Source organism: Eschscholzia californica, unplaced genomic scaffold, assembly GCF_041429995.1.
Source record: "Eschscholzia californica isolate CP2 unplaced genomic scaffold, dmEscCali1.0.p SCAF_1, whole genome shotgun sequence".
In the NCBI taxonomy this organism is placed as follows: Eukaryota; Viridiplantae; Streptophyta; class Magnoliopsida; order Ranunculales; family Papaveraceae; genus Eschscholzia; species Eschscholzia californica.
Window position 1 is genome coordinate 40,766,866 of NW_028238198.1, and position 120,181 is coordinate 40,887,046.

At 36.8% G+C, this 120,181-nt stretch overlaps 10 protein-coding genes and 2 pseudogenes across 32 annotated transcripts; 6 read left to right on the forward strand and 6 right to left on the reverse strand.

The window, feature by feature from the left end:
* The first annotated feature begins 11,076 nt into the window (after nt 1-11,076).
* Nucleotides 11,077-29,539, forward strand: LOC147566838 (Tetratricopeptide repeat (TPR)-like superfamily protein). Of its 2 annotated transcripts, none has more exons than XM_086653410.1 (29): nt 11,077-11,231; nt 11,338-11,548; nt 11,660-11,754; nt 12,035-12,134; nt 12,431-12,532; nt 12,786-12,948; nt 13,575-13,695; nt 13,823-13,885; nt 14,015-14,095; nt 14,205-14,299; nt 14,389-14,539; nt 15,345-15,431; nt 16,495-16,614; nt 16,692-16,823; nt 16,914-17,011; nt 17,113-17,236; nt 17,359-17,466; nt 18,428-18,566; nt 19,745-19,855; nt 19,935-20,001; nt 20,123-20,198; nt 22,506-22,688; nt 22,839-22,949; nt 25,831-25,995; nt 26,091-26,249; nt 27,406-27,639; nt 27,947-28,111; nt 28,487-28,593; nt 28,685-29,539. In XM_086653410.1, exons 2-29 carry the CDS (start codon nt 11,383-11,385, stop codon nt 29,232-29,234), a joined length of 3,873 nt encoding a protein of 1,290 aa, XP_086509536.1. In that variant the 5' UTR covers nt 11,077-11,231; nt 11,338-11,382; the 3' UTR covers nt 29,235-29,539. The 2 variants fall into 2 exon arrangements, 1 of the variants encoding a protein (XP_086509536.1); XR_015230577.1 differs by having other exon boundaries at nt 11,104-11,231; nt 27,947-28,208; nt 28,252-28,593.
* A 2,756-nt stretch (nt 29,540-32,295) lies between these two features.
* Nucleotides 32,296-37,973, reverse strand: LOC147566839 (PKS-NRPS hybrid synthetase cheA-like). 2 transcript variants are annotated; one of them, XM_086653411.1, is made up of 6 exons: nt 37,585-37,973; nt 37,056-37,171; nt 36,600-36,710; nt 35,049-36,508; nt 34,696-34,958; nt 32,296-33,063 (listed from the first exon to the last, which is right to left on the reverse strand). In XM_086653411.1, the coding sequence occupies exons 2-5, from the start codon at nt 37,164-37,166 to the stop codon at nt 34,700-34,702; spliced, it is 1,941 nt and encodes a 646-aa protein (XP_086509537.1). In that variant the 5' UTR covers nt 37,167-37,171; nt 37,585-37,973; the 3' UTR covers nt 32,296-33,063; nt 34,696-34,699. The 2 variants fall into 2 exon arrangements, with proteins under 2 accessions (XP_086509537.1, XP_086509538.1); XM_086653412.1 differs by having other exon boundaries at nt 37,323-37,725.
* A 2,185-nt stretch (nt 37,974-40,158) lies between these two features.
* LOC147566840 (PKS-NRPS hybrid synthetase cheA-like) lies at nt 40,159-47,131 on the reverse strand. 14 transcript variants are annotated; one of them, XM_086653386.1, is made up of 8 exons: nt 46,785-47,116; nt 46,548-46,671; nt 45,294-45,414; nt 43,938-44,092; nt 43,582-43,686; nt 42,042-43,501; nt 41,679-41,948; nt 40,159-40,402 (listed from the first exon to the last, which is right to left on the reverse strand). In XM_086653386.1, the coding sequence occupies exons 4-7, from the start codon at nt 44,052-44,054 to the stop codon at nt 41,690-41,692; spliced, it is 1,941 nt and encodes a 646-aa protein (XP_086509512.1). In that variant the 5' UTR covers nt 44,055-44,092; nt 45,294-45,414; nt 46,548-46,671; nt 46,785-47,116; the 3' UTR covers nt 40,159-40,402; nt 41,679-41,689. The 14 variants fall into 14 exon arrangements, with proteins under 14 accessions (XP_086509512.1, XP_086509515.1, XP_086509516.1 ...); XM_086653389.1 differs by having other exon boundaries at nt 43,938-44,141; nt 46,785-46,978; XM_086653390.1 differs by having other exon boundaries at nt 43,938-44,169; nt 46,785-46,952.
* A 4,440-nt stretch (nt 47,132-51,571) lies between these two features.
* On the reverse strand, nt 51,572-58,755 carry LOC147566841 (Aldolase superfamily protein). 6 transcript variants are annotated; one of them, XM_086653401.1, is made up of 9 exons: nt 58,251-58,755; nt 57,705-57,900; nt 55,490-55,676; nt 54,002-54,181; nt 53,652-53,732; nt 53,412-53,575; nt 52,662-52,798; nt 52,202-52,317; nt 51,572-52,013 (listed from the first exon to the last, which is right to left on the reverse strand). In XM_086653401.1, the coding sequence occupies exons 2-9, from the start codon at nt 57,869-57,871 to the stop codon at nt 51,765-51,767; spliced, it is 1,281 nt and encodes a 426-aa protein (XP_086509527.1). In that variant the 5' UTR covers nt 57,872-57,900; nt 58,251-58,755; the 3' UTR covers nt 51,572-51,764. The 6 variants fall into 6 exon arrangements, with proteins under 6 accessions (XP_086509527.1, XP_086509529.1, XP_086509531.1 ...); XM_086653403.1 differs by having other exon boundaries at nt 57,705-57,881; nt 58,251-58,709; XM_086653405.1 differs by having other exon boundaries at nt 57,705-57,931; nt 58,251-58,709.
* A 7,370-nt stretch (nt 58,756-66,125) lies between these two features.
* On the forward strand, nt 66,126-67,484 carry LOC147566842 (uncharacterized). The gene is made up of 2 exons (XM_086655815.1): nt 66,126-66,137; nt 66,252-67,484. Exons 1-2 carry the CDS (start codon nt 66,126-66,128, stop codon nt 67,311-67,313), a joined length of 1,074 nt encoding a protein of 357 aa, XP_086511941.1. The 3' UTR covers nt 67,314-67,484.
* Nucleotides 67,485-71,707: 4,223 nt separating this feature from the next.
* LOC147566843 (uncharacterized) lies at nt 71,708-73,370 on the reverse strand. The gene is made up of 2 exons (XM_086655824.1): nt 72,902-73,370; nt 71,708-72,783 (listed from the first exon to the last, which is right to left on the reverse strand). Exons 1-2 carry the CDS (start codon nt 73,368-73,370, stop codon nt 71,708-71,710), a joined length of 1,545 nt encoding a protein of 514 aa, XP_086511950.1.
* Nucleotides 73,371-79,202: 5,832 nt separating this feature from the next.
* LOC147566844 (digalactosyldiacylglycerol synthase 2, chloroplastic-like) lies at nt 79,203-82,614 on the reverse strand. Its single transcript, XM_086653413.1, has 5 exons — nt 82,158-82,614; nt 81,074-81,450; nt 80,576-80,842; nt 80,057-80,406; nt 79,203-79,911 (listed from the first exon to the last, which is right to left on the reverse strand). Exons 2-5 carry the CDS (start codon nt 81,353-81,355, stop codon nt 79,377-79,379), a joined length of 1,434 nt encoding a protein of 477 aa, XP_086509539.1. The 5' UTR covers nt 81,356-81,450; nt 82,158-82,614; the 3' UTR covers nt 79,203-79,376.
* A 1,769-nt stretch (nt 82,615-84,383) lies between these two features.
* On the forward strand, nt 84,384-88,379 carry LOC147566845 (Putative methyltransferase family protein). 2 transcript variants are annotated; one of them, XM_086653414.1, is made up of 9 exons: nt 84,384-84,502; nt 84,581-84,648; nt 85,012-85,131; nt 85,664-85,737; nt 85,828-85,885; nt 85,960-86,061; nt 86,161-86,269; nt 87,897-87,972; nt 88,052-88,379. In XM_086653414.1, exons 1-9 carry the CDS (start codon nt 84,411-84,413, stop codon nt 88,136-88,138), a joined length of 786 nt encoding a protein of 261 aa, XP_086509540.1. In that variant the 5' UTR covers nt 84,384-84,410; the 3' UTR covers nt 88,139-88,379. The 2 variants fall into 2 exon arrangements, with proteins under 2 accessions (XP_086509540.1, XP_086509541.1); XM_086653415.1 differs by having other exon boundaries at nt 87,897-88,379.
* Nucleotides 88,380-94,411: 6,032 nt separating this feature from the next.
* LOC147566846 (uncharacterized) lies at nt 94,412-94,844 on the reverse strand. Its single transcript, XM_086655834.1, has 2 exons — nt 94,794-94,844; nt 94,412-94,702 (listed from the first exon to the last, which is right to left on the reverse strand). Exons 1-2 carry the CDS (start codon nt 94,842-94,844, stop codon nt 94,412-94,414), a joined length of 342 nt encoding a protein of 113 aa, XP_086511960.1.
* Nucleotides 94,845-97,622: 2,778 nt separating this feature from the next.
* Nucleotides 97,623-114,317, forward strand: LOC147566847 (CDPK-related kinase 1-like; annotated as a pseudogene).
* On the forward strand, nt 106,632-108,815 carry LOC147566848 (uncharacterized; annotated as a pseudogene). Its single transcript, XR_015230291.1, has 4 exons — nt 106,632-108,241; nt 108,323-108,439; nt 108,548-108,604; nt 108,691-108,815. The product of XR_015230291.1 is annotated as an uncharacterized LOC147566848 (transcript).
* Nucleotides 114,318-116,358: 2,041 nt separating the features above from the next.
* LOC147566849 (uncharacterized) lies at nt 116,359-119,780 on the forward strand. The gene is made up of 6 exons (XM_086668684.1): nt 116,359-116,831; nt 117,429-117,521; nt 117,653-117,886; nt 118,314-118,416; nt 118,653-118,882; nt 119,342-119,780. The coding sequence occupies exons 1-6, from the start codon at nt 116,503-116,505 to the stop codon at nt 119,553-119,555; spliced, it is 1,203 nt and encodes a 400-aa protein (XP_086524810.1). The 5' UTR covers nt 116,359-116,502; the 3' UTR covers nt 119,556-119,780.
* The last annotated feature ends 401 nt before the right edge of the window (nt 119,781-120,181 follow it).

Here is a 120,181-nt window from a genome sequence, read left to right on the forward strand (position 1 = left end):
GCTTTTCCCTCGAACTAGTTGAATTGATTGAAGAAGACCAAGAGCTTCAAGTGTAGCTCCTCTACTTGGGACACGAGCAATCAATTTGATCTCCCACCTTGTTGTATAGCTAGCACACCAATGGTGGTTGGATAATAAGAAGACCTTCTTCTTGACTAGATTGATAGTAATGGGAATTAGCTCACTTTCTCCTCTCTACTTGATGTGGTAGAGTAAGAAAGCTTAGAGAGAAATTCCACACCTTATTCTCTGCCCTAAGAGTGTTTATATAGAACCCTAATAAGAATCCACCTCCTTTTAGGTTTCCTAAAACACCCTTTAGAATAAGATTTAGGGAAATAGTCGAAAATAGCAACTATTGGTATTTTCTCAATTCCCTAAGGAGGAGGTGCCCAAACACCACGAAAATTGGCAGATATAATGTTTATTATATCAGCAACTAACCCTCCAAAATTCAGCCCAATCCGAGTCCTAGAAGTACCCGAATCGGTCTAGGCCCAAAAACCCTGTTTTTGGCCTTTTTGTACTATCTTTGCCTAATTCCTTTTTAGGCCTATGAGATATGTTTATGGTACACTCCCATGATTATATCTCACTCCCACTAGTCATATCCTAGATCAATTTGTCACTCTTATGTGTAACCCGTTGTAGGATCCGATCGAAGTTAGCCGCGAATTACTTCGTAATTCGACGATCGTAGTTGGTCTCTAGCTACAACTCTACGATCCCTAAATCAATCGGACTTGATGATCTTCCACATCAATTATCCTATCCGACAAATTGTTCGCATTGTCACCTTGGTCGAAGGACATCTCCTTCAACAGTATCAGACTCCCACTTGGACTAAATGGATTTTGGAGGATAGAGTTTGATTCGTGTTCTTCATCTTAATCCTTTTGGACACTCCAAATATGGATAGGTTAGAAGTACGTTTGAAGATCAATCTCTGTTTTTTACTCAAGGCTTTCTTTCTTGTCAGTTTGATTCATGTTTTGGTTATAGTGGACTTGTTGTCCTCATCCCTTTCGATTGGGATGAACCTATCTTATAGGTTTTTGACCAAGTTTAGAATCTTTTGGTATAGTTTGTTAAACTTAGCACTTATTAACATCTCAATTTAGAAATAAAATTCTTTATTGATTCTCCATAATACTTAGTACAGAGATGATGTTAAAAAACTAGAAAAACGATTAATCTAGAATAGTGCCTAAAGTAGACTTCGATCCCTTTCAGCATCCTTAGCAGTCGAGGCTTCTGCTCCCTCTTGGATCTTGTCTTCCTTAGCCAAATACTCAGTTCCCAGCTGCGCCTGTACATTCACAATGAAAGGGCAATTTTAGGTATTACATACTATAATTTGGGAATTTAACAGTATTTGATAAGTTAACTGTTTATACCTGAATTGGAAGCTACTGTTCCATTCTTTTTGTCCTCCAAGAACTTAGGGCAGTTTCTTTTCCAGTGGCCTATGCTACTGCAGTAGAAACATCTTGACGTAGATTGAATACCTTTGTTTTGAGGTTTAGCAATACGTTTGCCTTTTCCTTTTAACGCGGGTTTCTTCTTCTGCCTCTTGTTCTCTTGAGCCACAAGAATCTTATTCTTTGGCTCCAAGTCCATTGTTAGTCGTTCTGCTGCCTGAAGCATTGCATCAAGTTCCTCTAAAGGCTTGTTCCATCCATTCATCGCATATTCCATCTTAAATAGATTGAACCCTTCATGAAGTGAATAGAGGATCATGTCATTAGCCGCCGATTGGCTAACAGGAGAACCCAGCTCTTCTAGTTTAGCAAAGAGTTCTATCATTTGCCGAACATGAGGACCTACTGGTTTTCCTTTCTCGAGGCGCAGACGCAATAATTTACTGGTTGCATCAAACCTCTCCACTCTCGCTTTGCTTCGGATTGAATCCTCAGTTTTCGGAGTGATGGAGGGGACTTCCATGTTCAGAGGTTTCTCGTTAAGAGTAGCCTCCATGGCTGATAACAACCGAGAAGTCATTGATTCTGGTTCTGCCCTCTTTTGATCATCCTCTTGATGCTCTGTTTCTTTAGCAGTCAGAAAATCCAATTTTGAAAATGGATAGTCTGAGACATTTAACTTGTTTTTAAACTCTCCATCCAATATTTGAAGTATCTCCCGATTCCTTCCTTCATGGATGTTTTCGTTTAACACCTTCCTTAGGTACGTTCCAAGGTCGAACATGTTTCCTTGTGTCATCTTTAAAACTACATAAAGTAATGGCAAAGTTTTAAAACTCGTTATCGTTTTTGAAAAACATTAGTTTTCCCACATTATTCAATAAAATTGTCCCCGATTGAATAAGTGATTCCAAGACCCCAGTTCTTCGAAGTAAAGCGGACGAAGGCCCTACCCTTTGACTCCGTCGTTCCGGGTGAGTGAACTACTTCACTGATCATACCTTATGACTCTTGGTTGATAGATTTCATTAATGAATGACTAATCTATCCTTTTGCCTCGAGTATCCAAGACTCTCTTGCTGATCTCGTTGAGTAGAACCATTTAGACGTGTAGGCCTCTTCTATAGGCCTACCCGCATTGTCCCAAGGTAGAGGAGGTACTCTGCGAAGGCCGACTCACCTTCCTCGAACAAGGGCGCAACGAGTGTCTTAATCTGGATAGGCGATTACTCAAGATTACTTTTGGGGACTTTTACGCTAGTCTGGCGTTTGTTATAGTGAACTATTTAGCCTAACTAACATCCACGACATAAAGCGTAAATAAGTAAGTAAATGCGCGCGAGAAAGTAAATCAAACAGACATGGATCCTAGTATGGCCCCTAACCTAGAAGATCTAATCTCCCTTGGTTTTCTTCTTGTTTCTCCTTTTGGTTCGTCTTGGATCGCCATCTTTGAACCTCCATTGATTTCTCCCACTCGCCTTTGGATTTCATCCTCGAGTTTCTTCAATGGACTCATAGACCCTAAACTCTAATTACAAGACTCTAACGATTCGCAGATCGTATAAACTTGAAATTAAAATTAATTACAAAGCATGCACCCATCCGTGCTTAAAACAAGAATAAGGAAATAAATCTATGGCCATACTAGTTTCCCGCATTCACATCACATGCAATCATATAATATATCAGGCTAAGAATTATATATGCATGATTATCTTGGGAGATACTTTTGTTGACATCACATGTCACATTGCGGACCTTAAGTCTAAATTCGAAGAATTCAACTAATGGTGCTTTCCGGTTTTATGTTTTATGATTAAAATCATCTTTTAGAAAAACTCCGTTTTGGGCTCGAGAAAGCCCGGGTCAATTTCGGAAAAAATATTGGTTCGATTCTTAATGATTTCATAAATCAATTTAAAGAGAAATCCGTTTTGGGCTCTTGGATGGCCCGGATTGATTTTGGAATTATTTGGTTGGAATCGGAAAAAATTTTTGGCAAAAAATCCCACTCGAATGATTGTCCCTTTTCGTGGTCCGAAAAGCCTCGAAAAAGCCAGGGACAAGTCCTAGACAAGTCCCGGCCCAAGTCCTAGAAGTACCCGAACCGGTCTAGGCCCAAAAATCCTGTTTTTGGCATTTTTGTACTATCTTTGCCTAATTCCTTTTTAGGCCTATGAGATATGTTTATGGGACACTCCCATGATTATATCTCACTCCCACTAGTCATATCCTAGATCAATTTGTCACTCTTATGTGTAACCCGTTGTAGGATCCGATCGAAGTTAGCCGCGAATTAATTCGTAATTCGACGATCGTAGTTGGTCTCTAGCTACAACTCTACGATCCCTAAATCAATCGGACTTGATGATCTTCCACATCAATTATCCTATCCGACAAATTGTTCGCATTGTCACCTTGGTCGAAGGACATCTCCTTCAACTCCTTCAATCTTGTGGTCTAGCTTTAAATAATTATTTTGTTTGCCAAGTATGTAAGTGAGACAACCCACACACCATAGTAATTGCTTTAGGTGTTTGACTATTTGAGATAGTTTGTTAAACATGATACTTTAAAATATCATTTTGCCGTAATGCATAGTAAAGGTTGGTTGTAATTTTTTGGTTACCATGAAACCCTTAACATATTAGTGTTGGTGCATTTTATTTGTTCGTAAGAACTATTTGGTTTTGGAATCCAAGTGGTTACCCACTTGAAGAGGTATTTTATGAGCCTTAGAGAAAGGTGATTTTAGTCATGTTATTCTTTGCGTTAGGTGAAAGTGTACTCGAGCCATTTACGAGACAGTGAAATATAATTTTTTGGTACACGAGGTACATCTCATGTGTGAGTTATATTTGCTCAATTTAGAGAGATAAAAGTATTTTATTTCATGTTATGAGTACATCATTTTGTTATCTATGAACATGTGAAACCTTCTAATTAAGATTTAGAAGATGATATGCATTTGAGAAATTCATGGTTACGGAATACCGGACATTATTTTGTAGCATAAGATGTTTAACAAGTGGTTACTAATGCTCGTCAAACTACAATTCATTTTCGTGGAAGAAATGAATGGTAACTTCTAACTTTGAGTCTTTGACATGATGAAAAATTTAATGGTGATCTTAGAATTAAAACTCTAAGAAATGAATAATCATATTCTTGAGTGAAGAATATAATGAATGGAAATTGTATCGAGTAAGAGTACAATTATAGTTTCTTTGGACTATTTATTTTTAAGTGACATGATAATTTTTGGTTCAAAAGAATATCCCATTGTATTAAGAGTATACAATTACACAAGTTGGTGGATTCATTTTGGGGTCCATACATAAATCCTCATGTTGTGAGATGTTGTTGTCTTGAACATCTAAGAAACAAGTGGTGATTTAATTTCACTAAAATTGACTTGTTTAATTTCTCTAGTCATGTGCACTAGAAAGAAGCTCAATGGTGAGTTATGTTGGGTAAGCTACATGAGACAAATTGTAGACGGTTGAGAAACTATTACTCATAAAATGTTTTGGCCAAAACTGGTGCCGTCAATTGTTGTTCATGTAAAGATATGGTTGATTGTATTAAGTCAATTTTGTATCTAGAGAAATATTTTATAATGTTGTTGTCATCTATACAAATATTCTCTAATGTTTTCAGAGTTATCTAGAGAACTTATCTCTAAAGAAAAAGAAATGGGCTAAGGTCTGTGAATGAAGGTTGATCGCCTTTAATGGGAACCCAACTTATGTCTTGAAATAGATAGACAAAGTTCAACGGGTGCTAACAAGTTAAAGCTTTCGCGATTATGGAATACTAGCGTTTTATATTCTCCCATTTCTAAGCTAGTATTGGTATTCCTGCAAAACAAAGGATGAATGAAAATTCTTAATAAGTCCTAACTTTTAAGTGGTGTCTCGCAGAAACACCTCAAGTGGACTTACCTATGTGAGTGTGGAAATCAGGCCATTTCCTAAGAAAATAAGACCGTTTTCTGAAGAAGACTCATGAAAGGGATATTGCACATGGCCATTAACGTGCGGAGTATGAACACTCTGTCCTCCGAAACGAGTATGTGCGATGACTCCGATTTTATCATTTAAGAATTCTTGGTTCAAGATACGTTCACCATAGCATTCTGATAAAGCTTTAAGTTGTTTGTACTAAGTGAAGGTTCAAATCCATAAGATACTATCATTTATGTACAAGTTTTTACAATAGTGCCAAAATTGTCTTTTGTTCCAAAGTTGTTTTATTTTTTGTTTCTTTGATGTCTTGATTTCGATACTCTGTTTCATATTTATTTCAAATTTTGAAAATAGTGGGGGAATGCTGGAGATTTTCAATATTTAAATGTTGGGAGCCACCAACAGTAGCGACGGATGGGTATATACCCACTTAGATGGATGCAAACTACATCAAATTGATACATCCCATGTGAATGGATGTATATCCATTAGTTGGTGTCTCTTGATGTCATATAACTTAGTGTCTCACCATTCAACAAAAGACATCAATAGACCAACGAATTTTCTCTCTCTCTCTTGCTTTCATTTTCTAGTATAAATAAACAGTGAAGGTTCTTGGAATTTCAATCAAGTGATTTTGTGAATTTGGAGTAGATTTCTTTGGCATTATCATTTATTAATACAGAGTGTTCTTGGTCTTGGTCAAAGCGTACATACTGTGAACCAAACAGTTGTTGAAGGGCTCCATCGTATCTTGAAGGCATAATTCTCGACCTGTTGTATACTCATGGTTTCATACCAGAAGAGGGCGAATTACTGTCTAAAAGAATCGATTTATCAAGCTTTGAAGTCTAGTGATCAACATTATTTTATTCATCGATTTTCTTCGACCTTCCATTTCAATTAAACGATAATTTTTCCAACACCTAGAGAGTGGAGATGAGATGAGTTTGTGCCCACGTGGGTAGGAGAGGATGGAGGGAGAAAGATGCAAGTTTTCAATATAAGGGGCCCACTTAAAGATGAAAAGATAAACTAGTCCAATATTTACCTTAACTTTAAAGGGGTGGCCCATTGTTTATTTCCATGATAAGGTACAGGGCCTTTATTTGAAATTGCATTAACATCTCTGTAGGCGCCTCTTCCAAATGTGGACCCAAAATTTGGTGGCCCAAAGCGAGGGTTTGCTCGCTTTGGGCCAGGTCGGGCCTGTCTGCAAGGTGTGTATAAGGTGCCTGGAATGCTATGCGAGGTGTTTGCAAGACTCTGCAAGGCTATGCAAGGTGTTTACAAAAACCTGCTAAGCTCTAGCAAAGCTTTGGATATTTATGTCAGGATTGATAAAAATATGTAACTTTAGAATTTATTTAAAATAATAATTAAATGAATAAAAATTACATTTTAAGAATTCGACATTTATATTGTAAATGTTGTTGACGTTCATTATGTATATTCGGGGACGGAGGGCGGAGCCTCCGTTTTTTTTGAAGAAATTTAAAATAATTCACAGAAAAAAGTATGTAACTTTAGACGACATTGCAAGTACTATGCAAGCTATAACAAAGTTTTGGAAATTTTTCTCAGGATTGATCAAAATCATTTGAAATAACCATGAATTCCATTCACATCATTTTCGTATTCTTTTACAGGGTTCGGGGTCGGAGGCCCCATTTTTTTTGAAGAAATTTATATGTATTGTAATTGTTGTTGACCTTTTATTTACGGAGGTTCGAGGGTGGCTGTGAAGAAATTTTCAAAGCAATTCATATAATAATATGTAACTTTAGAATCTATTCAAAAAATTAATCAAATGAATACAAATGTAATCTTAAGAATTCGACATTTATATTTTAAATATTGTTGACGTTCTTTTACGGAGGTTCGGGGGCGGAGCCCCCGTTTTTTTAAGAAATTTTCAAAACAATTCTTACTTTTTTAAGAAATTTTCAAAACAATTCCTATAAAAAAATATGTAACTTTAGAAGTCAGTACTTTGTAAGGTGTTTGCAAGGCACTACAATCACTTTGCAAGGCTCTGCAATCACTTTGCAAGGAGTTTGCAATCTATTCAAAACATGTAAAAACAATATGAAAATAAGAATACACAAACATTGTTCAAAATGTAGTTATCATATCCAACCAATCAACAAAATATTAACAAAAGTATTCATTTATTCATCAAAATATTCATATCCAAGAGACAAATTCAAATTTTTTCTCCTTTTTTGACCAACAGTAATTCTCATCAGAAATTATATTAACAACTAACTTTCCTTTAAGTTTTGTCATCTCAGATGGGTTGATCTGCATTCCTTAAATATCACCACCCTTTGTAATATTTGAAATAAACTGGCACACTTATGAAGCACAATTGACTCTGTAAAGAAAAGACAAGTCATTTAGTTGATAAATAACCAAAAGCATTACTTGCTATAATAAAAAAAAATGATGATTTTATACTTACGAAGTTTCTAATTGTTGTGGACAGTTTACCTGCATTCTCGTTATTTGTGAAGGAAGTTTTGGCCGCGAATTGTTGCTATTATGAGCATAAATAAGACATGCATCTACAACTTCTCTGTAATATAAAACAAACAAGTACTTAGTTTGCATGAAGTTTTCAAAGCTCAACAAACACTCTACAAGGTTCTGCATGGTTTTCGCAAGATAATGAGTGTACAACCTGTTTAAAACTTATTGTAATGACAAACATGAAAAACAAAAAGAAGACAAACACCAAGGGTTGAAATTTACCACTCTCTTTACATACGTGAAGAATTTGTCGATCTTTCTCTTAAGCTTTCATTGTACGACATCATGGAGTTCGAGTGATGCCATTTCCAAGGATCCATTGTCAATACCAAAAGCGACCAATGATAACCACTGAGTTCATTCTTTTACTTCAGATGATTGATTGAGAATATTAACATTTTAGAGGAATCATCGAAGTTTGATAATTTTGATTGAAGTCTTTCGATTCTCTTGGGAAACTATTGAAAAAGATTAAAAAAAACATGTAAGTATTCTGTCATTATTTTTCAACTCTATGAAATCAATTTAAAAACATTTTAAAATTGAGTTGTTTCTAGTGAAAGTTGTTTGCCGCTTAGACGCAAAGGCTCTGCAAAGACTTTGGAAGACTCTGCAAGTACTTTGCAAGGCTCTGCAAGCACTTTGCAAGTTAATACATACATAACTTTTTATCATACATAAGGAAAAATATCGAACCCTTCAATTCCGATATGTAGTTGCATAATCCATTTAAGCTTGACCGAATTGATAATTTTCTTTCTACCATCGCTTTAACATATATATTTGATCCCTTTCGTTTTCTGTTTGTTTCTGCTTTACCCTTATTGTCAATCAAAAGAATTTTATGGTTAGTCAAGAGATTATAAACCTTACAAAGATATTATAAAATTGTCTAATTATATAACATAAATTAAACTTAACAAGGTGTTTACAAGTCAGTGCAAGGTGTCCGCAAGGCTTTGCAGGGCAGTGCAAGGTGTGTCTGCAAGGCTTTTGCAAGGCAGTGCATGGTGTCTGCAAGGCTTTGCAAGCTCATTGAAGCATTTCGTCGAGCAGATCTTGTACATCATTTAAACGACCTAATTTCACTAAAACCTACACAAAAGCCTTGTAAGATACCTTTAGGTGTTTAATACAAAACCTAATAGCATCATAAAATAGACTTATAGACCTAAATATTTCAAAAATTCTTTTTGCAAATCCATCAGCAACATCAACAACAACAACAACAACTCAAATAACTTCACCAAAAGCATCATTTCTTCAGAAAAACTGTAATCATGCGTGGTTACCCGTTTCCAAATTAACAAAAACAACTCAAATAACTTAATTTCAAACACATTTAAACCCTACAATCAATAAAATAAAAATAGAACAACAACAAAACAAAACCTTAGATTTCCAAAATTAGGAATAAATTACAGTCAAATACTGTTGAGATTGAAGAAGTGTACCTTGTAATTAGATTGAAGAAGTTGTGGTAAACCCTAAAGAGAGAGAGAGACTGTAAACATCCGTGGGTTTAGACTGAATCGGCGTGAGTTTAGAGAGAGAGACTGTAATCGTATGTGGATTTAGAGAGAGAGAGAGAGAAATTATAATTTCTTAGACTAGGGTTAGGTTGGTCTTTTCACTTAAACAAAAAATTACATAATTGCCACCAAGGAGGTGAAGCCTAAAAAAGTTTGATGAATCTTTTTTAACCAAAGTCATAATTTTTTGGGGAGTTTTGACCAAATTTCCCGTGATATTTGGCATTTGATACATCATAGATGTGATGAGCTCGATAACCACCAAAGATTCCACCTTCTCTGGGATTCAAACCTGGGACCTCCAAGACTTTCTGGAGTTTAAGCCAACACCTTGGAACCACTTGGGCTACCAACTGTTGTTTAAGCATTATATACTTAACAAAAATTTAAAATGATGGAAGTTAAAATTCAGAGGCAGAACTAGAATTTTATGTTAGAGTTATCTTAAAGTCTCTATAAAGTAAAAAAATCTACTTATAATGTCGATAAACTTCTAAGATATAGTGCATGAAAATCTCTTAAGTTAATATGACATCCTCTCATGTTATGATGCTCGCTTTTATATTAACACTTAAACTAAATAATAGATGGGTTGTCGTTTGCTAAGATTTACAAGTTAATTAATAGAATGTTAGATAATTTTCAACAAAAAAAAAAGAATGTTAGATAATTAGTTGCTTACATATTCATCACTTTTCTATTGACGTTAAGACAACGACACAAAAAAAATCCTAAAATATCACTCACACACGCACGCACGCACGCACGCACGCGTTATATTGGAGGAATTTTTTTAAGAAAAGACTATAAACTTAAATGAGTAATTAAATTAGAAACACAAATTTTATAAAGACTTAACATTTAAAGTTACTGGATGGAGTACCCTCTCTTTTTCTCACTTGTTATTTGATGAGCAGTCACCAATAAACCCTTCTTTTTAGTGACTGTTCATCAGTTTGGCGTCTCAAGTTAACGAAGAGTTGGTCTAATTCTTCGACCACATCAAACTGGGGTGGTGTGCCAATAAAAGTAATAAAAGTTTGTTGTCTCCCTAACATTTTTCTCTTCATGTTAAAGGCACCCCCTTTCGGCTATTTGCGCCCAACTGGAGTCATTTGTCTAGTGATTTTCATTTGACATGCACATTCTATATATAGTACCCTCTGATTGTACAATCTGAGAGAGTAAGCATACTCTCGGATTGTCCAGTACCAAAAGTCTCAAAGTGTATGGTGTGAGGGTATGCTTACACTCTCGAACTTGACAATCTGAGACTATACATGCTTACGCTCTTAGGTCAATTCAAGTCCATAACTACTTATAAATCATTCGAAATCAGCCAAAGCTGATGGTAGATATTTTGAAAGTTTAATGACTTCGAAAACCTTTGAAAGATAAAATATTAAAATTTAGAATAGATCTTTAATATGACATTGAGATCTTTTGAAGTCTTTCTTCAAAGAACCAACTACACTTGATACCCCTAAAATAACACATAACAATCCAAAGTGCTTTGGCGAAAATTTGTGAAAAAAGATCAAAGCAAATATGGAGAAAGGGGGAGGCGGGGCGCCTTTGGAGGCACCCCTCCATATTTGGTGGGCCCAAAGCGGTTTGATCAGGGGCAGGCCCTTGTCATCATACTCCGTTTTCGGCCCGCGATCGGTCCAGCTTAGGACGAAGAAGAAAAAGGAAAACGATACTTTGGGCTGGCTGGAAGAAGACCATCAGAAAGGAATTAGATTTTGAGGAGTTCATCGATCTTTTAGATACAGGTACGAATCTGCTGTTTTCTCTCATTACTAAATCCTACTAGATAGATCTCTTTTACCTTGATCTTTATTTACCCTAATTTCTTCCATTTCAATTTATTAAACCAAGGGAAAAAAAGGGGTTTATTTTGATTTGCCACCATTGAAGAACAAAATGACGATGGATCCATCAAGTTCATATCTTGGTAAATTGTTATTAGAAGAGATAACACCTGTTGTTATGGTTCTTAGAACTCCACTTGTAGAAGAATCTTGTTTAAAGAATGACCTTAACTTGATCCAAATGCTCAATCCTTTCTGCTCATTCAATAACTTTGATGGTCAGTTCCCAATCTCTATCTCTAATTTCCCCTCATCCCCTTTTGTTCTTGTGTTTTTTTTTTCTTACTAGGGTTTGTTAGTGAAATTGAGATTGTTCTTGTTTGTTTCAGTACCTGTACGCACTGTGAGTGATCAACCTTATAGGTTGCACAAGTTTAAACTTCGATTACATTATGCTTCTGATATTCGGCAGCCGAATAAGGAGGTAAGTTTGATCTTCTGTCAATTCCCTGTTTCGTAACTTAGACTGGTAAACAATTTTAAGGGACGAAATTTAAAGGAACAGTTCTATTTGAGTATGAAATGATGGGTTCTTAAGCATTTGACTTTTGAAGTTTTAATTGAAATTCAAACTTAGGGTAGTTCTTAGTAGATTGTACTATAACATTCTACTCCCACGGTTTACTTTAATCGATCAAGTTTGTACTTTGGCGTCTTTGTCTATTAACATGAAACCTGCAAATGTTATTTTTTTTTCTTATCAGGCTACAAACGAGCATCTAAAAAAGGTAGTTACTCATGCAAGTGAGAAAGATCCTACCGATCTATCATCAGATCAACCTCAACTTGGGAACGTACTTACCGGTCAGTTTTATTTCTTGTTTATTCCAGAATGTATGGATTCATAGAATCATATATTGCTCAATCATATCTATTGATTTGTTTTAAACTTTGAACTTGCTTTTAACTAGTGAAACTGATGGGCAGAACAGTTCCTCCCCCAAACTCATTTGTCGTTCATTCTTGAACATATAGTGGTCAAACCTAGGATCTAGGGGCGAGGACTTCTTATATTTCGTCATACTTTCATGTTTCATAATCCTATGAACTTTACTATGCTATAATATTTGGAATTGACCATCAGTTATTCTCTTGTGCAGATACTAAACCTGAATCTTTGGCCTGGTTTCAAGTCTTCAACAAGGAGCTTATACGTGCCTCAGCTTTTTCTGAACATGAGGCTTTTGACCATCCTGTGGCATGTAAGCTTTGATATTTCATGTGCAATTTGTTTTCTTAGATTTTTGTTCCTATCCTTTTTCATAATGCACTTACAATTTCATTAATATTAGATTTTGTTGATACCGAATGGAATAAAATTTTGATAGTGGTATTAGCAATTTTGCGAGTATTAGTGTCTATAGTATTATTATTGTTATATTTCGTTTCGTGATTGATCATTGATGAATAACTGTCAACCTGCTCATAGGTCTTTGTTTCCAATTTGTATTGTAGGTCTTCTGGTTGTTTCTTCAAAAGATGAACGCCCTACCAACAAGTTTGTTGATCTATTCAACACAAACCAGTTGCCCTCTCTCCTGAACGATGGTGCAATGGACCCAAAGATCCTAAAGCATTATTTGTTGGTTCATGATAATCAAGATGGCCCCTTAGAGAAGTATTTCCAAAACATCTCTCTTCGCTATATTAGTTTTATAAGAATAAGATCTGGTGCTGTTGGGTTGTGAACTTTATTCCCCATTCTTATCTTCAGTGATACACTCTACTTTTTGAAGTTACTTTAGTTAAGGGACTATTGTTTGATTGGTCAATAATCTGATACCCATCCTCGTTGAATTAGGGGGTGTCTCCTCGGATTTTTTACAGTGCCATTTTGCCTTTTTCTATTTTGTTCATTCTACATTTTGCTGTTGATTATGAACTTCCATTGGCCACTGATCAATAATTTGATAGCCGTCCTCGTTGAGTTAGGGGGTGTCTCCTTGGACTCTTTACAGTCTCATCTCGCCATTTTACTACTTTATTAATTTGTTTATTCTACCCTGACTTGTTATTTGTTTAAATTTGTTTGTTTGGTTTTCTTATTTGTATTTGAAGGCACTTCGATCTAAAATTGACTGAAATCTCATACTGTAGTAGTGTTAAGAGTCGTAAGACTAAAATAACCTTAATGACTTTATAATATATAGCCAGGTAAATAACCAAAGTGAACAAATATTTACATGGATTAGTGCTGCTGGAGATTTTTTTGATATACTTGTAATTTCCCAAATTTCTTGGCAGTGCACTGAATGTTATAGCAGAAATGAAGAGTACGTTTGGAGCTAACGATTGTGGCTTGTTGTGCATTAACTCCTCTGAAGAAGGGATGACTGACCAATCGGCCAGCCAATGGGATCCTTATGTAAGTTGACCTTCAAAGCCTAGTTGGAGCATTGGACTTTCTATCAGCTTCTATTTTTCTCTCATACTACATGGATATCAGGTACTATGTCATCATATTTTAATTTATGTTCTGTTATGCATGGCAGAAAACTGATACTTCACTTGATCAACGTCTTGGTCGTTTCCTCAACAGCGATGATGTTAACGAGGTAATTTTTCTAATGCTCACATGGACTAAAAAAACTACTGGGTACTTCTGATTCCAAAAGTTTACAATGGCTATTTTAATATCTGGGAATTTCTGACCGAAATATTAGTTGTTCGAAACTCGACATTAGATGAAGGACCTCATGCAAGATCTGTCTTCCAAACATATCATTCCTTTTATGGAGCAAAAAATACGTTCACTCAATCAACAGGTACTAATTCTCAGTGATGTTTGGTTCCGATACTGGTTTTCTTGCACTCTTTAATGGTGCATTTCTATTTATTTATTCTACTCATTTTCCTTATCTGATCATGTGTTAGGTTTCTGCAACACGAAAGGGCTTCAGAAATCAAATAAAAAACCTGTGGTGGAGAAAAGGCAAGGAAGATACAACAGATGCTCTCGATGGATCTATGTAAACTTCTTTTATTTTCATGCATATCAGTTTTTATTTTTTGTTGTTTGTGAAGCCTGATATATATTTTAATAATAATATTATTGAAGGTACACCTTTAACTCCATTGAATCTCAAATAAGAGTTTTGGGCGACTATGCATTCATGTTGCGAGATTATGAACTGGCCTTGTCAAATTATCGCTTGCTTTCAACAGACTACAAACTTGACAAAGCATGGAAGCGCTATGCAGGTGTACAGGTAGCTGAAAGTATCTAAATGTATTAATTCCTGATTACTGTGTTTAGCTGTTTAGACTTCAAACTATTGTACTAGTTTCTGAATTTGCACTTGAATATGTTATCTGATTTTTAAGATTTTGTGGAATGTGATCCTTGGAGTATAATGAATAGGAAGGAACAATATTTTATGTTTTTAGGATTAATATGATTCTTTTTTATCATATTGTATGGCAGTAGGATACTATATATATCATGTATCTGATACCGATGTCGATGTATATTAGTATATTACAATTTACAACATATTATAAGAATTGAGTTTGGAAAAAACTTCGTTAGAGAGGAAGTTTTCTTGCACTGGATATCTGAAGATATCTAAATCATAGATGACAGGAAACCTAGGGTTTACCTACTTGAATTATATTTTGGTTTATTATCTTGATTATAAACCTTTATAAAATCCATGGGAGTTCTTGCAATGACCATCCCATTACCAATACCAAGAAATCACCGAAGTCTTTTGTACACTACAGAAATTTGGTGTGATTATATATAACTGGTATAGTTTTAGCTCCGTTACGTTCACTAAGCATCATCCATTCATGTTAATCTGCTTTATTTCTAGGTTTGTTTTGTGTCGTCTGACCACCAATGTTCTGTTTCCCGAGTCCTATGCATTTTCTAAGCGTCAATGTCATTTCCGTCATATTTGTATCTGTTTGTCTTTCTGGTGTCAAAGAGTTCATACTTCATATTTCCTTATATTACAGCTTTTCCCAGATAATTGCTTAATTCATCTATTATTGTCTTATTGGCACGCGTAGGAAATGGCAGCACTTACATACTTTATGTTGGATCAATCAAGAAAAGATGCTGAATATTGCATGGATACTGCCTTCAGTACTTACTTGGTACATCTACTTCACAATATGTTTATTAAGTTATTTATTAACTTTGTGGGAAGCTATAATTAATTAAAGTACTTATCGGTTCTATTGACGGCAAGTGGCAAACTTTGTTAATTAGGAGTACTATTATTGGTAAAATATGGACTAGGCACAGTATTATAGGGGAATAACAAGTTAGGGTTGAAATTTTGGACAGGGGCTGCAGTTGGTCCCTGGAAAAACCTTACTGAGAGTCAAGCCTCCCCCAAATACCCCAACTGACTGGTCTTGCAGTACTTAGTCGAGTGGGCTGCACACTGCATCTAGAACAAAATATAAGACAAAGCAAGTCTGGCATGAGATCCTTAAATATGTTTCGTAGTTTAGTAGTTTACTATTGTTTCTGGTTGTTTGATGCCGTAGTGTTCATGGAATTCACATGTGAGGTGAGATTTCTAGCCAATGAAATCTATAGGTCTGTTGTACGACTAGCTTAGTCGTAAAAAAACATATCATGTTCGTGCTGTACCTTCAGGTTATTGATGGAATTATATTTTATTGTGAATTACCATTCAGTTTCACCTTTTCTATAATCTGTAGTACTTTCTGGACATTATTTTCATACTTCAACCTCAACATTCCATAAACTAAAAAAGAATCTTGGTTTTACTTTTTATATTGTATTTTGTTAATTTATTTTTCCCTAGAACTTCAGAATGGTATTATAATCCCCTGTTTCTTCAATGATTTATAATATGCAATCATGTGTATTGGCGATCTTTGGCTGTGCACTAAGGCATTCTTTCCTCTTATTTTTGAGTTTTTTACTTGATGAAACTGGAGAGTGGAGACAAGTCATGTGAGAAGATTTATAACCTTTGTCACAGTTAAGATCAGTGAGTTTTTCTTTCAATAGTTCAATTGTCAAGCATCAACTCCCTTGTTAATATAAGGGTTAACATTCTCTATAGGGAGGGTTGGTTGGAGTTTACTTGGCTAGCATGCTGATGATTTCATTTGACTTGAGAAGTAATAAATTTATTTGGCTTGGGTACTGAGGTCAGTGTGATAATGTGGATTTGTTCAGAAACTTGGGCCGTCTGGTCAACGAAATGCTACTAGGTGCGGCCTTTGGTGGACAGAAATGTTGAAGTCCAGGGATATGCATAAAGAGGCTGCAGGTGTTTACTTTCGTATTTCTACGGAGGTAGTTTCTAATGCACAAAAGAAACAGGATAAGCATGACATACCTTACTCTGTCCTCACTAATATTCTTCTTCTCAGGAACCTTCTTTACATGCAGCTGTAATGCTCGAGCAGGCATCCTACTGCTACTTGTTTTCCAATCCCCCCATGTTGCGAAAATATGGATTTCATCTGGTTCTTGCGGGTAATCGTTACCAGATATCTGATCAGGTAAAAAGTTACTGATTACATAATTCACCTTTGGAATATGTACTAATCAAAGTTCATTCATTTCCTTAAAATTGGTTTTTCTCCATACAGCGGAAGCATGCGATAAGGACTTACCTAGGTGCTCTTAATGTTTATAAAGGGAGCACATGGAACTACATTAATGATCATGTTCATTTCCACATTGGAAAGTGAGTTACTGGATCTGGAAGGCTGTCTTAAATCTGAATGATTAACAAATAATACGTTAAACTCTGTAGCTTCTCTATTTTTATCCTCCTATTTGATGCAGGTGGTATGCTTTTTTTGAGCTATTTGACGTGGCAATCAAACATATGTTAGAAGTCCTGGCATGTAGTCATCAGTCTATCATGACACAGGAGTTGTTCCTGAGAGAATTTCTTCAAGTTGTTCAGGTGAACATTAGTTCTGCTTTCAACCTATTCTTCAATTAAATAGGTCAGACAGGATAAGAAGAGTTCCATTAAACCATTCTTCACAATATTAACTATACTGCACGGTTGTATGCCATATTCAGAAAATGGGGAAGACATTTGAGGTATTCAGACTTCAGTTACCTGTTATCAATGTGGCCTCACCGAAGGTTATTTTTGAAGATCAACGAACCTATGGGTCTCCTACTGCTGTAAGTTGACATGTGCTTCTTGTTGACGGAACAGAATTCCTATTTTCTTGTAAATCTGTTAGACTTCTATGCATTGGCTTGATCAGTTATCCCGGTGACCTGATTTTTCTAATTTGTTCGGAATAAGTGGTAGTTTTATTTAGCAATGTATCTATTTCATCATGTGTCTTTCACATAAAAGTAAGATGTTGATCATCAAATGAGGTAAACTCACGACAATATGCCGTGCCATATGGTGGTGTTTCATTTATTATTTTCAATGCGTTAGCATGATTTCTTCTTCATTCTCTCTTCCAACAGCATGTTTCTTATATTCGGTACCTGGAAATTGGTATATATCTTACTTCACTACTTCTAGAACTTACATTTTTGTTCGTTTTGATTTCTAAACTGTCTTCGGAGAAGTTATGGTTGATGCGTACACGTCTACATTTGCACAACTGCTAATCTGCTCATATACACGAGTTTAGACATTGCATTACTTCCACGATCAGTAAGAGGATATTTACGTAGTGATTTTACATGACATCTTATGGAACCTGACATTATTGCACGTTGTACATACGAATTTGGTTTAAATGAACTAGTACTCTCTACTAGGTAAACATGGTTGGGGATTGTTGCATTTCTTTTGACCCTTGTAACATGTATACTCCGTTCTAATATTTTTGTTGCCATGTCAGAGACTTGTACGAAACTCAAATAATCTTATAACACACTTCAATCACTTCTTGGCCTGGGTACAACGTGAGGTTTTATATTTATTGTATATACTAGCACAGACTCGTGTTAGGACTACAAAATACCAATCTGGGTTAACGTCCTTTGACTTGTAATGTAATAACGGTTGAATAGAAATGAAGGACTTAATAACTAAGAATATATATATATATATATATATATTCGATTAATTTTATAGCTTTTGCCTTCGATTAATTTTTACTCTCCTACTGCAATCCAGCTAAATGTTAAAGAAAGTTTGTGGCGGTTGTTGGAGGAGGATATGGTTCCTTCACTGCCTACCATGCGGATAAATTGGCTTGATACGCAATCCAAGAACTTGAAGAAATATAAGGATTCTAATGTTTGTGTAGCTGGAGGTATGGATACAGCAAAAAAAAATTCTAATCTGTCGGTTTCTCATTTGTAGAAACTCTTCTGAGGTTTATGCATATTAAGTCATATGCTCGCAAAGTAACCAATTGTGGAACTTATCTTTTCCTTTTACTTGAGTGCAATCTAACAGCCAAATTATGATAGTCATTTATAATGAAGAAATGAATAAGATTCGTGTTTGCTGTGATTGCTCTGTTACTGTTATTTTGGTTATTTATTGAAGAATTCAATATGAATGCTTTCGAAACTTTCTTTGTAAACAATATCTCCATTGTTTCTTGCAATTCTCCATCCACGTGGATTTTGCAAACCATTGTCATAAAAGCCATGTCTACATAACAGTACATAAGGGAATGCTTTTAGAGCCCATCATATACTGATTTTACTGTATCACGGCCTCATGGGCATCATTATTAGAAAATTAGAAACGTTGGAGCTTTCTGTGATTTTCTGGAGTACGCTTATGCTGCTAATACTTCCATTTTTGTATGAAGTATAAGCTTCTCTATACAGCTCAAACTTATTTTGATTCATTCAACTTCAAAAATTAGCAGTATAAATGGGAATTGATAATTGTTTTCCATATGGAAATCATTGTTTTGTGCGTAATTTGAGAAAGGCAATGACCCCCGTATGGTTCTTTGGAGGAAATTTCAGTGGTTGTCTTGTTAGACATTTGAAAACACGGATACTCCTTTATATTTTTCGTCGTGTCCTGGGTACTTTGTTAAGTTGTCAGATACTCTATATATATGACGTCTGCCACATCCCCATCTTTTCTTCACTCTGTATCTGCTTGTACTGGGCGGTTACATGGATACCCGTATCCTGTCCATGTTATGAAGTTCTTTTTATGACGAATTGGATGTAATGTTGCATCTGTAAAAGCCCGATACCTGTATAATTGGATTCTTAGATTAATTTAGCTCTCTTTTTCATTGAGCACTCTGAGATATCATATTTTGCGTTCTAGTGTTAGTACAGTTTTAAGCTTTTGCTTGCAACTCACCCAAGATATTTTTAAGATCTAGTGTAGTTTTAACTGACGAGACATCTGCTAATCGACTTAAACTAAATCATGCATCATGAGTCCTTTTCTTTTGAAGATATAAGATGTAAATTCTCATGTTGGTAATACATGTCTTCTTCTGTTTACCTGCAGAACCAATAAAAGTGGAAATTGAATTTAGAAACCCTCTTCAGATTCCAATTACAATTTCTGGTGTTTCTCTCATATGTCAGCTTGCCTCAGAAAATGAAGAAGCAGAATCTGGTATTGCGAGTTGATTTCTCTGCATGTTTGCTTCTTATGTTTCCCTTATTTTTGCCCTCATGATACACTACTTTTGCAGACAGGGGAGATCCTATAGCATCTGAAAGTGAGAAGGATTCAGAATTGCAAACATTGAAAAGCAATTGGTACGTATTCCCCTTCTTTAAAATGTTCGCTTTTTGCTAAAACAATATTTTATTGTATCCTTTTGGGAACCTTTGTTCCATGCTAAGGTTGTTGAATTGCGTGGATGTTTGATTATTGCAGGGAGATTAATGCTGGGAGCTCTTCATTAATATTATCGGAGGTTGACTTTTCTCTTGGAGGGCGCGAGACAACTGCGGTAAGTTTCAGATGGCCCCAATCTTTTCACTGAACTGTTTTTTGTTGGCATTTACCTATAATCAGTGTTTTAAGAATTGGTCGAGGCATACACACCTCAAGGCGCCTCCTGCCTTGAGGTATACACATTTTTCCAGCTCAACAAGGCATTAGAGGCATGCCCTTGATCACGGACTATGTTTTGTATGGCAAAACAAAAGACAAGAATGATTTTTTCTTTCTTTTCCCTTCTTTTCCACTTCTTCGTGGGATTAAATGGAGGTTCTCTTCAACGAGCAAACCCAGGGCTTTTTTCAGCAGATGGGGTTTCTTTTCAATTTTTGTTTGCCTGATTCTTCTTCTTCGTCAATACTTCCACAAAATCTACTTTTTTTCTTTCGTTTTTCTGGGTTCTTTTCTCGAACTCTCTGCTCCACTCTGCGCGGTTTTGGGTTGGATGATTTTAAACACAACTTTTCTGTCGTTTATACCTATAGTGAGAAAGATAAAGAACTGTGTTGAAGTTTGTAATGAAAAAACTAAAGAAAGATCTTTCTATCACACTCCCTATTTTCACATGTAATGTTTATTATTTTCAATATCTTGTGCATTTATTAATGAAAAACCAGGGAAAGATAATTGATACACTTGGAAGTGGTTCCCTTTTAATTATAGGAAAACAGAGAAACATAATGAATTGTTACACTTGTCTCTCATCATGAACGTTGATATTTTTGTCTGTCTAACACTTAAACTTTAGATTATTATGACAAAGTAAAAAAGAAGTATGACATCAGTGTCGTTCTATTTAAATTTGGAGAATTTTCCTGTTAAAAATAATGTACGCCTTTTACACATCGAGTCATGAGCCTCAATTCACCGCTTCACATCTTAAGAACCCACCGCCTTAAGGATAAGAAAACGTTTTTTTTTTCAAACATTGCCTATAATCTAGGTAGTGGACCATATACTTGTCTCAAATTAGGGCAACTTCGTTATTATTGTTTTTGTTTACCCTCTTTACTATCTGGACGATATGGAAGATTTTATAATTTCTTATATTTATGGGATAGAATCACGTAACGTATCCATTATTTAAGTCCTTGCCTTATCCAGATTTGGTTTAAAGCTTATCATATTACTTCATTGCTAGAGTTCCTATATCCATTCTGTTTGTTCAACTGCTCTGAACATGAAGGGATGCATTTCATTCTCTATAGTCTATAATCCAGAATCTGGAACGAAATTTCAGATTTGGTAGAAATTGATTGACATGGAAATAGAAATATTTCGGTCATTTCGACCGAAATATTTCGAAATTTATTTCCTGGACACGGCATTGTTAAGAGAAACTTGGTTAAATTTCTTTCTCGATGGAAATTTCGGTTGGCATGGAAATGGAAATATATCGGTCATTTCGACCGAAAGATTTCGAAATTTAATTCCTTGAGTCTTTGTACAATTTACTTTTGATACACAAGTCTCAGGGTTTCAGATTTTGATCGACTCTTATAGCTTAGACTTGATGAATCTGGACTAGAGAACCTTACCTCGAAGTTGGTTCATCCTATATATAATCAATAAGCGAGGTGGTCCAATAGTTTATATACATAACCTGAAGCAACTTTTATGTTACATGAATCATAAAGTTTGTGAATTGGAGAATTAAGAGCAGCTATTGTTAAAGCGTTTCAAATGTTCAATGGAATATCCTGGGTATTGCTGTTTCCTTCTCAAGAGTTGGGACACCAACAATTAAGTGAACCTTGTAGTTGCAAACGAAGGGAAACAACACGAGTTTGAATTTGACCAAACGTCTCAAGATGGCTGTTTGGTGAGATGACATTGGGGTCTTGGTATACTCATGCTCAAGTTACAAATACGAGTTTTTTTTAGTCGTTTCTTCTGCTGAACTTCATCGGTTTTCAGTAAAACCTGATGGTCCTGGTCCCTACTTCTGCTGCATCAGTTTCTTCTGCCTGAGAAGCCCTCTGACGAGTTGAGTGGGAGTCCAAAATCTAGCTCCTTAACAATTTTCAGTATATTCGTAAGGATATTTTTCGCTTGGTATGCCAAATTTGGAATTGACAACTGCCACTGATTCGGGGTGGTTCTAATTTCTTCATTCCCAACATGTTCTTTCCGGTGCTGTTGGAAAATACACCTGTTAAAACAACCTTCTACCTTTTCCTTAATTACTTGCTGATTACTAGGACTTGCAATGTAATATGATCAGTGTTCACACACATGCAAGAGCCACATTTTGTCATACTGGTGATGATTAATCCACGTATCTTTTAATCTGGATGGAGAAATTTTCAATTTTCAGGTCCAATTAAGTGTCACACCCAGAGTAGAAGGTACTCTAAAAGTCGTCGGCGTCAGGTGGAAGTTTTCAGATTCTGTAGTTGGTTATCATAAATTTGATTCTGGTCAAGTGAAGACGAAACGCATCAAGGGAAGAAAAGCCAGGGATCCTTCGAGCAGTAATCTGAAGTTTACAGTGGTCAAGGTGCATAATCTTTGTTAACGTTTCTCTTTCCTGTCGTAGGTACTAGGTCATTGAAAGTTCTATTTCTTCTCCATGTAAAATGGAAGTTTTCTATATCATATTATGTTTTTCTCCTTCATCGAATTCTACTTTTATGTTTTCAATATACAGGATGTACCCAAACTGGAGGGTTGCATCAACCACCTATCTAGAAAAGTATATGCTGGCGAGTTGCAACGGCTTGTTCTGAATTTGAGAAACAATTCAGAGTTTCCCGTGAAGGTAGGTAACATTCAATTGTATTTCACATTTTGATGCAGTATTTGGTGGTTGAAGTCAAACCTTTATTCTTCGAATAAAGCGGTGCACCGTAACCAATAACTAAAAGTATATTACTGTAGCACACAGAAGACTTGGATTAAACAGGTTTCAATCATTTAAATAAGCGGTAAAGAAAGCAATGAACTATAAATAATAAACAGAAACAGCAACTGGATTTCTTACATTGGTCATAATAACCGAGCAGACCTCAAATGCTTGGCTAGGGTTAGGTCCAGCCGGCCCAGACAAGACAAAGAAAATCCTTATTAGATTTGATGTCATGAACTCAATCCTGTATTGTCTTAGTTTCTCTTGAACTTGCATAGCAGGTTACTGCACCAGGATAATAAATTATAAAGATACTAAGGTAAATATCCTAAATAGTCAATTCATCTACTAAAGACCTAAACTACCCGAAATACCCTATCAATCAAGGAGCAGGGCAAGCAAAGAGGCATCTGGCTACTTGATTGCACTTTAGGGCCCAAAGAGAATCCTGCATAATATTCCCCTTCTTTGAAGAAACTAGTGCCTAGTCTTGCTTGCCAGTTGCTGCTCATGATTCCAGTTGCATCCAAGAAGGCTGCCCTTGAGTTATGCGAAATAAATCCTAAAAGCATAATTCAAGTGAAGGTTTTAGTACAGATCCTAAATACTCCTTGAAACTTGAATCGTTATGCATGCATTCCTTTAGCTCTTTTAAGTAATGTGAAAAAGCTGCCATCCCAGCTAAAGAAGGGGTTTTTCACATATGGTGTCTGTTCACCATCTTCCTTGGCTCCTCTGCCTTTAGGCTTAAACTAATAAGCGATAATTAGTGTAGCAACTGTGCCTTCTGTTTCCTTCCTTTTCTTCTTCACTTGGCTGGGATGACAAATTATCTCTTGTGGCTCTGTGACATTGAGTGGTTGCTGAAGTCCTAGTATTTCATTCAGCTGTTGTTCTCGCTTCTGCCTTCCCTTTTATTCTAGTAACAAGACTTCTAGCTCCTGCCCTCCACCTAATTAGAGAGGATTTTCTCGTTGTAGGACCTATTGGTTGTCACCCACTTGACGAAGACTCTCTTGCATGCCTTTACTCCCCTCTATTTAACTCGGGACTAGTCACACCTTTCTAGCGCACTAGGAATTCCTCCTCTGAAGTTGGTCAGTATCCCAGGTTGGTGTGTTTTTGTTCCGGCATCTTTTGGGGGTCGAAACCAACTCCAGATGATGGAGAATGCTGCTGCTTATGGTGTTTCTGTTTGCTGCTTTCTAGAGTGCTTCCTAGGCTATAGTTTGCTTCATGATCTCCTCCCAATTGTCAATTTAAACTGAGAGTCCGGACGGACCTTTAGAAGCTGCCAGTGTAAAAAAGGTGGAAAACCCCTGCATATTCTGTATATTCCTACTCGAATAGTTTTGACTCTCAACTCTGAAGTATAACTCATCAATAATCATCAAACAGTAAAAGCCTAGGATGGATATCTGGTGCCCTGCTGCTGCAGTAGTCCGAGTTTTGGAGCATAACATTACTCGAACTGGCTATGTTTGGAGGTAGTCCAAACATCATTGAAGTTTGAACTTGACATCGATCACATCACCATAAGGTAGATGCCAACGGACCGACAACCGATGTAGCACAATGGAAATCCTGAGTTACGTAATAGCATTTGCTAGAAATCATGCAAATAAGCTACACAAAAAGCAGTGAAAGATTGAAAGCGAACATGGTTAGCAACTGATTTCCATTAGTAGGAAGATGAATAAAAGTAAAACAAAGACTAAATAATGCTCTGAACAAAACTTGAGTAGGGCTAGGGCCAGCCAACCAAATAATGCACATATAATTCCTTTTTGGACTTGAACATTGTCCTAACTATCTCGAATCATCTCTTACTTGCCCTTGAAGTTTATTGGAAACTCTTCTATTTAACGACTCAATACCTCATCCTACATAATTTGGATAAACTAAGGCTAACGATTTTGGCATGCCAAATTTAGAGGACAAGGTCGCTGACCCAAAAATGGAACGAACATCCAGATTGGGGTACGCAAACGGGAATAGAGTCTGCCCTAGCGTTGGTATAAGTAGGATAACAACGCATAAGTTGTTGCTGATCTAGTATAGAACTGAACTACCAAAAATATCGACATTCACCTCCCGTATTAGACTCTATCTCTACCCCCATTTGTCTCATTTATTTTCTTCTACACTATCTCTTATGCCCCTCTTTGTTTTAGTAGTTTGGGTACATATTGGTTTTAGATTGCTATCATATACTACTTTTTTGTTTAAAAAGGTGCACTAGATGTGCATCAATGCATACGTCTCGTGGCAAAATATAGGCGTATCGCGTCAGAAACAGTGCCTCAGTCTTCTAGTAACTTTCTTCGTTTTTCTTTGACTTCTAGAGGTAGACAAAAGGGTAGAAGTGACCAAAAGCATTCATATCCTTTTGACTTTACTATTAGAAATCTAATTTTCTTTAGTATTACAAACAAATTCAATAAAATATACTATTCATAAAATAAAAATAATATTGCTATATTAAAGTATATGAAATGGAAGCTAAGCGTCTTTACTGCGCAAGGCACCGCCACGCTTGTTAAGGAAAACCGCATCGAGGCGTAAAAACACTTTTTTTAAGCATTGCTCTCTGTGACTTAAAATCTGGTAAAAACAGTGATGCAGTTAAAATTTTTCACTTTCCTGCATAATTTTTCTGCTCTCCATTGAAGACGGAAACGATGGATAAGATATCTAGAAGTCTATTTAATATTACATGCGATGTATGTGGACCAACATAATTTATATAAAGCCAGAACTCAATATTGATTTTCTCTATGTGATCTTTTGTCAGAATATGAAGATGAAGATCAATCAACCAAGATATTTAATCCCAGGCAAACCTGAGAAATTAGGCATCGAAGCTCCTGCGTGTCTAGAAAAAGAGGAAGGCGTTTCACACATTAATTTGCTGGGTAACTCTAATGGGCCTAATGGCTTTTTGTTTACATTCCCAGAGGTCAGTTTTTCACAAGGTTTCGTACTTGCACTGTTTACCAGGCATGAAACTACTTCTCATTTTCTTGTTCTATTTCATGCCTTTCGGTTGTGCAGAATGTGACAGTTGAAGGGGAAACAACCTTTGAATGGCCTTTGTGGTTGCGAGTAGGAATTCCTGGAAGCATCTCCTTGTGTATATCAATATATTATGAAATGGATAATTTGTCAAGTGGCATGAGATATCGTACTCTTAGGATGCATTACGATTTGGAGGTACCACAATTATCTTAGAACGCTTGTTGTGGATATAAATGTTTGTTTGACAGGTCTCTAGAAACTAGAAACTTCAGAGTTCAAGCATTAATCTCGATACTTCGGTACACCAGACTTGTTAATAAAAACATGACTTTATCGTGATTGCCTTTTCTGGCATCTAACGTAATGTTACCTTTAAAATTCATATATATGTTATGTCAAAATGTGTTCAAGTAAATACGGGTTTGTCTATTTTAATACTTTGCAACCCATGCACGATTTTTTTGGCTGCAATTTGAAGATTTTGGGTAATAATAGGCACATATCGGAGTATTTTGAACCCCCTTTAATCTTTACAAATTAAATGGACCAAATATGACTTGGACATAAGTTTGTAGTACATCATAGGAAAAATAATTTTTGGATATTTTATCAAGATTTGTCTTGATAATTCTAGTTATTGAAGCTCCCAACTACCATAAGATTTGTTACCCTTGTATATAACCGTTCATTAAACCCCTCCAAAACAATTTATAGGTAACTTTTCTTATTGGAGCAACCGATTTGAATTAAACTTCTGAGGTTTTCAACAAAGATTTTGCTTTAGCCATTAGCTGTGAGTGCCAAGTCAGAAAGTTCTCGAGGCATCACAATGGAAGACAGACTTATTCTGTTAGAGAACAGGCGACCTAGCTACAAGTACTACAGTTGCCTAAAGTTTTTGTAGAATTCAAATTGTGTTGGCTTGTGTACTTGGTGATATATTATTGAATATCCTAAATTCGTTCACATGAAGAAAAGAAATCATATTTCTTTGTAATCTTAAATTGATTTTGTTAAACTGATTCGTTTACGAGTTCTCTGTTAAACTTGTTATACATCACATCAGTCAAGTATGATTTGGGACTCACACTTGATTCTCGTTGATATGGCATTAAACTGATTCGTTTACGAGTTCTCTATTAAACTTGTTATACATCACATCAGTCAAGTATGATTTGGGACTCACACTTTTCTCGTTGATATGGCATTGGTAATGCACTTACCTATCAATTTGGACTTCGAATCATAATCTTTTTTTTTGTCAAATCCCATTCTTGCCAATAGTCTCACGCAACTGGCTATCTCATCTTCATCACTACTTACCATTTGCTCTTTATGTTTTATTTAACAGGTTCTGCCATCATTGGATGTGTCGTTCCAGATCAGTCATTGTCCTTCGAGGTTGCAAGAGTTTATGGTGCGAATGGATATTATGAACAGGACAAGTTCAGAAACTTATCAGCTTCAACAGCTTTCATCCATTGGAAAGCAGTGGAAAATCGTGTCTTTGCCATCTGATGGCACAATTTGTTCCTCACAGTCATTAGTTGCTGGCCAAGCACTGTCTTGCTTCTTTAAACTCAAGGTTTGTTGTAGATGATGGTTCACCAATAATTACCATTGCTTACAATTAAACAATTTCAGAAAGAATTTGGTTTAATACAACGAAGCAAAAGGTTAACTGAACATTCGACACTATCTAGTAGTGGAAATATGCCATCTAGCCACAATTGAAAATAATTGTTTAAAAACAGCTATTGGTCATTTTTTGTTCATAATAAACATCATTTTGGTGGGTGGGGATAATTGATTTTCTGTCTCGTCATGAAATTACCATGATGATAAACAATGATATTTTCTTTGTGGTTGTACTAATTTATTTTGTCATTCAGAACTGCAGTAAGTCAACGGGTGAGGACACAGTTCATCACTCCATTTTAGGAAGTGATGTGCGTTTAGGTCTTCCGGGAAGCAACGACACAAATTTCGATATCTCTGGTACACCTATAGCAGAATTTCACCATTATGAAAGATTGCACCAACTGAACTCAAAGCAGGTTTGGTGGTTTTACCTCTGCTTAATTCAGAATGTACCCATATGTCCATATAAGTACCACATCTTTTATATGACCACGACGAGGGTTGCTTTTGCATGTTGAGCATTTATTTATACTTCTGCAAACAAGTAGTGAATAAGGTTGAACATTTTTACCCACTGAGAACAATTCCAAAATTGTTCCCTATTAATATAATATGTTTATCGGATTGGGATAATGATATAGGTATAGTTATATTCGATCTGATAGTTTACCGTTTACACCCTTAAAATCATTTATCGTTCAGTTGGGGTTTTTGTTACATCTTCAAGGAACAAAGAACAATGTCATTTCTATCTAATTTAACTCATTTACTTCTCTCCATGTTTGCGTCAGGGACAACCAAGTATTGCTGACTTCATCCTGATTTCTCAGCTGCAAGAAACAAAAACAGAACCACCGAATCCCCCTCGCTTGTTTTCTCACCATTCATGCCACTCCAGGTAAGTTTCCACTCTCCAGAATACACTTTCGAACCAAAAGCTTTTTTGGATCTCGCACATCATACCTAAATCTCTTATATTTAATTTTCAGTATAGCAAGCTCAAACCCTGTATGGTGGTTAATGGATGGACCTCGATCTCTGAATCATGATTTTTCTGATTCTTTCTGCGAAATCAAACTTCATTTGAAAATCCACAACTCATCAACCGTTGTTGCTTCTGTTCGGATTAATACGCTCGACCCACATCCTAACTCTAGTAGCCCATTAAGCGATGCTGTTGTTGGACCTCAATCTCTTACTTCTAATGGAAACCAAACAGGATGGCACAATATATCTTTAACACAAGATACCAAAGATTCTTCATCTGATGCTACAGAACCCGAACTTGTGAAATCCTCATCTGATTTCAGCGCTCCATTTATTTGGTCTGGATCTAGTTCAACAAGTGTCAAACTTGAACCCTTAACAACTGCCGAAATTTCTCTTCAGATTTGTTTGTTTACTCCTGGTACGTACGATCTTTCAAATTATACTGTAAACTGGGAACTTCAATCTTCTGATGGTAAAGAATTTGTTGGAGAGAAGACAGGGACAAGTCTAGGGCACCCATATTATCTTACTGTACTACAATCCTCATAGAGATTTATTTATGTCTTGGTTTTGACTCCCTTCCATGGATTAAAAGCGTTGCAGTCGGCAGATTAACCAGTTTATGTAAGATGTCGTTTGTTATTCTTTGTGTATTCTTTTGATAATAAGTATCGGGTGTAAATTTATTTCCTTCATGGAGTTACTAGTTTGCAGTATCTGAACTAAAAACTAGAGAAGTCTTAAATATGTATGAACTGTTGAGAAACAAATGATCAGAAAGGAACATAAAAAATTCAGTCTCTGATCTCAGTTAATTTATAATGCTCAATATGATTGTTATTCTTAACAAGAAAGGTGGGTTTCAGATATTGAGCCTGATCTGGTGTATCATGGGGGATTTTCCTTTTCTATTGATTCGTACGGATTGGATAAAAGAAAAAATTATTGAATGAGGTATTCAACCCCAGGGATAAATAGAAAAAAAAATTTTTATGGGTTCTACCTCCTAATTTTATGAATAGATCAATTCAGAAGGAAGATATTTGGAGTGTGATTGATTAGGTAATTACAAATATAACCTATTATTATTTTCTATGACATTGAAGTTGCAAACATTCTACATTCCCCCACCCCCCCCCCCCCCCCCCCCCCCCCCCACCCCACTCCATATACAACGAAAGGATACGAATCCGCCATAGTCAATAAGAAGGTAGAACTCCTATGCAACAACTGATGAAGTTGTTAGTGCAACACAATTATGTTTATTGGCATTCAATGAAGAATGAAACAGGGGAGATTACTAACTTATTTTGGCCACACTCGGAATCTATCCAATTGCTGGAGTGCTTCCACACGGTGTTAATGCGTGATTGTACATACAAAACAAACCGATACGGGAAACCTTGCCCCCCCCCCCCCCCCCCTTTACATAGCTGATTTGGGTTCGGTTAGAATCATCAAACTCAGACACAGACTATGTCATTGTGTTCGTCTCGCCGAATTTTAGAGTTTAGAGCCAAAAAGCACCCTAATCGATCCCGAATGAAGAGACATTTAAGTTTGAAGTTAGGATAAGAACTGTTAAATCAATTGGGGTCTGTTAAGATGGTGACCAATTTGTGAAGCATGAGAGTTAATTCAGGGTGAGTTTGGCAAAGAGGTTAAGATGGTGACCAGTTTGTAAAGCACGAGAGTTAGTTCAGGGTGAGGTTGGCAAAGAAGAAAACGATTAGATCGTTCGCGCAAGAACATCGAACGACTCACGTTCATTTGTTTGGTGTTTTGCGAAACCTTCAAGAAGGTCGAAGCGTCTAGATCAATTGTTGCTTTCTCATCTCTTCGGGACAGCTTCGGTATGTATGTTAGATCAAACGGATGGCGTTCGCTCGGCGCTTTTTCTTTAGATCTAACGGCCTAAGTCGCCTGTTCCAATACACCAAAGAAACTTACAAACACAACCAAGATGAATTCCAATTCATTCCGGTGCTTGCTTTTAGTACTAAGAGCACTAAATTCTTGTAAGTCAAGATTATCAACTCGAAGGGAAAATTCAGGAGCATCCTAGTGTATTTAGAATAGCACCTTAGTGGAATATTAGAAGGATTTCATTTCATTTCTCTTTCTCTTCTAAATTCATTAAGCATCCAAGTGTATCTGTAATATTAGTCTTTATTAAGAAGATAAAAATCAAAAGCATGAAATCGAGAACATTCTAGTATGTCTAAAATATGAAACTGATAACATTTCAATATACCCAGAAGCTATAATCAAGAGCATTCTAGTGTATCTAGCTTCTAAAATCAAGAGTTATGGATCGAATCTAGAACTAGGAGTCTGAAGCATTCGAGTTTGTCTAGAAGACAAAACCGAAGTTCGGAATTATCTCAAAACCAAGTCATGAGTTATCTAAAAACCAAGTCAAAAGTCTGGAGTTATCAAAGAAATCTAGTCAGGAGTCTTAGAAGGTGAAGTCAAAGTGTTCGTATTGCTCAAGAAGGTCCGCCCGCTTTCAGTACCGTGAAGTACCATCACAACCTGAAAAAAAGTCGTTGAATCCTAAGAGACATAAACCCAACTATTGCTACTGTTACGGTGGTGTAAAATGTCTTAAAGAAACATAATTTCATTATCTCGACGTAAGTCACTTTAGGTCTATCTGGGCTATGTCTGAATGAATTAACTGTTGGGGAGTAACGTAGTCGGTGACTCTAAAAGAAATGAAATAGACATCATGAACACCTACACGGTACGGTCTCCAACAATCCTCGGCATTTCCATTTGGTGGAGTCTGAACGGTAAGATGTAAAGGATGTCGGTATTAATCGAAAGACAGTTACATGACCTACCATTTTTTCATGAAAAACTATATGTAACTCACTCGGAACATGATACAGTGGGTTAGAAAAAGTTCATATACCTCTTTTGAGAACCCATTATGCCCAAAATTTAGTCCTGAAGTGCCACTGTACCTCCCAACTTTTTTTTTTTGATGAAATAAACTTAAATTAAAGCAACAAAGCCTTACACGGTCTCTAGAGTAAACCGGAAATAAAAGAAGGTACAGAATTCCAAATATTCCTATGTCCATTTCTACGACCCCATTTCCCGAGTGCATCCGCTTGAGCATTGCCATTTCTGGGAACAAAGGTGAAGATTATACTAGTGAATTTGTCTTTGAGGTCCTTCACTTGTTGCATGATTCTTTTAGATTGCCAATGAAGCCCAACACTTTGTCCGTTGATGAACATAATTAATGTTTGATTGTCACTTTCTACATGCGCGTGGGTAATGTTCAGTTGAATAGCCCATAAAATACTGTACCTCCCAACTTGTTTTTATCTCTCTTCATCCACAGTATTTTACTCTTTAAAGATGAAATAAAACCAACACAATGGAGAATATAACACTCGATAGGACCACTTAGTGTAGTTGAGTGGTCGACGATGTCGGTGAATGTCGCAGGTGAACTACTAAAAGATTCTGAATGGTCATTTTTAGATCTATCGATTTTTGATAAAATAAAATAAAAGAGAAGATGATGGGTAACAAAACTCACCGAAGGGAAGGACAGCGAAAGCATCAAGAAAACATTACCATTGCACTTGAATCATTTTCAGAACAAAATATGATTATAATATCATGCAAGTCATTGCCGATAAGTTTCAGGAAAATTTTCGGATAATCATAGACAGAAACTTAACTAGAGTTCTGTAATTAACGAACAGTAAAATCTTCCATGCAGTTCTAATAAGAGTATAAATAACCAAGAGAATACAAACTCCTAAATCTTAGAAGGGTACATGATAATCAAGAAGAAAACACAAATAAAACATGTTACGGTCTGCTGAGACTTGTAGGCCGAGTGGGTTAGGGCACTTCCATGGCAACTGTCTCCTATTCACATCGGAATCACATGAATCAACCCTAAACCTTGTCTAGTAAATGACTGGAATAAAAAAGATAAATACCTAATCAGGGAAGTGATTCAAATATTAGGCATGGATATTGACCTATACTTTTCACTTTTGGTACATCATATGGTTCATGAAATTCACTAACTGCACCGACACTGCTGCTGAAGTTTCTGATGGTGAAGGAATGATGTTGAGTTGATATTTACAAAAGATCATAGTATATCACATAATCCTGTATAGGAAAAGGTCGGTGGCTGTCGAGTTTGATGATCAATACCTCTCTGCGAGATGAAGAAGAGCAATTTTGTGTAGGTCGATAGGGTGTTCTTGATCTAGCCATCAACTATTCCAACTCCATGATCAATTTTGTAGTAACTTCACTCTCTTGGAAGAAAAAGAAGTTGTTGCCGAATGATACCGCCACCACATCAACTTTACTTCTCCTCGTCAAACATCAATGAAATCTGCATGTAATGAAGCATATGTCAGCAGATTTTTAATTTGTTCATGCAAGAATGAAACTAATAAATGCAGTATATTTCGTCTAGGTTTTGAACAAGGTTGAGACAATTAAACAAATGGAGCAGTTCACAATGAAGTGAAGTAGGTAGGTTTACACAGTTAAAAACTTATGTACTGTTTCACCATCAATATGAGACCCAAATAACAAACAACCAATATTCAAAAAATAAATAAATAAGTCATATATCATATATAAACTGAAATTTGGTTTAAAGAGAATGAAAACAAACATGGGATAGTAGGAATAATAATTGAAACATCTAATTCACTCAGATGGCAAATTGCACACAAGCTTGAGCAAACCCCTACTCTGGGGTTTACCACAACATCGACCTAAGTTGTTATACATAATCGTAGTAAAACGTTCTTGGCTGCTACTTGTCATAAATAGTAGTTTTTATGAACTATCCCTAGTAATTTCTATCATTTAAGTACTTTTACAAACCTTATAAAAGGTTTAATCCAACAAAATTTATAAGTATTTAATATTAGAAAATTAGCTGCTGGTCATGTACTTCCACAGTTCCACTCAAGTACCAAGAGTGTTATTTCAGTACAAACTACCCAGAACCACAGTCAAGGTAAAGAAACAATAAGAACAGATCAAAGAAAGTCCCTCTTAAAAGTCATATTTCAACTCGCTATTCTTACTTGAATTATCAGAATTCAACCTTAGGAATTATGTATAGGTCAGACTACGCAATTTTACTACTAAAAAAGAAAAAGGGATTTATTACTTTAGGAGTTAGACAAACTGGTAATTATCAAGCCTAACGGACTCTTCATTCATGCACAACGAAAAAATGAATTTATACTCCCAACCTCCACCTATACAACATTAACATGTGATGTAACAGGTAATCCTCAATTTTAATGAAACTAGGCCTAGGGCATTACAAATCATAATCGTGAACCCATATTCCCAAGAAATAAACCAATTTGACAATCTCGTATATATCATGTTAAAAAAAACATATAGGAACAAAGGGGAAAAAAATAGTCTTAGAATTTAACCCAAAATTGATGTAAACTAAACAAAACATTAGAAATATTAAATTGGGCTTAGAAGTTCATTATATTGATTTAGACGATAGTCAAGGCATAGACAGTCCTAAAGTTGAACCGATAACTCAGGTTATTAACACCTACAGTGAAAAGAATAATTTAGCGTAAGAGTTTACCGGACAAGAGCTAAGAGTAACTACAAAAGTTAGATCTTCATGAACCAATTTATAACCTATGATAACTTAGCACAAATGCCAAACCTTCTCAAATACTCCTGCTTGTAGCTTTTGATTAAGACCAACTAATTATAGAATATCCTAGATTAATGAGTTTGTAATGCAAGTAGCTTTCTAGTAAAGTAGGCTACTTGAATTGATCAACCTTAGACCCAGGTACAATTGGTTTGACAAATCCAAGGCAAATGTATCCCTGACTGTCAACTGCTCACGAGTTTTGTTTAACACAACTTTATATCTTTGAACCGAAACAGAGAAAAATAACGATAAGAAATACTAAGTACTAATATAGCAATAACAAAGTTCAAGGTATTAAACTTCAACCATGAATACCTCTTCAACAAATAGGAGTTCCAAGCTCCTTCATCTCCTCAACAAGTGACCTCCGTTCTTCTTCTGAACCTTCTATCCATCTTTGTCTCATTAACTGCAACTCGGGAAGAAAATCAAAACCAACACGGTCTTCCATAGTCGGTATAGAACATAACTGCTTCCACTGTGGGTCAATGGCAGAGAGAGGAATAGGCCTACTCTCCTGAGTATATTGAACTAACTCGTGGGCACATGGTAGACCATGTGTTGCGCGAAGTACACATCTGCATTGATACAATATCAAGTTTTACACGTCACGTCAGTGAAAATGCTACACTAATAAAGATGTTACGGACTTAGATTTTATTACACACCTACACGAGGCCGCATCAATTGAGCCCATCTTCTTCATCTCATCCACTATATAGTCCATAGCTCTTTGTGAAACATGGTTTCCTAGATCTTTAAATGGAGATATGTAGTGAGTTTTCCTAACTGAAGTCAAGCTCTTCGTAAAAGAGGCATTGATCTCGATGTGTTCGTCTTCAAACATCTTATGCATCCTTTCATAACAACTTAGAAAGGTGCCATGTGAATTACCTAACCACACCTTCGCTTTAGCAAGCTCGGCCTCAGCTTTTTTTGGCGTGGTGATTCCATAATGTTTTATTTTATTTATCCATGCACGAGCAAATTTCTCTTTCTGAACGAACCATGTTTCGCATATATATGTCACACATGCCCCATGACTACCTACCCACCTCAAGACAAAGTTAGTAAGAGCCTCACTATATTCATTATCTGTGTCTGCATTGCAAACATGTTTCCAATCCGAAAAGAACTTTTCCCATATTTGCTCATTGTCAAATGACTTCCTGCAATTTTCATGTATGGTCATATCTATGTGCGACGTGCACACGATTTTGCTCACTCTTGGAAATACTATCTCAATCGCATTTATGAGTGCAGACTCTCCATTTGTGACGAATACAGAGGGAAGGTTATTGGGCTTATATATGTTCTTCAAGTGGGTCAATGCCCAAGCATAGTGCTCTTCATCGTCCATCTTCAAAAATGCATACGCCACAGTAAAAAAAATGGATGTAGAAGTCATACCAACTACATGAAACAGAGGCATCTTGAACGAATTAGTCTTATTGGTACAATCGATAATTAACACTGACGCAAAACATTGGGCTAGCATAATAGCCTCTGGATGGCTCCAAAATACATCTATCACCTCATCAGTCTCGTAATCCCTTCTATTATACTCAAGATAGTCATACTTCGCCAACAATGTTATCAGCTGTTGCATGCCTGTCCTTCCTTCCATGCTACAAAATCTTACTCTAGCTCTACAATTGTATATGGTTTGCAATGTAGAATGATTGTCCTTGTTAATTTCCTTCAAGGCAGCCAGTATTTGAAGAGGCTGAACACCACCGTAGGTTAACTTCTCTACTAAATCTTCCTCTTCTTTTTTCAACCGAGCCATATATGCATGTCCTGCTAGCGTTTCCGGAAGCGTGTGATTGTGGATCCCACATTTCACAGAAAGAGTCCATTTATTGACTCCTCTACATGTACTTCTCAACTTAAAAGGGCATCCACATTGTTTCCTATCAAGAGATCTTTTCCTTTTAGGATTATAAGCCTGTGAACGCTCGCTCTTTTTCGTGTGCCTATAGTAGGAACCACGTCTGTCACATGATATATCTACTGATGACCCCTTACCTTCTCGTTTATTCCTAGAAGAAGAAATAATAAGTACCATGTTATACTTTTTTCCAACCTCTTGGCACCACTGAATAACTTCTGCTCTCGACTCAAATTCCTACATTAAACATAAAAACAACGGGTTAGAACTTAGACGACATTTGAACAACTACATACTTAAGAAAAGCGAGAGAACCAAAATACCATACCATGTCTGTCTCGAACTCTTTGCTCCAATCTGTTCCATTAACCGCGGACGGACTGGGGTCTCCAGAAACAGTAACATTTCCACCAAGAACTTGGAGTGGCATTTCATCCACCTTTAGCATAGATAAGATGCGCAGCAAGGGATAAAAAACATTAACGATTTATGATAACCCAAAAAGGATCACATTCACTATTAAATTATTGACCACAGGAAGACAAACACCATTAGTAGTTAACTCGTTACGACACAAGTTTAATAAAACCAATAGTGCCATTGTTGCCCTCGATGCATCAAATAGTGAAGACTAGCCTACAACTGATAGCAGTCGTATCCAAATCAGCCGATTTTATCACACTCAAAAACCCTATGCAGTTGTTTAACGGCTCCGTTTTATACAAATTTTTCGGAAATGAAATGCTAAAGAGAATGGAAACACGGAAATGGCAAGCGACGTTACCTCAGTTCTGTTGGATTGTATGTCTGTAACTGGGTCTGAAGCAAATGTTGAAAAAGAATCTTTGGAAGAAATATCCTCCATTGATGGTGTTTCTTCGTCCTCCTCCATCATTCAAGCTTGTTGATCATAGAAAAATCAAGTGTTTAAAACCAAATTCTCAACAAATACTAAAGCAGTTTCATCAATTCCATAAAAGCTGCCATTTTTGAATCAAAACTAACACACAAACAACAAATAGAAAAACAAAATTTGATAAGGTGTGTTTACCTGAACCTAGAATTATAGTTGAACAAGTCTAAAACCTAGATTACTGAAGAAACCTAAAACTCTTATGTATTTAAAAATCCCACATGGGGAATGAAATACTATCAAGAAAAGGTTTCATCTACGAAAGATCATCAGTTTTCATGCATAGATTTTTACTAAATGTCCACTGCTAACATCATCATCAAGATAAGCCATGAAGTTATATGTATCGCAAAATCGGCCATTAACATCATCTGTAAGAGAGAGAGAGAGAGAGACTTACTAGCAGTTTGGCTATGGCTGGTTGGGGGAAGGTGGTGGATCGATGTCGTCAGAACGGGAGAGCAAAGAGGGTAAAGGGCAATATTTTGTGTGGATGAATATGGGGAGAAAATTATGAAGGGGAGAGCAGAGAGGGTAAAGGGTAAAGGTCAATATTTGCGTGGGTTGTTACCTCTCAAGAAGGGTGGGATTTTGGCCCGGTAGCACGGGACCTGCCAACGACCGCTTGCATCCGAGGGGTCCGAGGGGTCCGTGGGCGTCCAGTGACCGAATCGGTCAAACCCCGCCTGCCCAATAGATCCTAAGCTGACGGATGTGGGGATAGGTGCCTATCTGATGTACCACCCAAGCCCTCCCGCTAGTTTAGATTACTTTAAGATCTTTAGGGTTAATGATAGTCGTAAGATTTCGAGAACTGTTATATTAATCCTTGAAATCAGAACGGCTGACTCTTTTCTTGACTCTCTTCCTCTTTTCTTAGCCTCTCTGATTTGATTTGATTTCTGTTCACCAAAATTTTGTTCACCCTTCAGTAGCGGGAAATTTCGGTCAGTCCCCAAATGGAAACGTTCAGAAATATTCCGGCTAGTGTGGAAATTGTACGAATCCTTGAAAACGATATAAGTACGATGCAATTGTATATAACAAGATTATTATTTCATAATGAAGCATAAAAATGATGTATATAACGGATGAGTAAAATATGTTAGTTTGAGGGGGTATTAACCATTACACAATTACGTCTGGAGTAAATTGCATAACTTGTTGAAAATAACAACCAAAAGATAACATTTTTACTGATGATAGTTAATAGTGAACAAACTTTGTTAGTTTAAGAAGGTATCGTCGAATACAATTATATCAGGGGTGTTACTAAGATAAAATCAATTTAGGCAGTTAAGTCCGTGTAAGTTACTCAAATAGATTTAAAAAACGTTAAGAACATAACATAAAAATCAAGAGATATCTATGAGAAACGAAGAAGAAATTGAAGATGAAAAATATGAAGGAATGTATGTCTTTAGTTTTAGTTTCTCCAGATTTTTTGCTAGCTTCCATCATGTCGGTGGAAAGTTCCATCATGCCGGTCGAAAATTCGTTCAAAATTTCCATCATGTCATTGGAAACTATGCAGGAAATAGTTGTAAGTGATTTCGTGCACTTAATCTAAATTTAGGAAACGTTTCGGAAAATTTCATTCATTGGTCTTCACCGGCAACCAACTCTCTTCTCTTTCTTCACTGACATGACACATTACGGTCCCTTACCATTGCCTTGCTTGAAGCCTTCTTCAACCATGGAGGATTCTCTCATTCCATGTTGCGTTTTTTAGGGTCGAGGGCTCGAGGCTTAACTTCATCTCTTGTGTCTTCAAGGCTTCACTATTTTGTTCACTCTTGTTTCAATTCATCTTTAATCGAATACAAAAGTTTTTCGGTTTCAATTCCCTTTGAATGTAAGCAACCATAGCCTAACCCTAAGCCCCGACCGAGTCTCTCACAATACTATATGGTTTCAATTCTTTGACACTTCGTGTTGTCTTACTTCTCTCTTGTTTTGAAATTTTTGGTTTCTCTAGTCAATTGTTTGGTTATTGTTCTTTATTTCTTTTATCTTGTTCTAGTATATCTTTTATTACTTCTCTGATTTCTTAGTTTATCTTGGCCTTCCGCCTTGCCTTGTTGTTTTTTTCTAACTTTTTTGTTCTTCACTTTGCTAGTGAACATTTCTTGTACTTTTGGAATGATTGATGAATCAGCTACATTTCTTGCATCTAAAAATCAGGACCATCTTCTTGCTTTATTCGTTGCGTTGCTCTTTTCGTTGAATGTGCTTACTATTTATATCTTTTTACTGTGCTGGCCTAGCCTTGCTGCCTTTGGCTTGATGGTCAGGCTGTCTTGGTGACTTGATGCCCTGGTGCCCTTGTTGTATTTACTGATTGCCCTTGCACTTGATGTCATGTTGGTTGCTGCAGTGATGCATTGATGCTTCTCCTTGCTGCCTTGCTGGTGCACTACAGACCCTTAGAGATCTTTTGTTGTGTCTTGCTTCTTTGAATCTGCTATTACTACTGGCATCATTATTTTGGACTTGTTACCTAACTTCAAATGATTTTTGAACTACTATGGGAGAAATAGCAGTGCTAGATCTTCGTAATTATTCTTATGGTTAAGATACTTTGAATTACATAAACAAAACGCAAATAACCCTATACCTTTTAGTGTTTAATTTTACGCAACTAAGTTTGTGTTGCGTAAAAAAACAAACTTGCTCTGATATCTATCTAGTATCTACACCTTCACTAAATAATAAACACAGTAGTAACGCATTTGTGTATTTGCACGAGGAAAAATTAGAGATTCAAAAACATAGACTTACTACCCATTTTTTATGAACCATAATTGATCTTATGTGAAGTTTTAGGTGGATTATGGAAATTTCATGATTTCATCAATGAGGACAACCTTCTTTGTATAATTTTGTTTTTTGAAGTTACATTTTTAAGATGGACTACTTGTCGACAGACTTTGTGCACGGGTTTAATGATTTTTGGCCTGCCTGAGTCTAACCATTAGATACAACGTTCTGCATAAAATTAATCAGAAGATGAAGCAATAAACAACAAAATCAACCCAAAATATGTTCTTAGTCGAGAAGCTATACCCAAAGATATTGAAATTTTATAAAAATACACAAGAGTCCCCCTAACTACAGAACCATAGATAAGCTGCTGAAGAACTGCTGCTGAAGATTCAAATATGATCTTGAACACTATTTCACATTCCTTTTCTTTCTCAACATGGAAGAAGCTATATCTGCATGAAACAAATTAAATAAAAAACAGACTTATAATTTGATCGTGTTACATTAGATCCAATAGTAATTCTTCAAGGTATTTTCAATGGGAGATCGTACGGTAACCATTTTACAAGAGGAAGAGAAGTATGTGGGTTTTAATATCTGAGAATGTATGCATCCTGTTTCCTCAATCAAGATATGACCCGAATTATGAATAGTACCAAATACAAATAGAACCAAATATTAGCAAGTCATATTCAGAATGAGATTGGGTTCTTAACTCATTCGGAAAAGAAAAATAGGAAAATTAATAACGTATAACTGATATATTACATTCACTCCTCACAACAAGTACATAGGCTCGAGCCAACTACTACTTAGCGGTACCACAACATCAACATAAATAATTAGAGCAAACGAGAATTAGCCGCTCTTTACCTGCTACTTCTCATGGATAGAAGTTTCGACAAAACCCGTAAAAACTTCTATCATCAAAAACATACTTTCACATGCCTTATCGAATTCATCATGTTAAAGGTTTGATCCAAACACAACCCACATGTTTTTTAGTCAAAATAAAAGTCGTGTCTTTCTATTCAAGCTCCAAAGAGTGTTGTTTCACTATGAACCACCTAAATGACAGAGCCACACAACACCTCTTCTCAGATTATAGTTGCGCTTCTGTCCAATTTCATTGCTTACTGGGCTTGGAGCATGCAGTTGAAGCATACGACTCCATGTAAATGTGCAAGCCTAGCCCACCATAAGCTCAGCAGAAACAATCCAAGCAGAACAAACAGTCATCACTTATTTGTTAATTGTCTTCTTAACTGATTCTTATATTTCAGGCGTGCTTAATAGTTAATTCATAAGTTCTAGAGTTCCCTATGTTGAGTCAGATAGTAACTAAAAGCTCTAAGAAGTAAATGTTTCTCCCGTAAATAGGAATTTCACATTCCGATTAGAGGTAAAGTACTTAATATTCTTTTAAGAGATTTAGAATAGATTGACACATTTTCCATTTGAATATTTATTTGATTCTAGTTGGAACAGCTTATTCGTCTGTTAACTTCTGAAGCCCTAGTAGTGATCGACCACTACATATATTGGGAACAATTGTAGTTCATCGAGATTCAAGTTACAAACCAGAATTGGTTGCTCATGTTCTTTATTTTGTTGCTTTCTGGTTTAATTTTGTAACTAAGTTAAAATTGTTCTAAAGCTTCCATACTACTAGAACAAATAAAAAAAACATCACGAACGGGATAATAGAATACAAAGTATTATACTTACCATAGGTCTCTTCAACGGGTGGGAGTTGCAAGCTCTCTCATCTTGTCGACGAGTGACCTTTTTTCTACTTCTGAAGCTTCTATCCATCTTTGTCGCAATAATTGCAACTCAGGAAGGAAATCAAAATTCACTCGATTTTCTAATATAGGGACAAAAGATAACTGCTTCCAATGCGGGTCGATGCTAGAGATCGGGATAGGCCTACAGTCTTGGGCATATTGAGCTAACTCGTGGGCACATGGTAGACCGTGTGTCGCGCGAAATGCACACCTGCAATGGGACAATACCAAGAATTATTAATAATACTATATTAATACATGTGGTAAGGTTCTTAAGGATTTGATTTTGAATCATATTACATACCTACAAGCCGCTGAATTAGTGCCGACATTCTTCTTCATCTCATCCACTATGATGTCCATTGCTTTCTGTGAGACATGGAGTCTTATATCCTTAAAAGAAGAGACAATGTGAGCTTGCTTAACCTGTGTCAGGCTCTTCTCAAAAGAGGCCTTGATTTTCATATATTCTTCTTCAAACATCTTATGCATTCCCTTAAAACAAGCTAGAAAGGTACCATGTGAAGTATCCAACCACGCTTTCGTATTAGCATGCTCACCCTCTGGTCTTTTCGACGTGGTATTCCCATAGTGCTTTGTTTTATTTGTCCATGCACGTACAAATTTCTCTTTCTGAATGAACCACTTTTCACATGCGTATGTGACGCACATCCCATGACTGCCTACCCACCTCATAACAAAGTTACTAAGAGCCTCACTATAGTCAATTTCTGTCTCTGCGTGGCAAACATGCTTCCAATCAGAAAAGAATCTTTCCCATTCTTCTTCATTGTCAAATGACTTCCTACAGTTGTCATGTATCTGGCTATCTATGTGCGACATGCAGATGATAATACTCACTCCTGGAAATACCACATTGATTCCTTTTATCAATTCAATCTCTCCATGTGTGACGAAGACAGACGGAGGGTCATGGGGCCTATATATTCTCTTCAACTGAGTCAATGCCCAAGCATAGTGCTCTTCTGTTTCCATCTTTAGAAGTGCATATGCCATGGAAAAAGATCTAGCTGTAGAAGTCATACCTATGATGTGAAAGAGAGGCATCTTGAACTGATTAGTCTTACTGATGCAATCAATAATTAACACTGATGGAAAACACTGGGTCAACAGAGTAGCCTCTGGATGGGTCCAAAATATATCTATCATTTCACCAGACTCAGGATCCTTCCTATTATACTTCAGGTAGTGATGCTGTGTCAAGAAGGCCATTAATTGTTCCAAGCATGGCATCCCTTGCATGTCAGACACTTTTAATCTAGCTTTGGTGTTGTATATGGTTCTCATTGTAGAAAAGTTTTCCTTGTTGTTTTCCTTTAAGGCCTCGAGTATTTGTCGTGGAGTAAGACCACCAGTAGCCAAATTCACTACTAAGTCTTCTTCTTCTTTTTTCAAGCGACCATAATACGAATTTCCAGTCAGTGAATCCGGAAGCGTGTGATTGTGGACACCGCATGTTACAGAAACCTTCCATTTATTAGCTACTCTACATGTACCTTTCAATTTAAAACGACATCCACATTGTTTTCTTCCGTTAGCCCTTCTCCTTTTATTAGTATCGGTCACAAACCGCTCGCTCTTTAGCCTGTGGCTATAGTAGGAACCACGTCTTTCGCATGAGATACCAATTGATGACCCCTTACCTATTTGGGTAGTCCTGGAAGATGAAATAACAAGTACCATGTTGTTCTTTCTTCCAACCTCTTGGCACCATTGGAGAACTGCATCTCGTGATTCGAATTCCTATGTTAAGCATAAAACCGATGAGTTAAATGACTTGGTAAAACTACATACTTAACTTAAGCAAGAAGAGAAATTCATACAATGTCCGTCTCGAATTCTTTGCTCCAGTCTATTTCATTAACTACAACTGTGTCCTCTGAACTACATCCACCTACAGCAAGATGCTCGACGTGCATTTCATCCACCTTCAGTGTATAAGGTGAGCACAAACGGAAAATCAGAAAAGAAATAGTAGTCAATTAAGCCTAAGTAAATGTAAAAATGAAAACCGGCCAATAATAGTTCATACTGAATATGTTATAATAGCTACCTCAGTTAGTCGACTATTATCCCCAGATACGACTGAAAGTGGTTGTTTTCGATCTGGGCTTTACAATTTTCCCGAAAATGAAATACTAAAGCCAAGGGCAAAAAGATAAATGGCAAGTTCTTGTACCTCAGATGTGTTTGATTGTATGTCTTTAGCTCGATCAGGATTAACTACTGAAAAAGAATCTTTGGAAGCAATGCCCTCCATTGATGGTGAAGCTTCAACAATGTCTTCGTCCTCCATCTCTGAAAGCGTATTTCATTGACTGTTGGTGACGGAACCTTGTGGAATAAGCGAAGTGCGGGAAACAATTACTTTGGATGGTTGTAGCTGTTCAAAAGTTCGGTTACCTTCTCTACTTCACAATTTAACTACTTATTAGGTCAAAGAAAGGTGATGGTCATCTTCGTTATCGAAAAAAAAACCTTGACTTGGATTTGCAACAAAACGGTTGCAAGAAGGAAAATTCAACTTCCAAATATTGTATCCAGAAGAGATAAATTAATAAGAGAAATATGACAATAACACTACAGGTGACACTTCCGAGCACATAAATCAATGAAGAACTGGAAGGAAGAAATGTATCCGTAAAAGGCTTATCTAGAAGAAATTCCAAATTGCCAAATCTCAACATATGATAAGTTCGTAAACAAAAATGCCATATACCAAATTATAGAAACAAAATTTGGTGATCAAAATAAAACTAATACCAAAACAGATTCAGCCACACAACAATACTAATAGATCTGCGGGGAGAAAATTAAAACCAATCCAGTAAATTGCAACATAAGTGATACGATAACCTAGGTGCTAGATCCAAACATAAACCTAAAAGTCTAAAACTCATAATGTCCAACAACTCCTACCTGGTCAAAGAAACCCTAGTAATTCCAAACCTTATGTTTGTCATACAGTAAGACTTCTTGAGATTTTAACAAACAATTTTGGATCTTAAGATGACGTGACAACATTTAATTCTATGATGTCTCAAGAAGAAACTCAATATTTGAGATTTCTATTGAGGATCTCCAACTACTCAATATTAAATACAAAATTACCCATCTAGGAAATGACACCTAAGTAATTTTGAAGTTTTTAGAGTATTGCATTGGAGATGTCTTTTAAATTGAGGATCTCAATAGTGACATCTAGGATAGAGAATCTCAATTGAGACTTGACACATAGGACAATTTGACTTTTTTGAAGTTTTGCATTGGAGATGATTTAAGATTGAAATTTATTTGTTACTTGTTACAGAGGGAAAGATTGTTTGCAGGAACCCTAGGGAAATTAATTGCTGCGCATTGCTAGAGTTGTAGCGAATAGTATAACGAGGAATTTCACCTAAGAAAGAACAATAACTTTCTCATGTTTGAATTTTACTACATGGCAACCATTAAGATCATCAATAGAACGCATGGAAACAGCATTTATGATAAAATCGAAAATTAGCATCGTCGATAAGAGAAGAGAGGGAGAGACTTGGTCGTTGCCTGATCGATGGACTTGGGAAGAAGAAGAGGGAATAGAAGGCTAGACCTTCTGTTTTGCGAAGGAGCTGTGTCGACTGAACTTTTGGCAACCGTTTCTTCTTGCAGTCAAACTGACATGGGACAATTATAGGTAGGGTACATGAATAAAATCCCCAAGTATTTTTAGAAATCATAGTAAAAACAGTCCAAGAGTCTTCCTCAGATCATAGTAAAACAATTTAAGCATCTTTATATTCATTGTGTAACACAAATATTTAAAAAAGCACATAAAATATGCATTGATGTACATGCCTTGAGGCAAATATAGGTGTACCGCATCATACTTACGCCTCATTTTTGTCGTTTTTCCCTCGCTTCTTATTTAACTTGCAAAGGTGGTGAAAATGGTAGAAGTGATCGAATACATTTATATCTTTTTACCTTACTACTAAAAAATAATTTGCTATACCGACTAAAATCAAGTTCGATAAAATATATCATTAATAAAATCAAATACCATTACTACATGGCTGGGACAAAACTGATGGATTAAATAAAATGACACATTGCTCACAAACTCTTCCAATGGCTGGGACAAAACTTAGCAAACTCTCTCGTCTTTGATCCTTTCCAGTCCCTTGTTACACGGTTGCAACGATTATTTTATTTCTAGTGCTTTTCTGTTTATTGGTTTCTCCTAATTTCAAGTACAACATCTTCGGAACACAAAGGTATGCAGCAGTGTATCTTTCCAGTGTGATGTGTTCTAACGACCATAACTTTCTCATCCGAGATTCAAATAACCGGTATTATACCTTTTCGGAGAGTTGAAATCCTGATCTACAACTTTCTTGCTACTGGAAAGTCTGTCCGGGTACTCTAGAAGTCCCAAAATTACTCGAAAGAATACTGCATTGTGCAGTCCCTTGTTTCAGCTCAATCGAACTGCATTTGCAAATTAAACACTAAAAGCCTCTATACTTAACATAGCATCTCTATCCTTAGCATTTCAACATTCAATTCTAAGTGTTCTACTACCGGCCGCGTTCCCAATTCCAATATATAACCCAAACAATATCAATTTATACCCAAATCATATATATATATATATATATATATATATATATATATATATATATATATATATATATATATTCATCAAAATCAACAATAGGCTACCCACCTATACTCACAGTATCTCGACAAGAGTAACATAACATTCTTACTAATCATAATCCCCAAAAAAATTCATAATTATGAAAACCCTAAAATCCATGATTAAGTAATATCATCATCAAGTTAGAGATTTACCTTAATTTAGATGATTGAGACTAAGATTAGCTTCTCCTTTGATGGCCCCTTTCAATTTCTTCCCCATGCAACAATTTCTACAAAATTCGAAGTCAAAAGGTCCATTAAAACTCAAACCAGGATTTTCTCAAGTTAGTGAGAGAAAGTAAGAATTTCTACCAAAGATTTAAAATAACTTCCTTCAGGATACCTTAAGATTTCTCCAAATCACCCTAACATCCTCTTTTCTCCATTTCTCTTACTTAAAACCCCCAAAATCCCATCCGGAAAGCCCCAGGAGCAGCCATGGAAGATCTTGGGTTTGAGTTTTTATTACCTTGTAAATTACATTTTGATTCCTGCGTTTCTATTGTTTGGTAAAAAGATCCTTAATTTTTTCTGATTGCAGATAACCACCTAAAATATGTGCTATTTGTAGATTTAGTACCTGGTGACTTGAGAGCTTACTTAAGAGCTTACCTCTAGGCCAAGAGTCTGTAGATGATTTAGAACACCTCAAACATTAACAAAAATCGAAAGTCTGGATCTGATATGCTTGTCCGATCCTATAAATTAGATGACCTATATATCGCTAACATATAAAATAGGCTTACCAAAGACTACCAGTCCAATATATTGGAGTGACGTGGGACAACCTCGGTCGACACATTGTGCGTGAGAACTCCATTCAACACGCTTGCGCCACACTTCGTGCCACTTCGAACTTGCGCACGTCGTGTGTCGGGTGTTGCTTCTTCAACTCCCACGACGTGTGCTTCGCCATCCTACTGCGCCAAAAAAGCTTCCGAGGTGCTGCAGTTTCACTTTATTTGGCCCGGTGCCTATAGAGCTTCCCCAGCAACTCGTGCATCTTCGGGGATGCTTCCCCAAGTGTCGAGCATAGGCTGTGAGCTTTTTGATTTTTATGGCCTCAAGTGGCTACCACGTGCCTCTTCGGTTTCCCACGTTGGGGGTGAATTGAGCAACTTTTTGTAGCTTCACATTCACCCTTTGTCGAGCTTTGTCCTTGGGATGCCCTATGTTGCACGCCGAGCTAGATACTAATTCTAATTGTTAATTAATTTGAAGTTGGTTACTCGTAATATAGTCTTATAATTTACCTAAATTCCATTACTGTGAGAGTCTATAGGAGGTGGAGGGGTAATAGCAATCTAATAACCACTGCAAGTGTGGATGTTATTATTCTTCTGAACTTCCAAATCAAGTGAGGAGAGAGAGCACCCAAATGAGAGTGGATACCTTTCTTCACCTAATAGTGGGGGGATTTAGAGGTCCAAGTGTGATTGAGTTAGGGAAGTATCCGTAAGGAATTACTATAAAACTTCGTAATTGATTTATCAAACTAAATTGACTACAGTAATTTTTTTCAACAAAAAAAAAAGGGTCCATGAGTATATAGTCCAAAATAATGTTCAAAAATGGTTTAGGATCCAATCTTCCCAAAAAATGAATTTTTAGTCCTTTTACCATATGGACATAAAAACCCTCACTTTCTAAAACAGAGTCCCGTCAATGTTCCACCTTTATATTTCACGGGTTTTTAATTTGGGGGCAGAAAGAATCTGGAAAGGCAAGATTTGGACGTGATTTGGGGGTTTTAATAGGAAGTAATGGAACAAGGATATTTTACAAAACAGATTTGAAAAACGGATATTTTCCAAAACAGATTTTCTCTCTGATCCTTTCAGATTTGGAAACCAAATCTATATATCACTTTCTCTCACTTAACTTTCAGATTTGGAAAGAGTATATTTTATGAGATCAATTAGCGTGATTTGGGGGTTAATATTCAAAACATATATATCAACTTTCTCTCACTTAACTTTCGTTTTTACTCATACATAAACACACATCGAATACAAATTATGAAACAAGTTCGTAAATTATGTGTTATTTATGACGAGGAAACCATCATTTGTCATGTATACAACGTAATTTATCATATGTATGTGTCATGCCCGTTATGTACCATTGAATACTTAGATTATTTTCTGACATAAATTACTTGTTTTTTATGCGTACATGTCCATTATGTACCATAAATTATGGTAACATGTTAGGAAATGTAAATCTGAAATCATATTTTTTGTTACAAAGTATGTGATTTATCATAAATTATGTATACTGTATAGTAAATACACAACCTTTGTACTACTGAAATGAAATTTTATTGAACAATAATCTGTGTTTTATTGTAAATGAAAAGAACATAGTAGACTAGGTAACTTAAAAACAAACTCTGTAGGAATGTTGCCCGAGCTCTCGATCCTTACTGTCTTTGGTCTTCCAGGTCTACAACGAATCAAAGATGGTAGTGTTTTTTACTCTTCATCAAATGTACGTGGTTCAGCAAAGTTAGGGGCGGAGCTTATATGTTCCTTGTAAGTCTTCACATAAGCAGTGGCGAGGCCAGAACTTTTTTTTGTTGGGGGCACAGTTTAAGGGTAGTTAATACAAAAATCAAACAAATTTCAACATCTTTAAATATATTATATTCTAATCCATTAGCATATTCACTAAACGATGCAGGACTAAACTTTCGTGCTTTTTTCCAACATTTGTCGTAGGATACGTACGATTTCGAATTTGATAAGGCCTTTCAAGTAGATACGCTCTTCAAACTTGATATCTAATATTAGGATAAATATATAGAATTTGAATTCGGCATCCAAAATCTGCGAGAAGGTTTGTAAAGTCAATTGTGTTATTTGCATTTCATGAACAATTTATTTGTTTTGTTGATGGTGATGGCACACCAATAGCATCATAATTCTCATCTATATTGTGTTTTCTTGCAATTCTAATCGAACTAGGCTTGTTACATTGTGGCTACGATTCACAAGTACTTTTTGCTCAAAATGTCTCATAATGATTTTTGAAAAATTAAGAAATATAGCAAAATTAAATTTCTATTCTCGACTCATAATATTAAAAGCATTTTTAATATATCACATACCTTCATTGCATCGTCAAATGTCTTTTAAACCTATGAAAAACCTTAAATGCATTCAAGAAAAAATGGGTAACATCAATAACTAATGTTTTGTATAACTGGGCTTACTATAAATCCTAATGTATAAAAGACTAAGTGAATTGGAATGGGATGAGAACCAAAAAAATGAACTCCACTATCCTATATAAGTTGTCCCAATCCAAAGAAATAAAGCTACCAAACATAAAACTAAGAAAAAACCCTAAGACTTAACATAGTGGTGGACTGGTGGCTAAGAGGTTTTGTATGGATTTGAATGATGAGGGTAAAATAGTGAAGTATTGGTTGGGTAGCCAAATGAATGTGCGATTGAAAAGAGCCGGAATTTTTTTGTCAACTATTGGGCTGGGATATGAATCTGCATTAGTGACCAAAACTATTTATATAGGCACTCAAATTTAATAATGCACTAAAATTTAATAATGCATATAGGAAAGGAAGCTCACGTTTGGGCCGTGGGGGCACGTGACCCCATGGGTCCCTATGTGGGCTCGCCCCTGCACATAAGACTCCGTTGTCCAAACATGATCATAGAAACAATCTTCTTCATCGTAATTTATACTTCTATAGTTTATGTGATGATTCTGTAGGAAATTCCATCAGTGTTGGTTTACTACAAGGAAAAAAACATATACATTAGTAAGAAAAATTTATAATTTATCATAAACGACATTAAACAATGAATAAATTATCCATAATGTTTGATCAACTTCAACATGTGTTGGAGATATATAGTATTTTAGTTTGAATCACATTGACACTGTTATATAACACAAATATGTGTAATTTGCTATAAACTACATGTACTGCTTCAGAAATTACGCAATTATACGTAATGTTGGAAAGTATGAAAAGGTTAAGAGAAGCTTTATACGCTTGTCGTGGCATCTTTGCAGGTATGAAAAGGTAGAGTAATGTTGGATAAATTTTTAATAATGTATGCACATCTGTAATATGTATTTGATATCAATGATAAAGTACGTATAATTTGTATAAAAAATACACATATATATCATTCAGTAATAATAACATCTTACCTGTAAAGTTCGCGTAATTTACTAGAAAGTATAGAAATGTATACTAAATTAACTGTATTGTATATTCTGTTACGAGAAACAGTACGGATAATCACCAGGTTCGAAAATTATACGGAATTATAGATCTGATCTGAAGAAAGATCAGAAACCACAGAAAATTAAACATAAATCTAAAGAAATATGAAATGATAATCGGATGAAAACAAAACATAATCAGTTTGAACGAATCAGTAAAGAAGGATTAACCATCCATATCATAAATAATTATGAAAATCTTAGAGAGAGAAAATAAACCTCATAAATCTGTAAACAAACAGGAAAACAAAATGAATAAATCTGTTACGATTAATGTTACAGATAGAGAATCTGTTACTTTAACTTGAGAAGCAGATGAAGGATGAATGTTTGTGTAACTTGATTAGAAGTTGAATGTTTGAAAATCAATATAATGAAGATAAAACAAGATTTTAGAATTTAATGGAGGTTTTGTTATGTGAATCGGATTTAGAGAGGGATAATAAAGAGATTTCGGTTACTGAAAATAATGAAGCTAACCTCACTTTGTTTATAAACGTGATTGGAGAGAGAATGTGGAAGATAAAAATGGAAGAAGATATTTATGGATTTTGAAGATAAATCAGTTATTATATATGAGGAAGGTTAGATTTAGAAACGTGATTGGAGAGAGAATGTGGGAGATAAAAATGGAAGAAGATATTTATGGATTTGAATGTTATAATATATGAGGAAGGCTAGATTAGGAATTATGATTTAATTGGTATTCTAGGGATTTGTGTTTTCTCTCTAGATGTATACAAATGGACTAGATATCCATTTACATTATTATTTTGGTTTTCAAACCCTTTAAGGTATTAGAGAGGACTAAATGTCACATTAGGGTCCGTTTTTAGGACTATAAGCTCAAAAATTCCAAAAAAAATTTACTAATTTTTCAAGTCTGAACTCGTACTTTATTAATAGCATCCATTAAATAGAACATTATACTTGTGGTTACAGATGTTCATATTAACATACTAGTAATCCTATTCCTTACTTTATTCTCTAGGTAAAAGATCTTTTTTCCTTTATTATCTATAATTTTAGATACATCCAATAAACTTATTTGCATCACTATACCATTCTACATTTTAGAAGCTTCCGTCGTGATCCTACTCAAAGCAAGTGCAGTCTTGGATCCAGATGGACGGCCCAATTGTTTGGAGATAAACTCGCCAGCGGACATGAGCTTGCCAAGATCCACATTGGTTTTCACACCCAACCCATTTAGCATATACACCACATCTTCGGTTGCAACATTTCCAGAAGCCCCCTTCGCGTATGGACAACCTCCTAGGCCCGACACAGATGAATCCAATGCGCTAATGCCCATCTGTTGTAGAAAGCATAAAGAAAAGGTTTATACTTCGAAAGAATAATTTCATCAAGAGGTAATAAAATGGATCAGACCCTTCTTTCCGATTACCCCAACAAACAATTTATAGAAAATATCAAAGCACATTATGAACACACAAAGTTCGATCCAATTAGCCCCATAATTTTAGTGTTAAGGTTACTTACTTGGAGTGATACTAAAATATTGGAAAGAGCCTGGCCGTATGTGTCGTGGAAATGAACAGCGAGCTTTTCTGCCGGGACAACTTCCATAACGGCTTCAAGCATTGGAATAACAGTGCCTGTGCCAAAGGAAAGATAGATAACAAAGAACACGTAAGTCTAGCTGCCTCAAAATTATTTTCCGGAAGGAAAAGAACAAGGACTGAAAAATATCATGTAGCAAATCATGGTTCGTGTATAAATTGACCAGGTTAGTGGAGACATAGGCACAATTAATAAGAAGAACGTAAGTATAAGATTGATTATAAATGATGAAGTAATAATTCTAGTAACGATCTACTAATTTTACAGGTATGAAGAACAGAATATATATCCTAATTGACTACTTTTAGAGAGATGTCTGCACAAACAAATTTTAGCTTCTTAAGAAATTAAACGTAAAATAGGATGTTTGAAGTTTTACCAGGTGTACCAACCCCAATTGTATCGCCAAGGGAGACCTCGAAGCAGCCCATATCATAAAGCTCTTTTGCCACATGTGCAACTTTTGAGGGAGGTACTGCTCCCTCAACTGGACACCCCACAACACAAGAAACATACCTGAAGTAATACGACATTGCTTAGGAATCAGTTCTAGTGCAAACGAAAATGGTGAACACCACCACTTTTTTCGACGGAGAAATTCTCAAATTACCAACCACTAAAAAATATAAGTCTCATGACAAAGAGAATCTCAAATTTTCAGATGAATATGCAATGTGCAAGTGATGGTCTTTTGCTAGCTTGGTTTTCCGACTAAGAATAGTAGATGGGAACATAGAGAGACGAGATTAGTGATGGATATTTGGTAATGCTTAAGACCTGTAATGACTCTGGAAACTTCTCAACTAGTCCATATTTACAACCTAAAGTGTAAATGGTTTAAATTCAGATTAATACATCAATATGGCTTCCTGCGACCCGACTCTCGACACACTTCTAGTAACAGTATACCGACAGCTGAAATGAAGAACTTGCAGCAACCAAGTAATGGGCTACAAATGAAAATATAATATTGGAGACAAGTAGCAAAGAGAAAACCAACTAAAATAGGATAAGAGGATCTCAAATCTCTACAGGAATAAAGAATTAGTATTACTGAGACTAAATTACCTTCCCACATAAAGCTGGAACAAGCACGTTTATAAATTAAAGAGTGATAAAACATACATACCCACGAACAGGAATTGAGAGCTTCCTAGCAGCAAGAGCAATTTCACGATAACGATTGAGACTTTCTTCTATGGTGCAATTAATGTTTGATTTGGAAAACGATTCAGATGCCGACGCAAACACAGCAACTTCCTTCGCTCCAGCTGCAATAGCGGCTTCAAACCCCTAAATGAAACAACTAGAGTTATTAGAGACCTCCTCCCGAAGTTTCAATTTTTTCTACACAGATGAGCTTCCTTACTTTTAGATTTGGGGTTAACACAGGAAGTCTAACACCCTCCACAGTTCGAATTGCTTCCATGACATCCTTTGCATCAGCTAGCTGAAGCACATAATGTATGGTTGGACAGAGTTCAGTTTCTATTTAAGGAACTAACAGACATGAATAAGCGATTGTGAGTTGTGACTCAAATAAAATTGAATGCATAAACATGACATTTAAGATTAGTCCTACAAAATTGCCAACTGTAAGGCAATATTTTACCATCTGGCCCATCAGACTGACCAAACATGCCATCTTTAAGGCAAAAAACTGCATGTAGAGTGTAAATGTCGTAGAAACACAAAAGCTGTATGTGAAGGTTAAAATACCTGCGGCACCCATTTTGGAGAGACAAAACTTGTAGCCTCAACAACAGCCAAGCCAGATGAGACTAGCCTCTGTATCAGTTCAATCTTTACAGATGTGGGAACGATATTCTTCTCATTTTGCAGTCCATCCCTTGGGCCAACTTCCACAATCTTTACGAATGTTGGTATACCTCTTAAAAACTGCATCAAAGAAAACCCGTTACAAATCCAATTTTAAATCAGAAAGCGTATGCACTTGAGTCGGACCAAAAACAACGTTGTAAAGGTAACTGACCATCTGTTCGCCCAAGATATTCAAAATTCTCTAAATATTTATTTGTAGAAAATAATGACATGCGAATGTACTAAATCTATGCCAAGTTTCCAAAATAAATTCCTTAACAATAAATATTTAGGTATAATCAGAGGCGTGGCTACATTGGGGCCTATGGGGGCACATGCCCCCACAAGCCCCAATGTTAATAATGATCCCCCAGTAGTTAGTTCTACTAATACCCTAGTCCCTAGTTATGCACAACATGCATCTAGGTCCAATATATGTGGATCAAGTTTTATTACATTTTGTAATTTTTCTTTGGTTAGTCTTTGATAAAATGGGTTAAAATAAATATGTTATTGTAATTTTTTCATTTAAATCTAATTCGGTTTTGTATAAAATTGGTTATTTAAAATTTAATTCAGTTTTATATAACATAGGTTATATGTAATGAGATTCTTTACTGCCATATCCATTACAAATTTTACAATAGCATGAATTTTTCCCGATATGAACATTGGTTTGTGAAAGAAATATGGATCAATTGTAACTTATTCCTACGCGTCGACGAAACTATAACAATTTGATATCTATAGTTTTATTATGCAATAGGTTCGACAGAAAAAAAAAATGTGTTCAGTACGAAAGTAAATATATCAAGACTTGCAGAATTTGAAGTTTTATTTTACTATTACAAAACAAAAAGTACCAGAAGACTTAAAAAATAAGTTTTTATTTCCACTGCACTTTTTTTTTTGATGATTTTATTTATTGTCGTAAGTTTAGCATATTAATAGTTTTATCCTCACTAAAGTGCCCCCACTAAAGAAAAATTCTAACTTCGCCACTGGGTATAATTAAGTTCTAATGCGAGTATAATTTAAGGTGATTATAAACTACATATATTATCCTATAAATATACAGGGTTCCTGCATTCCCTTGGCCACTCAATGTGGATACTGTTCAATAAAAGCCAATCAAGTTCACTGACTTTCTCATGAGTCATGACTAGGCAATTAACTTGACTCGGGACAGTTGGACTGCTGACAAAATGAATTTTGGACAAAATAGAGAAAGAAATTGAACAAAACAATGACTACTCTCTTGTTTATAGACGAATGGGATTCAAGAAAATCTAATGCTACTTCTCATTCAAGAATCCTTGTCATAAGAGAACATCAACATTTGGGCTTCAGGGTAACATTTAACAACGTATAAGAATTTCCGAATACCTTATTATTTACGCCACTTCTGCCCTCATCACCGCACAAAGAGCTACACTGACGATCTGCAATATACCCTGAATTGGAACCTTTAGGATTCCTATCTAGACTTTTAGCTTTTCTGTACAAGGAATGCCCCCCATTAATCTCCTTTGTTTGCCTTCTCCATGGATATATCTCTCTACTGTATTCTCCACTGCAAAAAACAAAATTAAATAAGTTGTCTAACTTACGCTGCAAACTGGAATGTCCAAAATATGTGTATGATCTAAAGGCTCCAATATTGTACAAAAATTAGACTTCAGACGTACTGTGCTGCAAATTAAATAAATGAGGCAAGACTATATCATAATTCATCCATCACTTTTCTAAGGCGACCTGTAGCCTGTAGTTTGCCACGTAGTCGTGCAAGTAATACCAAGAAAATTTCTGATGGGAATGTCTCCTAGTCATGCAAATTAGGCACACTGGAAATCAGGCCATTCCAAGAGTCCTTATCCATAATCCACAATCAACAGTAAAATGGTTGGCTCAATGGCTCTACCGCTCTAGGACTAATTTCCAACTATTAGGTGATACAGGTACATGTTTTAGAGAAACATCCACATACAAAGCGAGTTTCTGATCACGTTCATGTGAATTTACATGCAAGTGTGAGGATCCTTTCTCCTTATAAATAGTATTACGTTTTCTATTTGCATGTTTCCTTTATTTCATAACGTAATGAAACAATCAAACAATAACGCAAATACTGTTATGATGTGAAAAACAAAATTAGTGGCAACAACCATAGTTACCATACTTTCCAGTTAGCTAAGCTCCTGAACTGTCCAGTTAGATATTTCTGATTTAAAAAGCGTCACAGTTTCAGTTTACAAATCAAATACTTGACCTTTCCCCAGTGTCTTATCTAAAGTAATGTCAAGCTATTAAGTTGCTTAGCCTAAAGAGTTTCACTCTTATACTCACAACAGGTTATAACTGAGATAATCGTCAATGTACGACAAAATCATTACTGGAAGTAATAGAACTAGTTAACAGCATATGTGATCCAAGTCAAAGGGCTCTTTGGGATAGTCAAAGGCCGATAATTTCCCTAAGCACATTTAGATATTAGGTCAACAACCCTTGGCTGGAGGAGCTACCAAGTTGGTTTCCACCCTCTAGGTCACGGGTTTGAGACGTGAATACATATTACCTTCCAAAAAAATATATAAGGTCAAGCATAGCATAATGGCAGCCCTCAGAGGCTCAGACAGCGCAAAGGCGTAAGCCTCGTCTCAGGATCAAGCCTGACCAAATTCTACACACTGTAAAAACTCCTCAACACTCTAGTGTTCTAGTTTAGTTTTTTCGAATACCTGGGGGTGTTAAAACATGATGAATGTGCTGAAATACGAATAAAGATCAATAAGTAAATAGGGAAAATAAAAACAACAATATATCAAGGTGATATTGCTTTTGCATTAATTCGCGAAGTGAGAGGTGATCCTTAAAGCTTCGCCTCATTTGCGTTTCTAAACACTAAATGGAGTATCCATAACACATTCCTTGAACTCATCTCCAATCGATAGGATAAATTTTAGATGATATGACATTGCAGCAGCCAAAATTACCCAATAAGGGCCCAAGTTTGAATCTAACTCAAAAGCAACACATCACCAAAGTTACAAGTAGATTGATTGTAATCTATCCAATCTCTAGGTGGTGTTTAATTTTAGTATGTCCAAGTCAATGTTATAGGTTAAAAGGCAACATCACTAATTAAAACATAAAAAAGTTTCAAGTCTCTTTAACCCGAAGTTAACACAAAAAACAAGACCAGCATTCATCGAAAAAATAATACGAGCTACGAAATACTATTTTTGGTACAAGAAACAATTTATGGATTAACCATTACTAGACGATATCCAATATAGAGTCAATAACAACAACAAAAACAAATACAGAACCTCAAGACCAAAGGAAATCATGGTTATGGAAGCATTAAGCAGAAAGAGCGGTTTTTAGTGAATGAAGGTCATGATACTGTATCATTGAGACAACACCAAGAGACAGACCGAATTTATATCGACTATCAACACATAAGTAATAATTATATGCCATGGTTTTATACTGAATGTAACGAAATTGAATATTATTCGTCAATCGACTATCTAGAATCGAATAGAATTGGCGGATAAAAGGAAAGCCAAAAGTTTTGATTTAATGAAGATGAACTTACTTGCAGCTATTGGATGAAGTGCAGGTCCTGTCCTCAACCCAACGATTTTCGATACTCAGCTCGTCGCCTCTAGGCCTGCAAGCACTAGTAGAGAACCTTCGAAACCTATCAACGCCACCCATTTTTGGAAATTTGTCGAGACTAATTGGTTCCTCCAAACTGGACATTGTGTTACGACTGGAAGCGAAAAACGAAACTGGAACAAATTGATAGGACAAGTAAGTGCTCTTTCTCGAACACTTACTCAGGAACTTAGTTACTAACATTATATCGAAATTAGCAAGTTTAAAACTTAAAGAGTATGAATTAATTCACTAGAGTACTTCTCTATCTTCTCAGTCAAATTTACTAACAGTTCTAATGGTAAATATATATAATCTGGTCGTCCTAATTCAAACCCTAGAAATTCCAATTCAGATCATTAACACATGGAAACCATTAAGTAACCAACTAACAATACTATGAGTTCAAAATTTTTGGGGGAAATACTTGTGGAATAAAAGGGTAAAGAGAGATTAGTATATACAGTAGAAGAATCAAACAGACCTGAAATCGATCGAAGCCTATAAACTTGATTGGGAATTTTGCAAAAAGGAGAGAAGAAAAACAGGAGAGGATTAAGAAAGGGGAAAAAGGGGGAAAGTTCGAAAGGTGTGGAAAGAGAAACCCTAGAATGGTTGGCTAGGAGGAATTAACAGACGTGAAAGAGACGTTTGGTAGATAGGTGGGTGATCGAAAGCAAGGTTTTTTTCTGTGTCTCTTATTTTTCCTGGCATTAAATCACCATCAAAGTTAAAGAGAGATAGAGAGAGAGAGAGAGAGAGCGTTGGGGAAGGTGGGTAGGTACATACACAGGTTGGTAGTTAATTTGTTTCCCCAGGGCAATAGGAATTTAGGTTCAGTTTGGTTGGGATGAAATCAATTGTTAGTTTTTTGAGTTGAGGAAGAGAGAGAGAGAGAGAGAGAGAGAGAGAGAGAGAGAGAGAAATTAAATGGTTTTGGTATGAAACTATTATTTTTTTCCTTCCTTGTTAATAATAGACTGAAGAAATAATACTTCAAAAAAAAATTGAAGAGACAATTTTCATTTATTGTAAAAAGAATTTTTTCGATAAAAAAATATTTCCCTTGAAAAAATTCTTACTATAATTTTATAGAAAATATATTATTTTTTTAGTGTCAAGTGAATAGTTGTTGGTTAATGTTACCTTGATTAACAACACTTGGAAAAAAAAACAAACATATTTTTCGAACTATTTGATCAAACGAGATATATATTGCCGACTAAAACATATTATTAACTAAATTTGTAGTTTTGTTTAGCATTTATCTTGAGAGAAACTAGTTAAAGTGTTTCTTTTGGTAAATAACTTGTCAGAGTAAAAAATCTCTTTTTTAAGTGTGAATTTTGGAGTTACAATTTGTTCTTCAAAGAGACTTTGGGCATGATTACCTATATGAGAACTCCATTTCTATTATTCTCTAGCTAACTTAATTAGAACTCCATTTCTATTACTCTCTATCTAACTTTATTAATGAAAATCAATTGTATTATTCCCTTTTATTTATTTTCATTTGTTTGTTGCGAAAATTTTGAATCGATTTATTACTTGTTTACTTTTTTAATTTCTTGTTGGTTTAATCTTTATCTGTGTTTCTAATCGATAACATTGAAATCAAAGTTGGAATTACAAAGGAGATGAAAAGTGAATGCTTTAAAAATTAGATTAGCATATTTCAAAAATTTGTTAAGAATATTTTCGGAAAAATTGAGCTTTTAAATGGTAAAATCATTACCTTATTGTGGGGCAGGTGATTTTGGTGCAGGAAGTTGATTTCACTTTTAAAAAACGACTCAAAATTTGCTGCCTCCAATTTGCCCCAACTAAATGGGACGTTAGGTAGTCTGCACTAATCTTCTCTATTGCAAGTCTTATTTATAGTGTCTTATTTATAGTCGTTCAACAAAAAAAAAAAAGGCTTATTTATAGTGCTACAACAATACTCAATCCCAAGGCAACATGGTTAGATCTAAAATATTAAACCAATATGATAAATATATACTACATAAAAAAGACTTTTGAAGAATGTGGCATTATTATACAAGTAAATGCATAATAATACTTTGGAACAATAACTAAATGGGACAATAACTAAAAAAATCAAAATAATATTGGAAATGAAAAGGAAACCACAAAACATTTCAGAATTATTATTCAGATCAAAAGACAAACAAAGACTAAAGTACCGTTTTGTCATTTTGTGTAACTGATTCTATCATTTTTTAAAATTTAAATCTATATAACTTTTTCTTGAGAAGTCGGTTTTGCATAAAATTTCTATATTTAGAAAGGAGTTCTCATTAGCTTTACAACAAGATACACTTTCAATGCCTTTTTCTCGAATTTTTTTTAGAAAAACTTGGTTTTTTAACAAACTCGATTTGCAATATTTCTTTTTCAAACAGTGTTTGCAATATTTCTTTTCCAAACAGTGTTTGTAATATTTCTTTTGCAAATTGAGTTTGCAATGTTTCTTCTCCGAAAGGTGTTTGCAATATTTCTTCTTCGAACAGTGTTTGCAATATTTCTTTTGCAAACTGAGTTAGCGTCTGCAATATTGCAAACTCAGTTGCGTTTTGTAATATTGTCTTGTACACCATTTCCGTGTTCGACTGATAAGATTTTTTGTTCACCATTTTCTTTTTCTCCAAATTTTAACCTAGTTTCTAAATTTTAGAGCTAAATTAGATTTCGTGAAGGCATTAAATGAAAAATATCGGTTGCTTCATTTATCTTTCCGCATTTTGAGTATATGTCAATCACTGAACTAAACATGACTAGTATAAACTCAAACCTTGTTCGAACATAAAGGTCATGAATCTGCATTCTATTTTCAAGAATGCCAAGAATCGCATTCTGTGATGCCCCAAACCCTAGTAGTTATCGATATTGTTCCCGCTTTAGACACCTCACATAGGTACGGAGTTTTGTTCTTGGCGAAGGCTCCACGATCCCCCCAAAAGGCCTCAACACTTACCAAACTTGAGCATACACCTATATCCCAGGCTCCGGACACTCTCGTGAGCGATGTGGGACTATCACAATCCCCCACCCTCAGCGAAGAGCCGTCCTCGGCTCTGATACCACTTGTGACGCCCCAAACCCTAACAATTATCGATAATGTCCCCGTTTTTTACACCTCACACAGGTACGGGGTTTTGTTCTTGGTGAAGGCTCCACGATCCCCCCCAAAAGGCCTCGACACTTACTAAGCTTGAGCGTACCCCTATAGTCTAGGCTTCGGACACTCTCGTGAGCGATGTGGGACTACCACACATTCCATTTTCAAGAATCCCACAAACCTTTAGATTAGTTGAGAATAGGAAATCATTGGGTTTGATTCGTGAAGATGTCATGTGAGCGAACAACAACAAAAAAAAGCCTTGGCTTAACGTTCCACTAGGTATCTGATCATGCTACCTCAGCGGTTACCTCTTCTCCAAAAGACATTGTCGCTTTCAAAGCAAATTTTGGAAGTACGATATGATCCCTCAAGGTGAATCGAGTTTATGATTCGTGTTACCAAATGATGATAGTTTTTGCTGGAGTCGTCTCTTCTTCTAGCACCAATTTAATGATGTCAAAATTTTTCCTTCTGGTATAATTCAAGATGTTGAGACTGCTTCATTGAATCTCAATCTGCCCCTCTCAAACGAGGGGTAAAACCGAGAAGGAACTCGAAAATCTCTCTGATGCTCAAGAAATCAGATTGTCTTTACAGTTAAAATATTGAGTATCGAGTGACCCGAGTTTAGGAATTAGACCTTTAGTTGATCGTTAAGCTTGAGACTTGGCTTGTAATCGTTGTGTAAGCGTCGTAGTGTTCATGCCTTCTTTTAGGCGAGTTTATTACCATTTATAAGCCGACTGCATTCACCGTATTTAATCAAAACTACTGTTTCATCGTCTTGAGATATCATGCCTCTTTGGGATTGTCCATTATATTTGGTATAGGTAAGTTCCCTTTTTCAAAGATACTCGATATTGAAGATAGATCGTGTTTATCTTCTGGGGAAAGTTTCCTCCCCGCACAAGTTTAATAAATACTCAAGATCCTCACTGACTAGGATGTTTGATAGGATTCATGATTAAGTCGGTAAACATTAGTTGCGCTTCTACCACCCCTACCCCAATATTTCGAGATTGAGGTATCGGTCCCACTTACGCACCCCCTTGTCTTATCTTAAATCCCAATACATACGTAGTTGTATTTGAGGTAGAGTAGATCTTAGACGCCTAAGACAATCGTATCGATTCACCAATTCTTGGCTTGAACGACAGACCTCTTCCGAATTCAACCTTCATGTTGAGTTGTCACAAATTGACCCGTTGGCCTTTTGGTATTTTATTAACTGAGTCAACTGGTGACTATTTTTTGGGTCATCGACGCGGATAATCCATTGAAGATTAAGAGACCGTCTTAGGGGCTTATTACTCCCCAAACAAATCCTCATACATAATTTTCTTAATGCAATGTATTTGCATTTTCCCAAATAGAAGTATGGTATTGTAATAAATTTCATAAATAAATCATCCAAATAGGATTTAAATCTAATAAAGTATTAAATAATTGATATTAGGTTACCGATTAATATTTATGATATAATATTGTTGGTCATCAGTATGTATTATTAATAACTTAACATATAAAAAACTACTGTTTGATTGTGAAAAGAATAAAAAAGATGCAGACGAAGATGCTTTTTTGTCTAAATAAGATGTACCAGTATAAATGACTTGCAATATAAAAAGACCAACTGTGAAAGGAATCGAAAAATGAGGCATAAATATAATACACATATAATCTTATTTCTGTTTCATAAAATCTATAAGTTATTAACATGAAACTAAAAAGAATTTTGAAAATACAACAAAATCGTGCCACAAATGTATTTGAATAATGTAATTTGTCATAAACAAATATGTACAAGTAGGAAAATGATAGAGTGACTTAGAGCATCTCCAACCCCAGCCGGGCGGAGGCCATAATTTTGAAATTATGGCCTCCGCCCAGCGCTCCAAGCCCAACCGGGCGGAGCGCAGGCTGGGGCTCCTCCCTCAGTCGCCCCTAACATTAGGGGCAACTGAAGGGAGGGCCAAGTGACCCCAACGGTCACTTGGGGACAGATCTTGGCCGTTGGTTTATCCAACGACCAGATCTGCTTGTTTTTAAAAAAAAAAATATTAACCAATTAAAAATAACTAAAAAATTAAAAATAACTTAAAAATCAAAATACATTTTTGTAATTCTAATTAGTTTTTTTTTTTAATTTTAGAAAAACTTAAAATATTAGTAATTAAAATACATCCCAACAAATGTCGGTACCCGAATAAATCTTTTTTCGAAAAATAGTTCAAACACGTATTTTATATATACATAAAATCACACACGTTTTTCGCACACCAACTAAAAGTGCACACACGCGTTTCCCACATGAACAAATTTTCGGCATCAAGAGAGGCTGGGACTGGAGCTGAATTTTAGAGGCTGGGGCTGAGGCCAAAAATTTTGAGTGAAAAAGTGTTTTTTCGGCCTAAAAGAGACTGGGGTTGGAGATGCTCTTAGAGGGTGACCAAAAGGGTGCCCAAATTTCTTCATTTAGAAATAAAAGTGGTCCCCACCGTAGTCATATTGAAGTGTGAACAGTTTGAAGTTAGGAAAGAGGCCTTGGGCAAACGGCCCAAAATGAGGGGAAGAATGAGGACCGGGCCCAAGGCAGTCCGGAATTAAGGATCAGGTCCAAAGTGTCAGCCCCTTGAAACTGGAAAACTCAAAGACCTTCGATTTCTGTGATATTACGGATTTGCCATTAAAAAAAAGCGCGAAATTGACCCACTTTTTGGCCAAAATCTGACGTTCAGTCAGGTTTGGAATGACTGCTCCACGCCAACGTCACTTCCCCATTACCTCGAGCCCACGCCTTTCAGTTTTGGAAACCGCTCTATCTCTCTCTCTCCATTACTCCATTAGTCTTGATTCTTCGTCCCCCATTAACGAAAAGAAAACCGCTCACTCTCTCTCTCTCTAAAAACCAGTTCAAAACTCTCAAGTTGTTCTTCATTTCGTTAGTGCAAGATCAGTGAAAGAAAAACTCTAAAGTTGTTCTTCATAAAAGGTAAGTTTTCTCAAAAAAAAAATTAAGTTTCCTTTAACAAAAAGAAAAACCTTAAATCTGAAGAAAAACCCTAAATCTGAATAAAAACCCTAAATCTCCTACTGAACCAGCAACGACGAGGTCGAAATCAGTGAAAGAAAAGAAGATGAAAGAAAAGCAACCAACAAGGAGTAGCCCTCGGGGGAAGATGAAGGTACAGTTACGAAGCTAACTCATTTTAATTTCATGTATATGATCCAGTATTCTAGAAACTTTTTAGTTCCCATGCACAAAGTATTTCGTTTTACTTTTTGACAAAGCTTTGAAATATTTTACTGTTACCATCCTAACTCTTTTTAGTTTCATGTAAATGATCCAGAGGTCTAGAAACTTTTTAGTTCCCATGCACAAAGTATTTCGTTTTTACTGTTTGACAAAGCTTTGGTCAAGATCACTATCAGTTTTATAATGTCCGTTTTATAGTTTACTGTAAAATAGATAGTTTACTGTCAGTTTTATAGTTTACTATAAGTTTATTTGTTCCAAAACAGACAAAGCATACCTTACTGTACACTAGACATTACATAATGCACTGTCAGTTTTATAGTTTACTGTAAATTGATATGTTTCAAAACAAACAAAGCATAGCATACTGTACACTATACATTACATAATGACCTGGCAGTTTTATAGTTTACTGTAAATTGATTTCTTCCAAAAAACACAAAGCATACCATATGATAAACAATACATTACATAAAGCACTGTCAGTTTTATAGTTTACTGACAATTGATTTCTTCCAACACTCACAAAGCATATCATACTGTACACTATACATTACATAATGCACTGTCAGTTTTATAGTTTACTGTAAATTGATATGTTCCAAAACAGACATTCATAGCATACTGTACACTATACTTTACTTAATGCACTGCCAGATTTATAGTTTACTGTCAACTAATTTGTTCCAATACACATATGGCGTACCATCCTGTACACTGTACATTTAATGCACTGTAAGTGATATAATTGAGGGGAAAAAAATTAGTTCAAACACACACAGCATACCATACAGTACAGAATGAAATATATAACATACTGTCAGTTTTTTAATTTACTGTAAACTTATTTGTTCCCGCAGGAAGCTGAACCACAAATAGTGAAGAATACCAAAGGCAAGAGGAAAGCCACCCAACAACCAGAGGGTCCTCAACGAAAAAAAAAAGGCTCCATCAAAAGCTCAAGGAGAGGGAAGTGAACAGAGCGGAAAAGAGTTGAAAAACCGACCCGACAAACTTAATAGCAAACTGTCAAAGGCATACAAGTGGTCCCTTCGTAAAATTTGGGACCAAATGAAGACAACTTATTTTAAGTTGAGTGACAGACAAAAGGAGTTGTTGGATGAGACTCCTTTCAAATACCTATTGAGAGCCTTCAATGACAACAAGCTGGAAATGGCAAATCCAGTTCGTCCAAACAAAGCTATCTTCGAATTACTCAGCCTTTACAATACCAAGACTGAAAGATTCACACTGGCAGGAAAAGAGCTTCAACTGACACCAGAGGATGTGGCCCTCATCCTGGGCTTGCCAATGGAGGGGGAAATGGAAGATGTGATACCGAAGACCAAGGTATTAAGGCAACCGCAGATTGACTTCTGTGTCAAATATTTCGGAGAAGTACCTGGTTATGTGACATGTCACTCGGTATCCGATGCTCTAACCAAAGCCGTAGACGATGAAGATGTGGATGATATGGATATTGTCAAGCTGGTAATCTTATCACTATCTGCTAATCTACTCTTTGCTTCGAGTACTGGTTACTCCATTCCCCCAATCTTCCTCAACTGCTTGGAATCGATGGAAACCATAAAAAAAGTATCGTGGGCAAGAGCAGTGCACGCGTACATGATGGACATGATCAGTTGGCACCCACACGATCCAATCAAAGCTTCGGGATGCCTAATTGTCCTTCCAGTAAGTATTATTTTTTTCACCACAGTTGGTATATTCAGTGACATTTTATTGGTTATATAATTGATTTTATCTCTGAATAGATCTGGTTCTGCGAGCATACTCTATGCTACGTTAGAATAAGCAAGGTTAAGGATGAAGTGCCTCGATTGGTGAGATGGTCTTTGCAAGAAATCGATAAGACCTCCGACGACAAACTTCAGAATCTTATAGAGGACCAGATAAAATTCTGCATCTAATAGTTGAAACATATAAACTGTAGTAACAAATTTACAGTCTGTGTTTTAATGTATCAACAGGTTTATAATGTGTTGTCAGTGTGGTAATTAACCGTCAGTTTTCTAATGTCTTGTCAGTTGTCTAATTTTCAGTAAGTTATGTTACTTTCTGATATATTTTTTTAAATCTTGCAGGTATATGAAAGAAGAATCTGGCCAGAAAATGATATTGAAAGTAGAATTTTGTCAGAAGGAGAAAATCCGAAGAGCTTAACCAATTTGTTGAAAAGAATAGAGAACCAAGAAAGAGAAATCTCCCTTTTGAGACAGGAGCTGGCCAAAGCATGCGAGGAAAGAGACTCAGCTGTAAAAGCTTATTCCGATGTGCTGCAATCAAAATATAGAATGGAAACAGCAATATATGAAGGGGGTCCAAGTCAAGAACAGCTAGAACCTGAGGGGGAAGAAACTGCGCAAACAGCAAGGGAGGAAGAACAAGAAGAAAATGTAAGTGAGAGTGATGGGAGGGAAGAGCAGGATAAAGGACAGGAAAATATAGAAGAGGAGAAGGAACAAAAAAGAAGTGCTACTGATAGTGGTGAAACTGATAAAGAAGAAGAGGGTAAGGATAAAAGTGAGACAGAAAAGGATGAGGAGAGGAATAAAAAAGGAAGTGAAACTGAAAGTGAGAGTGGAGAAGAAGAAGAAGAGGAGATAGAGAAAAATGAGGGGAACCAGAAAGGTAAGAGTGATAGTGAAAGTGAAAGTAGTGAAGAAGAAGAGACAGTGAGAGTAGTGGAGAAAAATGAGGTTAATAAGGCAGGAAAAAGTCAGATAAGTGAGAGTGAGACCAACAGTGAGAGTAGTGAAGAAGAACAGATGGAGATAAATGAGGGTAGGAAGGAAAGTGACAGTGAGAGTAGTGAAGAAGAAGAGACAGTGAGAGTAGTGGAGAAAAATGAGATTAATAAGGCAGGAAAAAGTCAGATAAGTGAGAGTGAGACCGACAGTGAGAGTAGTGAAGAAGAACAGATGCAGATAGATGAGGGTAAGAAGGAAACTGAAATAAAAGAAAAAAATGGAGAAGAAAGTAGTGAAAGTGATGAAGAGAAAACTGAAAGTGAAGAAGAAACTGTGAAAGACGGTCAAGCAGAAAAAAGTGACAGTGAAACAGATGATGATGATGATGAATCGTCCGAGTCAGAGGATGATGCAAAGAAGCAAAAGCATGCTGGCAAAGGAAAAGGCAATCTCTAATTTTCGATTACAGTCAAACTCATTTCAATCAAAGTTAAATAGTACTAAAGAGTAGTTAAGGATAGGAGGTTTTATGACATGTTTAGTGTTAGTGGTTATCGTATTAAAATGGCTTGAACAAAGGTACTTTATGACATATTAGGTGGTTTCCTTTTAGTCAAGATTTTTATGAACTTATGTTTACTTTAACAGAACTTTAATTCATGTTATTCTGCATATCGTTTAACTACATGTTACTAAACGGGTACTGGGATTGAGTTTACTGATCGGGAACTTTACCATGCATCCTCAGTTGTTTTGTTACTTGTAAATTTGAAAATATCAATGACATATATTAATTCCCGATTACATAAAAACAGATAAATACAAAGAGAATGAGGGAAAGGATGAGAGAGATGAGCTTTGGGGCAAGGACGTTAATTTATCGAGCGACGATGACTCTTGGCTTCAGAGGATTCATAACAGAGAGGAAACACTAAAACTACAACAAAAAGTTCAATTGTTAAAAGGTAAGATTAGCATATTTTTTATTCAAATAGATGAAGTTTATGTTATTATAGTGATTATAAATTATTTAACAAACCTAATCTCTAACATTGTATTAAAAAAATGTAGCAAGTGAAGAGAAGGGTAGTACAATCAGCAACAACCAACTAACGGAACCAAGCTTTGATCTGGGAATTGACTGCACACAAATAGTGGTTTGGACACCACCAGAAGAGGGGATCATCAAACATAATACTTCAGATATTTTGCAGACACCACCTAATTCTGACTTTGCAGATATAATCAAAATGGGCAAAGAGTCAGTTGAAGAAGTCTTAAAGAAAAATGTTTCCCCTCCAAAGAGAGTGGCAAGCAAAGGAGAATCAGGGTCAAAGGCTCTTCAGAATTCTCTTATAAGAAGGGTGAAGCAAAACCCACGTGTGCGGAAAGCGACATTCAAGGCAGATACGGGAAAGGAAATTGTGGCTGTTGAATCCATGAATTTCAACAAAGAAGTCAAACAGAGCTTAGGTGACTGGAAAATAGGAGGGCTTTGGCCTTATGTGCTTCAGAAAGAAAGACCTCTACTGCTAGAGTTCTGCAAGAAAGGCTGGAAAAAGTAAGTTTCCTGTAAATATTTTAAGGGAGATTTTAAAAGGCCTCCCCGTTTTTGTTAAAAGGCCTCCCCATGGTTTCGTTGACTTGGTAAAACACGTTTGACTTGGCTTGGTTAAAGGGCCCCCTCTTTGAATGGGTGAAAAAAACCCCCTTTAAGGGTGTATTTCACCCACATCATTTGACCACGCCACATCATCACCTTCTCCGGCAAGGTCGCCGGCCGGCGACCTTCAAACCAAATTTTTTTTTTTTTTTTTTTTCTTTCTCTCCTCTCTCTCTCTCTCTAAGAACTCCGGCGAAGGGTTCCTTCGCCGGAGTTCTTAGAGAGAGAGAGAGGAGAGAAAGAAAAAAAAAAATAATAATAATAATTTGAAGGTCGCCGGCCGGAAGTTTGGCCGGCCGGCGACCCTGCCGGAGAAGATGATGATGTGGCGTGGTCCACATCACCGGTCTTGGGTTAAGTTTGACCTAACGGCGTTAACTTTGCCGTTAGGTCAAATATTGATGAAGGAGGTGCTCTTTTGTAGAGGGGGCCTTATAACCAAATGGGTTATAATGAGAGGCGCTTTTAGCGGGGAGGCCTTTTAACAAAAACGGGGGGGCCTTTTAAAATTTCCCATATTTTAATTTATTAAACATTTGAATGTGTCACGTACATTATTGAATGTCTCGTAAATTATGAAATGTACGGTACAGACTGGAGGTGTGGAAGAAAGATAATGAACACCGTCTAACTGGAAAAGAGTTAGATGATCTAATGATGTATAGAGAGTGCGACTCTCAAATCATCGATTGGTTTGCAGACCACCTTCACAGCAGGCCAGATAACAAAAGCAAAGAGATCATATTCTTGTCAGCCATCCTCTACGTAAGATTGCTTCGCACTTTTTGTATTGTGTTACTATCAAATATTTGTTAAAATGTATTATTGGTAATTTGCAGACGTTGATCATCCAGAAACGGCACCCCGATACAATAACTGCAAATTTGCAGACCAGAATTAAGGAGCAGTTTATCAGAGGCCATACCTCAGCGTTGTGTGTTCCAATTAACACACCATACACCGATGATGCATACTATGGTTACCACTGGACGCTTCTGGTGTATAGGTTCCATGAAAATGATTGGATACACTATAATTCACTAATCAATGATCGACATCTGGCTCAAACGTGCAACAAGAATGCAAGAGAGTTTGCAATACTCCTTGCAGGTGTGTTAAATGAATTGAATTACGGACGAAAACGACTGAAGAAAAAGATCCCATTTTTAAGGGAAGAAGAATGTCCACAGGAAGGGAAAGAGTAAGTCCCATTCATTGTCAGTTTTATAATGTCCGTTTTATAGTTTACTGTCAGTTTTATAGTTTACTAGACATTACAATAAATTGATTTGTTCCAAAACACACAAAGCATACCTTATTGTACACTAGACATTACAGAATGCACTGTCAATTTTATAGTTTACTATAAATTGATTTGTTCCAAAACACACAAAGCATAACTTACTGTGCACTAGACATTACATAATGCACTGGCAGTTTTATAACTTACTGTACACTAGACATTGAGTTGTTCTCTTGTTTACTTCTTCTAATGGCTACAACTTGGTATAATGAAAATTTGTTTTTATCCTGCAGACCGGACTGCGGTCTTTACGTAATGCTGCATCTGGAAAGAATATTCATAGACAGTCAAGACTTTAGCATGCCAAACAGTTGCACGCAGCCCGAACAATTTAGCGACAGATCTAGAAGAATGAGAACGGAGGTGACGTACAAAATTTTAAGGGAGTCACAAAAAGCTTGGAGTAAGATGATGTAAAAGGAGGGCTTATAATTGTAAAAAATGTTGTGGAAATGTTATTAACTTCTGTTGTACTGAAAAATACTTCTGTTTTGTATTATGCCAGAGTGGAAAACTAAGTTAAGGTTTTAAAATTCAACAACTTCGACCAAAGGTATTTTAGTTAGATAATGTACTGTCAGTTTTATACTTTACTGTCAATGTTTCTGTTCAAATACACATACAACATACATTACAGGTACAAGGCATTACATAATCTACTGCCAGTTATCTAATGTACTGTCCGTTCTATAATGTACTGTCCGTTTGGAGGTGGACAACAGATCTTTTTGAAGGGTAAAAACTTGTACAACTTAGACTCAATCATTATGTACAATTTCGCCCAAAGGACACAAGATGTGAAAGGTACTCAATGGTTAGAAACTATCAAATACACATACAACTTACATTACAGGTACAAGGCATTACATAATCTACTGCCAGTTATCTAATGTACTGTCCGTTCCATAATGTACTGTCCGTTTGGAGGTGGACAACAGATCTTTTTGAAGGGTAAAAACTTGTACAACTTAGACTCAATCATTATGTACAATTTCGCCCAAAGGACACAAGATGTGAAAGGTACTCAATGGTTAGAAACTATCAAATACACATACAACTTACATTACAGGTACAAGGCATTACATAATCTACTGCCAGTTATCTAATGTACTGTCCGTTCTATAATGTACTGTCCGTTTGGAGGTGGACAACAGATCTTTTTGAAGGGTAAAAACTTGTACAACTTAGACTCAATCATTATGTACAATTTCGCCCAAAGGACACAAGATGTGAAAGGTACTCAATGGTTAGAAACTATCAAATACACATACAACATACATTACAGGTACAAGGCATTACATAATCTACTGCCAGTTATCTAATGTACTGTCCGTTCTATAATGTACTGTCCGTTTGGAGGTGGACAACATATCTTTTTGAAGGGTAACAACTTGTACAACTTAGACTCAATCATTATGTACAATTTCGCCCAAAGGACACAAGATGTGAAAGGTACTCAATGGTTGGAAAATTGTACAACTTGTACAACTTTTTGAATGGGAGTTGTAAAATATCTTGTTCACAACTTAGTGTAGCGTAAATTGATTCGTTCCTACTTCTAAACTTTGTATATTTTCTAGGTCGCCAAGTGATTTTCTCTAACTCCCGCCTTCTAACAATGGTGATGGATCTACTGTCAATGTTTCTGTTCCAATAAACTTACAAAATACAATAATGTACACACAGGCATTAAAATACGTACTGACAGTTTTATAATGTACTGAAAGTTTTACAACGTTCTGTTTCGTAAATAAAACAGTTTACTATAAAGAAACACATGTACTGCAAATCGTGAAATGTACTCTACATACAACAGTAGACAGCAAAAAGAAACTTACATTTCCAAAGGAAGTGCTAACAAAATACTGGGCACTTGAAGAAGTGCTAAACAAAATCAGATAGATAAGTGCTAACCCATCGCTCTATTGGTTCGTTACAAGATGCACGATTGTGGGTCGTCAGTTGATTACATCTGCCACACACCCTCTGTCTTTTGGTAAAATACCCGACACTTTCAATTCGAGTGGTACGAGGTCTACCAGGACGTCTCTTTGTGAGAGGAGGAAGAATCATCGTGTCTGGGTCATATGATTTAGGCTCATCAAACAAAGGTACAGGCTTAACGGGATGACTGTACGTCTTATAATAGGCTTCGGTAGTGAAATTGGAATCAAAAAATGAAGAGGCATCACCACCGTTCATTTTTATACACAGAATCGCATGCTCACATGGTATGCCTTCTACTTGCCACTTGCGACAAGTGCAGGTCCGTAGGGCCAAGTCAACTGAATGGGAGGGCATAGATAATACCTCGTACTGAGCTTCTCCGGACTGGACGCACGTCCAACTACAAGCCACTTTGTAACGCAGTTGCATTTCTTTATCTACCTTCGGGCATAAGAAGGTAGACCAACTAGATGACTCAACTCGCCTCTCGTTCATCATATTCATGATCTTCATTCGCAGCATATCGAGCATGACTGTTATTGGCATAACTCTCTCGTCTCGGATCCATGAATTGAAGGACTCAGACAAGGAAGAGCAAATTAAACCGTACCTTTTCCCTGGAAAGAAGGCATCTGCCCAATGAACAGGGTCGACTGAGTTCAAAAAAGCTTCAGCTCCAGCCCCACCCATTACACAAATCTCCCCAGTGTATTTTCTAAAGTCTGAGGCAGTAAGTGCACGAGCCGCTTTGAACATCAACGACTGGAAATAATCTGACTTCTTGGCACCATTTCTAACTCGTAAATTCAAGTTGTTCCGCAAATGCCACACGCAATAGGAGTGGTTGGCCGATGGGAATACAGTCCGAACACCATTTAATATATCGTTATGCCTATCGGACATAAAAGTAAGTGATTCACCAATATCTATACAATTCTTCAAGTTCCCAAAAAACCAGAGCCAGTTGTGATCGTTTTCTACATCAACAACAGCATAGGCAAGAATGAAAAAACCTGCGTACAACAGAATGATTGAGCATAAACATTACTGTTTCCTGTAAATGTAAGCATGTCTCGGGAACTAACAAATGGACAGAACACGGTTTAGTCGTCTGACAATTATACAATGTACGAGGAACAGTTCCAAGAGAAATAGAATAATTACCGTCGTTTCCATTCTTCGCAACTGCAGCCAGAATACATCCATTATACTTTGTTTTAGCAAACGTACCATCAACAAATATCAGAGGTCTTACAAAACGATGCGACTCTTCATCAACTTCCAGATCGATATGACTGTTAGGATTAGATCTTGACAGAGCATCAACATACCATGAGAGTTTTGCATAGGAATCAGCTTCATCACCAAATCCTATACAAATTGCCGCATTTCGAGCATGATATGAGTAGTAGTAACTCAGTTTAATACCATAATCTTTTTTGAAGGAACTAACAATATCCTTGGTGCTCTTGGTAGGGTTCTCTCTAATGTCTTCTGCAATCAATAAACTAACAGCTTCAGTCGATAGTCGAGGTTTCCGTACACCAGTGATGAAGTCTTCACAGGTGTGAACGGGGTTATAGGCTTTCTGGATAAACATAGATCTCGACTTAAGAGGAGCAACCGCGTGTATTTTCCACTTGCATTTTGTACCTTTGCAAACACAGGTGACACGATCGCGGCCATTCTTCACAAACACATAATTGTAACCGTGTTTGATTGAGTATCGACTGAGAGCCTGGCGAAATGCAATCACACCGCCAGGAAATTCTTGACCCTCATGGGTGAATACTTCAGGCCAACTCTCAGACCGAGAGGTTCTCTTCTGACAAGAGCAGTGGAACCATCACCATGGTTAGAAGGCGGGAGTAAGAAGAAATCACTGGGCGACCTACAAAAATACACAAAGTTTAAAACCAGGAACGGAATAACTTACCTTACATTTAATTGTGAACCAGACATTTTACAACTCCCAGTCAAAAGTACTGTACCGATTCAACTCTTGTGGAATCATTGAAGTGTATGATCGAGGCACAATTGACGAATTAGGCATGAAAAAACCACATTCCAACCTGCGTAAGTTAAAGAAATATATAGATATATAGGAATAGAGAACTGAATAATGTACCGTAAACTATCAAACGACAAGGGAACAGGCTAACAGATCAGGAACTTAAATTTGTACAGTATACTTGAACAATAAAATTGAAAATATAAGCAATGAAAATGTACCGATTCGAAGTTAACGTGTTAGGATTAGAGATATGACGTTCCAACCTGTAAAAGTTAAAGAAACTAAAAGTATAGACATATTGCAAAACGGGAACTGAATAATGTAAGGCCAACTTGGACACTGAAGGGGAACGGGGAGAACAGATGCAAAAATGTACCGATTCATTGCTTCTGTACTCATTGAGGGTGATGATCTTGACAAATTTGAAGCATTCGAAGGGAAGAATTCAAGTTCAAACTTGAGTAATTACAGAAATAAGGTGAAGAGGTGAAGGAACATGTACAGAAAACTGACCAAGTACAACACACCTTGTATAACTACGTAGGAACTACAACATGTACAACCAACTATAAAACACAACGGGAACTACATACTGACTAATAAATATACCGATTCATTAAGGGTGGTGATCTTGAAGTACTTGATGGGTAGGGACTGCAGAATTCACGTTCTGCTTCACGAATGGACTCTTCATTTGACTGGGACGCCATTTCTTCTCTATTCATTCTGCATAAGAGAAGGATCGGGAACTGAAGAATGTACCGTAAACTATCCAACGACGAGGGAACGGACTAACGGATTAGGAACGTAAGTTTGTACAGTATAGTTGAACAATAAAATCGAACATATAAGGAATGAAAATATACCGATTCATTAAAGGTGGTGATCTTGAAGTACTTGATGGGTGGGGACTGAAGAATTCACGTTCTGCTTCACGAATGGACTCTTCATTTGACTGGGACGCCATTTCTTCTCTGTTCATTCTGCATAAGAGAAGGATCGGGAACTTTAGAATGTACTGTAAACTATCCAACGACGAGGGAACGGGCTAACGGATAAGGAACGTAAGTTTGTACAGTATAGTTGAATAATAAAATCGAACATATAAGGAATGAAAATATACCGATTCATTAAAGGTGGTGATCTTGAAGTACTTGATGGGTGGGGACTGAAGAATTCACGTTCTGCTTCACGAATGGACTCTTCATTTGACTGAGACGCCATTTCTTCTATGTTCATTCTGCATAAGAGAAGAATCGGGAACTTTAGACTGTACTGTAAACAATCCAACGACGAGGGAGCGGCCTAACTGATAAGGAACGTAAAATTGTACAGTATAGTTGAACAATAAAAACGAACATATAAGGAATGAAAATATACCGATTCATTCAGGGTGGTGATTTTGAAGTACTTGATGGGTGGGGACTGAAGAATTGACGTTCTGCTTCACGAATGGACTCTTCATTTGACTGGGACGCCATTTCTTCTCTGTTCATTCTGCATAAGAGAAGGATCAGGAACTTTAGAATGTACTGTAAACTATCCAACGACGAGGGAGCGGCCTAATGGATAAGGAACGTAAAATTGTACAGTATAGTTGAACAATAAAAACGAACATATAAGGAATGAAAATATACCGATTCACAGTTGACGTGTTAAGATTAGAGATATGACGTTCCAACCTGCAAAAGTTAACTAAACGAAAAGTATAGACATATTGCAAAACGGGAACTGAACAATGTACGGTCAACTTTGCCACTGTAGGGAAACATGTACAGAAAACTGACCAAGAACAAACACTATATAACTAAGTAGGAACTACAAAATGTACAACCAACTATAAAACAAAAAGGAAACTGTATACTGACTAGTAAATATACAGATTCATTAAGGGTGGTGTCTTGAAGTACTTGATTGGTGGGGAATGAACTAGTGTTACAGTAAATCATTAGTTTCGAAGGAGTTGTTCAAAGGATCCTAATATAAATCATTTTGGTGACCTCTGTTGGAAGTATATCCATCATCTTGAAATTATTTCATTCAATGCAAGTAGATGAGTTTAAATGTTTTTGTTTTTGTTTAAGGAGTATTCATGGCAGAAACATGAAAGGGACAGTCAAGCAAAACAAATATGAATGAGTTGTAGAGTCTAACTGTTTGTCTTTAAGGAGCAGTGGACCAAAAGAAACATTAAATGATAACATTGAAGGCTAAAAGATGAGATTTAAGAACATTAAAATGATAACATTAAATGATACCATTCAAGGCTAGAAGATGAGTTTAAATGCTTTTGTTTTTGTTTTTGTTTAAGGAGTATTCATGGCAGAAGATGAGTGAGGCAAAACACTAGTGTTCCCTTCAAGCCAGGAAGATGATGAACATTAGAATCACTAACCTGATGTGGAAGAACAGTAACAGTTGGTCTTTCAAAAGATGATGAGCTTCTGTCTATAAATAGAGCTAGAAACAGTTGAATAGATTTTGAGCGGGACCGAAAATTTCAACCCAAATTTTTGGATGAAAATTTGGGTGAAAATGGCGCCATTACAGGAGAGAGAACAGATGATAGAGAGAGAAAGAAGAAAATCAAGGAGAGATTTGGGCGGGGAGATAAGGGAAGGAAATCAGATTGGAGAGGGAAGGAAATAAAATTGGAGATATTTTCTCCTCATTTAATGCCCAGGATTAGACAAATCCGGCTCATTAATTGCCGTGTCAATCAGCCAGTAAGGCAGGTAAGGGAGAAGCAAGCAGGGGCAAAAAGGGAAGGAATAACCCTTTGAAACAGGAATTGTCAGGCAATTCTGACATTTTGGACCTCTCCCTCAATTTGGAAATGGCCTGGGCCGGAAGCTAATTTACCCCCCTTATTTTGGTCCTCTCCCTCAAGAATCCGTTAGGAAACTTGTAGTGTTGCCAAAGTCAGAGGCATACCACATGAAATGATCAAACTTACAATGAAGAACGATTAAAAGCAAAATAACCTTGATTTTATTACAATTGTGTTCTTTTCGTACATGTATTATTCATTAAAAATGAACAGTTTCTTTGAAGCACAATCACAATGCATCATTGGAGATTGTTGAGGCTACCAAGAATTGTGTAAACACCAAAAAAAGCTTAATTGTGATGTTGGCCATCTGGGCCTGAGGGTGTTGACCTCTTAATCGACAAATCCTTCGACATAACTCTAACGTAATTGTGATGTTGGCCATCTGGGCCTGAGGGTGTTGACCTCTTAATCGACAAATCCTTCGACATAACTCTAACGTAATTGTGATGTTGGCCATCTGGGCCTGAGGGTGTTGACCTCTTAATCGACAAATCCTTCGACATAACTCTAACGTAATTGTGATGTTGGCCATCTGGGCCTGAGGGTGTTGACCTCTTAATCGACAAATCCTTCGACATAACTCTAACGTCTTGAGCATATTTAAGTCGTCCGATGTTTTCAATACCTCTTGATGAACATGGTTGTGGGGCTCCCTGATTTATGTGGTTTGGCTCAGTATGGGTCTTCTTCGAAACTGGAATTTCTTGAGGAAGTGAAACAAGTCTAGGTACTTCCTCTTCGAAATTCGTCCAGGCTTTACTTAGAACTTGTGAATTTTGCTGGCTGTTTGCAATTATATCATAAGCAACTACATGAGAACAAAATAAAAGTGAAAAAAGTAGTGTGAATGTTATCATTAAATTATTTTTCAACATCTCCATTGTTAGAGCTTGTGATAAGAAGAATACTCTAACTAGATTTCTGATGATATAAGAAAAGTTCCAGAGGCATATCAATTTATATTAGTAAAATGAGGATCTATACGTCTTTAAATGAGTATCGTCTGTCTTTATATCATATTGAATTAGTTTTTTGATGAAGGATTGATGAAGATACACCTGCTTCCTATCACATTAAAGCATTACCTAAATTATGAAAATCATGCTACTAGTACCAAACAAAAGCTACCCACTGTTGATAACTAAGGATCTAGATTTTGCCTTAACCAGCTTTCATAAAAGGAAAAGGATATCTTGTAAAGGTTCCAAGATGACTTTGAAGCAGGATTTGAAATTGTTTTTACCAGATTATTTTATAGACAACAGTGATAGGTGATACGCCTGAGTGGCAGTCTCCTAATAAGGCAAGAAATATTTTGGTCTTTTCACACCTATTAGGATTTTCAAATTGTTTATGCCGGATAATTTTAGTGGCAACAATGATAGGTTATACGTTTCGATGACAGTACTCTGATAGGACAAGGAATATTTTGGAGTTTTCACACCTTTGTGGAGTGTGAAAAGACCAATATGCACATTGTCTTATTCACCCTGTAGGTGAGGCGCACACCAAAAAAGTCGTTTGGGTGAGTCTTTTATGATCGGCACGTGTCTCCACATTTGTACATTTCTCATGAAAGAAACTTTTTCATCTAGAATTGTAAAACTAAAATTTTGTTTTATTCAAGGTCAAGTTTTTGGGTGTTACTATTAAGATTTAAGAATGTTCATCAGAAGAATATTAAGATTTGAGATATGAAATTTTTTGTTTTAATGTTTGAAATTTTTATGATGTTAGGTGATAAGAAATTTTATTTTTTTTCCAAAATTTACACAGTAAATGACATGAGAATAATTTTCATTATAATGAATCTAAATATTGATGTAATTTAGTTATTTTTTTTAATTCAAGGCAGAAAATTAATAAAGATTTTATCATTTAATGAGTAAATCAGCAATATATTGCTTCTTTACTTTTGACCATTGGATTAGAAGTTCTATAACTATGGTGACCATTAAATTTGAATCTTATAGGAATTATGATTTATCTTTTGCCCCAAGGCTGGCATCTCATCCTATCTTTCATCTTACTAGGTTGATCCCTTTACTCATCATGCTTGCTCTTGGCCTTGGCTGCTAAGAGATATTCCTTAGTTCCTCTTATAGAATGAAGTTAGGAATTTTATTATCAAAAAGTATACTCAACCCACTTCCTTGAGCTTCCACTTGAACCGCATGCTCTCTCCTTTTGCATGTTCAGTCACGTGGAAAGAGTAACCCTTGTTTCTCTCATATGCGGTTCACGTGGGAGTCCAAGGAGGCGGGTTGTGTAGCCTTATTGTATTTCCTACTTTAGGTCAGTCATCTATTCTATTTGATTCTTCTGCAGAGGAAAAGGCGAAACTTTTATACTTATACGATCGAGCTGGCTTCTTGGTTGGTACATTAGCATATTGTAATATTGCTTGTTCAGTGTGGCACACATATCTTTCAATGTCAACCAAGTAATAGAATTAATTCCCGCTGTCTCAGGAAAACGTAATAATTTTAATGTTATGTGCTTGTAAGGCCCGTTGTAGTTCCTCGATAAGGGAGAGAAAGTCTATATGAAGAGAACAACACCACTAACTCATTCATACCGTATCATTTTCATAAGAACACATTTCGCCATAGTAGATAAAGCAACATCAACCTGCAACTATTTGAATATCTACAAATATTATATCACAACAATGAGAGCGCATTTACATATATTTTCATATTTTACATTAATATTTTTACTGGGTGCACGACGAATCTTAATATGTCTTGATCTTAAACTTAATAAGATAACCGTCGTGATTTTAAACTCCGTCTTCTTGTCGGAAATGCCAAACCGAGCTCTTTACATTGTTCTTCATCTGGTTCCAAGCTTCCAGGAATGGCACCAAATGCTTTTCGTGCTGCTTCAATTCCAGAAGCTGTAAAATGGACATATGCGGATGCGTCTTCTATTTTCTTCCTGAACTCCGGTAACTTTAGTGATGTAGACATAAAATTCTTCGATGAAGATCCTACTAGTTTTCTATTAGAAGATTGCTCAAGATCAGATACTTTCAGAAATCGCTCTGTAGCAGACTCCCATGAAAGTTCATGCCTGTGTTCCTCTTCCAGGGGTTGAGGTTGTTCTGCCACTGCTCTATGAATTTCATTCACAAATTGATCACCATCTTTGAAAGTTCGGCAATTTGGGAATTGCTTAAAGAAGTCATTTGATGGATGATCGGCACATATTACAATTTTTCCCATTGCTAATGCTTCGGCTGTTGTGGTGCAAACTACATCTGTCGTGCTTGGATTCAAAAACACCTTGTATCTGGGAGACCAAAAGGGGAGAAGAAATAAGAATAGTTCGGTTAGGAACATAATTTACAGCTTCGATAAAAATTTTAGATGCACAAAACTAAACAAAAGAAGCATTAAAGAGGGAGATTGGACACATTTGGGATTTGAGACCTTACTCATGAAACAAAGGATCAGCATGGTCACGGCCAGGGAATACTTCAACTGGAAGTTCCAACTTCCTAGCAGCTTCACGAACGTTTTCAAAATCTTCCCCATTTCCATATAAATCAACTCGAAGTCCAGGGAGTTCATTCTGATGAGCCGAGAGAAGTTTAAGGAGCTCTTTGTAGCCTTTACTCCAAACCATCTTCCCTATAAAGTAAGCACCCTTTGTGAATGCTTGATATCCCTGTAATTGCTCTTCTTGCTTCCTTTTACCTATCTCTAGGAACTTGGGATTGACACCATGGACATTACAGATGATTGATCTTGAAAGATCCTGTGTTGCAGCTGACAATCTTATAACCTGCAATACCGTGATGGATTATATTAATCGGCCTTGGGATGGAAACGAAGTACAAAGTAAATCGGTTTATATTTCAAATTGTTTTTTGGTTCTTCCTACATAAAAGAGATATAGAGTGTAATCAAGTTCATCAAGACAGATAGGAGTGTTTCAGAATCAGAATATCTACCTTGTGACAGTATATATTGATAACCCAACTATTGATGAATTTCAACAGAAAGGCAGAGAGTCGCCCATTCTTCTCTCTCTTCACATATTCAAGATAATTGGTGTGGACTACCCCGATAACTAGCCGGAATTTGGTCTTCCATCTTCGTCCATGATGAAACCATGTAAGATGTTCAGGCTCCTCAAGGACAGCAACATCTGCTTCATCATCTGGGATGAAATCTGTAATATCACCAACAGGCAGAATGCTCCCTTTATCTCTAGCAAACTGCAAACCGAAATATGATCAATTTACTAGTGTCGTTTTCATATCCATAGTAACATAAAAAACAGAAAGGTACGACAATAGATGAAACCGAAAATAGCGTCTAAATTGTCTTTCTCGTCGATCCAAGCTTTGATGATATGAACCACCCGACTGGTGCTAAATTGTTTCAGAGATGTACTTTATATAACTATGTTTCAGATCTTATACAAAGGATCATCAGAAAGTACTAACCTTTCCAGGATAGAAACGTATGTTAAATCTAGATATGAACTCAGTTCTCTCCTCAAGCCACTTTAGAATATATGCTTCTTGCTCCAAAGGTGAACAAAAAGTGATTTTGTTTGGATAAACCAGTTCTTGATCTTTCAAAGATAGCCATGGAATTACCAATGTAACCTTTCTATCCCCTTCTTTTGCAAGATATGCAGCACGAAATAAAGGGTTAACAGCAGTTCCCGTCATCCATGGAAGACTCGCTGTAGTGAATATTGCAATGTGTCGCTTTTTGGCCATTTAGCACAACGCAAATGTGAAGATTTGTGCTAACTATATAGATTCTGATCTTGCGAACTGATTATTATATGGAAGAAACGCAACTTGGTATTTAGCTGCACCAACAAAAAAGTAGATAAAAAATCATTACACAATTTCCACTGTCACCAACAAAAACTGAAAGAGTTCCAACGAACTGAACTTAAGACACTAGTTTGAAACATTTTGTACAGGCTTAAAAAGAGAAGCAAGATCTAAAAGTATAACATGTTAAGTTCGTTCGAGTCATTTATGTGATTCATGTTAAAAGCATAAAATTAGCGTGACGGCCCAAGCGTTAGCAGTTAAACTATATTGTCCCCACTTTTGCTACCCCATGCCCAAGTCCACAGGTACGGGGTTTTGTTCTTGGCGAAGGCTCCACGAGCCGTCCCAAAAGGCCTCGACACTTACTAAGCTTGAGCGTACATCTATAGCAAGGCTCCAGACACTCTCGCGAGCGATGTGGGACTATCACAAGTATCCCCTCAAATCCTAGTCTCCTCTCTCTAACTTATTGTACAACCCTTAATCAGGGAATCAGAGAGTTATAGAGATCATTTGCATAAAAAGTTTCTTCTTGAACTAAAATCCCCCCTTCATTATTTAGTTAACAATATGAGCTCTATCAAAACAAGTATTTAAGGATTCCAGACTGAATTAAAACAGCAATTTTTAACCAAAAACAAGAATCATATATAACCCAAGACAAATCAAACACAAGAGAGAATTAAACATCAAACTCCAAATACAACAAACACAAATTTAAAGCGAGAAATCTAACCTTGATATAAGAGGAAATTGATGCAGAGAAATCGGTGGGGGGGGGGGGGCTTAATTTTTGTTGATAATTAAATCATTCAACAGAGAGATATAGACAAAGAAAGAGGAGGGATAAGAAAATTATTTTGGCAGGAATTAGGGCAAGAACAGCGATTGTGTGCTGAAAATTTTCAGGTTCCCTATTTGGTTTGTGTGTTGTCATCCCCTTCACAACGGCCAATTAGTGAAAATTAGTCAAATAGCCAAGAAAATGAAGGAACTAATAATATTGTTATTGATAGCTGTCTTTCTAATGTTTCTATTGGTCTTAAAGAGAAGATTCAATATTTCATGAACTCAACTACTCTAATGAGAATCTTCAACAAAAGAACTACTCTAATGAAGAATAGTAGATATACTTTATCCAAAAAAAGAATAGTAGATATATGTATTTGTCACATGACATAAGACACAACTATATATTATTCTAACCTTTGAGGATGTCATGTGGTAAAGACACCATATCATTTTATAATTCACATATTTTGTCTTAAATGGATTGGCATCCTTTTAGCAAAGGACTAGAAATCTTTCGATTACTATTCAATCTGTTCTTTTAAGTTGTAGACATCAATACATGTTACACTTTGTCAAATAGGCCATCACACTAGTTTACTCGATTTTGCTATAAACTGGTTTCTTTCAATGACTTTAGTATATTACAAACAAAAATGCTATAAACTCTGTACTACCAATTCAGCCTCAAAAACCGACGTGGCACGGCTATGGCAATTAGAGCATAATGAAGGTGATGTGTTGGTTGAAGGATGAAAATTTTGGCCTTTAAAAAAGGTCTCGTAGAAAATTTTGTTATTTCTCTGCTACTTCTTGGGAGTTACATATATTGTGTTTCTTCTCCCATGTATTTGTTTAATTTGGACTGTTCGTTTACAATCGACAATCCAAATCAGAAACCCTCTTTCTATGCGTCTTCCCAACCCCAAACCCCCAAATCTTGAGCAAGCACAATTGCAGAGACTAGAAATCAAGTTCATTTTATTCTTCCTCGAATTCTACTAAAGTGTCGTGGGTATTCTTATAACAAGTGTAAATGAGATTAAAAATGCAAATAATAATGAATTGGTGAGCAATCAAGAATTCTATACTCTAAATGTAGCTCATCTTTTTTATCTTTGGCTATTCCCAAAAAATGTTATTCCTTGCTGACATGTTATTAAATTCAGCAGCTGATACTATGTCTGACTCGTTTTTCCGGTTGAATCCGGCCGAATGACGTGACCATGCGAGATTTAGGGAAAGAAAGTTTTTAACCTACATGTTATTAACTTTCTCTCTAAATCTAGTCCAACCACGTCACTCAGTCGGTGTTCACCCCGAAGACGGGCCGACATAGCGTCATTGTCGTATGATAAGGTTGTATCGATGGTTTTGTTTACTAGTTGTTCTAGTTGAACATGGAGTCTGGTAACCTATTCCAGCTCCGAGGGAACTTCAACAATATTCATGGTAAAACCAAAACGGGAGTCAGGTCTTTATGTAGATTCGTTGGGTTTAGGTTTTGTTTGAGGGGAAGTCAAGGGACCATTAATTTTTGAAAGACCGGCGCTTTGGGAAAATAAGAAAATCTTTTAGAGTTTATAAATTTTCAGAGCGAAATTGTGAATTTTGACCAAATTTTCGGGATGCAAAATTTCAAAGAGAAACAAATTTTTTTTTTCTTCCTTGTCTCCTACCACTAATGCCAAATCGGCTACCACCACCACCATCACAATTTTCCCCTCTATTTAGTGTCGTTTTCCGGCGATTCCTAGCTAGAAAAAGGCTATAGAACGAATAGAAAGATAAAAAGAGAAAGAATGAGTAGAGGGAGCAGAAGATAGAGAAGGAAAGGAAGAGAGAAAAACAATGGTGGTGATGGCGGTTGAAGGTGGAAAAAAAAGATTCTAAAAAATATTGAAGATTGTCGGTAATGGTCATTTGTCGACTACCATTACCCGAGTAGATAAAAAAAGTGGTGGAGTTGTGGAGAATAAAAAGGAAAACAAAAATATCTCACTCAAATTAGTTTCCCTGAAAACATATTAGTCAACTAATGTTGATCAATTTTCGACAAAGTCTTTGCAGTTTCGAAAATTTTCCCCAACCTTTAAGCCTTTTTTTCGTGCCCCTAATGACATCTTTCGTGCCCCTAATGACATCTTTCGTGCCCCTTAGCAACAGATTATAGAGAGAAGACTGGAAAAATGAAAATGAAATGCGAACAGGAAAGCAAAATATGGAGAAGAAACAGGAGGAAGAAGAAGATGACATTGTCTGCCTCGATGAGTCTTTCTTCATCAATGACAAGTAAACCCACACCCCATCTCTCTCTCTCCCCCTGTAACAACACATTCTAATCTCCATTTTTCTTTGTTATTCTTGCAGTTACGAGCTCACCAACTTCACATTTGGGTCTCACGTTCTTCAGCTCCTTTGTCTCCAATCAGCTTCAAGTGAGTTTCATTACAGATTAATTAGAAAACCCATACTAATTTAGTACTCTATTTTCCTAGTTCCCTCACTAATCTTGTTTTAATTTCACTTCACATGAAGTTATAGTTCTAGGTTTTGAACTCAACCCCCTAAATAAGTTCACAGTAGCAATAATTTTCATTTGAAAAAAACACTTATACAGATGTTTAGTCCATAAGATTCAAAGCCCAAATCTTGTTTTTTCCGACCCTTTTCTTCTTGATTATATATCCTTCAATCAGTCTTTATGTTTTCTCAATCAAAGTTCTTTGCTATCTTTTCTTATTTCTTTTTTCAAATCAACCTATTTGTATTATAGACTAACCATGTATGTTATTTTGTAGCTGATTATGATCTTACAGGGCAATTGGTTTGGCCAGGGTGTGTTCTTTTGACTAATTACCTTTCGAATAACTCTCATGTAGTTCAAGGTTGTTCTGTCATTGAGCTAGGTTCTGGTGTTGGTGAGTGATGAACTTCATACATATTCCTTACTACTAATGTTTATGAATTGATAAACCCTAATGCTATATTTGGCGTACATGAAAGTAATGCGATTACCAGGAATAACAATAATATTCAGAATACCTTACTTATCCGTTTAATTTGGTCAGGAATAGGATCGGTAGTAAAGAACTAGATATTGATTATGTTTGTAGATTATTTGGTAAACAATTCTAGAGGAAAAGGAATTGCAAACTATCAACCATTTAGGTTTTATTATGTTGAGAATGTGATTCCTTATGCATTTTCACGTACCCAAAACCATCTGGCAATGCGATTCCTGGTAATCACATTTTAATCATGTCAATTAAACATGGCTGAGGGGTTCACTATCTAAAGTTGGGTAAAAAAGATTAAAATTTCCTTCCCAAATTTTGCTTCATAAACTAAAAATTATCATGATTAGGGAGAATTTGCGTAATTTGAAAATAAGTACATCCCTTATTTTATGATACTTCCTTGAACTTGATAGTGTTTCTTGCACATGATTAGGTCTTACTGGCATACTCTGCAGCAGATTCTGCCGGGAGGTTTTGTTAACGGACCATAACGATGAAGTTATCAAGGCAAGCTCATAAAAGTCAATGGAACCTTTGTTGTTAGTAACTTTTTCAATTGGGTTTATTCTAAAGTTATATCTTTTGAGCCCATTTCAGATCTTGAAGAAAAATATAGAGCTGAATACATCTTCTGGAAGCCCTAACAATTGTACTGGTAAGAGAAATTAAAATGGGAAAACAAACAGGCATCTTGATAAATTAACATCCTCGTTTTTGTTTACTTCGCAGAATTAGCAGCTGAAAAACTAGAATGGGCAAATCCTGATCATATGAACGAAATATTACAGAAATATTCAGGAGGATTTGATTTGGTTCTAGGAGCTGATATTTATATCCTTTTCTGATATATTCCATTGACGACTTCCTCTTGTGCTTCCTTCATTTCATAATGGTTTTGTTTCATTTTTATCTTTCCTTGACAATAAATAAGCTTTCAACAGAGTAGTATTCGCCCGCTTTTTGACTCAGTGGAGCAACTTCTTCGGCTTAGAGAAGGGAACTGCAAATTCATACTAGCTTATGTTTCTCGAGCTAAGACGTAAGTTGAACTTCTCATTTGCGCATTTGATTATTTCGAACTGAAGAAACGAAGATTGCCATCAAATAGGCTACATTTAGTTATGCTGTCATTCTCCCAATTCGAAGTAAAACTAGTACCACTATGATGACTTTTGGATTATTCACGCATAGGCATGTAGTCAATATACTTTAGGAACTAGGAAGTCGTCTGCTTCTTTTTTCTTGGATAAACAAAATGAATTTAGGATCGTTACACAACAGAAAACCCACCCACCCAGTGACGTACAAAGGTGGTTTTGGACTCCGGAGTTGCCTATTGTGACGCCCCAAGTCTTAGCAGTTATCAATATTGTCTCCGCTTTGACCACCTCACACAGGTACGGGGTTTTGTTCTTGGCGAAGGCACCACGAGCCCACCCAAGAGGCCTGGGTACTTACTAAGCTTGAGCGTACACCTATAACCCAGTCTCTAGACACTCTTGCGAGCAAATGTGGGACTATTACAATCCCCCACCCTCAGCGAAGAGCCGTCCTCGGCCTTGATACCACTTTTGTAACGCCTCAAGTCTTAGCAGTTATCGATATTGTCTCCGCTTTGAGCACCTCACACAGGTACGGGGTTTTGTTCTTGGCAAGGCACCACGAGCCCACCCAAAAGGCCTCGGTACTTACTAAGCTTGAGCGTACACCTATAGCCCAGTCTCTGGACACTCTTGCGAGCAATGTGGGACTATTACAATACTTTGTAACTTCCCAAGCCTTAACAGTTACCGATATTGTCCCCGCTTTAACCACCTCACACAGGTACGGAGTTTTGTTCTTGACGAAGACACCATGAGCCCACCCAAAAGGCCTCGGTACTTACTAAGCTTGAGCGTACACCTATAACCAGTCTTTGGACACTCTTGCGAGCAATGTGGGATTATTATAATCCCCCACCCTCAGCGAAGATCCGTCCTCGGCTCTGATACCACTTTTGTGACGCCTCAAGCCTTAGCCGTTACCAATATTGTCTCCGCTTTGACCACCTTATGCATGTACGGGGTTTTGTTCTTGGCGCAGGCACCACGAGCCCAACCAAAAGGCCTCGGTACTCATTAAGCTTGAGCGTACACCTATAGCCCAGTCTCTAGACACTCTTGCGAGCAATGTGGGACTGTTACACCTACTCAACATCCTCTCAGTTTAATAGGAAGTCAAATATTATAATTTTTGCTTCTATTTTAGTTGGAAAAGAAGTTCGAAAAAGAATAAGAGGAAATATTCTTTATTTAGTTTCGTTGAATTTTTTTTTGATATGGACTACAAGAGTCATTGCATTCAATATGGCCATATAGAGACCCTTAAGGCCATCCTAGGGCATGAAACCCATTCCTACGGTTATTTATACCCTTCAACACAAATCAATAAATGATGGATGTCACCTCCAGCGTCAATCGAACTTCATACCTGTGGGTTTTTGGAGTAGATGCACAACCAACTGGCCAAGCAGTTGTTGGCTTCATTGAACTTATTGCCCGTTAAATGCTTAGAAGAATAGTCTTATTATAACTTTGCAGTTCTGTGGTGTTAGTCCTAGAATCTAGATATTTTATTGAAATGCAGGTTCTTTCTGGTATATTGTCGCTCACCTTTTCCTTTTGCAGCATGGATGCAATGGTCATAGAGGAAGCTATCAAACACGGAATGGTAGTAAACGAGGTAGCAGGAACCAGATCTCTGGTAGGAAATCTTGAAGGAGTCATCTATGAGATCACTCTCAAATAGAATCTTGATTCTTGAACTATAACTTTCTTGACAGCTCTCCTGCATACAAGATCTGTCAGGACTCGGAACCAAAATCAGAGCAAGCCTCTATATACCATTGCTGCTTCCAGACTTCCAGTAGTAGTGGTTGCTAGTGATCGGTGGATTTCTCATTATTCGCAGTCTCACATTAATGGCAGAGTTTCAAAAACTTCATGCTTCTATTTCTTTTTGGCTTATGTTAAATTTCTGTTCTCTTTTAATGTTTTCATAAAATAGCAAGTTTTGTTGTGAGATCAACTTTACCAACTCAGTTGGATGACACCTGATTATGGTATGAAATTTTGTCAAGGTTTCTCAGGTTCTCATTAATTTTCCTTTTATGTGTAAGCTTCCAAATAACACACATCAGACGAACTTTTCTAAAATATTGGAAGATATATTCTACTTGTTATAGGATGGTGCGAACCAGTCTTCCGGGCTGCTAGTGATACTGTTCGCTTTGGCACATCTGGACTTCGCGGTTTTAAAAGGCCTCACTAGGGAAGGGTGCTTAACCTCTTAAGAGGAGCACCACACTCCATCTCACCACTAATGTGGGATTGACTTACAACACACCCTCCCAAGACCACATCATAGTAGAGCGAATCGTGCTGATAACGTGTTATAAGATGGTGCGGATCAGCCTTTCGGGCTGCTAGTGATACTGTCCGCTTTGGCAAACCTGGGCTTCACGGTTTTAAAAGGCCTCACTAGGGAAGGGTGCTTAACCTCTGAAGAGGTACACCACACTCTATCTCACCACCAATGTAGGATTGACTTACAACACTCCTAGGGCTTTTAGGGACAATAACTATATAGGTCAAAATAATATAGAAAATAAGTAAAAAGAAAAGCACAACATTTGAAAATTATTATTGAGGTCGAAAAGTATAAAAAGACTAAGATACATTTTTTTGTCATTTTATGTAATTAAATTCTTTTATTTTTCTTTAAACTTTAAATCGATATAACTTTTGTTTGAGATGTCAGATGTCTATAAAAATTATATATTTAGAGATGTCGTTTTTTCTCTTACGTTTTTCTGCAAACATATGTTTACAACAATCTATTCTGCAAACACTTGTTTGCGAACAAGTTCTGCAAACATGTGTTTGCAACAATCCGTTCTGCTCTTCCTAAAACAACTTTATCAAATTGTTAGAAGAACCCAAGAAGCTTAATTGAAATGTAAGAATTATCAACTTTTCTTAAAACAACTGGTTTAGTAATATTCAGAAGCTGATATGTTGCCAAGGTTTCTTGTGTTTTATTTACCTTTCGGTGGATTTATGGTTTTAGTAGAATAGTGTAATCGTAAATCTAATTTTTGTATCTTGTGTTCAAGGTGAAGTTAATAACACTCGTTTGTTTGAAAAATAAACCATGAAGATAGTTTAATCTAGATAATCTGTGTATGTTTTTCACTTGGTTACCAAATGGGCAATCTATACAGGATGTGAGGTTTTTTTGAGGAGAGAGATGGTCCAGAGCGACGTCATGTAACTCCATACGTTTTTCCCCTTTCTCCTTCAACCCCAACCAGCTCAAATCTAATTTCAATCCAACCAAATCGAATCCAAATCAACCTAGAAATCAAACTCCTTTGTCATCTTACTCCCTCTAGGTACGAAAATACTAATTTTCGTTTAGATCACAGTTCAAATACCTTTACTCACTACATATAAAACCCTAATCTCAAAATACACAGCCAGATCTGAAATTGGAAGTACTACGACTCGCTCAATCAACAGATCTATATCATTAGACTTGATCTTTCTTTGTTGGGTTTAGTATTGCCTGATCGTGTGCTCCATCTTAAACTCCCATTTCCTTTTCTTAAAATCCCGTCATCAGCTAGGACGTCATAACCATGAACCGGTGTTTTAGCAAATTGAAAAGATAAAGGCGATTGAATTTGATTAGATCTACTAAAGCTTGTATCGGTTAGATGCATGTCGAAATAAACAACCTTCAATCTATAAAGAAGATAGCATTACACCCGAAACTCCCAATTGCCCTCATCTACCATGGGAGTAATCTCTGTGGGGGTAAGAAATCGCGGGTCAAGAAGTCAACTGAACCGGGTCGTCGACCGGAAGTCGAACCTCCACCTGTTAATAATTTTGGCACCGACGACAACTTTGGGCTTAACCTGTGACAAAAGAGACAATAACACACGTGATCGTGAGATCTTAGGGGACACCGGGATGGTGCCGGCCTAAGGGGGCTCCGACGGTCAAGTCAGTAAACTTGACAAATAATGAATAGGAATTATAAACCAGAGTTTGAGCTATGGAGTTAGATCTGTTGCTTGAACGAGACGGTCGTTGGGAGAAAAGATGGTACAGTCGAGTGTATGCCTGCCTAGTTCTCTGGCCGTCGAGTGAAATAAAGCTCTTGCACCCCTTAGTCGTGTGGAGAGAGAAATGAACGGTAGTCTGATCGTCCTTCCTTAGTTGTCTGGTCGTTGGGACAGAGAAAGATCAGTCGCGTTCTTTGAACAAGTGATCGTAAGGAGAGAGAATGATCAACCGTATTCCTTGAGCATGTGATTGTTCCGAGAGAGAATGATCACCCGTCTTCCTTGAGCAGGTGATCGTTAGGAGAGAGAATGATCGCTCGTCTTTCTTGAGCAGATGATGATTGACTGCCAGTCGTTTAGATGATCGATAGGAGAGAGAAAATAAGTGGTTAGTTGGTTACGAGTGAATTTGGAAGTCGGGTGTTGTTATCCGTAGTTAGATGCCTTAGTCCATTATCTGTCACCTGGTGGTGAGTTGTTGCCTTGCCTGTTGTAACGCTTGAGCTAGTACCATTAATATGGATATTGTAACCCCTTAACAGATATATTCGGGATATTGTCATCTTAAATGACGGTAACGCCTCCCCAACGAATATACGAACGGAGGTCAGCTGAGGAGGGAGAGGACGAACTTCTTCTGTTTAAAGCTAAATGTACTTCCGTATTTTGATTTGCCGAGGGTGTGAGCGTCTTTATCCAGAGCTGGATGTACTTCCGTCCTTTGTCTGCTGGTGAGGACGGACCTCTTTATCCAGAGCCGGACGTACTCCCGTACTTTAACACTGCTTCAGGATGCTTGAAGATAAATGGGTCGGGCCCATTGGTCATTAAATTATGGGCTTGGTCACCGCGTAAGCCCATCAATCGTGGATTTCTGGAGGCGCCCCTGGTGACATATTTTTGCCCATACAATTTGTCCCCCACTCTCTAAGTCGACGGAGTGTGGAGGTTTAGAGAGTAGTTTTTCAGAGTCGCTAGACTGAATCAGAATTTGGTTTCGTTATATTCGTAACTTGCTACATGTCCCGTGGGGATGTCGTAGCGAGAAGTGTCGCTTTCAGTTGTCTGAGGTGCTTGGAGATGAATAATACTACATCAGATTGAGTTGTCGCTTTTGTAAATTTTCTTGAGCACTCTTGATTACCGACGGGCGGTTACAGATTAGTGACCAACAAGTTGTGACAATTCATTAGTAAAAATACATTCGTTGAAATGTAATGGCTAAAATGAATCATTTGACCAACATTCGTGCGTTGAAAAGAAATTATTTGATTAGTTTCAATTTGAAAAAATAATTTCACAAAATTTGATGGACTTGATTGGTCAAGAACGGTTGACTAAGTCAATCGACATGGTTAGACTAGGATTATTAAAGTGTATTATGTATCGTAGTAAATTAAATTACCACAGTTGAGCCGATCAACTATTCATAACATATGGTTTGGTCAATCGCGTTAACATAAATGATGTTTGGTCGCCATGTGCGCACAGGAGAACTCAAAAGAGGTGACTTGGTCAACTGTGTGTGACTTGTCTATTACTACGTGTACACAAGGAAACTAAAAGCAGGTGACTTGTTCTAACTGTGCATGATTTTTTTTTTGTTGAGATACTGTGCATGACTTATTATTACCATATGTACATAAGAGAACTCAAAGCAAGTGACTTGGTCAACTGCGCATGACTTGTCTATTACTACATGCACATAAGGAAATTAAAAGCAGGTGACTTGGTCAACTGTGCATGACTTGCACATTGGAAAATTCAAAGCAAGTGACTTGGTCAACTGTGCATGACTTGTCTATTACTACAGGCACATAAGGAAATTAAAAGCAGGTGACTTAGTCAACTGTGCATGACTTATCAATTACCACATGCACATATGAGAATTCAAAGCAAGTGACTTGTGCAGGATTTATTAATGCTTGGTTACCACATGCATATAGAAAGATGTTTACATATATATATTTTTAACTTGTGGTTCCCTCTTTATATATATATATATATATATATACATATATATATATCCGTGTCTGTAAAATGAGGGGCTTCATACCTGGGTGATTTTTCAGGTCGTTTGACGACGATGATCGTTTAACGGGTCGGTGATGCGACGTTGGACGAACCAATGCAGTGAGCACCCATGAGCGTTCATTTATAATTACTTCTGACGAGGTACTTTTATTCTGGTCTGATTGCCTGAGCGTCATACTCTAGTTGTTGAGGTCCGTCATTTATTCTTCTTGGACAAATACAATGTGAACGGTCACTCTGAGTGGATCAGCATGGTTGTCCCTCTTTCTTCAGGTGACTCTTTCATAAGAGTTTGTTCTTCTTTCTTTCTTATCGGGACGAGGCATACTCGTGAAAAAGTGTTACCAGTTGAAGCAAGGCATCAGTAGTCTTTCCGTAAATATTTTAATGAAGCTGGCTCATGGAACAGGACTTCAAAGCAAGGCATTACCAGGTGATCCTATGTAAAGATTTTAATGAGGCGGGCTCATGAGGTAGGACTACCGATCGAGGCAAGGTATCTACCTGTAGTCCAGACCTAAATTTTTAATGAGGCAAACCCGGAGCTCCTGGCGAGGCAGGCCTAGTGCTCTTGGCGAGGCACGTTGTGACGTGGGGTTGTTAGTCAAGGCGGGATTGTAGAGTAGGGCTACTGACCGAGGCAAGGCTTAAAAGCCGAGTGCTTATTAATCATAGACTTTTAAGGAAGCCTGTTGTAATCAAGGAAGGCTTGCAAAGCAGAGCTACAGATCAAGGTAAGGCTTACACGCCGAGTGCTTTTGATCGTAGACTTTTAATGAGGCGGAGCTGGTGTGCCGATCGATACACGGGCAAGCTTATCGTTCAAGGAAAGGCGAGTTTGCCGAGTGTTTTTGATGTGAACTTAGCTGTTCTGCTGGGGTGGAGCTCCGCCGATGAATGCCTCATATCCATATGGGCAAGGGTATTACCCTTATAGATAATTTATATTGTTTGCTTTTTTTTTATCCGTAAGGGTAAGGGTATTACCCTTTATAGATAGTTCATATTATACCTGCATATGTTTGGCATGGCCAAAGCTTGGAGTGTTTTTGACGAAGCGTGACTGGCCTTGTTTGAATACTCGAGTCAGTGTATGTTGAGTGTCATGAAGCTTCTGAAATCCGTGGGGGTGACTGTCCATTTTCCCCCTAGTTTGAGTTTGGACCTTGAGAAGGTCTAGGGTTAGACTAGCTTTCGCGGCGTGAAAACCCTTAGTCTGTTTTGCACGGACAAAATTTGAATTGAAACATCGTTGTATTTAAAATAATGCTGAATTACAAGAGATATATGTGGTACGAGCGGTGTCGTTTTAGTAAAGAGCTTTTGACGTTATGACTTTTACATGTACCGACGCGAGTATAACTGATGTCTGAAGCAGCATGGAGCTGGCTTGCAAATCTGAGTTGACTTTCAGAAAAGTTGGGGTCTGAAGCAGTGCATAGCTGGCTTGCAGAGTTTGGCTGACTTTTGGGCAGAATTAGGGTCTGAAGCACTGCGGAGCTGGCTTGTAGATCTGGGCAGTAGGCTGAACCGGAGTCTGAAGTAGTGCGGAGCTAGCTTGCAGAGCTGATTGTCTTCAAGTGGGTTAGATTTGGAGTTGTGTTTATCCTAGTCCGTCTCTTGGAGAGGTAAGCATTGTTTGTCGACTTTTGCTTGGAAAAGTGATTGTTGTTTCCTTCCACTTGTCCCCAATCGAATCTTGGTTTGCCTGCACGCCCCTTGGGGGGGGGGAGGGAAGTCGATGGCATAGCCATCGACTCTCCGACGCCCAAATCAGTAAATGATGGAAAAAGGGGTAAATAAGTTAGTGAAATTGAGTTAGAAATAGTACCGTTTTAGGTGTTTTGCATTCCAACTGTTGTTGATGCCGAGACCTTCTTGTGAGCGGAGCTTGTATGCTCCTTGTCCCAGTACTTGAGTGATGAGGTAAGGCCCTTCCCAAGTGGGAGCAAGTTTGCCTGCTCCTGTCTGCTTGGTGTTCTGAAAGACCTTTCGAAGCACCTAATCCCCAACTTTGAAGGATCTGATTCGGACATTTTAGTTATAGTGAGAGGCTGCTCTCTGTTGGTAGACGGCGTTTCTGATAGCTGCCTTGTCTCTTAGTTCATCAATTGTGTCGAGGTTGTGGTTAAGCTCGACCCAATTGCTTTGTTCTTCAGTCCATTGGGACCGTGCGGTAGGGACTTCTGTTTCAGCTGGGATTACAGCTTCAGAACCATAAGCTAATGAGAAAGGGGTTTCACCTGTTAGCGTTCGTACAGTTGTTCGATAAGCCCATAGTACTACCGATAGTTGATCCGCCCACGCTCCTTTAGCTTTTTCCAGTTTCTTTTTTAGAAGTTCATGATAGTTTTGTTAGAAGATTCAGCATGGTCGTTGGCTTGAGGATACCTTGGGGTTGAGAAGCTGAGTTTTATACCTCAGTCTTTGCAAAAGTCTTGGAAGACAAAGCTAATGAATTGAGATCCATTGTCGGTGACTATCTCCTTAGGTACTCCAAACCTGAAAATTATATGCTTCCACACAAAACTCATGACCTCTTTGTCTTTTATTTGGTGGAAGGCCTCGACTTCGATCCACTTAGAGAAATAGTCGGTCATGGCCAACATGTATACACGTTGGCCTGGGGCAGTGGGAAGTTTCCCCACTATGTCCATGCCCCATTTCATGAAAGGCCAAGGTGATAGTATGGAATTTAATTTTTCTGCAGGGAGGTGAGAAGTTTGAGCGAACCTTTGGCATTTGTCACATCGTTTGGCATGATCGATTGAATCAGCCCTCATGGTTGGCTAGTAATAGTCGATAGTCAGAGCCCTATTGGCTAAGCTACGACTGCCAGAGTGGTTGCCACATTCTCCCTCGTGTAATTCTTTTAAAACATACTTACCTTCTTCTGGAGTGATGCACATGAGGTAAGGGCCTGAATAAGATCTTCTAAGCAGTTGACCGTCGAGTATCCAAAACTTGCGGGTTTTGCTTTTAACCTTATGGCTCCATTCTTATCTGAGGGAAGCTCATCATTGTTCAGGACTGTATGACAGGGGTCATCCAGGTGTCAGCAGTATCTGTAGCTGCTACTTCTGGCTGTGGGGTTCTCCAGACGGCTGACCACTGAAGTAAGACCAGAGGTATGTCTTGTGTTACCTTGGTTTGAATGGACGAGCCAAGGTTTGCCAAAGCATCTGCATGCCCATTTTCAGTTCTTGGTATCTGCTCATACTTTACCTCCTGAAAGTGTTTTTGGATTTCCTTGACATGCTCCAAGTAGGTTGTCATTCTAGCATCTTTGGCTTGGTAGGTGCCTTGAAGTTGGTTGACCACCAATTGGGAGTCAGACCTCACATCGAGGTTCCTGATCCTCAATTCTTTTGCCAATCACAGACATGCAATTAAAGCTTCATACTCTGCCTCATTGTTAGTTGCTTTAAATTTGCACCTAATTGCTTGTTGAACTATGTCCCCCTGTGGGGAGGTCAGGATTGCACCAAGACCGGCTCCGTTCATATTACTTGACCCATCCATGGACAAGGTCCACTTTTGAGGGTCATGGACAAATACGGAGGTCAATCTTTCTAGTTGACCACAAATCGAGGGATAAGATGAAATCAGCCTTTTTTTGTGGGAATTTTGAGCCAATCTAATAGATTAACCCTTAATACGTAACCAACTTCCTTCTTAGCCATATGTTTTGTGAATTCAAGTTTGACTCCTTCCTTTAACTATTCCATCCACTCACAATTAGGTTTTCTCTAAATATACCCTTACATTTATATCCCTCACATCGTGTCCCCTTCATCCACCAACCAAAAGAAAAACAAGACTATAAGAAATTTTGGAACCCTTTTACTCGATTTACCCATTCAATGGAGACGACAATCTTTTATGTCTAGGGATTTCACACTCAACAGAAAAGGGAAGTTTCTGCGTCAAAATCTCGAAGGGAAACATTCCTCTTTACTAGAGAATAAGATTCAACGAAAGATATTTTTCTGATTCTATAACTCCACACATATATGTATTTTTTATGTTTGATTAGAACCTATTAATGGAGTTCTTTCACAGAGGAAAGAGATGAGAGCGAGATGAAAGTTCTAAATACGAGATTCTCATTACAAGCCCGCTTTCCGAAAGTATAAAATAAACTACAATATAATTTTGAATGGATGGACTTAAAAAAAATGGATGGAAGCGTTATACGAGAAGAGAGTGAAACTATAATTTTTTAAAAATTTGGGGGAGGAAATGAATTATTTCATCTCTCTCAAATTTGACAAAAAGAAAATCGGAACGGGAAGGAAGGAAAAAAGAGGGAGCTTTCCCTCCTTTCTTCTTCGCTTTCCTTGTGGTTTCTGTGTAGTATTTTCTCTCTGATCTTCTGATAATTGAGACCCCCAGAACCCCCAGGTCCCCCTTCTCTCTCTCTCTACCTTCTCTATTGAAATTGAAAATTGATTTCTATCTTCTGAGTATTGATTTTGTCTCTCTCACTTTCTTATAATTCTTTTGGGTTTTCAATTCCCTCTCTATCTCTTCTGTTTGAACTGATTGTTTGTTTCATTCATTTTCTTGCTCTTCTTATTTTCTTTGGCTTAACTTCTTAACTTACTATTTCCCTTTATGGGTTTTCTTCTTGTCCATGAAAGTGAAATTACCATTCCTGTATTCTGATTCTTTCAAGAAATTCTTACTTCAATTAATTTGATTCTCTTCTTTTTCTTCTTAAATTCATATTTGTTCACTGATCTTTTCTAGGTTTCAATAATTTCTTCTTTTAATTATTGAGATATGGAAGATATATTGGATATGGTCACTACTAATACACAAGATATCGGAAGATACAAAATATATGACACGGATCCAGATGAAGAGATTCGACGATAAAAAAAGAGACCAAGATATATGAAGATCAAAAGAAATATTCATATATTCAAGATATCTCTTATTTTGTATTCTTTCCTAAGTTTAGTTAGGAAACTAGATAACCCGAATCACTTTATAAATATGAGTTGGGTTATAGAGTTTAAATTATCGAGTTATTGAGTTATGTAACTGATCAACCCCACATACAATTGTATGTGGTGATTATTAATAACGAAAGTATTTCTCCGTGGATGTAGGTCTTGAGTATCTGACAGAACCACGTTAAACATTGTGTCTTTCATTTATGTTTCTATATCCGATTCTTATATAACCGTGACGTTGTCATATCTCCGATTATCGTATAATGGTGAATTTAACATTACTTATCATGGGACTTTGTCATGGAAAACATACCCATTATCCTCATCAAACCCAAGCTGAAAAACCTATAACTCTTGAAGATATTCAAAACCCTACTAATTCATTCCCAAGTCCATTACCCAGTGGATTCAAGAACTCACCTGCTAATTCAAGTGTGAAATCAACTCCTTCAAGATTTTTTAAAAGCCCTTTTCCTCCTCCTTCACCTGCTAAACACATAACTCCCTTTCTTGCTAGAAGACATGGCTCTGTGAAACCAAATGAAGTTTTAATTCCTGAAGGAAGTGAAATTGAATTGAGTTTTGATAAGAATTTTGGGTTTTCTAGACAATTGATTTCTAAAGTATGAACTTGGAGAATAAGTGGGTCGTGGCCATTTTGGGTATACTTGTTCTGCAAAGGTTAAGAAAGGTGAAATGAGAGGGCAGGAAGTATCTGTCAAAGTTATTTCAAAATCAAAGGTTTGATTTTTTTTTTGGCTACTTCTTTTACTGATTTTTGTTTGTTTTCAGATTAATGTTCTTTATTGCATTACTTTTAAATAAGGATCTGGATCATTTAGATTTCTGTATTAGGTAGTGTTTGTTATTTTTGCATTTATATGAATCTGACTTGTCTGATTGAAAGGGACCCAAAATCAACTTAATCGATGTTCAAATGATGAGCCAGACAAAAACAAACATTTTGCTTGAAGAGAATTCAGATTTCGAATCAGATTTCAGACCTGATGATAGAACTAAGATTAAATCGACGAATTTACTGGTTCGTCTCCCCTCAATACACTGCAAATTCAGAAAATACATATCTATCTACAAAGACAAAGAGGCTTTTATAAGCCTACACCACTACCTGAACATGGATAAAACTACCTAGAACATGGAAGTTACAATAAGTTATTGAAACAGGAATACAACTTGTTATTGGAACATGGATCTCTCCTATCCGAATAATGAAGAGTTCTGATGGTTGGAGCAGTTAATCGGGCAGTTAATCGGGCAGTTAATCTATCAATCCACCCCCTTTAAGACGGACTGTCCTCAGTCCAGAATTGCTGGAAAACGAGCTCGAATAACATCGGCGTCTTCCCAAGTGGCATCCTCGCTTGGCACCCCCTTCCATTGGATGAGAAGTCTAGTAACAACTTTATTGTGACGCTTGACAAGGCCGCGATCAAGAATACGCTCTGGAATCCATTGTGTTGAGCTTGAGGTTGCAATGGGTGGTAATGTAGTTGTTGTTGTTGTGCTATGTGTCCCAAGCTTTGATTTGAGTAAGGAGAAATGAAACACGGGGTGATCTTCGATTCAACTGGTAAGTCTAGACGATATGCAACTGAACCGACCTTCTCAATGATTTGGAATGGACCATAAAAACGTGGTGAAAGCTTGTGGCACTGACGACGACCAACAGAATGCTGCCTATAAGGTTGTAACCGCAGAAATACCCATTATCCGATTTCAAAAGAGCGCTCCGTTCGATTACGATCAACGAACATTTTCATTCGAGTTTGTGCCGACTGCAGATTAGACTTCAATAGGGCAAGAGTTTGATCACGATCCCGAAGGGCCATGTCTACGGAATGTACACTAGTAGACCCAAGAAGATAAGACTGGATTGTTGGAGGTGGTCGTCCATATAGGGTCTGGAAAGGAGACATCTGAATTGATGATTGAAATGTGGTGTTGTACCACCATTCTGCCCAAGGGAGCCATTTAGTCCAGCTCGACGGTTTATCGCCCACGAAACAACGTAAATAATTCTCAAGAGTTCGATTCAAGACTTCTGTTTGACCATCGGACTGAGGATGATACGCTGAACTTTTACATAGTTGCGTTTCTTGCAATCTGAAAAAGGCTTCCCAGAATTGGCTGAGAAAAATCGAGTCTCGGTCACTCACAATGGTGCGAGGCATACCATGAAGACGAAAGATTTCTTTGACAAATAATTCAACCACAACCAGAATTACATTTTTTGAAGAAGACGTGGGTAATCCCTCAATGAAATCGAGAGAAATATCAAGCCAAGCTTCAGTAGGAATTGGTAGAGGATTGAGTAGCCCCGGTGGATGAATAGTTTCATATTTTTGACGTTGGCAAACATCACATTCAGCAACAAATCGCTTCACATCTTTGCGTAAACCAGGCCACAAAAAGTTTCTTGTTATACGCTTATAAGTGCGTAAAAAACCTGAATGACCGGAAGTTGGCGTAGAATGAAATTCAAACATAATCTTTTGACGCCATGAAGAAGCTTGTGGAACAAAGATTTTACCCTTATACATAAGTGTATCATAGACAAGGGAAACCCCTTTTTGTGGCGTTGAATCTGCTTGTAAGTTTTGCATAAGAGTAACTAACTCTGGATCGCCTTGGCATGCCTGTTTGATGTCATTGACTCCACTGAATATTGGGCTAGATAACTCCATCATAGCTAATAACTCATGTTGCCGAGATAAAGCATCAGGTACAATATTAAGGTTGCCACGTCTATACTCAATGGTATAGTTATAGCCAAGTAATTTCAGCAACCACTTGTTCTGATCCGGTGTGGAGATGCGTTGATCCAAAAAGTATTGAATTGTACGATGATCAGTAAGTATTTTGAAGGGTCGACCCAATAGATATGGCCTCCATTTTTGGACTGCAAAGACAACAACCAACATCTCCTTATCATAAACTGAGAGAGCTAAGTTTTTTCCGGATAGAGCTTTGCTAAGAAATGCAATTGGGTGACCTTCTTGTGATAATACAGCTCCTATGCCACCAGCAGATGCGTCACACTCCACAGTGAAAGGCCTGGAAAAATCTGGTAATGCAAGGACTAGAGTACAAGTCATAGCTCTCTTCAATTTTTCAAAAGAAGCGATAGATTTTTCAGTCCATATAAAGTTATCCTTCTTCAACATATCTGACAATGGCTTAGAAATTATGCCAAAATCTTTCACAAATTTGCGGTAGTAACCAGCTAGGCCCAAGAAACCACGCAGACCCTTTAATGTACTAGGCTTCTGCCAATTTTCGATGCAACGTACCTTGGAATTGTCCACAGCCACACCTTGGGCTGAAATTATATGACCCTAGTAATCTACAGATTCGCCCCCAAAGATGCACTTGTTTATATTGACTGACAAGTGATGTTCCCTCAATAATTCAAACACAACGGTCAAGTGTTTCACATGATCATCAAAAGAACGACTGTATATTAAAATATCATCAAAAAAGACAAGGACGAACCTGCGAAGATATGGCCGAAACACATCATTCATAACCGACTGAAATGTTGATGGGGCATTGGTGAGTCCAAACGGCATGACCAAGAACTCAAAGTGGCCATCATGTGTGTGAAATGTTGTTTTAGGTATATCTTCCTCGTGCATACGAATCTGATGATATCCCGAGCGCAGATCAAGCTTTGTAAAAATGATGGCACCATGAAGTTCATCTAGTAACTCGTCAATAACAGGAATTGGGAACCTATCCTTGACTGTGGCAACATTTAATGCACGATAATCAACGCACATACGCCAACTCCCGTCTTTTTTCTTCACTAGTAACACAGGAGATGAATACAGACTGACGCTAGGACGTATAATACCACTGTGCAGCATCTCTTGAACAATTTTCTCAATCTCAGATTTCTGAAAGTGAGGGTAGCGATAAGGTCGCACATTAATAGGAGAAGTACCATGAATTAGTGGTATTTTGTGATCATATAAGCGACGGGGAGGAAGACCAATGGTCGTCTCAAAGATACTTTATATGCTGCCAACAACTCGTGAATTTGTGGATCACTACTGATGAGTCATGAGAATGCCTCATCTGAATCTCTTAATTTGGGTTATTAGTCTATTTCGAGCAGTTACTCTGATGAATTGTGAGTTTTTCTTTCTCAGGTGTCTTTTACGGAGTTCAGCGCGAAAATCGGATAAAATCGGGAGAAAGACAGGTCCATGGGCATTTTAGTCATTTGGAGTTAGTTTGGTGTTCTGGAAATTTTGGCAAATATCGATACTCGGATGAAACTAGAAATCAAGACGAACTCGTCGGCGAAAACGGGAGTCAAATTAGAGTCCGGATGAGTGAGTTAGCTCAAGTCAAAAATTGGAGTCAACGATGGGTGACTAAAACGTCCACATATACGTGGCATCATCTAGGGTGGCGTTGCAACCTAACTACCTCTACCGTGAAGCACCAAATCTTCCACATTTGAGTGGGACCAACAATCACGTGTTGCCTCTTGCTAGTAACAAAACGGTCAAATCTCTTTCCCTTAACCTCTCCCTTTATTTTGGCAACTATTAAATCAACAAGCCTAACAGTAATGAGATAAAGGAATTATTTGAAAAGAAAAAGAGAAAGAGATTTCAAGAATAATATTATAGGAATGAAATTAAAGAAAGTGAAGAGGGAGATTAAGAGAGAAATCGGTTAGAGATCTTATCTCTAATTATGGTCAAGATTCTTGGATTTCCTATTAATCTCTAATGTCAAACAGAGAAACAATGATAGTAGAGATGGAAAGAATTGAGACTTCCAAAGAAGAAAACTAACAGAGAGAGTGAAGGAGATCACGACTGAAGATTTGAGTAATCATAGAAAGGAATCTACAGGATAAATCAAAGCTGGAAATTATTGAAGATAATCTCTAATTCTAGAGAAAGGAAGAATGGGAACAGAAATAGAAAGTTGAAGATGGATTCAATTATCTCTCTCCTATTAGAGATAAATCTAGAGAGAGAGAATAAAAGCTTAAAAGGAAAGAGATGGCTGGAAAGATTCGATTCATGAAGTAAGATTGAACTTGACAGAGGGATAATCTTCTCAATACTAGAAATTAATGAGACAAGAAGGAAAGAGAGCTTAAAACAGAGTATAAGATTATCATATTGAAGACAAAAATAGAGATCTTCAGTGATTGAATTAAGAGATATTATTCTTAGAGAAAGAGAGTTGGAATCGGTTTTCTTGATCTCTCTATATAAACAGAAGTCAGAAAAACAGATAAGGGATCTCTCATTTGGGGGGGATCATCTCCTTTCTGAAGCTCAACTAAAACAGAAAAATCAGAGAGGGAAGAGAGTGATTGTAGAGGAAGAAACAGAGAGCATTTCTTATTCATCTTTTTTTCTTCATCTTCTGTATTTCTTATCTTTTTGTGAGAGAAAGTGAGAAACAGAGTAGTGAGTGAGAGAGATTAATAGAGAGAGGAAGAGTGAAAGAGAAACAGAAAGAGTGGCTTGTAGTGAGAGAAAGAGAGAAACCATAGAGTTTTGAGAAATTTATTTTGGTTTATTATCAATATCAAGATTGGTTTATATTCATTCTCTTTGTTATCTCATTAGTATTAAAACAAAAGTGAATCAATTGTTATTTGTTCATTTGGTGAGAAAAGAAAAAAAAGAAAAGAGAAACAGTAGAAAGAGGAGAATTTAGTTGGAGAAGAAGACCGCGTTTGGTTCGTAGTTGCTGTTGGAAAATAATTTTCCATTGACGCTGGAAAATAATTTTCTCCAGAGGAGCGTTTGGCTACTGTGGGAAAATCAGTGAGAAAAGTTCTGTTTTCCTTCCATTTTCTCTTATTCTTTATATTGATTTTAATCTTTGATCATGATTAGCTAAGACTCTTAATCTAGGGTTGATGATGAAACCATATTCGAGCTTTTAGAAACACAAATTATTTGGTTAATTCTTTGAATGTGATTTAATGTTTAAATTGTCTTAATTTGTCAAGTCGATTATCTTTTCACTATCTATGCTTTTAGGTTTGATGTATCGTGCTTAGGTTAAGTCCTTTGACGGTACATACTTATTGATTGATAGATAGTAGTTTAGAAATTCATTTTTTAAATAAGACAATTACAATTTCATGAGTTAAAAACCAATTTTATCGAAAACATCTCCCGGAATTAGGATAGTTCATTATCCGAAGTTTTGAGTTATAAAACGAGAGAGTTAGCCATTTGATTTTGTGTGTTTAAAAGTGAGTAATTCGGTGGATTCCATAAATCCTAGGTTTCTTCCCCCCATTTGAGTTCATTTTTATTTCCGTTATTTTATTTAAATATTTTTATCACCAAAAAACCCAAAAACAATTTTCAAAGCAAAACCGATTTATTTCCAAGTCTTAGAATAGGTTTCACTTAGTCTCTGAGGAACGAACCGGACTTACCGGAATTATCACTTGACGCCCGTATACTTGCGGGTGGTGACCTATTTAGGAAACTTTTTAGGCCCATCAACTACTGGCTTGAGTTTTCGTTGTCGTAGTGACTGGTACGAGTTGTGCCAAAACTCCAAATTTCTCACAAGCCAATAACCTTTGCATCACATGACATTAAACAAGTACCGTATGAGTAGTAGTATTACCTTGTAAGGTATAAGTTTGCTGATCAATGGTAAATGTCATGGTGAGCTCCTTAAAATCCCATAAGATAGGGCCAAGTGACCGTAGCCAGGTAGTACCCAACACAACATCAGTCCCTGCAACGGCTAATAAATAAAAAAGTCTGCCTTGAATTGATAGTTCTGAAGTTTAACAGAAATATTAGCAACGCATCCCTTGGAGTAAGTTATAGACCCATCCCCCAATAAAATTCGAAATGTACTGGTTGAGTCTATCTCAAATCCTAATTGTTTAGCAAGAAACGGATGCATAAAATTGTCAGAAGCACCTGAATCAATGAATACATTTATCTTGTGCTGATTTGCAAATCCTTGAAGACGCATTGTATGGGGTTTAAGTGAGCCTGTTAGTGCATGGATGGATATGGTAGGTTCAGCTACTTCCACTTTTGCAGGTTGATTGCTCTCCATTTCATCATTGTTGTCCTCTTCTTCCTCAATAACCCATTATCCTTCCATCATCAACAGTTGAGGCTTTTTACATCGATGACCTGGGCGGAAGGGCTCATCACAACTAAAACACAAATTTTTTGCTCTTCGTTCCTGCACCTCTGATGGAGTGAGGCGACGAACTTGTGATGGCACCGAAGCAGTTGATGGGTTGTTGACAGCCAATTGGGAGTTATAATTTGTCGCCCCTTTTGATGTAGCCACATTTGGGGACTTAACTACGGACCATTTGGTGGAGAGCCTGCGAGCATTCAATTTCTCCTCTTGAATACGGGCCAACTCCATAGCTGAAGAGAGTGTCTCTGGTTTGAACGATCTCACTTTATGACGTAATTCATCCTGCAAACCGCTTATAAATAACCCAGTGAGTTGTTCATCAGTCCAGTCATGTGCACGACAAGCCAACCGAACAAATTCTGTCTCATACGTCTCAATTGACGCAACTTGACGCAATTTTGAAAGGGCCCCATTGAAATCTTCATGTCCCCGAGAACTAAATCGTCTCATTAAAGACTCAACAAAATGAAACCATGAAGTAAAAGCATGTTTAGTTTCACCAGTCCATCCATGGTGTAGCATCACCTTCAAGGTGGAAAAAAGCTATTTCCACTTTTTGGTCTTCCGGTATTCGATGATACCGAAAATACCTCTCTGCCCTAGACAACCAATCAAGGGGATTACCATTATTAAATATCGGAAAGTCTAATTTCAAAGGGCGAACCATCACAGCAGATGATTCAGATCGAACAAACTGAGAAGACCCAGATACGTCATGAATCGGTTGCTTCGAACTCACCCGAAGCTGTCGTATCTCCTCCAAAATTGTTTTCTGAAACTCATGTTGCTTAGTAACAATAGAATCAAGTGATTCCTGCAGCCCCTTAAGCTTGGTGTCTATTTCGGTTTTGTAAGCTTGCAAATAAAACTCGATTCCTCCCATCTCTTGAGCAGACGGATTGCGCTTTCCCATTCTTAAGCTGGTTCTGATACCAGATTGATAGAACTAAGATTAAATTGACGAATTTACTGGTTCGTCTCCACTCTAATCCACTGCAAATTCAGAAAATACATATCTATCTACAAAGACAAAGAGGCTTTTATAAGCCTATACAGTACCTGAACATGGATAAAACTACCTAGAACATGGAAGTTACAATCAAGGAATAATGTCGGCCGAAATATTTCGGTTTTTGACCTAACCGAAGTAAATATACGCTTGCATATATTTCGTGTCAGATTTCGGTGGAAATCTGACACGAAATCTCGAAATCAATGGAAATTGATGGAAATCTCAGAAACCCTAGTGGGTTCTGACTGTTCTCTTTAAAAAAAGTAGAAATTGAAGGGATTGGGAACATCAAATAGATAAGATTTCGAAATTATTGTCTGGATTTTGTTCTTCTTCTCTGTTGTTTATTTGTTCTTCATCAAATCTTCAACAAAATACTTCATTTTTATGTGATATTAACTAAAATCTAGAGAGAGGAAGGTGGTTTTGGGTTGAAGAAAATCTAGAGAGAGAGAAGAAGATTCGGCTGTTTGAGAAGAAATAGGGAAGAAGGCGATCGATTTGGATATTAAGGGGTCTGATTTTTTGCTGTTGAACAGGTATATCAAAATTTGATGATTGGTTTACTATTTGACCCCGTGATTTTACTTTTGTTTGGTTTTAATCCCTGAAAAAACTGACATTAGCCCTCTAACTAACCGAATGCATTACAGATTAGCCCTCTAACTAACAGGTATATCAAAATTTGATATTTGTTTTACGTTTTGACCCCCTGAATTTTTACTTTTGTTTGGTTTTAATCCCTGAAATAACTGAAATTATTGCAGATTAACCCCACCATTGCAAATTACCCCTCTAAATAACCAAATATATTACAGATTAGCCCTCTAACTAACAGGTATATCAAAAGTTGATGTTTGGTTTACTTTTTGACCCCCTGAATTTTACTTTTGTTGGGTCTTAATCCCTGAAATAACTGACATTATTGCAGATTGACCCTATCATTGCAAATTAGCCCTCTAACTAACCGATTATATTACAGATTAGCCATCTAACATAATCTATTGCCAATTAGCCCTATTATTGGCATGTTTTTGTTATTTCTTTCTTAAGAATTTCACGTAAAGGGAGATCAGACGACATAGGCTGGCAGCATGGGTCGCAAGTAGAAAACGACCGACAAAAGTCTCAGTGCAATTATTGCAGTAAAATAATAAGATCTGGAGGGGTCACTCGTTTGAAACAACATCTAGCTGGCGGTTTCGATAATGTCGCTCAATGTCCGATGTGTCCAAAAGAAGTTATAGATTGCAAATGAACAGGATTCTAAAACACGGTGTTCAAGTAAAAAAATAAGAGGGACAGAATAAATTTGGAGTTTCGAGAGTCTGTTATGGACCTTCCAGAAAGACAAAATGAAACCGTTGATCTTGATAGCGACGATGACGATATCGAGAATCAATAGTACAGGGAAGCAGTTAAAAGGTCATTGTACGATAGTCGTAGTGGTGACCAAAGGCGTTCGTTTAGTCAATCCACTTACGATGTAGGAGGCGGCTCTAATGCCAACACAGGTTCAGCGTCACTACAACGGGTTTTCGCAAGAACACAGAGTGTTAGACAACCATCTACTTACAATCCAAGAGATGAGTTACCAATCGATCCACATTCAGTGAAACCTCAAGGTGGAAGACAAAAGAGGATAAAAGAGGCATTTGGGTTCGGGAATATTAGAAAGAAGATGGGAAAAGCAATTTCGAAGTTCATACATTTTAACGGAATTCCACCACATGTTGCTAATAATGTTTATTACAATTATATGGTTGATGCGATTGCTAGAGTTGGACCTGGTGTAAAGCCTCCTACTGCATATGAGTTGAGGGGACCCTTTCTCGATGATGAGGTTGAAGAATTAAATGAGTATATGGATGGTCTAAAGAAGTATTGGAAGACGTACGGTGTCACCATCATGTGTGATGGGTGGACAGGAACAACTCGATTGTCCATCATTAATTTTATGGTTGTGAGGGAAAATCGATGTTCCACAAATCCATCGATACATCAAAAGACAAAAAAGATTGGAGATACATCTTAAAACTTATGGAAGAAGTTGTAAAGTCCGTAGGAGAACAGAATGTCGTGCAAATTGTGACTGATAACGGAAGCGCAACTACGTTAAGGCCGGCAAAAGGTTAATGCAGCGTTACAACCTTTTTTGGACACCATGTACAGCTCATTCCATCGATCTAATTCTAAAGAATATCGGAGAGACGAAGACGGTACAAAAAGTTGTGCAACGTGCAAGGCAAATAACAAAATTTATATATAATCATTCGATAATCCTTGCATTGATGAGAGAAAAGTGTGGAGGCGATATAAATCGTCCAGGGCTAACACGATTTGCCACGAATTATATTGCTTTGGAGTCTCTCCAACAAAAAAAATATTCTTTGAAAGAAATGGTTGCTTCTCCACAGTGGCGTGCTTTTGAGGGTGTTAATAGTTCAGAAGCAAGAGTAGTAGAAGGTCTAATAAACAAACACACATTTTGGGATTCGGTGCATATTGTTGTCAATATACTCGAGCCAATCGCAAAGGTCCTTCGAATGGTAGATGGCGACAAAAAGCCTACAATGGGATACATCTACTATGCTATGGAACTAATGGAAACTCAAGTTGAAAAAGTTGCTCGCTCTCCTAGGGTGTACTTGAAGATCATTGAGGAGCGATGGACAAAGCATCTCACACACCTTCTCCACCTAGCTGGTAATTATGCATTCTTCTCATTTTTTAATTCCTTTAATTACTTCACTTAATGTTTAATGATCTTCCTTAACTGAAATGTAGCCTATTACCTTAACCCAAGCTACCAATACGAACATGGTCTTTCGATTCGAGGGGATCTGTTAATCGCCGTTGAGGAAGTGGTAGAAAAACTGGTACTACCAGAAGAACACGCAACTTGTCTACTAGAGGTTAGTTTCTATACATTTTGAAATGTTTTTAACATGGGGGAAAGAAGAATTCATTTTGTTTGAGTCATTAAATTACAGCTAAAGACTTTTAGATAAGCATCGGGTTCCTTCGGTAAGACAACTGCAATAAATGGAAGGAAAATAACTCAACCAGGTAAAATATTTGTAGTGAATGGAACAAACATTTACAATTCATTATAATTCAATTAATCAAACCTAAATGAGTACGTGTGTTTGCAGCTGAGTGGTGGCTCTTGTATGGAAATGATGCTCCAAACTTAAGATCAGTTGCTATAAAGGTTTTAGCTCAGACGGCATCTTCATCCGGATGCAAAAGAAATTGGAGCACGTTTGGACTTACATAGTCAAAGACAAAATCGTCTTGGCCATGAACGACTTCACAAACATGTGTTTGTGCATTACAACATGCGACTACGACTTAAGCACCAAAAAGAAGACTATCAAAATTCAGGTCCTATAGACCTAGCAGATATATTCTGCGAAGAAGACCCATTATATGAATGGGTTAGAGAAGTGGGAGAACCTGAAATGGATGAGCCAAACAATAGGCCAAGCTCTTAAGTTGCTTCCACACTAGGGTTAAATGCTGATTCCTACATGAGCACCTCACATGCTAAAGATGTTAATCGTTTGATGAACACACCACCGTCAAGTACTAATTCACCTGCTAGCTCGTCAGGAGATAGTGGCAACGGAGATGGAAGACAGAATAATGAGAGCAATGATGTTGAGGAAGATAATAACGAGAAAAATGAAGGATATGTCCCTTACACAGAGGAACACAACTTTGATCATGCAACGCAGGATCATGATCACGGAGTCCCAACGAGACCAACTGAATCTGTATCATATTCTCGTAGAAGGAAAAACCAGTTGACTGAAATGAATGCCATAGTTACTTCTTCTTGGGCCAATAGTGTTGACGATGTAACAGACACTTTCAGTAGTATGGGTATCGACAATAGCTCATATGGTTATGATACTTCATCTACATCGTTTGGATATAACTACCCAAGTCATATATCTTGGAACACTAGTGAAGATGAACGACCATCAATATTTATACCTCAACAACCAAGTTTTGCTGTATACCATCAATATCCCTTAATTGGACCACTACGCGGTATTCGTCAAGAGCAATACATGAATCTCATGTGCGTCCAAACAATGACGGTGATGAAGGGGGTAGGAGATCATTTTGGTTTTAATGTCTTATGTAACAAAATATAAGTAATCTACAATTCCATCTTACTAAACTATTGTTCAAATGAAGATTAAACCTTTTTATGCTTAATTATGGTTAAATAGACTTGTTATCCACAATTTCATCATATTTCTAACATTTCGACAAAATTGTAAAATTTCCACACAGACCGAAACGTTTCCACGAAACGTTTCCACTTTTGGACCCACCGAAACTTGCACCGAAACCGAAGTTTCATTCCTTGGTTACAATAAGTTATTGAAACAGAAATACAACTGGTTATTGGAACATGGATCTCTCCTATCCGAATAATGAAGAGTTCCGATGGTTGGAGCAGTTAATCCGGCAGTTAATCTATCACCTGACTTAGAAAAAGTACCTTCCTTTGGGTTTCCATACAATTGATGATCTGGGTTTTGGGTATTTGTGTTCATCCATGCACTTCTTCATTGGTTGTTTTTTGAAAATTTTGTGCATTACTCTTAATTTACATTTCTGTTTTTCCTTTGGGTTTTTCTAGACAAGGGGTTTTCCCTCTCTATTGTATCTAAGACAATAAGACAGATATCTTAGGATTGGCTAGAAACAAAATTAAAAAAAATAACTAGACTGGTTCTCACTAAAGGATGATGTTTTGGCAGATGACCACAACCATAGCTTTTGAGGATGTCAGGCGAGAAGTCAAAATATTGCGTGGTCTAGCCGGACATAGGAATTTTGTGACGTTTTATGATGCTTATGAAGATGATGAAAACATATATATAGTGATGGAGTAAGTCTGACACTCTTACTTCCCTATCTTTGCTTTTCATAATAGTTATTATGTTTCATAGTTATGTACTTCACATTAAATTTTCTCGCATAGTTCATGGCTTTAACTTTTATACGTTTACGAGTTTTCTATCATTAATAGATTGTACCTTCTACATTAGTTCTTGCACATAGAACACATGCGGAATCCTCGGATAAAATGTGAGTATTGTTTGTCAGAAAAATTTCTACGAAGATGAATTAAGAGGGATGGAGATCAAAAGCTGAAATGTGTATGAGATATGCTGTCCTTTTTTTTTGAGTTAAAGCAGTATTTGACCCCTTTCTGGATTAAGGTTACTTAAAGGTTACTCGGCAAATTGCTTCCCATGATATGACAAGCCTTTTGTGGATCCGCACAAGTCTTTTGTGAAGATCCACATTTGGAGTTTAAGAACATATTGAAAGTGGGGAAGCAATCTTATTTGTGGTCACCACATCTAATTTTGGAGAAACATTTATTTATAAAAAACCAGAAGATACAATGTATGAAACATTACATCCATCCGAAATTTAAATATTTTCATAAAAATGTGTCTCTTCAAGTAATTTTATCAAAAGATGTAATTATCATATATTGAAATTCAAACTCTTAGAAAATTATTTTCAATTTCATAAAGATGTCCAAAATCGCAACATTGTCGCCAATTGAAGTGACAATACTTGATTCTGATTTGTATAGTCGCTCCTGACTAGTAGCCCATGAGAATGATACTTTTCAATTTGTTGGTTGCTTCAAATTTTTGCAGTGCTTGTTTCTATTTTCCTCTCCATGTTATGTTAGTGTCCAAGAATTTGGAAACTTTGTCCAGGTTTCAGAACTTACTAGCTCTAGCTTCATGCATTTTTCAGGTTATGCAAAGGAGGCGAACTTTTGGATAGGATACTCTCTAGGTACTTGACTTATATGTTTGAGTTCGAGTTTTTATGCTGGTTCTTTATCCTTATAGACACAATAACTGGATGTATCTCTAATTATGTTTATAGAGGTGGGAAATACTCAGAAGAAGATGCCAAGGCTGTCATGGTACAGATTCTTAATATCGTTGCCTTCTGTCCTTCTGTCATCTCCAAGGGGTCGTTCACCGTGACCTCAAACCAGAGGTAATTGACTTCCAAAGCTTTATTTGTCACCTCGAAAAATGGGTTGCCAAGTTTTTTTGTTCTCTCTTTCCTCTTTTCACCCAAGTAATAATTGATTACCAACGGAAAGTATTTTCTTTATCTTGATGAATAATTCTTCTTCTGATAATTATTCCCGAAGTTAATATGGTGTTCACTTCTGCCTCAGAATTTTCTTTTTAGTACAAAAGATGAGCCTTCTCCACCGAAGGCTATTGATTTTGGTTTATCCGGCTTAGTAAAACCAAGTTAGTTGCCATTTTTAAGCTTTTATAGTTTTTATTAAGTTTTCGAATTAATGACTCCTTAACTTTATGCAGATGAAAGGTTGAATGACATAGTAGGAAGTGCATATTAAGTCGCTCCAGAGGTTCTACACCGATCATATGGAACTGAGGCAGACATGTGGAGTATAGGAGTGATTGCATATATTCTTCTTAGTGGAAGCCGCCCATTTTGGGCCCGAACAGAATCCAGAATCTTCCAAGCAGTTCTAAAGGCAGAACTTAGCTTCGAAGAAGCTCCTTGGCCTTCTATATCTTCAGATGCGAGAGACTTAAAGAGATTGTTGAACAAGGATTATCGTAAGAGACTTACTGCTGCTCAGGCTCTTGGTAAGTTAATTTAAACCCACTTTCCCACGAGTGCTTTGTTAAAAAACCAATAAAAGAAAAGATTCGGAGTTTGTTGTTCGCCTTGAGGATTTGAAGGCAGGTATGTGTATATATATATATATATATATATATATATATGTATGTGAACTTTAGTCTTTGTTGCTCATCTATTGGTAAATATGGAAAACCAAAGACTTAACGGGTTTTACCTTATCTCTGTTAGGTCATCCATGGTTGTTCGATCAAGCAGGTATCAAGGCTCAACTGGATATCCTACCGTACAAGTTTGTAAAATTTTATGTTAGGTCTTCTTCGCTTCGAAAAGCAGCTTTAGCCGTATGTTTCTTGTGAAGAAAACTGACTACTTCGTGCATAATATACTTCATTAAGATTCCTCAACTTGGATTAATGATCTAATCCTATTAACTATTTAACTGTTATCGTTGTGATAGGCTCTAGCAAAGACGTTAACAGATCCCAGCTTGCTTATTTCCGGGAGCAGTTTAAACTGCTGGGGCCAAATAAAAGCGGATTTATCTCCAAACAGAATTTTAAGACGGTATGTTCTGTTTTAGTCCTTTGTTTTATTCTTTTCCCTTTCTTGTTTTTGTCTTCTTAATTCAAGCTTATACTGGCATTCGGCAGGCATTGATGAAGAACTCTACTGATGCCATGAAAGAATCACGAGTCCTTGACATCCTCAACATGGCGAATTCTTTTCAATATAGAAAAATTGATTTTGAAGAATTTTGTCCTGCTGCTCTAAGTGTGCACCAGCTTAAAGGAATGGATTGTTGGGAGCAACACGCAGATTGTGCATACGAGCTCTTTGAAAAAGATGGCAACCGTGCTATCATGATAGAGGAACTTGCTTCGGTATGTTTTGGTTTGCCCCAACTCTGTTTTTAGTTTTTACGAATCTTTATCATTTTAATCAGATGTTTGGCCATTGTTTAATACTTAAGAATGTCGCAAACTATGAAAAATGTCCATATTCGAAGAGATGGGGTTTTTTCTAAATGTTTTTGAACAAGTACTGAAGTACACAAGAAAAATACATACAAAATCTGACATTATAAATTTATACTCATTGAAGTGACTACGAAGATCCAGGAAATTTCCATCTCAGAGCATCGGGAAGTAGTTTCTTTAACTGACACAAAAAATATTAAAAAGGACTATATGTGTTAGTAGATGAATATTAGGCAATCAAGCTTAGAGACAACTTCTTACGGACCTAAGGGTCTCAAAGAGATGAGATAATCGAGCAGACATTCTTTCAGAATCTTTTATATCGAAAGAGCATAATCATCCTTACTATTTGAACCTCATCTTTATTGGTTCGCTATGGTTATATTTTCTTGCTCCTTATTAGCCTATTGTTGTTTATCTCAGGAACTTAGGCTTAGCCCATTAGTCCCCATTAATCTAGTTCTGCAAGACTGGATTAGACACTCAGACGTTCATGGTGTGTTTGGTTGCAGGATTCCTAAGTAGGAGTCCTATCAAAAGTGGAATTTGGTAGGAATCATGAATCTTTGGTCTGTTTGGCTACCAAGAATCCTAGATCTCTTGAATCCTGAGGATTCCTAATTCCAAAATTTATATTGGACCAAAATCCCACCCTACCCCCTAGGATTTTAGATTAATGAACTTAAATTTCAAACTTAAAATCAAAAAAAAATATTTCCTTCTACGAAATCATTATTTTTTTCAAAATCATTTTAAAAAAAAAAAATCATATTTTTCTAAAGACGTTTAAAAATACTCAAATAATAATAAATCATAGGATTCTTAGTTGCCAAACAAGCCAAAAAATATTACTTAGATTCATGAATGCGTAGAATCATGAATCCCAAAGACTCATGAATCCGCGGATTCATGATTCCGCCATCCAAACACACCATCCGTTTCTTGGGATTTCTCAGACTCGTTCGTGGACAATCTTCCCGCAAATTGCAAAAATCATGATAGAGGATATAACTCTACCCACTACAAGTGATTCTTTGCTATATCATTTCGGGCTTAGCATATCCCCTTTTCGTAATCTGAGGAAGGTTTCAAAAAGCAAGTGAAGATCTGCAAACTTGTGATGCATAAAAATACCACAGTAAATTTGTATATCGTTTTATTATTATTATTTTTTTAATATAATGTGTATTTTTAATAGGCAGAGGATTGTAGAGATGAGGGTATATCAAATGTTGTCTTCTTAGGTTTAATGTAATTGAGTATTGTGATTTCTAGGGTTCATCCACTACTTCTTGTGTATTCAGTCCCATTCTTTTCCTTTTTCTTAATAAATTTTGTTCATTGTTTTGTATGTGTTGAAAAGTTTGAAAAGAAGAAGAAAGTTTTTATATTATGCTGACTTTCATTGCTAAAATCTCAAAACATGATCCTGGTATTAGTCCTTAAGCAAATTTTGTTAATTACTTATATTAGATTAATATAATATTTAGTCTCAATCTCCCTTATAATCTGCAGCAAAAGACGATTGTTCTCCCACTCTAGATCTCTCCACACAAGCTACTAATAGAAGTGATTTTATTGAATTAGCAAAAAAAACTCTCTCTCTCTCTCTCTCTCTCTCTCTCTCTCTCTCTCTCTCTCTCTCTCTCTCTCTCTCTCTCTCTCTCTCTACTTGTACTAGGAGCTCAAAATTCTTTCTTCAATGGAGGGAAATACAAAATTTGAAAGTTTAGGTATTGAATCCTCTTATCCTAGTTCTAGTACTAGTCCTAGAACCAAATCATCAAGCACTAGTTTAACTTGCCATTCACTTCACTTTTATAGTGAACCAACTAGTCCAACAAGAACTAGTTCTTCTGATTTTCCATTTCTATGGGAATTGGAGAGAGAACGTGTCACGGAAACTCCTCCTCATGGCACCCGCGAAAATTTCGAGTTCAAAACTAGTAACATCGACAACTTCGAGACATTGAGTTCTCATCACATGCATTATAAAAATGAACAAGGTATTTCTTTTGCAGATCAACTCTTTCATAATGGTCAAATTCTTCCATTAAAACCACCACCTAGTTCTCAATATGTCACTAACACAAAATCTACGTCCCCGAAATCGGTTCTGAAATCGCCATTTAGGTGTTGGACTTTCAACAAGAATGAGTTTGATCCGTTCATGGTTGCTCTTGAGCATGTGAAGAAAGAAGAGAGAATTTGGAAGAATTATCAACCTAGTCCTAAGAGTCGTCGGTCCCGTTCTTTATCACCTATGAGAACTAATACTTGGACTGCTTCAAATGTTCATTCATCAACAACATGGAATCTAAGGGAATCTCGTACCCCACGAGACCGAAGTCCAACTCCAACTAGGCTAGAGCCCGAACGTTTAGCCTCTATAGGAAAAACCGAAATGGCTATAGTTAAGCCGATGAATCCGGTTAAATTACGTCCAGGAAGTGCAGTAAAAGTGATGATGGATACTGTTCAGAAGAGGCAGAAGAAAGTGAATTTTATTAAGGAATTTCTTTTACTAAGGATTGAATGTTTGGGTGGTGGGAAAGGGAGATTTTGAAAATTACAAAGCCTCTTCTAGCATTACTCTTCTTATATATTTGAAAGCTTTTTTCCTTTTGATTGTATACGTATAGAATGTAACTACCTATGTACTTCAATTTTAGGAGGGTGATTCAAGTATGAGTAAAATCTATATTTGTTAGTGATCATAATAAATCTATACTACCATAGGTCCATAACCACACCATCTTGAGTAAGATGATTAATCATACTCATTCAAGTGGACCGGGCTGGCACTACCCATTCTAATCATGGGGTCTAATGGTCTATGAATCAGATAAGTGTCGAGCTTCCAAACACCCCTAATTTAAGATTTCGAGCTGGGGAGAAATATCATACTTTTTTTTTTAAATGTCAGCATTCCTTAAGAAGAATGATTCTGTATCTCGAACTCTTGATCTAGAAGATGCAAACCAACTTAGTAACCGCTCCAGTCAAAGGTTATTGATTTCGAAATTGAGTTAGTGGCAGTGACGTTTCTTTCTTGGGCCGCGAACTCCACCCGCGGGAACGGAAAGCCCACGGATAATCTGTGAGGCCGGACTGACCCGATAAGCAACACTACGTGCGGTCAACTCTGTTGTGGTAGCAGTAGGTGGTGGTGTCATGGTGAAAGTTAAAAGGACTTATGATTGATGAACAAGTCTACATCTGCATATACTAACAAGTACAGAGGAATATTATACTCTCTCTCTCTCTCTCTCTAAATGCTGACTTTCTCTTTCTCTCTCAACAATTCTAATGGCGATTTTTCATAGAGCTACAAAGAATAAACAAAAACCCAGATCTCAAATTCTATTACTAGTAATTTCACTATTTATTGTTGCATTTATTTTCCTTTTCTCATGTTGGATTTCTACCTCTAAATTCTCTTTCCCTAATGTTGAATTCCTACAAAATTTTGTTCTTAGAAAGATTCATAGAAAGTATGATCATACATTGGATAATAAGTATTTATATTGGGGTAATCGAATTGATTGCCCTGGTAAACATTGTGATTCTTGTGAGGGTTTAGGTCATCAAGAATCTAGTCTCAGATGTGCACTTGAAGAAGCTATCTTTCTTCAGAGGTACATTCTCTTTTTTCTCTCTCCAGATTATATTCTGATTATTAACATTTTCAAGTCTATATAAATTGGGTTGAATCTTGTTCACTGTTTATAACCTTTTACTATGCAAGAATGGATTTCCTAAACCCTTGACTTTTTTGCTTCTTTGTTGCTTTACAATCTAGAGTCATTCTTTATTTCCTGAGAATAGTCCCACATTGACAAAAGACAGTCCTTATGACAATCTAGAGCTTTCCCGAAAACTTTATATGATATCAGAACTAGGTTCACATGTAATAGACCCAAAGGTCACAGTTGCTTGGTGTCACCAAAAAATGCGTATTAGGTTCAAAGAATCCCACACGTGAAGAGACATGTGAGATTAGTGTTGAACATCTACAAACTTTATATGGTAGAACTTGGATACAATTGATAAGCTCAACTGACACATGTACTCCATGTTCCCCATCGAGAAGACGTATTAGGCTCAAACTGTCCAACACGTGAGGGGGGCATGTGAGAATAGTCGAATGTAGAGAAAGACAAGTCTCGCGACCATCGATATAATATCTAGAGCCTCTCAGATCATTGAGCATTGGGTTTTCATTCCTTTTACAGAACATTCGTCATGCCCGCGAGGATGTGCATTAATCCCATACATAATGAGAAGGGAATTCTTCATCAAACCATCAATACAAGTTCAGAGGAGAGGTAAATTTTCTTCTGTGAATTGATTTGGAGCATTCGTCTTTTATTTCTATAACATCATTCAAAGTTTGACAGTTTCTTTCCAGAATTAGATTAGTTTATGGTATCTGAATTCAGGTAATTTTATCTTGTAGATGGACAGAGAACTCTTGTACCATGGACTCCTTGTATGATTTGGAACTCATATCAGACACTGTGCCTGTAATCCTTGATAATTCAGAATTTTGGTTTCAGGTGCAATCAACAAGTATGAAGTTGGGAGATAGAGGTTTCGCGAATGTAGAAGGCATTAGTCGGAATGATCTCAAAGAAGATACTCGCTACTCAAATCTCTTACTGATAAACCGTACAGCAAGCCCTCTTTCTTGGTAAAAACACTTATTCATTATTTGCCTGGCTGATGACTCAAAATGTGTATTGTGTTGGCCTCACGTGGCTTTATACTACAAACTATGGTATCAGAGTCAGGCTCACACGTGATAGGCTTAGCGGTCATCACCCGACAAATTGATACGTTTTAGGCTCAAAAAACCCACAAGTGAGGGTCCGTGTAAGAATAGTCCGATATAGACAAAGGAAAGTCTCATTACCAAGAATATCATGTATAGTACCTTTGTCCTCATCGTCAATTGGTTTTGAATTGGACCTCCAGCTATTAACAAAAAAAAAAAAAAGAATTGGACCTCCAGAAACTTAATAAATACTTATAATGTTTGGTGGACTGATACTAAGGAAAGCATTAAACCTGATAATTGATATTACTTCGACAAATCTTGACCAATGTAGTCCATTCAGGTTTATGGAATGCAAAGATCGAAACAATCGCAGTGCTATAGCACTTCCATATTCATTTCTCCCCTCAATGGCAAACAAGAAACTAAGAAAAGCAGCAGAGAAGGTAAGCTATCTTTGAGCTAACTATGAATATATATATATACACACACTGTAATTTGATAAATTTCTTGGTTCCACGTACCGCTTAGCTATTTCTCATTACTTGGGTTTCTTAATTTCGTTCATCTATTTGACTTTTGAATTGCTCTTCTTAATGTGTATAGTTCTTGATATGTCCTATTTTTGTCATGTTATTCTTCCTTCTTGTTCTGCAAATTTCTAAGCTTTCTATCTTAACAGATTAAGTGGATGTTAGGAGATTATGATGCTATTCATGTTCGAAGAGGTGATAAGATAAAGACTAGAAAGGACAGGTTTAGAGCTCCAAGGAGTCTTCATCCTCATCTCGATAGAGATACTCGTCCGGAATTTATTCTTACCAGAATCGCTAAGTGGGTAAAGCACGGGCGAACTGTTTTCATTGCTTCAAATGAAAGGACACCAGGATTCTTTTCACCACTCTCTTCTAGGTAATCTCTTGACAAAAACATTTTCTCTCTACTAACGAAACTAAAGTATATCGACAAACAACCAATGAACACGACATTCATCTTACGCCTTTGCTGCTTGACCACAAAATCATGTGGATCAGAAGCGGCACTCCACGACCGGGCAACTCTTGCTACTTGTTTCATAGCTCCAATTACTCCAAAAGATACGTAGACACCTAGGGACCGGTTTCACTCTATCTTTCTTGAATGTTGTGTTTATGGTTTTCTAGATTCCCTTTCTCCATTAAGTCATCTTCATGGTTTTGTATGCTAACTACAACAAGTTCTATGATTTTCACATCTCCCATGATTGTACTTCTATCTTGTTCCTCTTATTCGTGAAGTTCATTTCGTGTTTTTATGAGTATATGTATTGGTTTCTGCCCGATTGAGGGCTCAAGTTAAATGATTGGAAATCCAAAAAGTCAATTTGTGCAGGTACAAGTTGGCATATTCGTCAAACTTTAGTGAAGTCTTGGATCCAGTGATCAATAACAATTACGAATTATTCATGGTAGAGAGGATAATTATGATGGGAGCAAAGACCTTCATTAGAACATTTAAGGAAGATGATTCAGATCTCAGCCTAACAGATGATCCAAAGAAGAACACTAAAAACTGGGAAATACCTGTTTATACAGCGGATGAATAACAAAGCTAAGCCATGGGTTTCGAGAGTCTGCAAAATTTTTTCGGTTCCGAACTGAGAAATACCTCAATTTTTCATTTCCTCTTAGCACCGTCTCATATACACTGAGTTTTTGGTGGTTTATGTTTGTTTCACTTACGAAATAGTCACAATTCCACATGAAAATTTTATGCTTCGGAAATATGTTTTTTTTGTTGTTAAATGTTAATAGGAAACAGAATTTAGTAACTGATGGAACTTGCATATGTTGTAATTCAATTGAAAAGGTTGGTATCTTTCACATTCCCTGTGGGTCTGTGGTCAAAGGGAAAATGAACAAACTTTTGATTGTAATTAAAAACTTTCCCTGTGGGTCTGTGGTCAAAGAGAAAATGAACAAACTTTTGATTGTAATAAAAAACTTTGATCTAGTTATGTTTTGGTTATTTGATTTGGTACTAGAAGGATAAACCACGATGTTTTGGGAAAATAAGAAAATTTTCCAGGCAGCCGACTCTAAGTCGAGGTGGGCCTAAAGCGAACTGTCAAATTGAGGCCTTTTAAATAATTAATTTTTTTTATAAAATGTTATTACCTTATTCCTATTAACAAGGTGTAACTATTTTAAAGAATTTAAACGAAAATTTTAT

What these genes read in the sequence shown, in the direction of transcription:
- LOC147566838 (XM_086653410.1), top strand. Translation starts at nt 11,383, where the DNA reads ATGACGATGGATCCATCAAGTTCATATCTTGGTAAATTGTTATTAGAA. An exon ending in ACTTTCGTATTTCTACGGAG is followed by an intron (nt 16,615 to 16,691) that starts GTAGTTTCTAAT and finishes TCTTCTTCTCAG; the next exon opens with GAACCTTCTTTACATGCAGC. An exon ending in TTTTGTTTACATTCCCAGAG is followed by an intron (nt 25,996 to 26,090) that starts GTCAGTTTTTCA and finishes TCGGTTGTGCAG; the next exon opens with AATGTGACAGTTGAAGGGGA.
- LOC147566839 (XM_086653411.1), bottom strand. Translation starts at nt 37,166, where the DNA reads ATGATGGAGGAGGACGAAGAAACACCATCAATGGAGGATATTTCTTCC. An exon ending in TACAATCCAACAGAACTGAG is followed by an intron (nt 36,711 to 37,055) that starts GTAACGTCGCTT and finishes TCTATGCTAAAG; the next exon opens with GTGGATGAAATGCCACTCCA. An exon ending in AAGAGTTCGAGACAGACATG is followed by an intron (nt 36,509 to 36,599) that starts GTATGGTATTTT and finishes TGTTTAATGTAG; the next exon opens with GAATTTGAGTCGAGAGCAGA.
- LOC147566840 (XM_086653388.1), bottom strand. Translation starts at nt 44,054, where the DNA reads ATGGAGGACGAAGACATTGTTGAAGCTTCACCATCAATGGAGGGCATT. An exon ending in TACAATCAAACACATCTGAG is followed by an intron (nt 43,687 to 43,937) that starts GTACAAGAACTT and finishes TATACACTGAAG; the next exon opens with GTGGATGAAATGCACGTCGA. An exon ending in ACTAATTCAGCGGCTTGTAG is followed by an intron (nt 41,949 to 42,041) that starts GTATGTAATATG and finishes GTCCCATTGCAG; the next exon opens with GTGTGCATTTCGCGCGACAC.
- LOC147566841 (XM_086653400.1), bottom strand. Translation starts at nt 57,970, where the DNA reads ATGTTAGTAACTAAGTTCCTGAGTAAGTGTTCGAGAAAGAGCACTTAC. An exon ending in ACTTCATCCAATAGCTGCAA is followed by an intron (nt 55,677 to 57,704) that starts GTAAGTTCATCT and finishes TGTTTTTTGCAG; the next exon opens with TGGAGAATACAGTAGAGAGA. An exon ending in ATATTTTAGTATCACTCCAA is followed by an intron (nt 52,014 to 52,201) that starts GTAAGTAACCTT and finishes TTTCTACAACAG; the next exon opens with ATGGGCATTAGCGCATTGGA.
- LOC147566843 (XM_086655824.1), bottom strand. Translation starts at nt 73,370, where the DNA reads ATGTTTATCCAGAAAGCCTATAACCCCGTTCACACCTGTGAAGACTTC. An exon ending in TTCTCTTGGAACTGTTCCTC is followed by an intron (nt 72,784 to 72,901) that starts GTACATTGTATA and finishes TGTTGTACGCAG; the next exon opens with GTTTTTTCATTCTTGCCTAT.
- LOC147566844 (XM_086653413.1), bottom strand. Translation starts at nt 81,355, where the DNA reads ATGGCCAAAAAGCGACACATTGCAATATTCACTACAGCGAGTCTTCCA. An exon ending in TACGTTTCTATCCTGGAAAG is followed by an intron (nt 80,843 to 81,073) that starts GTTAGTACTTTC and finishes TTCGGTTTGCAG; the next exon opens with TTTGCTAGAGATAAAGGGAG. An exon ending in GCTGATCCTTTGTTTCATGA is followed by an intron (nt 79,912 to 80,056) that starts GTAAGGTCTCAA and finishes TTGGTCTCCCAG; the next exon opens with ATACAAGGTGTTTTTGAATC.
- LOC147566845 (XM_086653414.1), top strand. Translation starts at nt 84,411, where the DNA reads ATGCGAACAGGAAAGCAAAATATGGAGAAGAAACAGGAGGAAGAAGAA. An exon ending in TTGTCTCCAATCAGCTTCAA is followed by an intron (nt 84,649 to 85,011) that starts GTGAGTTTCATT and finishes GTTATTTTGTAG; the next exon opens with CTGATTATGATCTTACAGGG. An exon ending in ATAACGATGAAGTTATCAAG is followed by an intron (nt 85,738 to 85,827) that starts GCAAGCTCATAA and finishes AGCCCATTTCAG; the next exon opens with ATCTTGAAGAAAAATATAGA.
- LOC147566846 (XM_086655834.1), bottom strand. Translation starts at nt 94,844, where the DNA reads ATGGATCTCAATTCATTAGCTTTGTCTTCCAAGACTTTTGCAAAGACT. An exon ending in AGACTTTTGCAAAGACTGAG is followed by an intron (nt 94,703 to 94,793) that starts GTATAAAACTCA and finishes CTTCTAAAAAAG; the next exon opens with AAACTGGAAAAAGCTAAAGG.
- LOC147566849 (XM_086668684.1), top strand. Translation starts at nt 116,503, where the DNA reads ATGGCGATTTTTCATAGAGCTACAAAGAATAAACAAAAACCCAGATCT. An exon ending in TAAGAAAAGCAGCAGAGAAG is followed by an intron (nt 118,417 to 118,652) that starts GTAAGCTATCTT and finishes CTATCTTAACAG; the next exon opens with ATTAAGTGGATGTTAGGAGA. An exon ending in TTTTCACCACTCTCTTCTAG is followed by an intron (nt 118,883 to 119,341) that starts GTAATCTCTTGA and finishes CAATTTGTGCAG; the next exon opens with GTACAAGTTGGCATATTCGT.